This window comes from Aptenodytes patagonicus, chromosome W (genome assembly GCF_965638725.1).
Source record: "Aptenodytes patagonicus chromosome W, bAptPat1.pri.cur, whole genome shotgun sequence".
Taxonomy (NCBI): Eukaryota; Metazoa; Chordata; class Aves; order Sphenisciformes; family Spheniscidae; genus Aptenodytes; species Aptenodytes patagonicus.
This window is the reverse complement of record NC_134981.1, coordinates 16,391,135-16,535,313: the sequence shown is the minus strand read 5'-3', so window position 1 is coordinate 16,535,313 and position 144,179 is coordinate 16,391,135. Positions and strand designations below refer to the sequence as shown.

The window sequence follows — 144,179 nt, the reverse complement described above, 5'->3', positions numbered from 1 at the left end:
GTAGTGTAATGAGAAAATAAAAACTAAATCTTAAAACACCTTCCCCCCACCCCTCCCTTCTTCTCAGGCTTAACTTTACTCCCAAATTCTCTACCTCCTGTCCCGCAGCGGCGCAGGGGGATGGGGAATGGGGGTTGTGGTCAGCTCATCACATGTTGTCTCTGCCACTCCTTCCTCCTCAGGGGGACGACTCCTCACACTCTTCCCCTGCTCCAGCGTGGGGTCCCTCCCACAGGAGTCAGTCCTCCACAAACTTCTCCAACGTTGAGTCCTTCCCATGGGCTGCAGTTCTTCACAAACTGCTCCAGCATGGGTCCCCCATGGGATCACAAGTCCTGCCAGCAAACCTGCTCCAGCGTGGGCTCCTCTCTCCACAGGGCCACAGGTCCTGCCAGGAGGCTGCTCTAGCGCGGGCTTCCCACAGGGTCACAGCCTCCTTTGGGCGTATCCACCTGCTCTGGCGTGGGGTCCTCCACGGGCTGCAGGTGGATATCTGCTCCACCGTTAACCTCCATGGGCTGCAGGGGGACAGCCTGCCTCACCATGGTCTTCACCACGGGCTGCAGGGGAATCTCTGCTCTGGTGCCTGGAGCACCTCCTCCCCCTCCTTCTTCACTGACCTTGGTGTCTGCAGAGTTGTTTCTCTCACATATTCTCACTCCTCTCCGGCTGCAGTTGCTGTTGCACAGCAACTTTTTCCCCCTTCTTAAATATGTTATCACAGAGGTGCTACCACCGTCAATGATTGGCTCAGCCTTGGCCAGCAGTAGGTCCATCTTGGAGCTGACTGGCATTGGCCCTATCGGACATGGGGGAAGCTTCTAGCAGCTTCTCACAGAAGCCATCCCTGTAGCCCTCCTGCTACCAAAACCTTGCCACACAAACCCAATGCAGGAAAAAAACCTGTGGGGGAACAACAGCCAGCTGGCATTGGCTCTATCATACAATGCCCTGAAAATGGTAATGCTTTATATACCTATGAATTTTATTGCCCTTGCATTGAGTATTTTGCAGGCTTTTATGAAAAATGCTGAGCACTGGGATGTTGGAAATTTAAGTGTTTATAAAACAATTTTTGGTTACATACTTTGTCACAGTCCTGCTGGTCTAGTGACACAGTTACTTCTGGCATTGCATCACTGCTAGAATTACATTGTAGTGATGAGACTCCCAAAAATATTTTCTTCACTCTAATGTTTGAAATAAAGCCAACTGGGCTTCATTTCTCTTAGAAATTATGTTAAAGTATTGCTGGGGTAGGTCTTTTGTTGTTTTAATGGCTATTTATGTCTTGCCCATATAAAATGAGGACTGTGCTCTACAGAGATGAATGGATGTGACATATGCTGTATTTATAAACACTTTTGCAGGCTGTCAGCTGAGTTTCCATGGCTAAAGAGAAGAAGAAGTATTTTATTTTTTAAATCTCATATGGCATGCTATAAACCCATAGTGGAAGCTAGGAGTAATAAATGGAATTGTTTGGGTAAAAGAACCCTTTCCACACTGATCAAGAAAACTGTATTTAGATTCCGTAGCATTGAGAAGAGTGACTGAAGAGAGGGTGAACATGCCTTAAAAAGTTAGGGCCTGATTCTGCACAGCTTTGCCTGGATGAAGAATCCTTGCTCTCATAATTGGTCTCAATGATGACAGTGAAATTATTTATGTGGGTTATGAACAATTTGTATGGCAAAGAATGTGCAAGATTGGAGTCTTAACAGTACAGTAAAGCTGTCCTAGGACAAATTCTTCCAGAACTTTTATTTTGCAATAGTCAGTTGGATGAACTTTACCTTTCGTCTTTCTGAGTAGGATGAAATGGAAACTTACTTCTTTGACAACATACTCACTGTTGATCCAAACAGGGATGTGTAAAGTTATTTATCAGTTCCCCAAACTGTATTTACAGGATGCTATCTGAACCCAAGATAAGCAATGTATACTTTGTATTTAATACAGTGTTTGAACAGCATGCAGTGCTGTGTTCAGCAATCTCTTCATGGGCCACTGAAGTACAGTCACTTCTGTAGCAAGCACAGCCAGGTGGCCAAATGTCTGTTGTATATGTTTAAGTTCTCTAGAAATAAAATTCTCAACGAGGTGGTTTTTCAAAAAATGAAAGGGTTTATCCAAAATCTCATCTCTATGTTTGAAGTAGTTTATTTTAATAATGCTGAAACTATGTCTTCTCATAAAACACTTCAGCATGGTTTTGGACCAGTTATTTTGAACAATTTCTATTGAACATTTTTGCAAAATCAGGATTCATGAGAACTTGTTGCAAATTTATTGATTCACTGACACTCTTCAATAGAAGAGTATTCTAAAAGAAAAAATTCAATTAGCTTACAAGTTAGGAAGTATGACTAAGATACTGAACTTGAAAATTTGTCACCTGTATAGAAATATGCATCTCTGGTACCTCTGCGTATGGAAAACTCTTCTGATTAGCATTGGAGATTTGACCAGATTAGACTTTCATTTGATTTATGACCCTATTTTATTTTCCCATTTTGTTTTTTGTGGTTACCGATTAAAAAAAAACCACCGTGTAGGTATAATGGATTTAGATGCAAATGAATTAATCAATCTTATCTCACAATGTCTTAGCAAAAAAAAATAATGTACATTTGCTTGGAAAATCCTGCCATCTTGGCATTAAAACTAATTGTATTAATTAGGGAGAGAAATTATCTTAATTTTTAAGGGAGTTGTCCTAGAAAGTACTGAATATGTTTCATAAACAGAAATCAAAAGCGTGAAGGGTAATAAACAGGAATCTAAAAGTAGGTTTCCAGGTCCACATTTAGAGTCTTAAATAAGTGACCTGATTTTTCAAAGGTGCTGAGCAGCCAGCTGTTTGTGTGAATTTCACCGGAGTTCTCAATTGCTCAGCACTTCCAGAAACAGACCTGTTATTCAGGATCAGCAATGCGAAATTTTTAAAAGCTTTTTCTGTACGTCTTAAAGTCGATCAATTTTATTAAGTTGGGTGTCTAAAGTACTGTTCTAGGACATCTCCATTTTGCCTTGTGTCATCTTCCTTATTTAAGTTTTGGCAAAGGAAAGCCTGGCTCATGTAGTGAGGTCACTGAGGGACCTGAGATGTTGGCTGGCAGCCTTGTTGCACTCTTGCTTGGCTGTGAACTGACTCTATTTTATGTTGCAAAGTTCAGTGAGTGTTTATAAAACAGAAACCACAGTCCTACCACAGGTTTGGCAAATCCTGTTCTTAGCCAGAAGGCTTTTACTATTTTTTCACCTCTTTTTAGATTAAAACAGTCCATTTCTGGAAATACAGACAGATGTCTTTTTGTATCAAAAAGCAGAAACAATATTTAAACATGAGTCCGAGCTCGGATAGCAAAGTAATTTGTTAATTTATCCTACTCCATATTTGCACTATATGTATTTCTCTTCTGTCTGTTATTGCAGTTTTATTATCTGAAGTATAGGTAGTTTTCTGTGTTTTTACAGCATCTTGAACAAAAATTGGTCATATTAGTACACAGTTTAACTCTGATGCTCCTTGAGGCAACATGTTAATGGACAGATCATCAACTAGCATAGTCAAAATAATTCCTTTTTCTTGAATGGAACCATGCTAATTTCTGGATCCATGTCTTCCACTTACATGCTAGTCCATTGTTGTTTTCTTTTTCTTCACGTATATTGCCACAAAATACCAGGCACAATAATTTGTTTTAGTGTTTTTTTCAAGTAATAGCTGTAAACAGCATATATTCATAAATGGCAGAGGCAAAGCTCTCCCTTGGTTTTTTTTCTTAGTATTTTAGTAATGTAAAACTACCTCTGGGGATGTAACAACTAAAATCACAGTAAATCTACTTTTCTTCTCAACATCTTCCCCAATTACATGTTCCCGTTTAGCTAATTTGTATGTGAAACAAACAAACCGACAATGTTACATGCAAGAATGTGTTGTTATTGCTTAACTTTATCTGGTTTGAGTTCTATGACTTGGGAATCATCAATCTAAGCTGTAGCATCAAAATGCAGAAGTGTTTCTGCTTTTATTTTTGCAAATTATAGTAATAATATACAAAGCTAGTGAAATTCATGCTATAGTGTATCAGAGTGCAGAAACTTGCTAATACTGTCATAGCCTTATCTCTTGATAGGATAAAATTATAATCTGATTAAAAATTTTCTTGTAGTTTTTGTGTGTTGTGTAACTCTTACTAGGATGTTGTGAGAGAAAGCTGGATGCAGTTAAAGGTTTTGTAAGTCAGATACTGCTAGTGACATTATTTGGAGATTATACAATTTTCCAGAATCTTATTCTATTTGAGAAAATGATCTTTAAGAAGTTATTTTCATTTTTTTACTGTATAAAGTAAAAATTATAGTTTCTGTTTTAGAATTAAAGTTTTCCTATGAGGTGCAAATGGGATTGCTACAAAAACCAAAGAGGTACAAGTTGTTATTTTAATTTAAGGAATTATGAGAAAATGTTATTTTTTTTTAGTCAGCCTTTGTTATCAGTGTTACATCTTTGTTGGCAGTTATGAACTACTGAGGGTTTTTTTTTTCAGGTTTTGTGTGAAGGATTCAGTTTTGTAGCTAAGCCAATCTGAAATATCTGATTGCAGGATTGGCAGTTATTTGTAAAGAGCTATACAAATAATATATGAAGTTCTGGGAACAGTAAAAGCTCAGGCAAAGTGTAGTGGATTGGCATTAGGCATTTAAAGAAATTCTCTGTATGAAACTGTTTAAAGAACAGAGACAAGAGAATCCTGCCACCTAACTGGTCAATGGCACTCAATTGACAAATAGAATAAAAAAACCCCCAAACTATTGCCAGTTCTGTGGTGAAATATTTAAAGTACAGTTTTTCATATGGCTTTCAGTTAAGCCTAATTTTAAAAACTAATATAAAGCAGAAAAGCAGAACACAATGTAAGGTGTCTAACCTTACATTTGGTAAGGTAGTAGGTTAATTTACTGGAAAAGTAGTTACAGCTTTCTTCAAAACTGACTGGCTAGTCCCTGAAGAAGGTATTGTCTAGTCACTGAGCAGGAATTAAAAAATCTGGGTGATGTTGCATACCTCTGACACCACAGAAAGCCTAATTCCTTAAATAGCTACTCAGTTTTGTAATTAGCTAAAGGGGATCACTAGCCAATGAAATTGATTTGAACAGAACACAAATTTAAATGAGAAAAATCAGTTTCTGTACTTCCTTTATATAATAGTATACATTGCTAAGACTGGAGGAGAAAAATATGATTCACGTGTAAGAACTGTAATTGCTGTCAAACTGATGCCTGCATTTTAGCATTTTAATGCATATATAAAACCAGTTCGATTTTTAGATTTGATGGACACTCACAGCTTTCACTGAAGTCAGCCATCCTGAGTGATAAAACCTTCTAATGTTATTTTTTATAGATGTAGGTTCCTAACTTTAGATAAAAAAATGTGAAAGTATTTGGTATGAATATGAATTAGAATGTTTTCAGACTTCTGGCAAGTTTGATAATGGTGAAGATGCAACAGAATTTATTTTCTTTTGAATTTGAAAATGTAAAAATTAACTATTTAAAAATCAGAAGTAAAAAACTTCTATTGACATCACAAATTCCTATCTTATCCTCTTAAAGATTTGGGGTTTTTTTGCTTTGCGAGGAATAGAGCCACAGCACTGTCAGCCACTTTTGACATACGACTTCAGGTTTTCCTTCTGCCTGAAAATTGGAGAGAGATTTGGGCTCATATTCTCTCAGCTGTGTCTTTATCTCTCAAAAGTTAAGGATCATTTATCTGTTCTCCGGGCAAGATGGAGCATAATAATAATAATAACAACTCTAAAATTTTCCAAACGTTTAGTGTCCTGCTTATTTTTTTAATGTATATAATTTGTGAAGTTTCCACAGCTTTAGGGAAAGCAATAGCAATAAAAGAGTGGAATGTCACAGCAAAGGCTGAAGGATCCATACACCTCATGGACAATGCTGGCTTTTGGGATACAAGCAAAGTTGGTGAAAGCAATTTTATATTATTTCTTTGTCACGGTTTAATCTCAGTCGGCAACTAAGCACCACACAGCTGCTCGCTCACTCCCCCCACCCCCAGTGGGATGGGGGAGAGAACTGGAAGAGCACAAGTGAGAAAAACTCGTGGGTTGAGATAAAAACAGTTTAATAATTGAAATAAAATGATGATAATAATAATAATATGATAAAAATGCTGTTATTTTGTTGATCACATCCATTGGGATCTGACGACGTCCATCTTGCCATTTTATTCCTAAAAATTGGATCTCCTGTGCAGGTCCCTTGACCTTACTTTGTTTTATGGCAAAACCGGCCTTCAGCAGGATTTGGACTATTTCCTTCCCTTTCTCAAAAACTTCTCCTGCTGTGTTGCCCCACACGATGATGTCATCAGTGTATTGCAGGTGTTCTGGAGCTCCACCCTGTTCCAGTGCAGTCTGGATCAGTCCATGGCAAATGGTGGGGCTGTGTTTCCACCCCTGGGGCAGTCGGTTCCAGGTGTACTGGACGCCCCTCCAAGTGAAAGCAAACTGTGGCCTGCACTCTACTGCCAAAGGGATTGAGAAAAACGCATTAGCAATATCAATTGTGGCATACCACTTGGCTGCCTTTGACTCCAGTTCGTATTGAAGTTCTAGCATGTCTGGCACAGGAGCACTCAGCGGTGGCGTGACTTCATTTAGGCCACGATAGTCTACTGTTAGTCACCACTCTCCATTAGACTTCCGCACTGGCCATATGGGACTGTTAAAGGGTGAGCAAGTCTTGCTGATCACTCCTTGGCTCTCCAGTCGACGAATCAGCTCATGAATGGGAATCAAGGAGTCTCGGTTGGTGCGATATTGCCGCCGGTGCACCGTGGTGGTAGCGATTGGCACCCGTTGGTCTTCGACCTTCAGCAACCCCACAACAGAGGGGTCCTCCGAGAGACCAGGCAAGGTGGACAGCTGTTTAATTTCCTCCGTCTCCAAGGCAGCTATACCAAAAGCCCACCGGTACCCTTTTGGGTCCTTGAAATACCCTCTCCTGAGGTAGTCTATGCCAAGGATGCACGGAGCCTCTGGGCCAGTCACAATGGGGTGCTTCTGCCACCCATTCCCAGTTAGACTGACTTCGGCTTCCAATACAGTTAGCTGTTGGGATCCCCCCATCACCCCAGAAATACAGATGGGTTCTGCCCCTCTATAGCTTGATGGCATTAGGGTACACTGAGCACCGGTGTCTACTAGAGCCTTCTACTCCTGTGGGTCTGATGTGCCAGGCCACCGAATCCACACAGTCCAGTAAACTCGGTTGTCCCTTTCCTCCCCCTGGCTGGAGGCAGGGCCCCTCTAATCCTCATCACAGTACTCATTTCTCACTTCTTGTACGTACGAGTCAGAAGTTTCTTCATTAAGATCAGGAGTAAGATCAGCCCTTCTACTCTGTCTGGGGAACTGCCCGCTGGAAACTGGAGCAGCAATTTTCCTGGAAGAACCTCTTTCTGTTATCGTTTTCCCTTGCAATTCACGTACCCGTGCCCCTAGGGCTGCAGTAGGTTTTCCATCCCACTTCCTCATGTCCTCTCCGTGGTCACGCAGGTAAAACCATAGGGTGCCCCGTGGTGTGTACCCTTTATATTCTCTCTCTTGAGCAAAAGAACGCTGACTCCTAATAGCCAAGATACTGGTCCGTACAGGTGGGGAGTAGGACCTATCCTCTCTGAGTTGCTGGATCTCCCGGGACAGTTTTTCGGACAGTTTCTCCACAGCCGAGACGAGGGAGGAAGAAAGACTTTCCTCGTATTGCCGGATTTGACCAGCCAATTCATCCACCGTTTGTTCCTCTCCATCTTTCCAGGTCATCACTGCCAATGAATTGGCTTATGACGATGGTGAGCTCCTTATAAACTTCCGCCACATGGGTCGTGTGCACTTGACTTCGTCTGGATCTTTGGATAATTGTTCATTGTTCAGGTCATCATAAATCACCTCCAGCACAGCTAATTCTCTCAGAAACTGGATACCCTTCTCCATGGTGGTCCACTTGCTTGGGCGACATATGACATCTTCCTTAAAGGGATACCTTTCCTTCACGCTTGCCAAGAGTCGCCTCCAGAGGCTGAGGACTCGTGTCCCTTTTCCAATTGCTTTGTCAATGCCCCCTTCCCTGGAAAGGAATCCCAGCTGCTTGGCTTCCCTACCCTCTAATTCTAGGCTACTGGCCCCATTATCCCATCATCGGAGCAGCCAGGTGACAATATGCTCACCTGGACGACGGCTGAAATCTTTTCGTATATCTCGCAGCTCACTCAGGGATAGAGATCGGGTGGTCACTGCCTCGTTTATGAGTTCTTCCTCTTCTTCCTCCCTGATCAGCGGCCGGCTCTCCTCCTCCTGTTCTCGTGATGGCCCTTCTCCAGGGTCATCTGTCTCGTACACTTCTTCCTCCGGCTCCCTTTTAGAAGAAGCTTCTTCCTCCCTTACTAACCGAGCCGACTTCCGCTTCCAAAATTTCTTCTTGTGTACAGGGGCGACTGATACCGGCACAGGCTGGTTCTTTGGTTCAGCCACAGGGCGTCGCTGGGGTCTGAGTGGCCGCAGTGCATGTCACCAGGGTCTGAGTGGCCGCAGGACCTGTCACCGGGGTTGGAGTGGCCACGGGGCGTGTTGCCGGGGTCTGAGTGGCCGCAGGGCCTGTTGCTGGGGTCGGAGTGGCTGCAGGGCCTGTTGCTGGGGTCTGAGTGGCTGCAGAGCATGTCGCTGGAGTCGGAGTGGCCGCAGGGCATGTTGCCTGGGTCTGAGTGGCCGCAGTGCGTGTCGTTTTACTGTCAGAGCCAGAGACCTTCTCTTCCCTTTGAGGGTACTGAATGGTGTTGAACAGGGCTCGGTAGGCATGGGCCAGGCCCCAGCACGTTGCAATGATCTGCATCTCTCTGGAGTTGCCAGGGTGACAGCATACTTTGTCCAAATATTCTACTAACTTTTCAGGATTCTGCACTTGCTCAGGGGTGAAGTTCCAAAACACTGGGGGTGCCCATTGGCCTAGGTACTTGCCCATCTTGTCCCACACACCCTGCCACTCATAACTATTCAGCCTTGGGGCAGATCTCTGGATGATATTCTTAAATTGCTTACCAACTTTAGACAAAACTGAAACATTATTCCCAAGAAGTACCAATAGAAGTATCTTAACTACCCAAGGCTGTTCAAGATACTGAAAAGTTACTGTAATGAAGGAGGAAACATCATAGAAGAAGGTAGTGACACTGCCATTCTGTATTTCCTCCGTAAAAAAACTCTCAGAAAAGTCACTGTAATTGCTAGTTGTCTCCACGAAATGGTATCCGTGGTACAGTAACGGCTTCATTGCGAAACTTACATACCACGCTAACGTCAAGGTCAATGTTCTAAAAACAAACCTCACAAGCGAGACATCACTAATCGCTGCAGACCACAGCAAACTGCAAAAACCAACACCAATCTTTAACATGTACAGCAAAAAAAGGAGCACGGTGCAGATTATAGAAATTAATATCGAGAACAGAGAAACCAACATTGTGACCCACAACTACTAACAGATATAAGTTCCTTAATACACTCCGGTTAATCTGTTATTATCTCAAACCCTTCGTGCCCCACGTTGGGCGCCAAAAAGGACTGTCGTGGTTTAACCTCAGTCGGCAACTGAGCACCACGCAGCCGCTTGCTCACTCCCCCCACCCCCGGTGGGATGGGGGAGAGAATTGGAAGAGCACAAGTGAGAAAAACACATGGGTTGAGATAAAAACAGTTTAATAATTGAAATAAAATGATAATAATAATAATATGATAATAATAATAATACACAAAGCAAGTGATGCACAGTACAATTGCTCACCACCCGCCGACTGATGCCCAGCCAGTCCCCGAGCAGCGGCCCCCCCGGCCAGCTTTCCCCAGTTTATGTACTGAGCATGACGTCACATGGTATGGAATGTTTCTTTGGCCAGTTTGGCTGTGCCCCCTCCCAGCTTCTTGTGCACCTCCAGCCTTCTCAGTCAGTAGAGCATGGGAAACTGAAAAGTCCTTGGCTAGTGCAAGCATTACCTAGCAACAACTAAAACATCGGTGCGTTATCAACTTTGTTCTCATCCTAAATCCAAAACACAGCACTGTACCAGCTACTAGAAAGGAAATTAACTCTATCCCTGCCGAAACCAGGACATCTTGCATGTCTTTCTGACTAGTGCTTCCTAGGCTTAGGCAGCAGCCAGCAATTATTTTTCCCAAAATGCATCTCTCTATTTTCTTTCAAACTGAACTTTAGAAATGCAGTCTCCATCTGAACTGTAATTTGCTAGTTGCCTGCGCGTACAGTGCTAAGGCAGAGCACCGAGCAGAATGACGGAGCGGGCATGCCTGCACTGGATGAGTAGGTCAGAGCAGGCACCAGGCCTGAGACCCAGGTGCCTTCTGTGTCAGGGAGCTCTGGTCAGAGCACATTTGATAGTGCTTCTGCGCCGGACAGGAGGCTGGAGCCAAGAGGCCATGCAGATAAGATCTCAAACAAGGGAACTGGACATTTCTAATGTGTCTTCCAGGCAAGGGCTTATTTTGGACTCCAAATGCAGCAAACATTCGGCCAAGACCTTTCTAATTCAGCAGCTTCAGGGGAACTGTAGTGAGGAAAAGAGAGCCCAGTCTGTGGTGATTATTCATGGGCAGGCAGGCAGACAGACAGGTCCTGTGTCTGGACTCTTGGCTGAGACTGGTGGATTATTCCAGTCCCAGTAGCCAGAGGCAGCCCATTTGGCAGGTTTTTCTGGTAACTTTTCCAACAGCTTCTTCTATCCACAGGTGCCAAGCTGCTGAGGACTGGAGCAGCCCAGTCTTAACCAGGCACTAGCCAGCCTGTGTCTGTCTGTGTGCTGTTGGTGATGAGGAGGGGTAGCTCCAGCCCACCCCATTCCCATCCCTCCGCGTCTGCGTGCACCTAGCCTTGGCTGCTTCTTCCCTACAGCCTTTTAGCTCCAGCAAATGTTAACTCTGTGATAGAAAGTCAGTTCCTTTTTCACAGCAATTCACTCTTTGCTAATTCCATGCTTTGGAGTAGTAAATGTACCTTTAAAAATATTGCTAGCTTCTGAACTTTGAGAGATACTGTGGAAAATATGAAGGTTTCTGTAGTCATGCTTTAATTTTTGTATTTTTCCATCATTCAATAAGAATACAAGTTCCTTCTTTTAAAAAAAAAAAAAAGAGACCAGAAAAAAGCCTATTATGTTGAATAAATCATATTTCAGTGAAATACTATTGTTTATGTGTGCTACTCCCCTCTAGTGAATAGAAGTGGAATTGCTCCATCTCATGCCATGCCACGGACCCCCAGCTGCAACCAGATTATGGAAATTTTCTTTAACTTTCAGTGACAGAGAATTATCTTTTTTGGAGTTGAACAATGCAAGCTTTTTTCTGCTTTTTCTATTAAGGACAAACCAGATCTTCATTGCAAAGCATACCAAGTTTGCTAAATTCAGTCCTTTGCACACACATAATGCCCAAATAAATATAAAATTAACTTCAACAACAGAAAAACTGTATTAGTTATTACTGCTGTGTCTGTATATCACTAGGTTTGAGTAATAGTTTCATGCTTTTTGCCCCAGTTTACATACACACAGCATTTATTTTAGCAATGTTTACTTTTTTCTTAATTGTTGCCAGTATTTTAATATATATTTATTTAGTAATTTTAACTCCTCCATGATAGGTTGTTGTTTGCTTTATTAAAGCTTTAAGTAATTGATACCAATGCTAGAGTGGTTTGGTCACAGATAAGAGTGCAAGCCAAGATAAAAGTATTGATCCATATATTTTCACATGGACATTTTTGTTGAACAGGTTAATATTCTAATATGAAACAGAGGAAGCCAGTGTTATAAAAATAGTGTGTACATGATAGATATTCTGTCAAATGTCAACTAACAAGATATCAAGTGTGGGATTTCTCTAGCCAACTGCTAGTCATATAGCTCAGTAGTCACCCTAGTCTGTCCTTATCACCCATGGAGAGAAATACATGCATTTAGGGCACCATTCATCTCCTGATGTACACAGCTAAAACAGGTCAGATATCTCATGCTCAGAACTGGATTGTTTCTATTGACTGCATGTTACAGACATCTCAAGCTATCATGAGGTGAATCCTATATGTAGTGGTCTAAAAAAATCTATTTATTTGTGTCTGCTTCTTTGTTCTTTAAGTGTTCCATTTTTTGGCATAATAAATGTGTCACTAATTGGTGGTACTGATGAAAACAACTTCTTCTTTCACGCTGACAACCAAGTTAGTCCGTCAGAGTTGCACAGGCTGTGAAGGTCTCATTCTTAGCAAAGTAAGTAGCCTGAAGAAGTCATGCAAGTAAGATGTAGAAGTAGTGAACCCTAAATCAACATAAAATTTGACTGTATGTTGAAAAATGTTTCATAAAAAAAAAAGAACATGGATCCAAAGTTGGTTTCAGTCATACCTAAGAAATGCAAAGGTATGCCCGAGAGTAGAATTTGGTCTATAGTACTTCATGTTTATATATTGTACTCACACATTAAAACTGACACTAGGCATTCACTTACCTGAAACCTAAAGAACGGGAAGTGTGAACGTAGAGAGAGGCCAAGTGTAACACATTTCCTTGCTTTCCTTTTGGGATCATTTTGCATTTCACATCCCTGCACTTTTCTGAGAACCAAAGCTGCAGTTCACCCTTGTTCTTAAAGGATGGCAGGCATGTTGTTTGTAAAAGCTAAAGGCACTTCTTTCTTCTTTTTAACTGAAAGAAGTGTAAAGGAAATAATGAGGCCAAATCCTGCAGCCTCTAGTTAGGCAAAAGTCACACTGAGATTTGTGGACTCTAGCTTTTTTTAGTTATGGACTCTGCTGTACATCACCGCAACTCTTTATTTTCTTCATTTGTAACAAAGGGATAAAGTTCTGTTTGTTATTGCACAGCACTTTGAGAACTATGGTTGAGAAGTGCTATTACAGAATTGTTATTAGAAATTCTCTCTTCTCTTTTCCAGAGAGATCAGTGCTTGCCCAGCGGACATTTGTTTTTGAAAAGAAGGACTGTCCTTTGAAGGTAAAAACCTAAGCTTTTGATTTCCATAATTGATAAAAAATGCTGAGAAATTAGGATTATATAGACAATGATCCTAGCAGTAATAAAAAATTTTAGCCCAGGTTAAGACTTGTAATAATTGGTCTCAAAATAGAACAAGGAAAAGTGGAAACTAGAAACAAGACTGCTTTTAATACATGTATGTTGGATTGATATACTTTGTGTCCTGCTCTAGAAAATAGCTGTTTTATTCTCCTTGACCTTTCCACACTTATATTTTTTTCCAGCGGCCTGCAGAAGACCCAGTTTGCAAAGCTGAAAATGCTAATAACCACCTAATTGAAACAGTATACCAATACACTGGGTTATTCATAGGTCTGACTGTTGCCTGTGAAAATGGTGTTTGGACCCTTACTTTGTATGAGCTGGGACAAATCCCTGTTAGTAGACTAAGACTATGTGGGTTGTAGAGCCACCTACTATGTCCTAATATATATGTCTCTGTCTTACCTCAAGAATTCTTCCTCCTATCTTACCTCTCATATTTACCAGAAAGCCAAACTCCAGAAGCCCTGAGAAATGGCCAAGTATATTCATCAGCTGTATTAGCTCCTATCTGCCCTTTTCTATTTGTTTAGGCCAAATTATAATGTAACTTCTCATTCTTAATGCCTTCTGAGCCTGTGGGCTCTGAACTGATTCTAAGTGCTTCATTTAGGTTCCCTGAACTTAGTAGAAATAAAGATGACTCCCTAGGGCTTTGTGCCAGGTGTTGACTGAGATTCCAAGGCCCCCTTTTGCTCTTAGGTACTGCCTTAAAGCTGTTCCTGTAAGTCATTCCTAGAATTTATTGTGTTCAGGTTCTAATTCCATATCATAACATTGTACTGAAATCTTCTGCCAGTCTGTCCCTGCAGAACATTATATTTACTTTTCTCTAGATTTCATTAGTTGTTCCAGAAAACGTGCAAGATCATAATCTTTTACTTTCCAGAAGTCTGACTCGCAGTCTAACACAGGTATGCCATTTAGCTCCAGTCATGTTTTAATTACTATAGTTCTGTATTCTCATCTGGTAAAGAAGAAAAGGAATTTTCCTGTCTAAGAAACGTTTCTGCACTGTAGAAATGCTGCAAGTCATGAAAACTTAAACATTGATATAAACTTGCTGGTAATTTCCAATAAATCCCTTTTTAAGTAAAAATATATTAATTTTCCATACTTACATAATATTACATAAAGTAGTGAAAAATCTGTATATTTCATATCGTTTTCTTGAATTGCTCACACAGTCAAGGGAGGAGGAGGGCTGGAAAGGAATGGGATTCCCTGGTTTGTAGAAGAGATCAGTGTTCCCTGTGCAATCCCTGAAAATGTAAAAAAAATTTTCAAAAGGTCCCCTCCTTCCGTCCAGTCAACAGCTGACCTGGAAGGCCCTTTAAGGACTGTGCATTGCTTCCATGGGAAATGTACACAAGTCACTGAAGGCTACTGTGCAGAAGGACTGATCTGTTTTTTACAGTATTTATTTAACATAGGGATGGGACCAGAAAGTTACTTCTGAATTTAGGCATTAATATGTGTACACTATATTTTGTTTTAACTAGTCCTGTGACACACCTAAATGTAGCTAAGAGGATTTAAGATAAGCCAAGTTTGGTTTAGTTTGAAAATTATACTGAGATCATTGTGATGGTGTGCTCCGCCCCCCCAACCTGACCTTTATCTCCTGTAACCCTGCTCAAGCGATAACTACCAGGGGATAATTAGGGATCCACTAATGGATGGGTTTGGTCGTGATAGCTGCGTCTGGCTCAAAGTGGATTCGGGAGCCAGATAACAACACAATAGCCAAGGGCTATTGTGAGAAATCCGCCCACCTAACCACAGTGAAAATCTGTGGTCAGTATGCAAATATGATTATGAGTCAATCATCTTACCCCCATAAATAGTGAGCAGCCCAAGAGCCCTTTGAGCTCTCCTGCACGGCAGCGGGCTGCATGCCAGGATCTCCCCTTGAATAGGGATGCCTCTCAAGGTTACTCCTCGAGGTTGAGAGATTCCTTGCCACAACAGATACTTGGTAAGTGACTAATAGCATGCTCAACTTTGAAATCTTAGCTAAGTGATATAAAGGATTGATTGCGCATATATAATCCTTTAGACATAAACCGTTGACCAAGTCTGGGACTAGGATTGGATCCAGTTGCACCTAGACTCCTCTCTGAGAAGGAGTTTAGAAAGCAAGGGGGTCCTTTCTGAATGTCATGGCTCAACGGGAGGGTCTCCCTGACGGTTTTGTCTGACCCTGTCCTCTACGCAGTAAATAATCAAGTGTACCTTGCCATCGAATCTTGTTAAACCACTGTTGCATTTACTATTGAACATTGTTAACTCACTGTTTTCTATCAATAAAATGTATTGTTGCTTCTCTCTTACGAGTGAAGTGCACTCTCACTCCATCCGCAACAATCATACACAAAAAATCATAGATATGGTAGAAATTTTAGAGTATACCTATACAAAAAAAATAAAGCAGGGTGCAGGAGCAAGCTTGAATGTTTGGCCTCTTGATTGTCCACACTATTTAACTGATAGCTCACTCCCTGGTTCTGTTTTAAACCTCTCCAACTGGCAGTCTCCAAGACAGAACTGTTATAGAGTGGACTAGCCGTAAGCAGTGTGCCTGAGCTGTGCCACTTGGCCTCAGAGACCTCTCCAATTCAGCAGTATAGACATAACCTAACAGTCTACTTCAGAAAGCTGGTAGTTAGCAGATAATAATTTATTCTACTGCCAATGAAGGCATGACGTTATATTGGCTAACCTTAAAATTAATCTTTTTTTTTCTCCAAATAAATGATAATTTCAGTCTCTCATCCTTTCAGATACAACACTTGCTCAGAAAAGAGGGAGATCATCTTCCTTTACCATCCTTCCTACCTTTCCTCCTTCCCAGCCAGGTAATTAAAAAAAAAAAAGAAAACAACAAAACCAATAAATATTTATGTAGAAAAGCAGAAAAAACTAAAATAGAGAAATGCTTTTTCTGTAGGACAGAGCTGGACTGGATTGGACTAGGCTGGTATTTGGACAGGAGAAGGGAATGCTTTAGGAGGAGGATTGGCAGTTCAATAGAAGAAATGTTTTTTGCATTTGGTATTAGAGAATCCTGCAGTGCTGGAGAGGAATCTTTGAATAAGTTGCAAATAGGCATTTACACCGTGTGGTACAAATTATTCTTGAAAAAAATGAATGGAGTTAAAGTAATTGCATGAATTAATTTGCTTGCAATTTAATGGTGATTGTTCCTATAGGAATATAATTTTCTATCCTAGGAGCCTGTCTTCCACCTAACCAGTGACCCTGGGAGCATTCTCCCACTTACGACTAATGGGAAGGATACAGTGGTCTTAAATCCTAGTCTATGTCTCTTACCAGAGACAGGTCCTTGACAGACCTTGGCATAAAGGATTTCTAAACAGTCTTAAGAGGCCACAACATTGTTATAGCAACAAACCACACTCTTTCTGCAATGAAAAAGTAGTGATTGTGTGTAGAGTATCAGTTGTGTCATTTTACAGGACATGGTACATGGTTGCTATGACTTTCTGGCTGGTGTTTGGTCTTTATAAAAATAGTGAAAGCATCAGTAGTGCACTGCCATCATTATAATAAGTTATGAAAGCCTTTTTACCAGAACAGGGCAGGGTACATTAATTTATTCCCATGTTCTTGGGCCTCATTTACTCATCTTAAAAATGCCTAAGACTGGACCAGATAGCATTGCCATTTCAATGGCTTTTGCAAACCAGCAGCACCTGGTTTTCAAAGCTGAAGAAGGATTTTATGAGACTAAAGCATCCATTAATAGCCAAAAGACTTCTGTCTCTGACATAGCCAAAAAACCCATGGTGCTTTCTGTGCCTAAGTCTACCCACCTGTAAAATGAAGACAGTAACAGTTATCTCAGAGATTTTGTTTAGATGGATAGGTTAGACTATTGCTCAGGTACTACCAAATGGGGAGGGGTTACAGAAACATGAATTAATAATTTAAGGTTTGTTATTACTCATTATTAAAGTTTAAATTCCTTGCTCTGTAGTAAAGAAGAATAACATATTCATAACCTCAGCTCTTCTTCAAAGAAACACTGACTTGATCAAAAGTACAAAATTAGGTAACTGTCACTGTGATATTTATTCACTGTAGTTCCACAAAGACATTCTTAACACATACAGAAGACATAAAAATGACAATTCTCCTCTGTGCTGAGTGATATGCTAAGTATCTTTATGAATTTCATAAGTTATTTGTTTGACAGTGTAAATATCCCATGAGCTCTGTTCTAAGCCTCTGTTCTGACTACTTAATTCCTTAGTGGAATGAATGTAACCTTTAATAGTGAAATTCCACATTTCTAATATATGACTGAATGAGGATAAAACTCTGCTCCTGGAGAAGGCAATGAAGAACTGCAGGTGCAGGATTAAATTTGAAATACCAGAAGACAGATCTAACACAAAGCAGTAAATATAAATATATAACCATAAATATATTTTATAAATATATATATTTTTATATATAATGCATTACCCTTTTATTCTGATAGGATAACAGGGGTTGGTGTCACTGCAGAGTTGTGTATTTTAGAAGGGATTAAAATTTTTCAGAATATGTAGCAAGTAAACAACAATAAATGTTATTTAAATATGCTTTAAAGCTTTCAGTTAAAGAGGCAAGACACATAGGTATGAATTAGATGTGAAGAAAAAGTCTCTGTTTAAATATTTTGTCTTTGTATTTTGCAAGGATCCTTGTCACAAAGTCAATTGTGGAATGTCATTAGACCTGCCATTTTACAACCCCCACGAGCCCTGACCTGTCCTGAAAATCCTGTAGTATCTCTAGTGACTAAGAAAGAAGCATGTGTTCAGGTAAAAAGAAAAGTAATTTTACTGGCTAATATATGTTTGGCACTCAATCAAATTAAAAAAACAATGGTGTTTTAAAGCAGTTAATTATTCTACTGCATGATTTTCAAGGAAGTTCCCATATCAGTTTCAGTGGAATTGATGGATCACTGACTACGGTGGGAACTGTTAAACTCATGTTGACTGTGTTTGAAAAAACATCTCTTCTCTGCAGGCTGTCTCAACTTTCAGATACCAGGGTTCTGTGGGCGAATCAAGTTTGGGGGTCTTTTGGATTTCGTTTATTTAGAAAGTAACAGTTTGGCATATTGATTAAGGGCACTGGCTTAGTACACAGTTGAAGGAAGCTCTGCCAACTACTACATATGTATATATATGAGGTATACATACCTCAGTGACTCTGGATTTCTAGCAGACCTGTCTATAGCAGAAAATAAGCTTGGACTAATTAATTAACCTGGTTTTATTATTCCTAGCTATCTGAAGACAGCTCTTATTCCTCAGCTGAGAATTCAATAAGTTCCAAAACAGCAGTGAGGTCATCTACTACCATGAATCTTTCTAGCTCTAAAACAACATGGTAAGTTTGTTTATTATATTTCTACACCATTTTGTCACTTGGCCTATGGCATGCCCTTTTGTCCTACATCTAACATGGTACTAAGCCTATGCTATCTACATCCACACGGTGCTCACTGGTATTTGTGTGTAGTGCCAGGATTTGTGTGTGCTGACATGAGCTCTGTACACCACAAGGAACGGACTCCTGCCAGGAATTGATCTCTGTGGGACAGTTTGTTTCTCATTAGCAACCCCCAAGCCAGAAACTATTTTGATTTGCCATCTCATGCAGCTTTTTCAGTTCAAAATATGTCACAGTTTTGAATGTTTACAGTCATCTTTGTGTCCCTTTGGAGAACTCTCTTCTGATTGCATAGCTGCCCCATACAGATGCAGAGAAACTCAGGAATTACCAAAATATGTCTGCATATTGGACACAGGAGGCATGAAGAAAACCATACAGAACTGATTTGGAAGACATGGTGAATGCTGCAACTGATGCTCTACTGTGCACATGCCAGAATTTCTGGCATGAACGACTAGCTTTGTGCAGACATGGGTTGACCAGCATGGACTTTAGAATTTCTGCATGAGGAAGCTGACTTCTTTGGACTAAGATGTTGCCCCATGCCCTTGCCTCTGTATATGACTGAAAAAGCTCATACTGGTGCAAAAGTGGGCTATTACCTCTCTCTGGAGATTGGCTCATGAGAATGCTATAGGTCTGTGGCTAACCAGCTTAGTGTCGGCAGGTTATCTTGTGGGTATTAATACTGCTTGCTGATAGTTGATGAGTTATTTACCTGGAAGTTGTGAGCATCAGAAATATACCTGAGATCAGTTATTAATGAGAATGACATTTCAAAATTACTAGGGCCACAAATAAAACATTTGTGATGTTGCCTCCTTTCCCCCTCCCACCCAAAGTGAACAGAGAACATGTTAATTGCAAAGAAGTCTATTCCAGTCTTCTTCAGGGCCTGATGGGCCACGGATAAAGGTTCCTGCACACAAAATTTGGGATGCACAGTGCCAGAGTTCTGAGGAGATAAGGGATTTTACATGCACAGACAGCTTAGATTCTTAATCCTTATCAACAAGAAGAGCATCATTAGAGGGCAGATGCTCACTGTGATTTTGGAAGAGCCAGCCTGTCCTTTTCTATCACAATTAATGCTGTGATGATGCCCTGTGAGGAAAACATGGAGCCACACAGCATGCTGGATTTTTAGCAGATTCAGAATGATGGTAATACACATATTGGAAAAGCTAAAGGGATGATGGTACTGCCTTCAAAATCAGTTGGTATCAATATTCCAAATCCATTTACCTTCTGTCACCTGCAGAATATCTAGGGAAAGATAGGTGAGTGGCTTTCTCTTGTGAAGTAGATGGATAGAGAAATGCTATGCAGTGTTTCAGTGCTGACAAGTAACAAGACTTAAAAGTGTATTTCTTTTCTTTTTCTTTTTTTAAAGAGAAATTGCTAATCTGCTTGGGGTATCCTGTGCCTGATTAATTCTGTATATCACAACTGTGGTAAATGTTGACTTATTTGACAAGTTGAATACTAATTTAAATACAACTAGGTGCTTACTGTTCTCCCGAGATTGCAGGGAGGTGTAAGTGCCATTCTTCTGATCTGCATAAAGTGTCTGATGCTTTAAAATACTTCAGTAAAATCTTTTTAGCATAGCTGTTTTCTCATAGATAACTTGACAACAAGTATTCAAACAACTTTATTAAACTCCATATACATGCTAAAAAATAGTGAACATTGCAGCCAGACCTGCTCATTGCTAAGAAAAGATTTTTTTAATATTTGTTTTTAATTAGCAATCAAGGTGTAACTATTGACATTTATGTACAAAAAAAAATGCAGAGAGACTCAACAGCGGGGATTGCTGCTGCCTGCAAATGTCCCTCTTATTTTCCCTCCTCTTCCACCTCTTCTTCTCTATGTGATACAGTTCTGTAGAGAGATGAATGAAAATGGTTTGTTAGTCCTCTGCAGTTGCTGCAGCTGTCCATGTCCCAGGAAACCACCAACAGTTCCATTTCCTGAACTGGCTGTAGCTTACAGTAATGAACTAAAAAGGAGAAATTTGCAGTTTCTTGAGTCTGATTAAAAACTCAGAAAGGAAATTGTGACAGAAATATGATGCTGGGAAAACGCAGGCTTCTCGTCATGTATTCAGCTTTGCATAAGGACTTGCTTGGAAACCTGCAGGGGTTCAAAGCCAGCACTGGAACTGGCAGCTACTCAGACCCCTCTGGACACTCTGAGAAGGAACAGCTTAGTACCTGGATCTACTCCCTTTCTGTAGTCTCTTTCAGTATCTTATCCACATTTCTCCTTCTCCCATTCTTCCTTGTTAGTGGTCATTCCCTGAATTCAGTGCCTCTGTTTTGCATCTCCATGGCAATTACATCCCTGGCACACTTTGTTCTTGCCCTGCAGCAACATAAGGGTATTGAGGTTTTAATAAGACTTTAAGATTGGCACTTCCAGTTTAACTGTCTGGAAAAAGAAAGATCCTGCACTGATTACTTTTTCCTTACATTTCTGAAAATAATCAAAATCCATTTCCCACATTGTTTGTTTGAGACAAGGCTCTAATTTCTGGTTTTTAGTTCTTCTGGAATGGTATCCTTACTGATTTGCTACTGGAGCAGCCTGGAAGTAGCAGATGAAATTTCAGGATGGAAACTGATCACAATTCAGTGAATTTTAGTGAGGAGTTTTCTTTTTTTTTTATTAAAAGATAAGAAAGTCATTAGTTTAAACACACTTCAGATTCCCTGTTCATGGCCCAAAACATGTATGGAAGGCTTCAAGGATGAAGAGACACGGATTATCTGATTTTTGTTTCTTATTTCCTTTTAGTCTTAGCAACACATCAAACATGGGAATGTTAAGGAATAGTTTTTTCCTTAAGTGTAAAATGGAGATAGCTTGTACTTGGGAATTCCTTCATCCTATGTGAAGAAATTTCAGGCACATTGTAGTTGCGAACACAGAAACTTAGTTTTAGAGGCAATCATCAAAATTCTGGCAACAAACACAGATTATTAACAGGAATATCCTCTGCATAACATAAGTGCTGTTAAGCCCTCCCAAGGGTGATAAATGATCTGGAAGAGCAGATAAGTGGTGCTGAAGTATATAGTTTGTGAACATCAGATTGTCTTCCTGACAAGTCCTGCTTCTGGAACAGAAAGAGATGAGAACTTGGATGGTTTTGCCTTTGCCAGCAAGAGATACAGTGATTAAGCTCTACAGAAAGCATGAACAACCTATAGGCCTTTTGTCAAAAAAAAAACCAAAACAGCAGCAGAAACAACTTCCACACAAAGAGGTTTACAAGGACTTTTCTAGTGACTTTTATTAAAAAAATGGATCTTGTTAATTTAAAGTGGCTATGTAATTAGCAGGTCAAATCACAACTCTACTTATATTAGAATATTCTTGAATGTAATCCACAAGTAATATACTTTTTACAAGTTGTGACTATGTCACTATTTAAAAACACATTCATCATCTTCTCTGAAGGGGAAATTCTAATTGTAACTGCTCAGCAGTGGTAATCAGCCGAAGAGGAGGAAAGGGACTTGGCTGTCTGTGTTTATGTTTTATGTAAATCCTATATGTGGGTGCTGTTGATAACGATGCCTTGTCTGTTACAGTCTGCATGACCGGCCTTGTCAATGTCCTGTGTATGTCTGTGTGTGTCTCTGGGATATGTGCTCAGTTTCACTACTGGTTGAACCTGTAACTGGGAAAGCAGCAGCCACATCCCTCAGCCTGGGCAGAGACCTCTCTCCCTAGGGCTGGGCTCCAGTGGCTGGGCAAGAGGGTCCTGGCTGGGGCTGCTGGAGGAGGCAGCTGTGCTTCTAACATTCCTTCACAGTTTTCGTAGCCAGCAGGATTTGGTCAAGTTGTGAGTACTCCCAAGATTACATGTATATAATTCTTATGTGATAGGGGACTGATCCTTTGCTAATGTGCCTACAGTATTAAATTTGTAGTCAACCTTTTTGAGCTTTATGTGGGCACTCAAATGGGACCTCTGCTAGTAAATTCTTGAATTAATTGGAACAATTGGGTTGAAAAGATATTTATAGAACATTAGAAGGTCAATAGGAGGTGTAAATGGCTCAAACTGCAAGCCTAGTGACTGAGATTTGTAGTTTGGAAGATGACAAGAGGCTTACCAAAGTATGTACAAGACCTCCTGTAAGTAACAAATCGCTTCCACCTATCAAATTGATAATGATATTGGCTATAAAGCAAGAGGAAAATTGAGAGTATCAGGATAAGGCTGAGCTCTCTACAAATGGAATTTCCAAATTTGTGAAGAATCGGGTAGAAAAGGGAAATGCACAGTTGCAAAGGAAGAGCCCCATCTTACAGAGATTTAAACCTCACAGAGACAAGTAGGAGAACCAAGTATTACAGGGAAAATCGGTGAACTATAGGAGAAAAAATATCACTTAATTCTGCAAATAATATACCCAGTGGAAATTTAAATCTCAGACAAATGCATGCCATCCTGCTTATATTGTTAGAGGTGGCTGGACAGGACAACCCAGGGTCAGCGAGTTTGATTGCCAGTGGCACAAGAGATCCTTGTCTCCAAGGATGCTCAGATAAGTCCCTGATCCAAGGAGATATAAGATTAGTTTTGTGTTTTGCTTTTTTTTTTACATTTTCTTCCCCTAAGGAGCTGGAACCCTTCTAGGGATCCTTAAAAGATTCTGCCCTTAAAAATGACAACAATTCGGGCACAGGGAGGGGCCAGGTGACAGTTTCACTGCTGTCCTGCAGGACCCCCCCCATGTTACCGTAAGTCGACAGATGAAAAACTCTCTGTTGTGGTTTAACCTCAGTCGACAACTGAGCACCACACAGCCGCTCACTCACTCTCCCTGCCCCCGGTGGGATGGGGGAGAGAATTGGAAGAGCACAAGTGAGAAAAACTCGTGGGTTGAGATAAAAACAGTTTAATAATTGAAATAAAATGATAATAATAATGTAATAATAATAATAATAATAATACACAAAACAAGTGATGCACAGTACAATTGCTCACCACCCGCCGACCGATGCCCAGCCAGTCCCCGAGCAGCGGCCCCCCCCGGCCAGCTTTCCCCAGTTTATGTACTGAGCATGACGTCACATGGTATGGAATGTTTCTTTGGCCAGTTTGGCTGTGCCCCCTCCCTGCTTCTTGTGCACCTCCAGCCTTCTCAGTCGGTAAAGCATGGAAAACTAAAAAGTCCTTGGCTAGTGCAAGCATTACCTAGCAACAACTAAAACATCGGTGCGTTATCAACTTTGTTCTCATCCTAAATCCAAAACACAGCACTGTACCAGCTACTAGGAAGGAAATTAACTCTATCCCTGCCGAAACCAGGACAATATCCACCCCTTATTCTATACCATCTACGTCATGCTCAAGTCTCTCATATTCCAGTACATTTCCATTAATCACCACCCCTTTTCCTGGGTTTCTTTTACTATATATATATATACACACAGACATCATTCCCTTAGTCTGTGGGCCATCCCTCTAAAATGTTCGGTGAGTTCATTTAGTCCATGACTTCGGGGTCCATCTGTCGTAATAATCTTCCAGGGCAGGAAAGATGGAGATGGTATGTGGTGTTGGATTGTTTCATGTTGAAGTCAGTTCTGGTACCATCATCACTGTGCTTTGCTTGGTTTCATTGAAGTTATTCTTCATTAGTCTGGGTGATTCTTATTGTAATAACATTAGTATGGCATCTAATATTATGTAACACTTAACATCACATAATTCAGATCATTGGCTATTCTCACCCAAAATCAAATCCCCTTGAGGTACACATCGGACTTCCCCATCCTTCCGCATTATCCACCAAGTACACCCAGGTCCTTGAGCAAAAGCAATCCCACGGATGGGTTTGCCTTTGCCCGAGGCAGGAATAACCCAAACTGTTTTCCCCAACATATTTTCTATGTGCACTACAGGGACTTTATTCCCATCTACAGTACGTAAAAGTTCTGACTGGGCAGGGCCTGCTCGATTGGCAGATCCCCTCGTGTTGACTAACTAGGTGGCCTTTGCTAAATGCGTATCCCAATGTTTGAACGTCCTGCCACCCATTGCTCTCAGCGTAGTCTTTAACAGTCCATTGTATCGTTCAATTTTCCCGGAGGCTGGTGCATGATAGGGGATGTGATAGACCCACTCAATGCCATGCTCTTTGGCCCAGGGGTCTATGAGGTTGTTTCGGAAATGAGTCCCGTTGTCTGACTCAATTCTTTCTGGGGTGCCATGTCGCCATAGGACTTGCTTTTCAAGGCCCAGGATAGTGTTCCGGGCAGTGGCATGGGGCACGGGATATGTTTCCAGCCATCCGGTGGTTGCCTCCACCATTGTAAGCACGTGGCGCTTGCCTTGGCGGGTTTGTGGGAGTGTGATATAATCAACCTGCCAGGCCTCCCCATATTTATATTTCAGCCATCGTCCTCCATACCAGAGAGGCTTTAACCGCTTGGCTTGCTTGATTGCAGCGCATGTTTCCCATTCATGGATAACCTGCGCAATAGTGTCCATGGTCAAGTCCACCCCTCGATCACGAGCCCATCTGTATGTTGCATCTCTTCCTTGGTGACCTGAGGTGTCATGGGCCCACCGAGCTATAAATAATTCACCCTTATGTTGCCAGTCCAGATCCACCTGAGCCACTTCAATCTTAGCAGCCTGATCCACCTGCTGGTTGTTTTGATGTTCTTCAGTGGCCCGACTCTTAGGTATGTGAGCATCTATGTGATGGACTTTTACAACCAGGTTCTCCACCCGGGCAGCAATATCTTGCCACAATGCGGCAGCCCAGATGGGTTTGCCTCTGCGCTGCCAGTAGCTCTGCTTCCATTGCTGCAACCACCCCCACAGGGCATTTGCCACCATCCATGAGTCAGTCTAGAGAGAGAGCACTGGCCACCTTTCTCGGTCAGCAATGTCTAAAGCCAGCTGGATGGCCTTTACTTCTGCAAATTGGCTCGATTCACCTTCTCCTTCAGCAGTTTCTGCAACTTGTCGCATAGGACTCCATACAGCAGCTTTCCACCTCCGATGCTTTCCCACAAGACGACAGGACCCATCAGTGAACAGGGCATATTGCTTCTCATTTTCTGGTAGTTCATTATACATTGGGGCCTCCTCAGCACGCGTCACCTCCTCCTCTGGCGATATTCCAAAATCTTTGCCCTCTGGCCAATCCATGATCACTTCCAGGATCCCTGGGCGACTGGCGTTTCCTATTCGAGCCCGTTGTGTGATTAGTGCGACCCACTTACTCCACGTATGTCGTGGTTTAATCTCAGTCAGCAATTAAGCACCACGCAGCCGCTCGCTCACTCCCCCCCACCCGGTGGGATGGGGGAGAGAATTGGAAGAGCACAAGTTAGAAAGACTCGTGGGTTGAGATAAAAACAGTTTAATAATTGAAATAAAATGATAATAATAATATGATAATAATAATAATAATACACAAAACAAGTGATGCACAGCACAATTGCTCACCACCCGCTGACCGATGCCCAGCCAGTCCCCGAGCAGCGGCCCCCCCCGGCCAGCTTTTCCCAGTTTATGTACTGAGCATGACGTCACATGGTATGGAATGTCCCTTTGGCCAGTTTGGCTGTGCCCCCTCCCAGCTTCTTGTGCACCTCTAGCCTCCTCAGTCAGTAGAGCATGGGAAGCTGAAAAGTCCTTGGCTAGTGTAAGCATTACCTAGCAACAACTAAAACACCGGTGTGTTATCAACTTTGTTCTCATCCTAAATCCAAAACACTGTACCAGCTACTAGAAAGGAAATTAACTCTATCCCTGCCGAAACCAGGACAATATCCACCCCTTATTCTATACCATTTGCATCATGCTCAAGTCTCACATTTTCCAGTACATTTTCATTAATCACCACCCCCTTTTATATATATATATACACACATACACAGATATCATTCCCTTCATCTGTGGGCCATCCCTCTAAAATGTTCGGTGAGTTCATTTAGTCCATGACTTCAGGCTCCATCTGTCATAATAATCTTTCAGGGCAGGAAAAATGGAGATGGTATGTGGTGTTGGATTGTTTCAGGTTGAAGTCAGTTCTGGTACCATCATCACTGTGCTTTGCTTGGTTTCACTGAAGTTATTCTTCATTAATCTGGGTGATTCTTATTATAATAACATTAGTATGGCATATAATATTATTAGTATGATTAGTATATCTGTGTATTATTAGTATAACTATTATAACTATAATTAGTACTTAACATCACATAATTCAGATCATTGGCTATTCTCACCCAAAATCAAATCCCCTTGAGGCACACATCGGACTTCCCCATCCTTCCGCATTATCCACCAAGTGCACCCAGGTCCTTGAGCAAAAGCAATCCCACGGATGGGTCTGCCTCTGCCCGAGGCAGGAATAACCCAGACTGTCTTCCCCAGCATATTTTTTATGTGCACTACAGGGACTTTATTCCCATCTACAGTACGTAAAAGTTCTGACTGGGCAGGGCCTGCTCGATTGGCAGATCCCCGAGTGTTGACTAACCAGGTGGCCTTTGCTAAATGCGTATCCCAATGTTTGAACGTCCCACCACCCATTGCTCTCAGCGTAGTCTTTAACAGTCCATTGTATCGTTCAATTTTCCCAGAAGCTGGTGCATGATAGGGGATGTGATACACCCACTCAATGCCGTGCTCTTTGGCCCAGGTGTCTATGAGGTTGTTTCGGAAATGAGTCCCATTGTCTGACTCAATTCTTTCTGGGGTGCCATGTCGCCATAGGACTTGCTTTTCAAGGCCCAGGATAGTGTTCCAGGCAGTGGCATGGGGTACGGGATATGTTTCCAGCCATCCGGTGGTTGCCTCCACCATTGTAAGCACGTGGCGCTTGCCTTGGCGGGTTTGTGGGAGTGTGATATAATCGATCTGCCAGGCCTCCCCATATTTATATTTCAACCATCGTGCTCCATACCAAAAAGGCTTTAACCGTTTGGCTTGCTTGATTGCAGCACATGTTTCGCATTCATGGATAACCTGGGCTATAGTGTCCATGGTCAAGTCCACCCCTCGATCACGAGCCCATCTGTATGTTGCATCTCTTCCTTGGTGACCTGAGGTGTCATGGGCCCACCGAGCTAGAAATAATTCACCTTTATGTTGCCAGTCCAGATCCACCTGAGCCACTTCAATCTTAGCAGCCTGATCCACCTGCTGGTTGTTTTGATGTTCTTCAGTGGCCCGACTCTTGGGTACGTGAGCATCTACGTGACGGACTTTTACAACCAGGTTCTCCACCCGGGCAGCAATATCTTGCCACAATGCGGCAGCCCAGATGGGTTTGCCTCTGCGCTGCCAGTTGCTCTGCTTCCATTGCTGCAACCACCCCCACAGGGCATTTGCCACCATCCATGAGTCAGTATAGAGATAGAGCACTGGCCACTTTTCTCGATCAGCAATGTCTAAAGCCAGCTGGATGGCCTTTACTTCTGCAAATTGGCTTGATTCACCTTCTCCTTCAGCCGTTTCTACAACTTGTCGCATAGGACTCCATACAGCGGCTTTCCACCTCCGATGCTTTCCCACAAGACGACAGGACCCATCAGTGAACAGGGCATATTGCTTCTCATTTTCTGGTAGTTCATTATACATTGGGGCCTCTTCAGCACGCGTTACCTCCTCCTCTGGCAATATTCCAAAATCTTTGCCCTCTGGCCAATCCATGATCACTTCCAGAATTCCTGGGCGACTGGGGTTTCCTATTCGAGCCCGTTGTGTGATTAGTGCGACCCACTTACTCCATGTAGCATCAGTTGCATGATGTGTACAGGGGACCCTCCCTCTGAACATCCAGCCCAGCACCGGCAGTCGGGGTGCCAGGAGGAGCTGTGCTTCAGTGCCGATCACTTCTGAAGCAGCTCGAACCCCTTCATATGCTGCTAATATCTCTTTTTCAGTTGGAGTATAGCGGGCCTCGGATCCTCTGTATCCCCGACTCCAAAACCCTAGGGGTCGACCTCGAGTCTCCCCTGGTGCTTTCTGCCAGAGGCTCCAGGTAGGGCCATTCTCCCCGGCTGCGGTATAGAGCACATTTTTTACATCTTGCCCTGCCCGGACTGGCCCCAGGGCTACTGCATGAACTATTTCCCGTTTAATTTGTTCAAAAGCTTGTCGTTGCTCAGGGCCCCATTTGAAATCGTTCTTCTTCCGGGTCACTTGATAGAGAGGGTTTACAATCAGACTGTAATTTGGAATGTGCATTCTCCAAAAACCCACCACGCCTAAGAAAGCTTGTGTTTCTTTTTTGCTAGTTGGTGGAGACATGGCTGTTATTTTGTTGATCACATCTATTGGGATCTGACGACGTCCATCTTGCCATTTTATTCCTAAAAACTGGATCTCCTGTGCAGGTCCCTTGACCTTACTTTGTTTTATGGCAAAACCGGCCTTCAGCAGGATTTGGACTATTTCCTTCCCTTTTTCAAAAACTTCTTCTGCTGTGTTGCCCCACACGATGATATCATCAATGTATTGCAGGTGTTCTGGAGCTCCACCCTGTTCTAATGCAGTCTGGATCAGTCCATGGCAAATGGTAGGGCTGTGTTTCCACCCCTGGGGCAGTCGGTTCCAGGTGTACTGAACGCCCCTCCAAGTGAAAGCAAACTGTGGCCTGCACTCTGCTGCCAAAGGGATTGAGAAAAATGCATTAGCAATATCAATTGTGGCATACCACTTGGCTGCCTTTGATTCCAATTCATATTGAAGTTCTAGCATGTCTGGCACAGCAGCACTCAGCGGTGGCGTGACTTCATTTAGGCCACGATAGTCTACTGTTAGTCTCCACTCTCCATTAGACTTCCGCACTGGCCATATGGGACTGTTAAAGGGTGAGTGGGTCTTGCTGATCACTCCTTGGCTCTCCAGTCGACGAATCAGCTCATGAATGGGAATCAGGGAGTCTCGGTTGGTGCGATATTGCCGCCGGTGCACTGTGGTGGTAGCGATTGGCACTTGTTGGTCTTCGACCTTCAGCAACCCCACAACAGAAGGGTCCTCCGAGAGACCAGGCAAGGTGGACAGCTGTTTAATTTCTTCCGTCTCCAAGGCAGCTATACCAAAAGCCCACCTGTACCCTTTTGGGTCCTTGAAATACCCTCTCCTGAGGTAGTCTATGCCAAGGATGCACGGAGCATCTGGGCCAGTCACAATGGGGTGCTTCTGCCACCCATTCCCAGTTAGACTCACTTCGGCTTCCAATACAGTTAGCTGTTGGGATCCCCCCGTCACCCCAGAAATATAGATGGGTTCTGTTCCTATATATCTTGATGGCATTAGGGTACACTGTGCACCGGTGTCTACCAGAGCCTTATACTTCTGTGGGTCTGATGTGCCAGGCCACCGAATCCACACAGTCCAGTAAACCCGGTTGTCCCTTTCCTCCCCCTGGCTGGAGGCAGGGCCCCTCTAATCCTCATCACAGTACTCGTTTCTCATTTCTTGTACGTATGAGTCAGAAGTTTCTTTATTAAGATCAAGAGTAAGATCAGCCCTTCTACTCTCTCTGGGGAACTGCCCGCTGGAAACTGGAGCAGCAATTTTCCTGGAAGAACCTCTTTCTGTGATTGTTTTCCCTTGTAATTCACGTACCCGTGCCCCTAGGGCTGAGGTAGGTTTCCCATCCCACTTCCTCATGTCCTCTCCGTGGTCACGCAGGTAAAACCATAGGGTGCCCCGTGGTGTGTATCCTTTATATTCTCTCTCTTGAGGAAAAGAACGCTTACTTCTAATAGCCGAGATACTGGTCCGTACAGGTGAGGAGTAAGACCTATCCTCTCTGAGTTGCTGGATCTCCCGGGACAGTTTTTCGGACAGTTTCTCCACAGCCGAGACGATGGAGGAAGAAAGACTTTCCTCGTATTGCCGGAGTTGACTAGCCAATTCATCCACTGTTTGTTCCTCTCCATCTTTCCAGGTTATCACTGCCAATGAATTGGCGTATGACGATGGTGCGCTCCTTATAAACTTCCGCCACATGGGTCGTGTGCACTTGACTTCGTCTGGATCTTTGGATAGTTGTTCATTGTTCAGGTCATCATAAATCACCTCCAGCACAGCTAATTCTCTCAGGAACTGGATACCCTTCTCCATGGTGGCCCACTTGCTTGGGCAACATATGACATCTTCCTTAAAGGGATACCTTTCCTTCACGCTTGACAAGAGTCGCCTCCAAAGGCTGAGGATACGTGTCCCTTTTCCAATTGCTTTGTCAATGCCCCCTTCCCTAGAAAGGGATCCCAGCTGCTTGGCTTCCCTACCCTCTAATTCCAGGCTACTGGCCCCATTATCCCATCATCGGAGCAGCCAGGTGACAATATGCTCGCCTGGACGGCGGCTGAAATCTTTTCGTATATCTCGCAGCTCACTCAGGGATAGAGATCGGGTGGTCACTGTCTCGTTTATGAGTTCTTCCTCTTCCTCCTCCCCGATCAGCGGCCGGCTTTCCTCCTCCCGTTCTCGTGATGGTCCTTCTCTAGGGTCATCTGTCTCGTATACTTCTTCCTCCGGTTCCCTTTTAGAAGAAGCTTCTTCCTCCCTTACTAAACGAGCCGACTTCCGCTTCCAAGATTTCTTCTTGTGTACAGGGGCGACTGATACCGGCACAGGCTCGTTCTTTGGTTCAGCCATAGGGCGTGTTGCTGGGGTTGGAGTGGCCGCAGTGCAAGTGCATGTCACCGGAGTCTGAGTGGCCGCAGGGCCTGTTGCCGGGGTTGGAGTGGCCGCAGTGCATGTCGCTGGGGTTGGAGTGGCCGCAGTGCACGTCGCCGGGGTTGGAGTGGCCGCAGTGCAAGTGCATGTCACCGGAGTCTGAGTGGCCGCAGGGCCTGTTGCTGGGGTTGGAGTGGCCGCAGTGCAAGTGCATGTCACCGGAGTCTGAGTGGCCGCAGGGCCTGTTGCCGGGGTTGGAGTGGCCGCAGTGCATGTCGCCGGGGTTGGAGTGGCCGCAGGGCCTGTCGCCGGGGTCTGAGTGGCCGCAGGGCCTGTCGCCGGGGTTGGAGTGGCCGCAGTGCATGTCGCCGGGGTTGGAGTGGCCGCATGGCCTGTCGCCGGGGTTGGAGTGGCCGCAGTGCATGTCGCCGGGGTTGGAGTGGCCGCAGGGCCTGTCGCCGGGGTCTGAGTGGCCGCAGAGCCTGTCGCCGGGGTTGGAGTGGCCGTAGTGCGTGTTGCCCGGGTTTGAGTGGCTGCACGGCCTGTTGCCCGGGTCTGAGTGGCCGCAGTGCGTGTCGTTTTACTGTCAGAGCCAGAGACCTTCTCTTCCCTTTGAGGGTACTGAATGGTGTTGAACAGGGCTCGGTAGGCATGGCCCAGGCCCCAGCACGTTGCAATGATCTGCATCTCTCTAGAGTTGCCAGGGTGACAGCATACTTTTTCCAAATATTCTACTAACTTTTCAGGATTCTGCACTTGCTCAGGGGTGAAGTTCCAAAACACTGGGGGTGCCCATTGGCCTAGGTACTTGCCCATCTTGTCCCACACACCCTGCCACTCATAATTATTCAGCCTTGGGGCAGATCTCTGGATGATATTCTTAAATTGCTTACCAACTTTAGACAAAACCGAAACAATATTCCCAAGAAGTATTAATAGAAGTATCTTAACTGCCCAAGGATGCTCAAAATACTGAAAAATTACTGTAATGAAGGAGGAAACATCATAGAAGAAGGTAGTGACACTGCCATTCTGTATTTCCTCCGTAAAAAAACTCTCAGAAAAGTTACTGCAATTGCTAGTTGTCTCCACGATATGGTATCCATGGTACAGTAACGGCTTCATTGCGAAGTTTACATACCACAGAAACGTCAAGGTCAATGTTCTAAAAACAAACCTCACAAGCGAGACATTACTATTCACTGCAGACCACAGCAAACTGCAAAACCCAACACCAATCTTTAACATGTACAGCAGGAAAAAGAGCGCAATGCAGATTATACAAATCAATATCGAGAACAGAGAAACCAACATTGTGACCCTCAACTATTAACAGATATAAGTTCCTTAATACACTCCGGTTAATCTGTTATTATCTCAAACCCTTCGTGCCCCACGTTGGGCGCCAAAAAGGACTGTCGTGGTTTAATCTCAGTCAGCAATTAAGCACCACGCAGCCGCTCGCTCACTCCCCCCACCCCCGGTGGGATGGGGGAGAGAATTGGAAGAGCACAAGTTAGAAAGACTCGTGGGTTGAGATAAAAACAGTTTAATAATTGAAATAAAATGATAATAATAATATGATAATAATAATAATAATACACAAAACAAGTGATGCACAGTACAATTGCTCACCACCCGCCGACCGATGCCCAGCCAGTCCCCGAGCAGCGGCCCCCCCCGGCCAGCTTTCCCCAGTTTATGTACTGAGCATGACGTCACATGGTATGGAATGTTTCTTTGGCCAGTTTGGCTGTGCCCCCTCCCAGCTTCTTGTGCACCTGCAGCCTTCTCAGTCGGTAGAGCATGGGAAGCTGAAAAGTCCTTGGCTAGTGTAAGCATTACCTAGCAACAACTAAAACACCGGTGTGTTATCAACTTTGTTCTCATCCTAAATCCAAAACACTGTACCAGCTACTAGAAAGGAAATTAACTCTATCCCTGCCGAAACCAGGACAACGTAGCATCAGTTGCATGATGTGGACAGGGGACCCTCCCTCTGAACATCCAGCCTAGCACCGGCAGTCGGGGTGCCAGGAGGAGCTGTGCTTCAGTGCCGATCTCTTCCGAAGCAGCTCGAACCCCTTCATATGCTGCCAATATCTCTTTTTCAGTTGGAGTATAGCGGGCCTCGGATCCTCTGTATCCCTGACTCCAAAACCCTAGGGGTCGACCTCGAGTCTCCCCTGGTGCTTTCTGCCAGAGGCTCCAGGTAGGGCCGTTCTCCCCGGCTGCGGTGTAGAGCACGTTTTTTACATCTTGTCCTGCCCGGACTGGCCCCAGGGCTACTGCATGAACTATCTCCTCTTTAATTTGTTCAAAAGTTTGTCGTTGCTCAGGGCCCCATTTGAAATCGTTCTTCTTCTGGGTCACTTGATAGAGAGGGCTTACGATCAGACTGTAATTTGGAATATGCATTCTCCAAAAACCCACGACGCCTAAGAAAGCCTGTGTTTCCTTTTTGCTAGTTGGTGGAGACATGGCTGTTATTTTGTTGGTCACATCCATTGGGATCTGACGACGTCCATCTTGCCATTTTATTCCTAAAAACTGGATCTCCTGTGCAGGTCCCTTTACCTTACTTTGTTTTATGGCAAAACCGGCCTTCAGCAGGATTTGGACTATTTCCTTCCCTTTCTCAAAAACTTCTCCTGCTGTGTTGCCCCACACGATGATGTCATCAATGTATTGCAGGTGTTCTGGAGCTCCACCCTGCTCCAGTGCAGTCTGGATCAGTCCATGGCAAATGGTGGGGCTGTGTTTCCACCCCTGGGGCAGTCGGTTCCAGGTGTACTGGACGCCCCTCCAAGTGAAAGCAAACTGTGGCCTGCACTCTGCTGCCAAAGGGATTGAGAAAAACGCATTAGCAATATCAATTGTGGCATACCACTTGGCTGCCTTTGACTCCAGTTCGTATTGAAGTTCTAGCATGTCTGGCACGGCAGCACTCAGCGGTGGCGTGACATCATTTAGGCCACGATAGTCTACTGTCAGTCTCCACTCTCCATTAGACTTCCGCACTGGCCATATGGGACTGTTAAAGGGTGAGCGAGTCTTGCTGATCACTCCTTGGCTCTCCAGTCGACGAATTAGCTCATGAATGGGAATCAAGGAGTCTCGGTTGGTGCGATATTGCCGCCGGTGCACCGTGGTGGTAGCGATTGGCACCCGTTGGTCTTCGACCTTCAGCAACCCCACAACAGAGGGGTCCTCCGAGAGACCAGGCAAGGTGGACAGCTGTTTAATTTCTTCCGTCTCCAAGGCAGCTATACCAAAAGCCCACCTGTACCCTTTTGGGTCCTTGAAATACCCTCTCCTGAGGTAGTCTATGCCAAGGATGCACGGAGCATCTGGGCCAGTCACAATGGGGTGCTTCTGCCACCCATTCCCAGTTAGACTCACTTCGGCTTCCAATACAGATAGCTGTTGGGATCCCCCCGTCACCCCAGAAATATAGATGGGTTCTGTTCCTATATATCTTGATGGCATTAGGGTACACTGTGCACCGGTGTCTACCAGAGCCTTATACTTCTGTGGGTCTGATGTGCCAGGCCACCGAATCCACACAGTCCAGTAAACCCGGTTGTCCCTTTCCTCCCCCTGGCTGGAGGCAGGGCCCCTCTAATCCTCATCACAGTACTCGTTTCTCATTTCTTGTACGTATGAGTCAGAAGTTTCTTTATTAAGATCAAGAGTAAGATCAGCCCTTCTACTCTCTCTGGGGAACTGCCCGCTGGAAACTGGAGCAGCAATTTTCCTGGAAGAACCTCTTTCTGTGATTGTTTTCCCTTGTAATTCACGTACCCGTGCCCCTAGGGCTGAGGTAGGTTTCCCATCCCACTTCCTCATGTCCTCTCCGTGGTCACGCAGGTAAAACCATAGGGTGCCCCGTGGTGTGTATCCTTTATATTCTCTCTCTTGAGGAAAAGAACGCTTACTTCTAATAGCCGAGATACTGGTCCGTACAGGTGAGGAGTAAGACCTATCCTCTCTGAGTTGCTGGATCTCCCGGGACAGTTTTTCGGACAGTTTCTCCACAGCCGAGACGATGGAGGAAGAAAGACTTTCCTCGTATTGCCGGAGTTGACTAGCCAATTCATCCACTGTTTGTTCCTCTCCATCTTTCCAGGTTATCACTGCCAATGAATTGGCGTATGACGATGGTGCGCTCCTTATAAACTTCCGCCACATGGGTCGTGTGCACTTGACTTCGTCTGGATCTTTGGATAGTTGTTCATTGTTCAGGTCATCATAAATCACCTCCAGCACAGCTAATTCTCTCAGGAACTGGATACCCTTCTCCATGGTGGCCCACTTGCTTGGGCAACATATGACATCTTCCTTAAAGGGATACCTTTCCTTCACGCTTGACAAGAGTCGCCTCCAAAGGCTGAGGATACGTGTCCCTTTTCCAATTGCTTTGTCAATGCCCCCTTCCCTAGAAAGGGATCCCAGCTGCTTGGCTTCCCTACCCTCTAATTCCAGGCTACTGGCCCCATTATCCCATCATCGGAGCAGCCAGGTGACAATATGCTCGCCTGGACGGCGGCTGAAATCTTTTCGTATATCTCGCAGCTCACTCAGGGATAGAGATCGGGTGGTCACTGTCTCGTTTATGAGTTCTTCCTCTTCCTCCTCCCCGATCAGCGGCCGGCTTTCCTCCTCCCGTTCTCGTGATGGTCCTTCTCTAGGGTCATCTGTCTCGTATACTTCTTCCTCCGGTTCCCTTTTAGAAGAAGCTTCTTCCTCCCTTACTAAACGAGCCGACTTCCGCTTCCAAGATTTCTTCTTGTGTACAGGGGCGACTGATACCGGCACAGGCTCGTTCTTTGGTTCAGCCACAGGGCGTGTTGCTGGGGTTGGAGTGGCCGCAGTGCAAGTGCATGTCACCGGATTCTGAGTGGCCGCAGGGCCTGTTGCCGGGGTTGGAGTGGCCGCAGTGCATGTCGCTGGGGTTGGAGTGGCCGCAGTGCACGTCGCCGGGGTTGGAGTGGCCGCAGTGCAAGTGCATGTCACCGGAGTCTGAGTGGCCGCAGGGCCTGTTGCTGGGGTTGGAGTGGCCGCAGTGCAAGTGCATGTCACCGGAGTCTGAGTGGCCGCAGGGCCTGTTGCCGGGGTTGGAGTGGCCGCAGTGCATGTCGCCGGGGTTGGAGTGGCCGCAGGGCCTGTCGCCGGGGTCTGAGTGGCCGCAGGGCCTGTCGCCGGGGTTGGAGTGGCCGCAGTGCATGTCGCCGGGGTTGGAGTGGCCGCATGGCCTGTCGCCGGGGTTGGAGTGGCCGCAGTGCATGTCGCCGGGGTTGGAGTGGCCGCAGGGCCTGTCGCCGGGGTCTGAGTGGCCGCAGAGCCTGTCGCCGGGGTTGGAGTGGCCGTAGTGCGTGTTGCCCGGGTTTGAGTGGCTGCACGGCCTGTTGCCCGGGTCTGAGTGGCCGCAGTGCGTGTCGTTTTACTGTCAGAGCCAGAGACCTTCTCTTCCCTTTGAGGGTACTGAATGGTGTTGAACAGGGCTCGGTAGGCATGGCCCAGGCCCCAGCACGTTGCAATGATCTGCATCTCTCTAGAGTTGCCAGGGTGACAGCATACTTTTTCCAAATATTCTACTAACTTTTCAGGATTCTGCACTTGCTCAGGGGTGAAGTTCCAAAACACTGGGGGTGCCCATTGGCCTAGGTACTTGCCCATCTTGTCCCACACACCCTGCCACTCATAATTATTCAGCCTTGGGGCAGATCTCTGGATGATATTCTTAAATTGCTTACCAACTTTAGACAAAACCGAAACAATATTCCCAAGAAGTATTAATAGAAGTATCTTAACTGCCCAAGGATGCTCAAAATACTGAAAAATTACTGTAATGAAGGAGGAAACATCATAGAAGAAGGTAGTGACACTGCCATTCTGTATTTCCTCCGTAAAAAAACTCTCAGAAAAGTTACTGCAATTGCTAGTTGTCTCCACGATATGGTATCCATGGTACAGTAACGGCTTCATTGCGAAGTTTACATACCACAGAAACGTCAAGGTCAATGTTCTAAAAACAAACCTCACAAGCGAGACATTACTATTCACTGCAGACCACAGCAAACTGCAAAACCCAACACCAATCTTTAACATGTACAGCAGGAAAAAGAGCGCAATGCAGATTATACAAATCAATATCGAGAACAGAGAAACCAACATTGTGACCCTCAACTATTAACAGATATAAGTTCCTTAATACACTCCGGTTAATCTGTTATTATCTCAAACCCTTCGTGCCCCACGTTGGGCGCCAAAAAGGACTGTCGTGGTTTAATCTCAGTCAGCAATTAAGCACCACGCAGCCGCTCGCTCACTCCCCCCACCCCCGGTGGGATGGGGGAGAGAATTGGAAGAGCACAAGTTAGAAAGACTCGTGGGTTGAGATAAAAACAGTTTAATAATTGAAATAAAATGATAATAATAATATGATAATAATAATAATAATACACAAAACAAGTGATGCACAGTACAATTGCTCACCACCCGCCGACCGATGCCCAGCCAGTCCCCGAGCAGCGGCCCCCCCCGGCCAGCTTTTCCCAGTTTATGTACTGAGCATGACGTCACATGGTATGGAATGTTTCTTTGGCCAGTTTGGCTGTGCCCCCTCCCAGCTTCTTGTGCACCTGCAGCCTTCTCAGTTGGTAGAGCATGGGAAGCTGAAAAGTCCTTGGCTAGTGTAAGCATTACCTAGCAACAACTAAAACACCGGTGTGTTATCAACTTTGTTCTCATCCTAAATCCAAAACACTGTACCAGCTACTAGAAAGGAAATTAACTCTATCCCTGCCGAAACCAGGACAACGTAGCATCAGTTGCATGATGTGGACAGGGGACCCTCCCTCTGAACATCCAGCCTAGCACCGGCAGTCGGGGTGCCAGGAGGAGCTGTGCTTCAGTGCCGATCTCTTCCGAAGCAGCTCGAACCCCTTCATATGCTGCCAATATCTCTTTTTCAGTTGGAGTATAGCGGGCCTCGGATCCTCTGTATCCCTGACTCCAAAACCCTAGGGGTCGACCTCGAGTCTCCCCTGGTGCTTTCTGCCAGAGGCTCCAGGTAGGGCCGTTCTCCCCGGCTGCGGTGTAGAGCACGTTTTTTACATCTTGTCCTGCCCGGACTGGCCCCAGGGCTACTGCATGAACTATCTCCTCTTTAATTTGTTCAAAAGTTTGTCGTTGCTCAGGGCCCCATTTGAAATCGTTCTTCTTCTGGGTCACTTGATAGAGAGGGCTTACGATCAGACTGTAATTTGGAATATGCATTCTCCAAAAACCCACGACGCCTAAGAAAGCCTGTGTTTCCTTTTTGCTAGTTGGTGGAGACATGGCTGTTATTTTGTTGGTCACATCCATTGGGATCTGACGACGTCCATCTTGCCATTTTATTCCTAAAAACTGGATCTCCTGTGCAGGTCCCTTTACCTTACTTTGTTTTATGGCAAAACCGGCCTTCAGCAGGATTTGGACTATTTCCTTCCCTTTCTCAAAAACTTCTCCTGCTGTGTTGCCCCACACGATGATGTCATCAATGTATTGCAGGTGTTCTGGAGCTCCACCCTGCTCCAGTGCAGTCTGGATCAGTCCATGGCAAATGGTGGGGCTGTGTTTCCACCCCTGGGGCAGTCGGTTCCAGGTGTACTGGACGCCCCTCCAAGTGAAAGCAAACTGTGGCCTGCACTCTGCTGCCAAAGGGATTGAGAAAAACGCATTAGCAATATCAATTGTGGCATACCACTTGGCTGCCTTTGACTCCAGTTCGTATTGAAGTTCTAGCATGTCTGGCACGGCAGCACTCAGCGGTGGCGTGACATCATTTAGGCCACGATAGTCTACTGTTAGTCTCCACTCTCCATTAGACTTCCGCACTGGCCATATGGGACTGTTAAAGGGTGAGCGAGTCTTGCTGATCACTCCTTGGCTCTCCAGTCGACGAATTAGCTCATGAATGGGAATCAAGGAGTCTCGGTTGGTGCGATATTGCCGCCGGTGCACCGTGGTGGTAGCGATTGGCACCCGTTGGTCTTCGACCTTCAGCAACCCCACAACAGAGGGGTCCTCCGAGAGACCAGGCAAGGTGGACAGCTGTTTAATTTCCTCCATCTCCAAGGCAGCTATACCAAAAGCCCACCGGTACCCTTTTGGGTCCTTGAAATACCCTCTCCTGAGGTAGTCTATGCCAAGGATGCACGGAGCCTCTGGGCCAGTCACAATGGGGTGCTTCTGCCACCCATTCCCAGTTAGACTGACTTCGGCTTCCAATACAGTTAGCTGTTGGGATCCCCCCATCACCCCAGAAATACAGATGGGCTCTGCCCCTCTATAGCTTGATGGCATTAGGGTACACTGTGCACCGGTGTCTACTAGAGCCTTCTACTCCTGTGGGTCCGATGTGCCAGGCCACCGAATCCACACAGTCCAGTAAACGCGGTTGTCCCTTTCCTCCCCCTGGCTGGAGGCAGGGCCCCTCTAATCCTCATCACAGTACTCATTTCTCACTTCTTGTACGTACGAGTCAGAAATTTCTTCATTAAGATCAGGAGTAAGATCAGCCCTTCTACTCTGTCTGGGGAACTGCCCGCTGGAAACTGGAGCAGCAATTTTCCTGGAAGAACCTCTTTCTGTTATCGTTTTCCCTTGCAATTCGCGTACCCATGCCCCTAGGGCTGAGGTAGGTTTCCCATCCCACTTCCTCATATCCTCTCCGTGGTCACGCAGGTAAAACCATAGGGTGCCCCGTGGTGTGTACCCTTTATATTCTCTCTCTTGAGCAAAAGAACGCTGACTCCTAATAGCCAAGATACTGGTCCGTACAGGTGGGGAGTAGGACCTATCCTCTCTGAGTTGCTGGATCTCCCGGGACAGTTTTTCGGACAGTTTCTCCACAGCCGAGACGAGGGAGGAAGAAAGACTTTCCTCGTATTGCCGGAGTTGACTAGCCAATTCATCCACTGTTTGTTCCTCTCCATCTTTCCAGGTCATTACTGCCAATGAATTGGCGTATGACGATGGTGCGCTCCTTATAAACTTCCGCCACATGGGTCGTGTGCACTTGACTTCGTCTGGATCTTTGGATAGTTGTTCATTGTTCAGGTCATCATAAATCACCTCCAGCACAGCTAATTCTCTCAGGAACTGGATACCCTTCTCCATGGTGGCCCACTTGCTTGGGCAACATATGACATCTTCCTTAAAGGGATACCTTTCCTTCACGCTTGACAGGAGTCGCCTCCAAAGGCTGAGGATACGTGTCCCTTTTCCAATTGCTTTGTCAATGCCCCCTTCCCTAGAAAGGGATCCCAGCTGCTTGGCTTCCCTACCCTCTAATTCCAGGCTACTGGCCCCATTATCCCATCATCGGAGCAGCCAGGTGACAATATGCTCGCCTGGACGGCGGCTGAAATCTTTTCGTATATCTCGCAGCTCACTCAGGGATAGAGATCGGGTGGTCACTGCCTCGTTTATGAGTTCTTCCTCTTCTTCCTCCCCGATCAGCGGCCGGCTCTCCTCCTCCCGTTCTCGTGATGGCCCTTCTCCAGGGTCATCTGTCTCGTACACTTCTTCCTCCAGCCCCCTTTTAGAAGAAGCTTCTTCCTCCCTTACTAACCAAGCCGACTTCCGCTTCCAAAATTTCTTCTTGTGTACAGGGGCGACTGATACCGGCACAGGCTGGTTCTTTGGTTCAGCCACAGGGCGTGTTGCTGGGGTTGGAGTGGCCGCAGTGCAAGTGCATGTCACCGGGGTCTGAGTGGCCGCAGGGCCTGTTGCCGGGGTCGGAGTGGCCGCAGTGCATGTCGCCGGGGTTGGAGTGGCCGCAGTGCAAGTACATGTCACCGGGGTTGGAGTGGCCGCAGTGCATGTCGCCGGGGTTGGAGTGGCCGTAGTGCGTGTTGCCCGGGTTTGAGTGGCCGCAGGGCCTGTTGCCGGCGTCTGAGTAGCTGCAGTGCATGTTGCTGGGGTCGGAGTGGCCGCAGGGCCTGTTGTCGGGGTCTGAGTGGCTGCACGGCATGTCGCTGGGGTCGGAGTGGCCGCAGGGCGCGTTGCCCGGGTCTGAGTGGACGTAGTGCGTGTCGTTTTACCGTCAGATCCAGAGACCTTCTCTTCCCTTTGAGGGTACTGAATGGTGTTGAACAGGGCTCGGTAGGCATGGCCCAGGCCCCAGCACGTTGCAATGATCTGCATCTCTCTGGAGTTGCCAGGGTGACAGCATACTTTGTCCAAATATTCTACTAACTTTTCAGGATTCTGCACTTGCTCAGGGGTGAAGTTCCAAAACACTGGGGGTGCCCATTGGCCTAGGTACTTGCCCATCTTGTCCCACACACCCTGCCACTCATAACTATTCAGCCTTGGGGCAGATCTCTGGATGATATTCTTAAATTGCTTACCAACTTTAGACAAAACCGAAACAATATTCCCAAGAAGTATTAATAGAAGTATCTTAACTGCCCAAGGATGCTCAAAATACTGAAAAGTTACTGTAATGAAGGAGGAAACATCATAGAAGAAGGTAGTGACACTGCCATTCTGTATTTCCTCCGTAAAAAAACTCTCAGAAAAGTTACTGCAATTGCTAGTTGTCTCCACGAAATGGTATCCATGGTACAGTAACGGCTTCATTGTGAAGTTTACATACCACACTAACGTCAAGGTCAATGTTCTAAAAACAAACCTCACAAGCGAGACATTACTGTTCACTGCAGACCACAGCAAACTGCAAAACCCAACACCAATCTTTAACATGTACAGCAGGAAAAAGAGCGCGATGCAGATTATACAAATTAAAATCGAGAACAGAGAAACCAACATTGTGACCCACAACTACTAACAGATATAAGTTCCTTAATACACTCCGGGTAATCTGTTATTATCTCAAACCCTTCGTGCCCCACGTTGGGCGCCAAAAAGGACTGTCGTGGTTTAATTTCAGTCGGCAACTAAGCACCACGCAGCCGCTCGCTCACTCCCCCCACCCCCGGTGGGATGGGGGAGAGAATTGGAAGAGCACAAGTTAGAAAGACTCGTGGGTTGAGATAAAAACAGTTTAATAATTGAAATAAAATGATAATAATAATATGATAATAATAATAATAATACACAAAACAAGTGATGCACAGTACAATTGCTCACCACCCGCCGACCGATGCCCAGCCAGTCCCCGAGCAGCGGCCCCCCCCGGCCAGCTTTCCCCAGTTTATGTACTGAGCATGACGTCACATGGTATGGAATGTCCCTTTGGCCAGTTTGGCTGTGCCCCCTCCCAGCTTCTTGTGCACCTCCAGCCTTCTCAGTCAGTAGAGCATGGGAAGCTGAAAAGTCCTTGGCTAGTGTAAGCATTACCTAGCAACAACTAAAACATCGGTGCATTATCAACTTTGTTCTCATCCTAAATCCAAAACACCGTACCAGCTACTAGAAAGGAAATTAACTCTATCCCTGCCGAAACCAGGACACCCCATTAGGAAAAACTCAATGTGCTTATTGTAGGAAGGAGGGACATTGGAGACAAGAATGTCCGTTGTTACGAAAAAATGGAAAGTCTGAAACCTCTATATTAAACATAGAAATGGAAGATTGAAGGAAACCGGAGGAATCTTCCCCAGCAGAGCCTCTGGTTAAAATTAAGCTGGGGGAAGGTGAAACCGAAATAGAATGTTTAGCCGATACAGGGGCCACCTATTCGGTTTTGAATTCGAAGAAACATGAGTTAGGATATGATACTGTGAGAATTATTGGTGCGACAGGGAAACCAGAGACACGCCCTTTCTTTAAACCTTTAAAATTTAAAATTGGAAAACAATGGGTAACGCATCAGTTTTTTTTACTTACCAGGTGCACCAAAGCCTTTAATAGGCCGAGATTTATTAGAGAAATTAGAAGCTGAAATAAGGTTTAAAAATGGAGAAGTTGAAGTGACAATACCTGAATCTAAATTTGTCCAAGCCTCAATATTGTTATTACAGGAAATTGAACAGGCGGAAAAAGAAATCCCAGCTGAAGTTGAGGATGCAGTGATTCCTGTCGTTTGGGCAGGAGAGATACCTGGGAAGTCAAGGAGGGCTGAACCTGTAAGAATAGACCTTATACCAGGATCGGCACCGGTAAGGTTGAAACAATATCCCTTAAAATTGGAAGCTAGACTTGGGTTAATACCCATTATACAGAAGTTTTTGGAATATGGATTATTAAGAGAATGTGAATCTAAGTATAATACTCCAATTTTACCTGTTAAGAAAGCTGATGGAAAATCTTACAGATTAGTCCAGGATTTGAGAGCAGTAAATCAAATTGTCCAAGATATACATCCGGTAGTGGCAAATCCGTATACACTATTAACTGCACTCACTGAGGATCAGGGGTGGTTTACAGTTTTAGATTTAAAAGATGCCTTTTTCTGCGTCCCACTTGATTCCGGAAGCCAGGAATTGTTTGCCTTTGAATGGGAAAATCCTGAGACCGGAACGAAAACCCAGTATATTATGGAGACAAGAAAATAGAAAGGGAGTAATGCTACAGTATGTCGACGATATACTAATAGCTGGGAACTCCCGAGAGGAATGCTTGGAACTGACAGTCAGTTTATTAAATTTCCTCGGACGTAGTGGTTACCGAGCGTCGAAAGGAAAGGCCCAAATTGCACAGGAAACTGTAATATATTTAGGCTTTGAAATTCTGAGGGGACAGAGACAATTATGGATTGCTAACTATGGACTGATGGTAAAACCCTTGTATGAATTATTGAAGTCATCAAAAGGTCCCCTGCAATGGTCAAATGAAGATCGAAACGCATACATTCAACTCAAAAGAGCTCTGATGAAAGCCCCAGCTCTGGGGCTGCCTAATTTAGAAAAGCCATTTGAACTATTTACTCATGAAAGACAAGCAATAGCCCTTGGAGTTTTAACCCAGCGGTTGGGGGAATATAAAAGGGCTGTGGCCTACTTTTCTAAACAACTTGATCCAGTGAGCCAAGGATGGCCGAGTTGTCTAAGGGCAGTAGCTGCAACAGTGTTATTAATACAGGAGGCTCGAAAACTTACTATGGGACAAAAGATAACTGTTTATGTTCCACACATGGTGACCACAGTATTGGACCAGAAGGGTGGACATTGGTTGTCTCCTAGTAGAATGCTAAAATATCAGGTGGTACTAATAGAACTAGATGATGTGACCTTAAAGACTACTACCGTGATTAACCCTGCCATGTTTCTCTCAACTCGACAAGAAGGCGGCAAACCGGAACATGACTGTCTGCAGACCATTGAGGAAGTCTATTCAAGCAGACCCGATTTAAAGGATGTTCCCTTGCAGAATCCGGATTGGGAGCTATACACGGACGGTAGCAGCTTTATGAAAGAAGGAAAGCGGGTATCAGGATATGCAATCACCACCATCGAAAGGGTGGTGGAAGCACAAGCACTGCCCATCAAGACGTCAGCTCAGAAGGCAGAACTGATAGCTCTCACCCGAGCTCTACAGTTAAGTGCAAATAAGTGTGTGAATATTTGGACAGATTCTAAATATGCTTTTGGAGTAGTGCATGCACATGGAGCAAATTGGAAGGAAAGAGGATTGTTATCCTCACAAGGTACGGAGATAAAGCATAAAGAAGAGATCTTGAGCCTACTGGAGAGCATAAAGGCTCCGGCTGCTGTAGCTATTATGCATTGTAAAGCTCATCAGTCGGGACAAACCGCTCAGGAGCGAGGAAATAAGCTGGCTGGTTTGGCTGCAAAGCGGGCTGCAGAAAAAGGCATAGGGAAGAAAGTACTAGCTATAGTGCCAGAGAAAAGAATCCCCCTACAGAAAAACCCCGTCTATGATAAGCAAGATTTAAAACTAATTGAAACTTTACGAGCAGAAAAACGGGAAGATGGATGGGCGGTTACACCTACAGGTCTAGTAATAATACCTCATTCTCTCATGAATAATTTAGTAAAGGAGGAACACAACACTGTGCATTGGGGAACTGAAAATTTGTTGAAATATTTACAAAAGTCAGTTATTAGTAGAAACATGGTGGAAGCTATAAGATCAGTTACACAAAGATGCAAAATATGTTGTAAGAATAATCCAAAAACACAGAATAAAATTCAATTTGGAAAAACTGCCGAGGGACAGGCACCTGGGGAGTATTGGCAAATAGATTTTACCGAATTGCCAAGAAAAGGGGGGCTAAAGTATTTGTTGGTCCTCGTGGATATGTATACAGGTTGGCCTGAGGCCTTTCCATGTCGCACCAATAAAGCAAAAGAAGTAGTAAAAATATTATTAAAAGAAATAATTCCAAGATTTGGAGTACCTTTAGGGATGTCATCAGATAGGGGTCCACATTTTATAGCCAAAGTAGTTACCGAAATAAGCAGACTGTTAGGTATTAGTTGGGATTTACATACCCCTTATAGGCCTCAATCTAGTGGTAAGGTAGAAAGAATGAATTATACCCTCGAGACTCAGTTAAGTAAGATATGTCAGGAAGCCTCGATGAATTGGACACAGGCCTTGCCTCTAGCTTTGTTAAGAATTAGAGTCCAACCACGAGGCAGACAACGTTTCAGCCCGTACGAATTGATGTATGGACGACCGTACCAAACACCTGGACTGCCAGGAGAGATGCGAATACAAGGGGAGAATGATGCAAGAAATTACTTGATTGCTCTCGGGAAAGTTTTACGAAAACTAAATAAGTATGTAGTCTTAAATGAATCTCTAGGTCTTGATTCCCCAGCGCACCCATACCAGATTGGGTATACATCAAATCCTGGACTTCTGAAAAATGGAAAGGACCATTTCAAATCTTGTTACAGCCCAAAATAACGTTTCTCTAGCCCTTAGTTGTACTCAGGCTCAATTGTGGATGCAATCTATGGTAGCGGCAATTATAAGAGAAGGGGAAGAGGGCACCTTAATCCACCGAAATTCGAAAGGTAATTTGGGATAATGCAACTAAATTTGAGAAAGAATTCCAATCCTGGTGGCACTTAGTTAATTTCACTTTTGATCCCGTCAACAATCAGGCCACAGCTTTTGTTTTAACAGTTCGTAATGCTTCGGTATACACCATATACCCAATCATTGCATTAGGATAAAATCACAACGGAGCTATAATCTATCCATTAGAACATAGGGTATGGGCCCAACGACATGGAAACAAATGGCAGACTGTTGATGTTAGTACATGTGTTGTACAGGAACAACAAGGATTTATCTGTGAAAGTAACACCATTAAAGCCCAAGATGTGTGCCTTGACACTGAGCAAAACGTCTGTCATTTTGAAGTGCATCCCGATGAAATGCTCGAAACCATGCTTGTATATATTGGAAAGGGATGTGTTTGTATGAGAACCTTTTGTGATTTTATATTTGTAGATAATGCTACAGTATATACTAACAACCATTCAAATATATGTGTTTGCAACTTCACTAACATTATGGGATGTGATTTTTAACTATACTGCTCCTGTTACCTCTTATCAGTTACTACAATCCAATTATACACTAAATGAAGATTTGTTACCTACCCCCATTGGAATGAATCTCACATTAGTGAAAAAGTTGTTACAACATAATGATTTGCGCCAATTACTAGAACGAGTTCGAGACAAAGGACATAGAACTTTAATTACTGTACATCATGATGCGGAAGAAATAGGCCATATCTTGGAAAGGGTGAAGAAGGATGGAGAACATCATTGGTGGGAAACTCTTCTTGGCTGGTCACCAACTGCAACAGGAATCCTGAACTTGATGCTCCATCCAATCGTTATTCTGATAATCCTAATTGTATTATGCCTATTACTGATATTAATTTTATATCTTAGAATCTGGTGTATAATGCGACAGTTATTAGCTAAGATAGAATATCTGAAAGAATTACAATATATTCATAACCAATAATGTAGTGAGGATTGTAGCTTTAATAGCTCCCTCAAAAGAATAGGAGGGAGTGATAACATCAGTGCTCAGAAGTATATGGAACACCCTGTAACAGTAATAGGAAAAGAACAAGGGCAGACCATACATCAGTAGTTAACCTTTAAAGTTAACCTTTAAGAAAGACAAGAATGACTCGGACTGAAGGATGCCAAATTGAAGAGGTGAGCAAAAGGACACAGTGAGGAAGACTACTGACGACCACCAGAGGACCCTGAGAGACCACCAATGAACATAAGAGTGCATGCGTTAAAGACTTTTACATATGATGATGAGTTCCAGGAAGTAACGTGAATATGTTAATCATTTCTAGGAAATCTAATGAATATGTATATTCTAATTGTATATAACTTCTGGAGTTGAACAACTCGGCGCGCACATTAGGTTGGAATGATCCCCTGTGCGCCCCGGCGCCGCAATAAAGAATGCCTGCTTTCTAAAACTCCGAAATTGAGTCTTAGAGAGTTTTTAATCTGCCGACTTACGGTAACAATGCAACATATGGTGTGCATGGTAGGAGGAGAGATCCCCCATGCACCCGGCCGAATAAAGTAATGCCTGCTCTTTAATACACCCAGTGTTAAGGAGTTTTATTCCCGATGTTCGGTGACAATTTGGCGACCCAGATGGGACAACGCATCTGACGCTCGACGGATTCTCGGGATTGAGAGGACTCCGGTGCCACCGAAGTCTTTTTTTCGGGGAGATCCTCCGATCCCCTGATCCGGTGAGTTCAATGCAAGATCCCCTGGGATTATAAGACATTACTTCTAAGGGAACCAGTCCGTAAGGGACTAAAAGGGAAAACTGGTTAAAGGGAAGGCTTGTTTGCACGTTATTATGGGGACGCCCAGAGTGCCAGCTGTGGAAAGGTGTGTGAATGTTGTGAGTATATCTGCGGAAGTGTGTGGTGTTGTGAGTGTGTGAACGTGTCTGATATTGCTAATTGTCGGTAATTGTTGTCTGTAATTGTTGTATCATGGGTTCTGGTCAATTCTTAGAAGAGGGAATTTTGAAAAAGTCACCTCTGGGATGTTTATTAAAGCACTGGAAGGATGTTGGGAATGACCCCCTCACAAGGAAGCAATTGATTGAATATTGTAATCATTGTAAATGATTGACTGAATATTGTAATCACTGTATATTTTGGAAGACCAAGAAAAATGGCCAAAGAATGGGACTTTGAAGTATAATACTATATTACAATTAATGTTATTTTGCCGCCGTGAAGGGAAATGGAATGAAGTGCCTTATGTTATTGTAGCTTTAATATGTTCCGGCTGAACATGAGCCGGCAGTGTGCCCAGGCGGCCAAGAAGGCCAATGGCATCCTGGCCTGTATCAGAAACAGTGTGGCCAGCAGGAGTAGGGAAGTGATCGTGCCCCTGTACTCGGCCCTGGTGAGGCCGCACCTCGAATACTGTGTTCAGTTTTGGGCCCCTCACTACAAGAAGGACGTTGAGGTGTTAGAGTGTGTCCAGAGAAGGGCAACGAGGCTGGTGAGGGGTCTGGAGAACAAGTCTTATGAGGAGCGGCTGAGGGAACTGGGGTTGTTTAGCCTGCAGAAAAGGAGGCTGAGGGGAGACCTCATCGCGCTCTACAACTACCTGCAAGGAGGTTGTAGCGAGGTGGGTGTTGGTCTCTTCTCCCAAGTAACTAGCGATAGGACGAGAGGAAATGGCCTCAAGTTGCGCCAGGGGAGGTTTAGGTTGGATGTGAGGAAAAATTTCTTTACTGAAAGAGTGGTTAAACATTGGAACAGGCTGCCCAGGGAAGTGGTTGAGTCCCCATCCCCGGAGGTATTTAAAAGACGTGTAGATGAGGCGCTTAGGGACATGGTTTAGTGGACATGGTGGTGTTGGGTTGACGGTTGGACTCGATGATCTTAGAGGTCTTTTCCAACCTTAATGATTCTATGATTCTATGATTCTATGTTGATTTGTTCTTTACATTGCAAAATCGACCAGAATGGCAGAAAGATTGTTGTTTAGTGCCAAACGATCCTATGGTTCTGGCCTTAGAGAAGGATCAGGGAAAGAAACCAAGGAGATGTTGTTCTGCTTGTAGTATTGGAAAGCGTTGTGTTAAGTACGGAAAATCAGAGGAAGAGGATGTAGATTTACTAGTGGCCCCAGGGCAAAGGAGGTGGGAGTTGCAAAGGCAGGAGAGATCAGGGACAAGGCAGGAAGATGAGTCGAGTACAGATGAAGAAGGGGATTTTAGCCCCATAGCTGGGAGAACTAGAAGGGGAATGGAACATCGTGATGCGGACAGGGGGGAGGCACTTCAAGCACCTCTCCGGCAAGCGGTTGGGAATAACAGGCCGGTTACCATTAAAGTTCCATTTTCAGTAATTGATTTAAGGTCCTGGAAGGAATTGGCAGGGACATATAGAGAAGATCCAGAGAAGGTAACAAAAATATTTGAGACCATAGTTCGAACCCAGGACCCGGATTGGATCGATATACAGGTGGTGTTGGATACTTTGTTAACTCTAGATGAGAGAACTATGGTATTAGCTAAAGCTAAAGAAGAGGCAGAAAGAATACATGCTCAGAGTGCCCAACCTGGAACTGTGAATGACCATTTTCCACCTGCAGATCCCCCATGGGATCCTAACAACCCATCTCAACGTGAATTATTGACCAGATACCAGAGATTGATAGTGTTTGGTATAAAACACGCTATTCCAGAAGCTATTAATCTGTCCAAATTGTACCAGGTGATACAAGGGAGGGAAGAATCTCCCTCTGACTTTCACGAGTGATTAATGTCTGCAGCTTGGAAGTACACAAACTTAGATCCTGAAAAGGAAGGGGATGCTTTGCAATTGGTAACTTTGTTTGTAGGACAGTCTGCACCAGATAGCAGGAAGAAGCTTCAGAAATTAGAGGGAGAAGATTCCAGGAATCTTAACAAATTATTAGAAGCTGCTTGGAAGGTGTATATCAACAGGGAGGTCGTTGAGAGGAATCAGGAAAGGAAGCTGATTGCTGCACTAACAGAACAAGGATTGCGAGGAGTAAGGTATCGGGGAGGCGATGGAGGAAACAGATTCCAGCACTGACCTCTGGATAAGGATCAATGTGCTATTTGTAGGGAAAAGGGACATTGGAAACGAGAGTGTCTGCAAGGGAGGAGAGTTAACGGGATTACCCCTGATCAGGCTGTAAAACTGTTGACTCTAGATGAGGCATGAAGAGGACTGGGGGAGTCATCCCCAGCTGAGCCCCTGGTTACCCTGATGCTGGGGAATGAGAGGACAGATTTTTTAATAGACACTGGAGCAGCATATTCCGTTTTAAATACTTGTAAAGGGAGTTTTAGTCAAGATACCGTAAATGTAGTTGGTGCCACAGGGAAAGGGGAAAACAGGCCATTTTTCCAGCCATTAAAATTTAAAATAGGAAGGCGATGGTTGATGCATCAATCCTTACGCATGCCTGAATGCCCAATGCCATTGTTAGGAAGGGATATCCTGAGTAAACTGAATGCACAAATAACTTTTGAAAATGGGCAAGTACAAGTCCATATTCCAGAAAGTAAAGCCCTGGAAGCCCAGGTTCTTATGTTACAGCAGCCCAAGGCAGAAGAAGGGATTCCGGAAGAGGTAGAGAATGCCGTTACTCCGCTGGTTTGGGCCACCGAAATCCCAGGGAAATCACGAGCAGCAGAACCAGTAAGAATACAACTAAAACCTAACGCCAGACCGGTAAGACAAAAACAATATCCTTTAAAATTGGAAGTAAGAAGGGGATTGGAAAAATTGATTAATAACTTTGTACAGTATGGATTGCTAGTAGAATGCCAATCAGCCTATAATACCCCTATTATGCCAGTAAAGAAACCTCATTCAGACGAATATAGGCTAGTACAAGATCTTAGGGCTATCAATCAGATAGTGCAGGATATACACCCTGTCGTAGCCAATCCGTATACTCTATTGACTATGATCAAGGAGAATGATAAGTGGTTCACAGTCTTAGATTTAAAGGATGCTTTCTTCTGCATACCTCTAGAGGCAGGAAGTCAAGCGTTGTTCGCATTTGAATGGGAAAGTCCGAGTACAGGCCGAAAAACACAACTTACCTGGACTGTGTTGCCCCAAGGTTTTAAAAACAGTCCTACATTGTTCGGAAATCAATTAGAGAAAGAATTAGAAGTGTGGAAGAAGGAAAATGAAGACACCACGATAGAGAACCCTGACTGCGAACTGTTCGCAGACGGAAGCAGTTTTATGCACCAAGGGAAAAGAGTGGCTGGTTATGCGGTCGTGACTCAGACTGAAGTTGTGGAAGCTCATCCGCTACCTGGGAACACATCTGCTCAAAAGGCAGAATTGGTGGCACTCCAAAGAGCCTTAGAACTGTCTAAGGATAAGAGTCAACATATGGACTGATTCCAAGTATGTGTTTGGGGTAGTACACGCCCATGGAGCTATATGGAAAGAGAGAGAACTGCTATCTGCACAGGGATCTCCTGTCAAGTATGGGGATATAATTAAACATCTGTTGGACAGTGTTCAGCTACCAATAGAAGTAGCCATAATGCATTGTAAAGCCCATCAGTCTGGACAAACATCAACTAATATAGGGAATCGATTAGCGGACAAAATAGCAAAAGAGATAGCAGAAGAAAGCATCCTGATTGTTGCTCCATCGAGGTATGTGAACCTCCCAAATGTAACCCCGGAATATCAGAACCAAGATAACCAATTGGCCAAACTATTAAAAGCCCACCTAAACCCTGAAGGGTGGTGGATAACAGCAGATAGACAAGTAATAGTACCCCAGGCAGTAATGAGACAGTTGGCAGAAGACAAACATAAAGCAACACATTGGGGTGCAGAAGCCATTGTAAATGCCTTAAAAGATCAAGTACTTAGCGTAAGGATGACAGGAATTGTTAAGAGTATAGTGGGTAAGTGTGAAATTTGCTTACAAAATAATCCACGTTCCTATAAAAGACCCCCCTTAGGGATTATAAAAAAAAGGAAATAGTCCTGGAGACTACTGGCAGATAGATTTTGCTGAGTTACCTCGACAAGAAGGATACTGGTATTTGTTGGTTCTAATTGATACATTTTCTGGATGGCCTGAAGCCTTTCCCTGTCGCACCAACAAAGCTAGGGAAGTTACTAAGGTGTTATTGAAAGAAATAATACCCTGATTTGGGGTTCCCTTTGGAATGTCATCAGACAGAGGACCACATTTCACAGCAGAAATTGTACAGAACTTGTCTAAAATATTAGGGATCAGATGGGATTTACATACCCCGTGGAGGCCACAATCCAGTGGGAAAGTTGAAAGAATGAATCAGAGTCTAAAAAGACAAATGAGCAAAATTTGTCAGGAAACATCACTTAAATGGCCGCAGGCTCTTCCCCTGGCTTTATTGAGAGTCAGAATTCAGCCAAATTCCAAGGAAAAGGTGAGCCCGTACGAGATCCTCTATGGGAGACCTTATCAAGTTACCATCATTCCTGGGGAAAGCCAAGTAAAAGGAAATCATGATTTAAAGGAGTATGTAATATCTCTGGGAAGGATACTTTCATCTTTACATCGATTTATTGTTTTAGCTTCTCCAATAACTTTGGACGTCCAGGTACATCCCTATCATCCAGGAGACTGGGTATACGTCCGAACCTGGGGCGATGAACCACTCAAAGAGAAATGGAAAGGACCTTTGCAAGTTCTTCTGACTACCCATACAGCGGTAAAGGTAGACCAAATAAACTCGTGGGTGCATTTCACTCGGATAAAACCAGCTCCAGAACCGAACGAACCTCAGTGGAAAATAAAATCGGCAGAAGGTCTGTGGGTAAAACTGACAAAGGGACAATGATGCTTTTTGTGTTGTACATTCTAGGGTGGAGTGTATTAAAAGGGGCCGCTGTTATTGATGGGGTTGGACATGAAAATACCTATGAGAATTTAAAGATAAGCTTTGCAAAGGCGGTGAATATGACTGATTTCTGGATATGTTCACAAGTAATGACAGGAGGGACAGGATTTCCTTGGAAAGTTATCCCCTTAAGTTGGCCTGAAATGTGTTCTTTTTGGTTGACAAAACAGAACATAACTGCATCTGATGTAGTGTATCAAAACTGTACCCTGATGGTAAATCAAAGTATGATCAACTTTGGCGATCAGCCAAATTATTTCCCCACTGAAAAACCTCAGCCCATACTAGTACGAAACCATAGAGAGCAAGGGTTTCAGTGCTTCAGTATAAACAAAAATGATTCCTGGAAACAACCATGGAAAGCTGGAAACAGTACTTGTAAATATTATCTAACTCCTACCCAAAATGCCACCATACAGTTCCTCCATCCGAATGGCACATCAGACCAGTTTGTTGATTATATCCTTCCACCTATGAGTAAACTGTGGAGTGAAGGGAAGGCGGCTTTACTTGCCAATGCCGGAACCTATTGGATATGTGGAGACAGCGCATACAAATGGCTTCCTTCCGGATGGTACGGTTCCTGTTATATGGGAATATTGGCCCCACCCTTTAGAGTTACAAAAACCTTACCTGAAGGACACCCTAGACATAGAAGGATGATAGACACTAGCGATCGACCAATAATTAGTGAGGGGAGTAGGTTCTTGTATGTAATGTGCCCCATGTGTGCAGCCAGAAAGTATGGAACATATATAAATAAGTTGAGCGCTTCAGTTGAACAATTGGCCAATGACACTGTTAAAGTATTAAATAGCACTTCACTCAATATTTTCAGTTATAGTGGCAATAGTAGTAATATGTATATTGAGTTGTGTTATGATACAGTGTGTCCCTTCAGTCACTCAATGTTGTAAAGTCTTATGTAGAACTCCCGAACAGAACATGTATTACTATAAACATGAGTTATGAGACTCCCAAGAAAAGGATCTTGTAAGTCTCAAAGGGGGGAATTGTAAATAGTTGTAAGATAAACTGCTGGATTAATCAAGCTAACGAGCACATCATATACAAGGCCAAAGCTAACGAGCACATCATATACAAGGCCAAAGTTAACGAGCACATCATGAGATAGATAAGTACTAGCAGAAACCAGACAAGGACAACCAAAACTGTGGCAAACGGCAGTGATGAGCCAATTTGTGACCATATAAGGAGAAGGGCCCAAAGGTTCAAGAAAAGTTCACCTCCTGCAAAGACCACAAGAGACCACGAGAGACGACCAGAGACCACCTAAGACACCTGTAGATGCTCCTAAGGACTCAAAACGCATGCGTGAAAGACTATGCAGATATTATAATTAGTTCTTAGAAATATAATGAATATGTATGATTATTCCAAGAAATTATTATGAATATGTATATCAAAGAGCCATATAGGGGACGGTTGATGCAACTTACGGTGTGCATGCTAGGAGGAGAGATCCCCCATGCACCCAGCCGAATAAAGTAATGCCTGCTCTTTAATACACCCAGTGTTAAGGAGTTTTATTCCCGATGTTCGGTGACACTTTCTGAACCTCATGGCTCAACGGGAGGGTCTCCCTGACGGTTTTGTCTGACCCTGTCTTCTATGCAGTAAATAATCAAGTGTACCTTGCCATCGAATCTTGTTAAACCACTGTCGCGCTTACCATTGAACATTGTTAACTCACTGTTTTCTATCAATAAAGTGTATTGTTGCTTCTCTCTTACGAGTGAAGTGCACTCTCACTCCATCCGCAACAAGCTGTTAATTCTGATTATTCAGAGGAAAACTCCAGACTAACACTTAGAGAACACGTCACTCATTAAAGACATCGGAATCTTACAAGGCAGGTAGATGAATACATTATCAGGTAACCAACAAGATACAAGGCAGCAGAGAGTTGCAGCAGATATTTTCTTTATCTGTTGACAGAATGAATAGAAAGCACAGAGCATTAAATAGTGTCTGTACTGTGCATAGGCTTATGAAGGATCCAGTAAATCTTAATTCACAGGTGGCATTAGAGAGAATTGATTTTTCTAATTCCTCATGAGAATGGTTAGGCAGTAGTTTGTGGAATCACTTTTACAGAGTGATTGGATCTTTGGCACTGTTTGGATTATTGCACATATTAGGATGTGTAACATTCATCTCATTACAAGGAATGATGCTGTTTAGGGATAGCTACAGCTAATAATAAAGCAGAAGTAATCTCAGATAATCTGACATTTTAATGCAGGTATCCAGTTATACTATGTGTGCATTTATTTGTGTATATCAAATGGACAATTAACAGTGCAAGTGCTTGTTTTGTGCAAGTGAAAAGGTGTTCATGAGTGCAAGCAGATGCACTTTTAAATTTTAAAGCTCAGATGCCCCCTAGAACTTCTGGCTTACAGTTCTTCATGGTGAATTCTCCTGATGCTCATGGGTATAAAAGCAGATCTTGGTTCTTTGCCCTTTAAGAAAATTCTATAACAACTCCACATATTTTCAAAACAAAAAAAGACTTGTTTAGTTATGAAGGATGGTTTCTATAGGCCTTGGTCATGCTAACCTGCCAGTCACAATTCTGCTTGTATGTACTTATAAACAGGATGCTGAATGTTATCACACAATTTTAAATAAATGTTTTCAGTGAAGTCCAATTTAAAGCTTTCCAAATGTATCTTTTAAATAACAGACAAAAAGTAACAAATATCTCTTCAGGTATATTATTCATGGTTATGTGGTTTTATCCATCAATACGATGAATAAACATTGATTCCCTATAAAATTCCTTACTTTAATAATGCATCTAAATATATTTAATTCTAAAATCTGAAGCCTTTGTAACACTTCTTGAATATTAAAAGCCATCATGTCATTTCCATCTCAGTGCAAAGCAGGCTGACTGGAATCCTAAAACGTGCATCTCAAGTTCCTTCCCAATGTATTAAACTTAAGCTATTCCTAAAATTAATCTTTGCTTAAAAGTCATAAAGCAAAATGCACCTGATTTCCTCCCTCCAGGGACTGATGAGCCAGTTTAGACATTTTGGGAAGATGAGTTCCCAGCCATGCTGTTGTAACCTCTGGTAGGTGTCATGAGCAGACTACAGGCTGCCCGCGGTTCCATCTAGAATGATCTGAAACAGTATTTTAAAAAATCTTGCTCATTTGAGTGTATTCATGTTTTGAAAGAAACCGGCATTTCATAATACCAAAGCAGTAGGTTATAGTTTGGATATGACCAGTTCCTGGTTTAGGTAAATATCTAACTAAATAACACAGGATTATTCACAAATATTTGAACGTGTGAATAGTGAATGAAGCCTGTGACTCCCCATGTCAATAAAGACAAGCACATAAGCACTAAGGATTCAGATGTCTAGATCGGACAATGTGTCTGGGATGCAAATCATCTTGCTCTATGAGGGGAACAGTCTTAAGTAATTTGATGTTTTTAACACTTCATAATAGATGCTCAGTAAACTCTGAGAAATCCAACATATCTTCAAATAACTCATTGGTTATGATAAAGTACCCAGGGGTGTTTTTGGTCGGTAATCTCTATGACTAGGACTAAGCTGCAAAAAGTAGATATAGCAAACTAATGTCAGATACATAATACCGCTATCTCAGTATCTGTTTAAAAATTGCTGCTACCATCTGGCCACTGCTAAACACTTACTAAGTGAACTGAAAGGCCTTGCATTTGTCAGAATACTAAATCTGATTTCCCCCCCTCTCTTTCCTGACATGTCAGCTTTTAAAGCCAGAGTTGTCTTTTCTACTCTGCTTTAGATGTTACTGATATCCGCTTCAAAGAATACAGAAACTTGGACTCCAACAAAGAAGTTAATTCTTAACTTTTCCTCAGTTTTAATCATTATCAAGTATATGTGTGCGTTAGATTTATGATTTGCAATCTTAACTTTAACACTTGGTAAGAATTTAACTTAAATTAACAAGAAGTGTCAAACAAAGATAGCAGTTTTTCAGGAGTTCCTATGGTGTTGCTGATCAGTAGTTCCTTTAAGAACTTTAAGAACTAAAGTATTTTACATAAAAATAAAAAAAGCTTTCATAACATTTTAAATCTTGATAAACACTAGCAGATGACAAAGAGTCCTAATGAGGCCAACATGGGAGGTATGTGTATAATGGACTAGAAAACGTCTCTAAAATAAAACAAAGGTTGCACTTCTGTGATATGATACTGTCCAGCTCTCAACACCAGTAGTCTCCAAAATCCATGCAATTCTTGGTGGACCCACATGGGACACATTATGTCTCCACACACTATGGTTTTCTCTTAAGGTCTATGGCTATGTATGGAGAGACTTCTTGGGACTTACCTAGTCCCAGACTCCAGCATCTTTGAATTCACCCTAATAGCTTCTAAAAGAAAATTCCATGCCAGGAAAGAGAGGACACCTCAATCAAAAGAAAGGATCCCTCAATCAGGATGAAGTTAGGAGAAGATTTAAGAGAGTTATTGGTGAGGTGCAGTATAAGAAATAATGCATAAAGCATTTCTTTGCCTAGTGACACTATCATCCTTGTCCCTCACATACACTTTTCCAGCCTCTCTGTTCCCCCTCAGGGACTGTTGTGGTTTAACCTCAGTCGGCAACTAAGCACCACGCAGCCGCTTGCTCACTCCCCCCACCCCCCCCCAGTTGGGATGGGGGAGAGAATTGGAAGAGCACAAGTGAGAAAAACTCGTGGGTTGAGATAAAAACAGTTTAATAATTGAAACAAAATAATAATAATAATAATAATAATATGATAATAATAATAATACACAAAGCAAGTGATGCACAGTGCAATTGCTCACCACCCGCCGACCGATGCCCAGCCAGTCCCCAAGCAGTTGCCCCCCCCGGCCAGCTTTCCCCACTTTATGTACTGAGCATGACATCACATGGTATGGAATGTTTCTTTGGCCAGTTTGGCTGTGCCCCCTCCCAGCTTCTTGTGCACCTCCAGCCTTCTCAGTCGGTAGAGCATGGAAAACTAAAAAGTCCTTGGATAGTGTAAGCATTACCTAGCAACAACTAAAACATCAGTGTGTTATCAACTTTGTTCTCATCCTAAATCCAAAACACAGCATTGTACCAGCTACTAGGAAGGAAATTAACTCTGTCCCTGCCGAAACCAGGACAATATCCACCCCTTATTCTATACCATCTGCGTCATGCTCAAGTCTCATATCTTCCAGTACGTTTTCATTAATCACCACCCCCTTTTTTTCTATATATATATACACACACACACACACACAGATATCATTCCCTTAGTCTGTGGGCCATCCCTCTAAAACATTCTGTGGGTTCATTTAGTCCATGACTTCGGGCTCCATCTGTTGTAATAATCTTCCAGGGCAGGAAAGATGGAGATGGTATGTGGTGTTGGATTGTTTCATGTTGAAGTCAGTTCTGGTACCATCATCACTGTGCTTTGCTTGGTTTCACTGAAGTTATTCTTCATTAGTCTGGGTGATTCTTATTGTAATAACATTAGTATGGCATATAATATTATTAGTATGATTAGTATATCTGTGTATTATTAGTATAACTATTATAACTATAATTAGTACTTAACATCACATAATTCAGATCATTGGCTATTCTCACCCAAAATCAAATCCCCTTGAGGTACACATCGGACTTCCCCATCCTTCCGCATTATCCACCAAGTGCACCCAGGTCCTTGAGCAAAAGCAATCCCACAGATGGGTTTGCCTTTGCCCGAGGCAGGAATAACCCGTTTGGTAAGGGGGGTTATAGTCCCCATTTGGCGGGGGTTAGAGTCCCCGTTAAGCCTGCCTGTAAGGCGCAGCGAAAGCTGCACAGGGTTGGGGCTAAGAGGGTACCCGTTTGGCAGTCGGAAGCCTAGGCGTCTGCCCATAAGTCATAAGTGAAAGCTATTGCTGGATTGGACTTTGGAGGGGTTGGAATCCCCGTTTGGACTTTGGAGGGGTTGGAATCCCTGTTTGGAAACTCTACCTGTTACCTTTGAACTCTACCTGTTACCTTTGAATATTTTGTTGGGATGGCATCAGGATTTGTAAAACTGTTTAAGAGTAAGAGTGCTGGGAATTTAGCAACGGATTAAAAGTTACCAAAAACCTCGCCGTTGGGATGTTTGTTAGCGCATCAGGGTGATTTACATGATGATTTGCGCAAGAGCCAGATGATTGAGTATTGTAACCATTGGTGGCCTTTGTATGTTTTGGAGGATCAGAAAAAGTGGCCAAGGAACGGAACTTTGAGTTATAATACTGTTTTGCAGTTAATGTTGTTCTGTAGAAGAGAAGGCAAATGGAATGCTTTTATTTGAGGCAGCGAGTGGATTGGCAGAATGAATGTAAGTTCATTAGTCGAGATACTTTGGTAATGGCGTTAACTTCGGCAAATAAGAAAACAAAAGAGTTGTTGTTCGGCTTGTGATATGGCTTGTGATATTGGAAAGAGGTGCATTAGGTGTACAGTACCAAAAGAGGATGAAATGGAGTTAGAACTAGAAGTAGCACCCCCGCAGGAGGGACGGAATTTCCCTCCCTCACGTATAAGGGAAAGGAGTGTTGAAACAGAACGGGATAGTAGTGGAATGGGGGAGGAGATCAAAGAAGTAGTGGTTATACTGTATGGAGTAAAGCATGCAATGCCAAGAGCTCTGAATTGGTCTAAATTATATGAAGTAAAACAAGACAAAAATAAACCTGTGTTCTTAGAAAAATTAAAGGAAACTGCTAGAAAATATACTGATTTAAAATTGGAAACAGAGGCAGAACAACAACAATTGGCTTTGATTTTTTTTATGGGACAATCAGCACCCGATATAAAAAAGGAAACTCCAAAAGTTGGAGGGAGAGGATTCCAGAAATTTAAATAAAATGCTCGAAGTAGCATGGAAAGTTATAATGGTTATAATTACGCTGGGAGATGATAAGGTTGAATTTTTAGTAGATACGGGTGCAACATATTCTGTTTTGAACACTTGCAAAGGGAAATTGGGAAATAAAATGGCTAATATAATTGGAGCGACTGGGAAGCAGGAAAACAGGCCATTCCTTCAACCCCTAGATTTGAAATTTGGAAATATTGTCCAAATTAAATGCGCAAATAGTGTTTGAAGAAGGAGAAATTATTTTAAAAATACCAGAATCAAAGACAGGGGAAATGTTGATGGTAACTCAAAAACAGCACAACCTGTAAGAATAGAATTAAAAGAACAGGTAAAACCAGTGAGAATCAAGCAATATCTAATTAACCCAGAGGTTAGACAAAGAATCAAGGAATTGATTGATAAATTTTTAAAGTTTGGAATTCTTGAAGAATGTGAGTTGGAATATAATATCCCAATTTTACCAATAAAAAAAACCAAACAAACCTTCAGATAAATATAGATTAGTTCAGGATTTAAGGGCTATAAATCAAATAGTTAAATCCTGCAGTCGTAAATCCATATAAATTTTTTTTAACAGCATTAAGAGAGGTTCATCAGTGGTTTACAGTGCTTGATTTAAAGGATGCTTTCTTTTGTATACCTCTGGAGAAGGAAAGCCGAAAGTTGTTTGCTTTCGAGTGGGAAAATCCACAAACAGGACGAAAAGACACAATTAACATGGACAAGACTGCCGCAAGGATTCAAGAATAGTCCAACAATCTTCAGTAATCAGTTGGCGAAAGATCTGGAACGGTGGAAACAAAGTGATACAGAACCTAAACCTGCACATTTGCTTCTACAATACGTGGGTGACATCTTGATTGCTACAGAAGAAAGACTGACCTGCATCAAGGTAACAATAGACCTTTTAAACTTTCTTGGACTGAATGGGTACAAAGTGTCTAGGAATAAGGCTCAGATAGCAAGCCAAACTGTAATATATCTGGGCTTTGAGATTTCGAAAGGGCAACGACAGTTGGGAACAGACCATAAGGAAGCAATTTGTAGTATTCCCGAACCTAGAAATGTTCATGAATTAAGAGCATTTCTGGGAATGGCTGGATGGTGTCGCCTTTGGATAATGAATTACGGTCTGATAGCAAAGCCGCTTTATGAAGCCCAAAAGGTTGTACCGTTTGTGTGGGGTCCACAACAGCAAAAAGCCTTTCTGAACTTAAAACAGGCTTTAATGACTGCACCAGCATTGGGACTCCCAGATCTAACCAAAGATTTTCAGTTATTTGTTCATGAAAGGCAACATCTTGCCCTCGGGGTGCTGACTCAGAAAATGGGAAGCTGGAAAAGACCAGTCGGGTATTTCTCCAAACAACTGGGCACTGTAAGTAAAGGATGGCCTACATGTCTCCGAGCAGTCACCGCTACAGTGATGTTAATACAAGAAGCCCGGAAATTAACTTTGGGAAGGACAATAACAGTATATGTACCACACATGGTAATCACTGTTCTAGAACAAAAGGGGGGTCACTGATTATCCCCTAGCAGAATGATGAAATATCAAGTGATTTTGACAGAGCAGGATGATGTCATTCTGAAAACGACTAACTTAATTAACCCCGCAGTCTTTTTGAACTCTGTGCAGGAAGAAGGACAGATAGAACATGATTGTTTGGTGACCATTGAACATGTCTATTCCAGTCGAGAAGACTTAAAGGATAGACCGTTGGAGGATCCTGATTGGGAATTATACACGGACGGTAGCAGTTTTGTAGAGGACGGGATCCGATATGCAGGATATGCGGTGACTACTGAGAATTGTGTTGTAGAAGCAAATTCTTTACCCTGCACAACTTCAGCCCAAAAGGCAGAATTGATAGCCTTGACGAGGGCATTAGAGCTAAGTGATGGGAAGAAAGTGAATATTTGGACTGATTCAAAATATGCCTTTGGCATGGTACATGTTCATGGAGTCCTGTGGAAAGAAAGAGGATTATTATCCTCTCAGGGGACGAGTATTAAATACAAAGAAGAAATCTTAAAATTAATACAAGCAGTCCAAAACCCAATTTAAGGTGGCAATCATGCACTGTAAAGCACATCAATTAAGAAATACAAAAGAAATTATAGGAAACAAATTGGCAGACAGGACAGCTAGGAGAATTGCAAAAAAAAGATGCTTTTCAAATGGCATTGATCCCTACTAAAACCATTGCTTTACCAAGAGAGAAACCTAAATATTCAGAGGAAGACAAGAAATTAGGTAAGTTGTTAAATGCAAAAAAAAAGAATCTGTCAGGATGGTGGATAACATCACAAGGCCAAGTAGTAGTCCCACCACTAGTAATGAGGGAAATAATACAGACAAAACATAAGGAATGTCATTGGGGAGTGGCATTGGTGGCACTTTTAAGGAAACAAATAGTATCAGTAAAAATGCTAGAAATGGTTAAAATGATAACTGCAAAATGTGAGATATGTTTGAGAAACAACCCAGTTGTAAAGAAAAAGGTTCAAATGGGAATATTGAAATCGGGAATGGAACCAGGAGATTATTGGCAAATCGATTTTTCAGAATTACCTCGCCAAAATGGGTATCGGTACATTTTGGTGGGGGTTGACACTTTTACAGGATGGCCAGAAGCCTTTCCCTGTCGGACCAATCAAACAAAAGAAGTCATTAAGTGGCTATTGCAGGAAATTATCCCGAGATTTGGAGTACCAATAGGAATATCTTCAGATAGAGGTCCACATTTTATTGCAGAAGTGGTGCAGGGCGTTAGTAAAATACTGGGAATTACTTGGAATTTACATACACCTTGGAGGCCATAATCCAGTGGTAAAGTAGAAGGAATGAATCAAACATTGAAAAGACAGATTAGTAAAATATGTCAGGAAACTAATTTGAAATGGCCTCAGGCACTCCCATTGGCTCTGTTGCGAATTTGGATTCAACCTAAGAGTGGAACCTTAATTAGTCCGTATGAGTTGTTATACAGAAAACCATATGAATCTCCAGAACCAAATTTGAATGTACATATAAAAGGAAACCAAGATATATATAACTATCTACTTCCCCTGGGAAAAACTTTAACTGCGTTTTGGAGTGTAGTTGTTTGGAACAGGCCTCTGTCTTTGGAGAATCCAGTACATGATTTCCAACCAGGAGATTATATTTACGTGAAAACATGGACTTCTGAACCCCTTCAGGAACGTTGGAAAGGACCTTTCCAAGTACTGTTGACTACCTTCACCGCCATCAAGAAAGCTGAATCAGAAGCGTGGATACACTACACTAGGGTGAAGAAAGCCTCACCATCGTGGAAGATTGTCAATAAGGAAGATAAGACCTCAAAATTGACTCTAAAATATGTCTAATTTTGTGTATTCTTTTCAGAAATGGGAATGGGTATTGGTTTGGATGTTAGTGGGAACCAATTTTCTAGCGAAATTTGAACCAGCTGGAGAATTAGTAAAACATGGAAATTTATTAAAATTGGGATGTAATTCTACTCAAATTCCAAACCTTAATCCTGAGGAGATGAAAATCTTCAAGGGACTAGGATGGAATTTGAGTTCATGGATAAAATCACTGATTAGCACTGCATTAGTCTTGTTGATAATCTTTTAACAATTATTTTGATTTACTATTGTTTAAAAAGGCAAATAAACAGTAAGACGGCATTTAATCGAATGATCATCCAAGCAGTGGCCAGACAACAGGATGAACCAAATACAATTTCAAAGATTCCCACTAAGATCACTGAAACATAGTGATGAGCACATCACTAAAATAGATATTAAAATGAAAGTATTGAAATGCTTTTCAAAACTTTCAAAGGGGGGAAATGTTGAAGATTATCTTAAGTTTTACTGAATCTTTAGGTTGTGAAATAATCAACTATAAGAACATTTTGATTCCAATAAGTTAGCCCCTATGGTAGCGTTATGTATAGGTTGCTGTGTTACTTATTATTTGAGGCTGTGTTGCTTGAAGTCCCTATTCCCTATTCTCTGGACCCTCTAGACCATAACCAGAGCCCCTGGGTTCTATTGTATATGGGATGAGTTATTTGACAACCTGGCAAGGTAGATATCTAGCTGGCCAACTTGGCAACAAAACTTACTTTTAAGGTATCCTGAAGTGAACTGCCTTCATTATAATACTAAAAAACACACCCACAGGTCAAAAAGACCCTTGCCCAGGTGAAGACCCTTCCCCTGCGCAAGCGTACTAACAGAAGAGAATGACACAACAGATAATTATAATTATATGTAAATCACTAACCAATCATTGTAACTGGGAGTGCACTACCTTGTAATTCTTGTGTATAAATGTAACACGGTGATCTAGCCATAGGTGTGCTTGATTTGTGGAAATTCCACCTTGCACCCGGCGCCGCAATAAAGAATGCTTGCTTTCTAAAACTCCAAACTGAGTCTTAGAGAGTTCATCATCTGCCGACTTACGGTAACACACCCGGCCAAATAAAGTAATGTCTGCTCTTTAATACACCCAGTGTTAAGGAGTTTTATTCCCAATGTTCGGTGACAGTGGAACTGGGATTGGCTCACCTCCTGGTTACCCAACCTACAGTGGCTCAGGGAAATGTTTTTAGTTATAATGGGAATAGTAGTAATATGTATATTGTGTTGTGTTATGATACAGTGTGTCCCTTCAGTCACTCAATGTTGTAAAGTCTTATGTAGAACTCCCAAACAGAACATGTATTACTATAAACATGAGTTATGAGACTGCCAAGAAAAAGATCTTGTGATTGTTGTGAATAGTTGGGAGATAAACGGCTGGATTAACCAAGCATACGTCAAGCATACAAGGCCTAAGTTAACGAGCACATCGTGAGATAGATAAGAACTAGCAGAAACCAGACAAGGACAACCAGAACTGTAACAAAGGGCGGTGATGAGCCGATTTGTGACTATGTAAGGAAAAGTTCACCACCTGCAGAGACCACTAGAAACCACCCAAGACCCCTGTAGAAGCCCCTAAAGGACTCAAAACGCATGCGTGAAAGACTATGCAGATATTATAATTAGTTCTGGGAAATGCAACGAATATGTATGATTAGTCCAAGAAATGTGATGCGCATATATATCGAAGAACCATATAAGAGATGGTTGATGCAATGTACAGTGTGCATGCTAGGCGGAGAGATCCCCCATGCACCCGGCGCTGAATAAAGTAATGCCTGCTCTTTAATACACCCAGTGTTAAGGAGTTTCATTCACGATTTTCGGTGACATAACAACTTAGGAATACTTTAGTTTTTACATAGAAATTTTTCCAGTTACATTGTTTGGTTACACAGAATAGATAATTTTAAGTAACTTGAAGAATGTAAAGCTAAGGATGCCTGGTTTTCTATGGATTTGTGTCTTGAAATTTACCTCATGTATTGTCACTCATTGGTGTCTAAAATGGGTATTACTCTGAAGCATTTTCCTTGCTGCAGGCAGTACTGAGGTATCCGTTTCCATAAGGAATTTTTAAGTACTCTGTGCCCAAAACAAATTTTGTTGTGGTCAGCCTGATACCAACAGAGTTTAAACCTAACCTTATGCAAATATGCTCTAGTTGTTGTAGCTTTAGCTATCCTGCAGAGCATTCACGAGGTCAAGGATGGAATTTTAACTTATCTTAGAATAACAATCACAAGGACTTGAGCAATTAAGGATGTATAGAATGCTTACAAAGCCTTTGGAAAGATAACATCTGTAGTGGCATCCTGAAGTTAACTACATCTCGGAATGAATAGAAGGCACCTACCCAAAGGACCACCGACGACCACTCCGGACCCCTGCGCATGCTTAGTATAGTTTCCAACGTTAGCAATATGTAAATGTAGTAGATAAGAAGGGTCAACGCGACGTATATGCCATACTAATGAATTATGCAAACTTGAGTGTATAAACATGCTAAGTTTTCTGTTTAACCTTCCACTCGATTTGGGGAACTTCCCCTGAGTGTCCGATTCTGCGCACTATCGAATAAAGCAATGTCTCCTTCCTACACGTAGCCTTTTCTCTGCGTTTTGGGAGTTAGAGTAAAACGATAACAAGCCAAGGGTTTAAAAAGTTCTTAAAGTGGGAATTCACCCCTGCTCCATACTTGTATCCTATAAGAATACCAGGCTTAAATGCCTATGCTTATTAATTTAATTCTGTATGAACTAATCTGTCCATTAATGCACTGGGTGTATTGCTCTGAAGTCATTGAAGATGGGGCATGAACACGTCATATGTCACAAATTGTGAGTATATTTCAAAATAAGTAAAGTGTCATTTGACAGATACTTGTGTCTTGTTCCTGCGGTTAAGTAGTATCTAGTGAACATTTTGTAAGTAGGTCCACCTACAGAGTAAGATGCAAACTGTATGTAACATTCCACAAACTATTTTATGTGTTATGGAAAGTTTAAACCTTTTTCCACATACAGAACGGGGTGTCAGATTGAAACAAAGTCGGTACTGAGCCCGCACCTTCCGACGCTCCTCACAGGAGGAGGCCCAATCGGGACGGTTTTCCGAGATAACTCAATAACAACTAGTTTGTTATTAAGCAGGCATTCTTTAATACAGCGCTGGGCAGCACTGGGGATAGCTCCGCCACGAGTGCTCCAACGGGTTAGCAAAGCACATCAGTTCATATACAGAAAAACCATACATATTCATCAGATTTCCTGGAAAGGGTGGTCTTATGGTGATGAGTTCCCGGAATTCATTTACATAGTCCAAGCATGCGCAGTAAAATTAGGGTTAGGGTCTTTTCACCCTCCGGTGGTCGTCCATAGTCTTCCTCACTCTGTCCGCTAGTTGAACTTTGGGCTTCCTTTCTCCATATATAGTCATTGAATTAGCTTAACAGTCCTTCGACTCCGGGATGTTACAAGGGGGTCAGTTTAAACTAGTTTTTTGGCACTTATGTTGACACAATTGTCCTGAGTTCCTGTTATCAGTGATTGACACAGGAAGCTTAACGAGCTAGCTAAAGGCCTGTTTAATCTTGTCAGGCAAGAAGTTACACGTTTCGAAATGTCCCACCATCAACTCTACTCGACAAATAACTAAGACTATGCAAGTGAAGCTTTTGTGTATCACAGCAAGGTTTTAGTCAGGGATTGTCAGGGATGTAACCCTTTCAAGATGATCTGTGTACCCTTCAGCTAGTCTGTCAGACTTCCTTTTGGGAACCCTGGACGATTCACTTCATGTTCTGTGCCTCAGCTCTGCTTCTAGAACATTAAGATATCATATATTGTTTTGAATTTATATTTTAAAATATATATTTTCATATTTTATGCTTATAATGCTTGCTGTGGGCATTAATTCAAAAGACCATAACATGATAATTGCATGGCCTCAGGGTAAAATACTGCTCCATATTCAAGCTTGCCTTAGAGGTTGAAGATTATTTGTTTTTCAAACAAAGATCAAACCAGTTCAATATAAATAGGTAACGTGTGAAGCACAGAATCCTAGAGGAGCAGCTCAATGGTCAAATAAGTTATAAAAGAGATATCATCCAGAACAGAGCTGCAAATTTTCAAAATCTCCTATGTCCCTTTTGGTCTCCAGGATCTTGTATTATCTACTGCTTTGTACAATCCAAAAGTTAATGGTTATTCAGAATGAGGCATTTTCTGATTAGCAAGGAAATTAGTTATGTTTAATTACTCTCCTGGTAATCTGGTTTGTGGTAGTTTCCTTCAAGGCTAAGTTAATAAGTAGATAAAAAATCAAATCCTCCTACCCGTCAGTAAAGACTGGATGGAGCTTTTGTATTATACAAGAGTAGGGAAGGGCTGAATGGCTTTAGCTAGTCTGATTTCCTAAGACTCTCGTATTTAGCAAAGCACTGTAGAAGAGTGCTGCGCTGACAGGTAAAAAGCTGCTGCTTCAATCTTTCCCCACAGCAGAAGCCGTAAGTTCTCCCAGGGAAAGAACAGGCACAAGGTGAGTAATTAGAAAAACGTGCATAAACGAAACATTCAGTGTAGAAGTACTGTGTGTGAAAGATAACACCTGAAAAGGCAGTTATTAATACTGATATATAAAAAAACCCCCAGTATTTCCAGATAGCTTGCTTACAATATTAAAAAGTAGCTCAGGATTGATTATTTAATTTTTTCCCCTGGACTTGCAAAATGCAGACTTGTCCCACTCACAGCTGTCCTGGTTTCGGCTGGGATGGAGTTAATTTCGTTCCTAGTAGCTGGTACAGTGCTGTGTATTGGATTTAGTATGAGAATAATGTTGATAACACACCCATGTTTTAGTTGTTGCTAAGTAGTGCTTACACTAGTCAAGGACTTTTCAGCTTCTCATGCCCTGCCAGCGAGAAGCTGGGAGGGGCCACAGCCAGGACAGCTGACCCAAACTGGCCAAAGGGATATTCCATACCATATGACGTCATGCTCAGTATATAAACTGGGGGGGAGTTGGCCGGGAGGCGGCGATCGCTGCTCGGGAAGTCGTTGGGTATTGGTCGGCGGGTGTTGAGCAATTGCATTGTGCATCACTTGCTTTGTATATTCTTTTATCATTATCATTATTATTATTTTCCCTTCCTTTTCTGTTCTATTAAACTGTCTTTATCTCAACCCACGAATTTTACTCTTTTTTTTTTTCTCTCTGATTCTCTCCCCCATCCCACTGGGGGGGTGGGGAGAGAGTGAACGGCTGTGTGGTGTTTAGCTGCCTGCCGGGTTAAACCACAACAGCGCTGCTGCACAGGTCTTTCCCCAAGCCTGCTGCTTTCACCGTGTTGCCTTTTTCTTTGCTTCCTCACACATTGTGATAAATGTAATAAAGACCAGAATAGTCATGAATAAGAGGTGGACTTTTCAAACTACATGTTTCTCATCGGATCCTCACAAGATGCAGTATTTAGTCCTTTTTAAATAAAGTACCTGTTGTGTTTTTCTAACTTTCCAAATCCTCCTCTGACAGACGTTTAACATGGAAGCAAGCCTGCTTCCCAGCAAGGCACCTCACTGAGGTCCACCTCAGGATTTCCAGAGTCTGCTTAGTACCAAGTCCTGTCTCCATGAGTCAAAACAGAGGATGCAACTGGCTTTATTTTACAAACTGTTAGCACAGAAAAGAGCTGCGCGGAAGACTATGAGGAAGGGATACAGGAGGTGTCCCTTTGAGGCGGGGGAGCCGAAGCAGCCTGGCTGAGAGGACCCAGCCCCTCACAACGGCCGTTGGCGCCAGGTGCGCGCAACCCGCGCGCCATCCCGCCCGCCGGGCCCGCGACGAGGTAGAGCTGGGGGCGTAGAAAGATGGCGGGGGGGAAGATGCTGTGCGCCTGTCGCATACGCAGTCCGTGCTCCCAAAGCACTAGAAGGTAAACGCTCACCACACGCTCTCCCCGCCTTCCCTTCCTCGGGCCGGCTCGGTTGGTCGGGAAGGGCGCATGCGCACGCTGCGCCGAGCCCGGCTTGGGAGCGCTCCCCGCCGCTCCTGCCCCGCCCCGCGAAGGGTGGGTGTGTTGAGGAGCTCTTCGGCATTGGTGGAGGTGGTGCCTGTGTGTGGGGACGGGCGGGGTGTTGCGATGCGGCCGCGCCACGCGTGCTGAGCGCTGCTCGGGCGCGGAGGACGCTTCAGAGCGGGGGTAGCCGTCGTCGTCGCCCCCGCCCCCCCCCCCTCCCCTCGCGTGCTGGCTGCAGGCTCCCGCCCTGGGGGGAGAGCGAGCCCGAGCGATGTCCTCCTTCCGGGGCTTCCTCTACGGCTACTTCTGCCTTGTCAGCCGGACGGCCGCCCGCTGTTCCCTGCTGTTCTGCCAGCGGGCGGTGGGGGCTTCCTCCGCCCTGCCGGGGCTACCACTGCTCGGTGGCGCCCGCCGGCGCCTCCTCGCCTCCCGCGGCCTGAGCCCTGCCGCCCGCTGTGCGGCGGCAGGGTGGGGAGCGGCGGGGGCCGGGCCCGGGCCCGGGCCGTGCGCGCCGCGGCGGTGGGGCTGCGGATTCCGGCCGGTGCGGGTGGCGGTGGTGGTGAAGACGACGCGGTACGAGTTCGAGCAGCAGCGATACCGCTACGCCGAGCTCTCCGAGGAGGACCTCAAGCAGCTGGTGAGCGGTGGGAGGGGGCGGCGGTCCTGGCCTCGTCGGGGTCGCGGTGGGGTCGGGCTGTGGGGACGTGTCCGGGCGCGGGGAGGTTTGAGGAGTTATGAAAGCGATGCTCAGGCTCTGGAGGGGCCCGCCGGACCACGTGCGCGGGGAAGGGGTGACCGGAGTGAGCCCGAGGCTTCCCCTCGTCTTGGTGCGCGGGGCGGCGCCGTGGGCTAGGGGTGCGGCCGCTCTCCCCGTGCTCGGCCGTTGCTGGGCGGTTGTGCCCATCCCGCCGTCTCCCGAGGCCTTTGAGCCCGTCTCTGTGAGCTGGTGAGCGGCGCAGCTCGCCGCGGTAGGCTAGGAGAGGGGGTACGAACTTAATCTCCCTTCATTCATCTATTGCAAATTACTGAGGCATTTGTGTAGTAAGCGTGTTTGGGTTTTATTCTTTGAGTAATTCCAGCAGTGTTCAGCAAGCTATGATTTTTTTTCTCGTAACGTGTTGATTCACGAATTCGTTCGAGTAGTATATTCTTTATTTGCAGCGCGCTGGATGCACGGGGGATCTCTCCACCTATCGTGCATGCCCACGACAAAAATCACATCACTTTTATACAATTGAATAATGAATATTCTAATAACGTCTATACATATTTATTATCTGACCACGCCTACCCCCGCTTCTCATGCTAATTAGTTGCGCCTGCGCAGATCTTCCAAATAATTCTGGGCTGGGGTCGTTCCGATGAAGGCCGGTAGTCTTCCTCGTCCCCTTTCACCTAGTTGGCACCAGGTTTTTGCTGATCCTTGAATATCTTGTGTCCTTATCTTTTAACTATGGTGTTAACTGCTGGGATGTTCCTTGCTTGTCCCATTGATTGTCCCATTGTCTAATCTTAAGGTTGATTCGTTCCTGTGTTCTTTGTCTTCAGAAGGACATGGTTAATGATTTACGTAAACATCTGTTCCTTATTAAACACATGTCAGAATACATATATAACAAACAGTATATATCATAAATGGTATAGCCTTAATTAGCCAAATACATTCCTTGTGTTCCATCAATCCCCCCTTTTCTACATCATAAGTAAATTCTTTTACTACATTTCACATGATTTTATTAATTGTTCCCTTATAAACTATGAGAGAACATTGCAGCATGCAACAAAAGATTATTCCCATGATAATTATTAAAACTGTGATTATAAAAAGCTTCTTTAACCAAGTAAGATTTGGTAACCAAGATGTTAATTTATTCCAAACTTCTTCAAAATTCCAGGAGGTGTCATCCTGTGTAACCTGATGCAGTATTTTAGTCTGATCCCAAATTACCTGCAAATCTGTGGAAACCCGACCACTCTGGTCAACATATGTACAACAACTAGTGTTGATCATTATACAAACTCCTCCTTGAGCAGCTAGGAGGATATCTAAAGCCATTCTGTTTTGCAATACTACTTTGGACAAACTCCTAAGCTCCTCTTGTTGTGCTTGAATTGCATCCATAGTAGCGTTTTCCAATTTTTCTACAACAGCCGAAATATTTACAAGGGCTTTTTCAATTTCACTTACCCCTAACCATGGTAAAAACCATCTTACAAAACTGTGAAAGGCAGTAGGTTTCTCAATTAAAGGATTATTTCGTTTAAGTCGTCTTAATGGGCTTCTCAGAAATCCTTTATCTAATCGAGTATGTACTGTCATATTGGGAATAACTGCTCCTAAGGTACAAGTTCCTCTCCAATTATCAGGTAACGTTTTTTGAGCAGTATCATTACATATCCAATACCATCCTTTTCCTTCAGGGACAGGCCATTTGGTAGAGTTGTTTACCTCACTATTGACGCTTATATTTATAGTCTTATTACATGTTGTCTGATTTCCTACATATACAGTTTCACTACAATACAATTTTCCCATACCAGTAGGTGGATTACATCGTTGAACACAAGTATAGTAAGAATCCTGAGGGGCCGGAGTTATGATATTTATTTGTTCCACATCTATCCCCGAATCCCAAGAGGTATTTGTCCATAAATCTGTCCAAGACACGTTAGAAGGAATTGGAACTCCAATTAATGATATTCCTTTTCTCCCATGTTCGGGGATATGAGTACAAATCCAGCAATCGCTTCGATTAATCAATTCAGTCACTTGTACTAAGAATAAGTGAGTGTTTTCTTTCCAACCACTCTGTATTTGATCAATTTGTACAGTTATCGAAATAACCGTAATGAAGTTGGTCCAATTGATTCGGCCTTCCATAGGGAGGGAGAAGGGGCCTTCTTTACTTGAGAGTAGTGTATCCAAGATTTCTTTTCTCGTACCTAAATAGCTGTATTAGTAGTCAATAATACCTGGAAAGGTCCTTTCCACTTTTGTTCTAAAGGATCACCTGAAAAGGTTTTAATTAAGACATAATCTCCCGGTTCAAAATTATGTAGAGGTCCATCTAATTCACGAGCTCGAGTTCCCATTATTTGTTTAGAAATTTTTCTCATCTGCCGATGTAATTCCCTCAAGTATTCGTACCAATACCCTTCTCCTACTTGTCCTAGATCTTCCCCTGAAAAGGTATGCTGATAAGGTCTCCCATATAATATTTCAAAAGGACTCAAGTTTTCCTTACTCCGAGGTTTAGTTCTTATTCTTAATAATGCAATTGGTAGGGACTGTGGCCATGTTAAATTAGCTTCCTGACCAATTTTAGCTAATTGTAATTTCAATAAGTGATTCATTTTCTCTACCTGACCACTCGCTTGTGGTCTATAGGGAGTATGTAACTGCCAATCAATTTCTAAGATTTGACTGATCTTTTGCACTATTTGAGCACAAAAATGTGGTCCCCGATCTGAGGATATTGTTTCCGGTAATCCAAACCGAGGAATTAATTCAGTGAGCAAAAATTTTCACTTCTCTAGACTTATTAGTTCTACACGGACGTGCCTCTGGCCATCCTGAAAAAGTGTCTACCAGAACTAGTAAATACCGAAACCCCCCTTTTCTGGGTAATTCCGAAAAATCTATCTGCCAGACTTGTCCTGGGTAATTTCCTTTACCAATGACCCCTATTTGTACTCTATCACCTGTTTTAGGATTATTTTTAGCACAAGTCTCACATTGTTGTATAACTTGTTGAATTTTAGTATATAAATCTTTTCCAATCCAATATTTACTTATTGACTTATAAGTGGGGTCCACACCCCAATGTGTCTTAGCATGTTCTAATTTTACTAAACCCCAGATAATTTTAGAAGGAACTATTATTTTTCCTTCCGGGGTCCAAGCCCATCCATTTGCATCTTTTTTACCTTTTAAATCGTGAATTAATTTGTGGTCTTCCTTTCCATATTGGGGAAGACTTGATGTAGTTATTGTTTGGGCATTACCGTCAGGGATCAAAGTTAGCCCTCCAACCATTTTTCTTTCTGCTGCAATGCGAGCTTCTGTATCAGCTAATCGGTTTCCTTTTTCAAATTTGGTTTCTCCCTTTTGATGTCCTTTGCAATGCATAACAGCAACTTCCCGAGGTAATTTTATAGCCTCTAGAAGATCCAGAATCTCTGTTGCATGTTTTATCTTTTGCCCCTGAGACGTTAGAAGTCCTCTTTCTTTCCAAATAGCTCCATGAGCGTGTATTACTCCAAAGGCATATTTCGAATCAGTCCAAATGTTTACCCGCTTACCTTGGGTTAATTTCAAGGCTCTTGTCAACGCTATAATTTCAGCCTCTTGGGCAGAAGTACTAGAAGGTAAAGGACCCGATTCTTTTACCTGGTCTGTTGTAGTTACAGCATACCCGGCGAACCGTTGTCCTTCTTTCACAAAACAGCTTCCGTCTGTGAATAATTCTTCATCCGCTTCCTCTAGCGGAGTTTCACGTAAATCAGGTCGACTAGAGTAAACGGCTTCTATTGTTTCCATGCAATCATGTTCCAAGGGTACTTCTGACACTCCGCTGAGGAAAGAGGCTGGGTTCACAATGTTAGTTACGACTATGTTGACGTCATCTTGTTCAGCTAACAATGCCTGATATTTCAAAAATCTTTGAGGAGACAACCAATGAGCCCCCTTTTGCTCCAAGATGGCTGAGACTGTATGTGATACCAACACTGTCATTGTTTGTCCCAGAGTAAATTTCTGAGCTTCGTAAATATTTATAACAACTGCTGCCACCGCACGCAAACAAGAGGGCCATCCTTGGCTGACCTCATCCAGTTTCTTTGAAAAGTATGCTACAGCGCGTCGATATGGACCTAATTGTTGAGCTAATACTCCCAAGGCAAATCCTTGCCTTTCATATGAGTATAGTAAAAATGGTTTACTAATATCCGGAATTCCTAACGCAGGGGCTCTCATTAATTCCTTTTTCAATATTTTATATGCTCTCTTTGCTTCCCCTGTCCATTCCAATTTCAGGTTAGATTCTTTTAATAATTCATATAATGGCTTCACTATTATTGCATAGTCTCTTATCCACAAGCGACACCATCCGGTCATTCCCAAAAAGGTCCTCAATTCCCGGATAGTCTGCGGTTCTGGCATCTGGCAAATAGCTTCTTTCCGCTCAACTCCCAACTCTCGCCGTCCCCCTGATAACTCTATTCCCATATAGGTTACCTGGGTTTTCACAAGTTGTGCCTTTGAACGGGAAACACGATATCCCTTCATTCCCAAGAAATTCAACAGGCTTATAGTCCATGTTAAACATCTTTCCCGTGAGCTGGTAGCTATCAATAGATCATCCACATATTGCAAAAGCACACCCTGATCATCAGGGCTACTCCAGTTCTTGAGATCTCTAGCAAGCTGGTTCCCAAAAATAGTGGGACTATTTTTAAATCCTTGAGGTAATACAGTCCATGTTAACTGAGTCTTTCGCCCCGAGTCTGGATTTTCCCATTCAAAAGCAAATAGCTTCTGACTTCCTTTAGCCAATGGGAGGCAGAAAAAGGCATCCTTTAGATCCAAGACGGTAAACCAAATTAACTCGTCTCTTAATTTAGTTAGCAATGTATAAGGATTGGCTACCACTGGATGTAAATCCTCTACTATCTTATTTATCGCTCTAAGATCTTGAACAAGTCTATAACTTTTGCCGTCGGGCTTTTGGATGGGTAAAATAGGAGTGTTGTATTCAGATTCACATTCTTTTAACAACCCATATTTCAGGAATTTTTCTATTATTTCTTTTATCCCTTTCCTATCTCTTAATCGGAGGGGATATTGTGATAATTTTAACTATTTGAGCTCCTGGTTTCAAATGAATCTCAATAGGTCTCGCATGTTTTGCCTTACCTGGGACTTCACTAGCCCAAACTCCGGGATATACTTGATCTAAAATTTCAGAGGGGATTTCTTCATTCTTTCCCGGAGTCTGTAATAAATACAGTTAAACTTAATAATGAGACCAGTTCCTCCTCCTTAACCTTTAATTTCATTTGACCATCTTTGAAAAGTATTTCTGCTTCTAATACTTCTAACAAATCTCTTCCTAATAAAGATTTTGGGGAACCGGGCAGATATAAAAACTGATGTAATCCTATATACTTCCCTATTTGGTATCGTAAGGGCTTTAAAAAGTATGCTCTTTCTGTTTGTCCCGTTGCCCCTACCACCTGAACGTAATTATCATCTTCTGGTATTAGCTTTTCATTTAGGACTGAGTAAGTCGCTCCAGTATCTATTAAAAATTCCATTGTTCTTCCCGTATTCCCCAGCTCAATGTTAACCAGGGGATCAGCTGGGGTTTGATCTCCAGGTCCCCGTCAATCTTCCTCTCCCAAACTTCCCACCACCCTCGGGAATTTTGCCTTTTGCTTAGGACATTCCTTCTTCCAGTGGCCCACTTCTTTACAATAAGTACACTGATCTATCCGCAAAGGAGGGCGCACTCCTTTTGTTTTTTTTTTATCATATTTATTTCCCTCCTGTGCCTGGAGAGCCGCTACAGTTGCAGTAGCGATTGTCCTTCCAAGTTTCTGTCTTTCATTTCCCTCTCTATTTCTAAACGTCCTCCAAGCTGCTTCTACAAGTTTTTCTAAATCCCAAATATCAGCTTCTTTCATTTTCTGTCCTTTTAATAATTTATAATCATTATCGTTATTATAATCCCATCTTGGATCTACCCGGGGTATGTATGTTTCTACTGTCCCGGGAAGGGCTCCAGATGTGACTTGAGCTTGTACCTGTGTTCTAGCTACCTTTAAAATCATTTGTTTTTCTGTCTCTGATAAAGCTGATAGCATTATTTCAATATCTCCCCAATCTGGATCCAGATTTTTATTTATTAATTCAAAACGCTTAGCCACTCGTTCTGGATCATCACGATATCCTTTTACAGCTTCTCTCCACGCATCTAATTCAGTAGTTGAGAATGGGACTTTAATGCGTACTAGTCCATCGGTTCCCATAGCTTGTCTCAAGGGAGCTTGAATTATTGGTCCCATTCTACTCCTAATTCTTGTAGTAATTGGAGAGAAGGTAGGGACATCGGAATCATGTGAACTGTCTCCCTCTCCTACTGAAGATTCCTTTTTTTCCGGGGGAGAGACGTAATCTTCTAATCGTTCTTCATTTTCATCATTTAATTTTAAACATCTCTGTCCTACACTACAAGCAGAACAACAACGTTTTAGCCCCAATCCCTTCTTTTTATTATCTTTTTCAAGAGCTAAAACTAACGGATCTTTAGGGGCGAGATTTATCCCACAATCCTTCTGCCATTCTGGATGATCCCTAAGGGTAAAGAACATATCCGCATATTGCACCTCATCCCATTTTCCTTCCCTTCATAAAAATAACATTAATTGAAGTAAAGTATTATAATTTAAAGTGCCATTCACCGGCCATTTCTCTTTATCTTCCAACTTATACAGAGGCCACCATTGATTGCAATATTTAACCAATACCTTCTTACTTTCCGTTCCTTTCGTCGATCCTACTATATCCTTCCAATGTACAAGAATACATTTCAAAGGGCTTCTTTGTGGGATTTCCACTGAGGCCCGCCCACCCATTTTCCAAATGTTGTCGATAACCGAGCTCTGGTTAACACACAACCCAAAAGGTATTTTCTTTTATCAAATACCCCCAAATACAAAAGCACAAAAGCACAGTCTCTTTTGTACACCAAATAACCGGTTATACCCAAAAATAAAGAATATACTCACTTTACAACAATGGGGTCCTTGTCTGTCCCCGCAGTGATCCGGTGAGTCGAGGAGTCCCTCCGGGAAATCCCGGGGGTACCCTAGGGAGTCCTGTCCTCCACGGGTCCTGCGGCGCGACAGAGAGGAAGTCCCATCTGGGTCGCCAAATTGATTCACGAATTCATTCGAGTAGTATATTCTTTATTTGCAGCGCGCTGGATGCACGGGGGATCTCTCCACCTATCGTGCATGCCCACGACAAAAATCACATCACTTTTATACAATTGAATAATGAATATTCTAATAACGTCTATACATATTTATTATCTGACCACGCCTACCCCCGCTTCTCATGCTAATTAGTTGCGCCTGCGCAGATCTTCCAAATAATTCTGGGCTGGGGTCGTTCCGATGAAGGCCGGTAGTCTTCCTCGTCCCCTTTCACCTAGTTGGCACCAGGTTTTTGCTGATCCTTGAATATCTTGTGTCCTTATCTTTTAACTATGGTGTTAACTGCTGGGATGTTCCTTGCTTGTCCCATTGATTGTCCCATTGTCTAATCTTAAGGTTGATTCGTTCCTGTGTTCTTTGTCTTCAGAAGGACATGGTTAATGATTTACGTAAACATCTGTTCCTTATTAAACACATGTCAGAATACATATATAACAAACAGTATATATCATAAATGGTATAGCCTTAATTAGCCAAATACATTCCTTGTGTTCCATCAGTGTAACATAAAGACTATATTTAGGGAAGTGTATGCTGAGGAAAGCACTATGTTGTGAAAATCCCCTCTGAGACTTAGAGAGGACTCATTCTCATTTCCTCCTGCTCCTTTGCTCTGTATCCTTGCCTTGCTTCCTCACTTCATCCTTCAGTTTTTTTTTTCTAACAACTCCTCCAGCTAAACAGCTAAATCTCTCATTCACATCCATCTGTCTTGCCTTTTTATTTGGTCTTTAAGAAACATTCAGTACAAAACCAGTGGCTATTCTATTAATGAAGGTATACTAAGGAAGGCAGGTATCTCTAAGAGTTGATATGTGCACCCAGTGTCTTGTGTCTTTATCTCCACCAAGCTCAGTGACCCTGTCCTGTCTTACATGTATCCTGTGACTGTCTTCTTTCAGTGCTCTGTGTCATCTGCCACCGGTGGGCTAAAGGATGGTACCTGCTGGAGTTACTTTGGTTGTCAGCAGTCTGTGCAGACCAGGTCATGAGCTCATACTACTGTCTTTATTCCGAATAAAACCATTAATTTGCATCTGTCTAGGCTTTGGTCTCCTACAACTGGAAATATTTTAGACCTCTATTCACTTACTACATTTGGATTAAACTTTCAAATGTGCTTATGTAGCAGGGACAAATGATATGGTTGTATAGCCTTGCTTTGTAAAGAACTAGGATAAAAAGTACAGTATCTAAAGTAAGATAGTTATTACATTTTTCTAACTTTTTCCTGCATACTTCAGTTGGTCATCCTTCTCCTATGGAATTCCTGTGCAAACATTTTTACATGTTTTGTAAAGATCTCTATTCAAATTTCATATGATACCAAGTTTAATGTGGAAACTTCACCGTGTGTTCTTATTCTCACCTACAATGTAGGTTCCTGTTGCTGAGATGTCCCTGTACTTCCTTTCATATGGTGGCTATGGAAAAGCAATGTCTCTTACAGCTCATCTGTAAGACTGCTTTTCTGTCTCTGTTTAAGCTTCTCTTGAGGAAGCATTTCTTGCTGTTAAGTATAGAGAATCAGGTTATCCTCAGTGCACAGCTAAAACCAAGAAAAACTAAATGGCCTGTTTGTTCACCTTTCCCTAACTGTTTGTGTACAGGCAAGACTGGGACAGCGAATCAGTTGGTGAGCAACGTCCTTAGTGAGTGTTGAACATCCCTAAAGGTGCTCTCAATTGTATGTAGTGATAGCTGCAGTTTCTTTTCTCACAAGAATGAATGCTTTGCAAGATTGGTAACTTGTATCAGTCTGAAGATGAGTTTTACAGGTGTTTTTTTTAATGCACAGTGTCTGATTGCAGAAACACGTTAGAGTTTGTCCTTTTGGAGAAACTTGCAGGTATAAGAAGTTAATTCTCCATATTTGTTTTTTTATTCTAGAAAACCGGTGCTTTTTTTAATCTAGCTTTCCCCTCAGCATACCTCCACATGAGTGAAGTTTTACAGGAGCATATACTACTGCCCCATGGCATCTAGCTTAGGGTTTCTTCAATTTTATGAGGTGGTCTTCAGATTCATGGGCCAAAACATATCTGCTTATTCCATGGAAGGAAGTGACTTTTCATGAAAAGGTTAGTGGTAAAATGAAGTACAAAGATTACTTTGGATGATAACTTTTTCCTGTAAAATGTCAGAGCTCTATTTTACTTCATTTAAGTTTTCATGAAGATTTTAAAAAATAAAACCTAAAGGAACCACCTTATATGAAGTTACTTATATAGATGTTATCAGGTGTTTGGTATAACTCCATTTTTTTTCAGGTAGGCTTGATACTCAGATCAAATTGCTACTCTGTACCACTTGAAATGCCAAATAAACTCAACACTGGTCTGTCATAATAGCTTTCTCTTCATGTTTTAGCCAAGAATGTTAATACTTAGTATAAAGATACCTGTTCTGTAAGACATTCTGTGCTCTCAAACACTAAAATTACAACTGCAGTTGTAATTGCCTCAGCTTTTATATACTCAGCTATTTGAACGTGTAACAATGTAAATAGTAAAGATTAATACACACTTTTCCCCTTAAATGTCAGGTAAATGTTTCTACAGTTTGCTCAGGAGCTCTGGCCATCTTTTTGCATTGCTTATGAGGTGGTTATGGAAACAGGTGCTGCTTAAATGCTTTCTAACTGGTTTTACTAGTGACACCAATTTGAAGATGTTGAACATAGTTTGCTCTTTCTTCTTGGCTCTAGTTGTAGTGTTAACTGTTATAGAGAAGGTTTTGGGGGAGACAATGAATTCCCTTTATCTGCATCTTGTTTTCTTCTGTGCAAGTGGGGAGACCGTCATACTTGCTCTCGGATGTTGAAAGCAGAGTGGCCTGTTAAACCCTTTCCTTTTTGAAGGAAAAGGAAAATTGTCATGACTATGACAATTGTAAATAAGAGTTTCCTCTGAAGGGTAGAATTTGCAAGTTGTCTTCATGCAGAAGCTAAAACATAAGGGCCTTTTTGAGGGGTCTGTTGGTAAGACAGAAGTCTGGCATTGGTTTGTGGGCCTGTGATCAGTGGGCTCAGAAGTCAGGCTGTCCTGCAGTCTGAGATTTTCTGTATGTTACAAGTTCCTCTCAGGCTCTCTTTGGGGAGATGATGGTACACACAGTGACTGGACTGTCTGATCTTGGCATTCAGCTCTTTTAAAGTAAAAAGGAAGTGGTGGTCTGTCTTACTCTTTATCCTTGGTATTGCAGAGTTCTTTTAAGCAGTATTTGTGATTGTTTTAGTATGGCAATCAGATCCTGGATATGAGGCAGGACCAGAGGCAGTGGGCGCAAACTGAAACACAGGAGGGTCCTTCTGAACATCAGGAAATACTTTTTCACTGTGAGAGTGGCTGAACATGGGAACAGGTTGCCCAGAGAGGTAGCGGAGGCTCCATCCGCAAAAATCTTCTAAAGTCACGTGGATATGGTCCTGGGCAAGCAGCTCCATCCAGGTGGCCCTGCTTGAGCAGGGGGGTTGGACTAGATGACTGCCAGAGGTCCCTTCCAACCTCAACCACTCTGTGATTCTGTGGCTTCTGACCATGAGGGCTGTAGGCACTTCTCTGGTTCTTTGGAGTAGTTATGTGAAAAGCAGCTGATGATTAGCATTCATGTTTTACATACTTTACTGTGGTTGGGCTCAGGCAGGCTGTTATTTTGTGAGTTCTTAGATGAATGAACTTGTGAGTTATTGATATCTGAGCTAGAGGGATACAGGCTAGAGATGAGCAGACTGTTTTAATCTCTGGAGCCTTTTGCAAATTGGGATGATTCATTAACCTCGTAGATGTAGCTTAGCCATTTAAACTCAAGGCCCTAAATTTTCATTTGTCTTGTTGCGTAGTGATACCTGCTTGCTTGTTCTAGAGCTAAATTCAAAGAGGAGACCTCTACACATTAGATATGTGTTCTGTAGTGCTGCTCTTAGCAAGAGTAGAAGTATCCATGGAAATTGTTCAGCCAGTCATCAGGATACTGGCAGCTTATTTGATGAGCATCCTCTTCTGCTTTCTGAAGCTGTTGATGAAATAACACACCTAAGACAAATGTAAGTTACAGAACACTCAGTTCCACAGCAATGAAACTACCCGTACCTCTCCTTGCTAGTAATGCCAATGAAATATTAGCTGTAGGCTTGCCACTGATGATGGTGTCTCAAAAGCCTGCAAATAATCATACAGAGATTCATTATGCTGTCATTGTTCTGAGACAAGTTCTCTTTGACCAAGTTGAAAGATAGCATGCTGACAAATTAGCCAAATAAATGAGGTAAATAAAATTGCAATATGGAGTTTGCAGTTTCTGTTGTGTGTGGAAGTAATAGTCTGTGGAAATAGCAGCCCAAAAAACATACTGCAGCAGCAGTCTGCTTGTCAGGTGCTTGTTGGCGACTGTTTCGTTCACAGCAGATATTTCTAGAGGAGGCATGAATGGGAGCCCTGATTTTAGTAACACATTTGATTTTTTTTTTTTTTTTCCAAGTGCAGAGGTTATTTGCTGTGGATTTCTTGTTCTTTCTGGTAGTAAAGCAAGGTCAATTTGTGCTTCAAATGTGCAATTGAAAATCCTCTTCTAACAAATTAGACCTGTGGCACTCAGTGGCACATATTGTCTGTGGGTGGTAAATACCTTTTCTCCTTTCCGCTTTCTTCTTTCTGCTCTAAATGGATCATATGAGGCTGACAACAGACCCAGCAATGGGTAGTGCTATAACTGGCCATAGCCTTGCGTACACTTTCCCTTCCCACAGTGGCACTGTTCAAGTTCCCAGTGCAACACCATGGGCTCAAGGAGCAAGAGGTGTACGGGAGTACGCAACCATTGTAGCTGGGGAGTAGAAACAAGGGGTTAAAGTGTGTGAGGCTATTAATAGGACTTAACACCCTGTACCCTGGTAAACCAGTACTAACAGGCTTTGTAGAGATGACCTGAAAGCTTTGTCTGGATGTCTTCTGATCACCCACATGCTTATCTGTGTGTGTGACCAAGCACAGCTGTCAACTACTCCTACTGTCTACCTGTAGTGCTGTTGGTGACATCCAGGCAAATTCCAGGAACCCCTTCTGTTGGAGATGGTTTCCTGATCCCAGCTGGAAGACCAGCTAAAGATTTTGTTCCTGCAAGTTAATCACTGATTCTAAACACACTGATCAGGACAGTGATGTAGTTCCAGAATGGCCAATTCCATTCTTTCCTATAACTTCTTCAGTGCTGAGTCTGTCTTTGTGCTTAGCTCATGGTTGGATTTCTTGACGATGACAGGTGTTGGATGAAGAAAGATTGCATCTATTGAGTATTGGATTGCAATTAACTAGAATTGTCGTATCCTGCCAGTCTTCCCTTCGCCGTGGAGTTCTGTGGTGTGAGTCTCTATGGAAATAAGATTAGATGTGGCTGTCTGGCACCATGTACTCTTAAATGGTGTGCAACTTTGAGTAAAGGCACATGAATAAATTGCTGGAAGTGCCTGTTCAAAGCTTCTGGCACAGATGAATTTCTCTATGCAAACTCTAGGAGAAGTTTTGTTTCTGTGCTGGTAAATTGGTTTTAATTGATCGGGGGGAAAAGGAACCAATGACAGTATAATCATAGAATAATTCAGGCTAGAAGGAACCTCAGGAGATCATCTAGTCTAGCCTACTGCTCAGAGCAGGATCTCTTTTGTTATGAATGTATTTATTAACTCCATTTGCTTAACATCCTTTTTTATCCTTTCTTCTACTTGCTTAATCTCCATACAAACACGTATTTGGCAGTACCAGCCCCAAATAAGCAGACTAAGCGAGGTGAAGAATGAATGCATGCAGATGGTGACTGAATTACTTGCACGGAAACCTGTTGCAAAAAAATCTAATCTTCAGCCAGAAGTCTTACCTGCCTGCTCATTTGAGTCTATCTGTATGAACAGCAAAAGGTTTCCATGGTCTAAAGAGTGTGTCAGGATTAAGTATTTAAATTCTTTGGCTTCCAGGAAGAATGATGCTAGAATGCAACTGCTAAATATTGTTTGTCTTGTTACTGATATGAATTTGTTTGAAAAATCTGGTCTATAATCCAGGGGCCAATATCAAAGGCAATAGGTGGATTGTCCTTAAGCTTTTTTTGATGCAGGGGAAATGTCACCTTTGTCACCACTTGGCAGTCTTCCATTTTAGCTCAAATACAATCGGAAGGTTAATGCTCTAGGTATTTCAAAGATGCCTGTTTTCTAAATTATCGTTCTTGTTGCTGTTTCTGTTGTCCTCTTTCTCTATAACAGTGTTTTAACTCTTCAGATAATTAGGTAACTGTTTGTCTGGGTGCTTTTAGCACATGACAGAGGAGTACAGTTAGTATAACTATTTTATGTAGATTGACCTAGAGTTTAAATTACTTAGCAAATTCAGGGAAAGCAAAGTGTCTGAAGTGGCATAGAAGTCAGTGTAGCATACTTGTTTGCATATTTGTGTAGAGCCCTGTCCTGTTTCCGGCAGGGATAGAGTTAATTTCCTTTCTAGTAGCTGGTACAATGCTGTGTTTTGGATTTAGGATGAGAACAAAGTTGATAACACACCGATGTTTTAGTTGTTGCTAGGTAATGCTTACACTAATCAAGGACTTTTCAGCTTCCCATGCTCTACCGACTGAGAAGGCTGGAGGTGCACAAGAAGCTGGGAGGGGGGCACAGCCAAACTGGCCAAAGGAACATTCCATACCATGTGACGTGATGCTCAGTACATAAACTGGGGAAAGCTGGCCTGGGGGGGCTGCTGCTCGGGGACTGGCTGGGCATCGGTCGGCGGGTGGTGAGCAATTGTACTGTGCATCACTTGTTTTGTGTATTATTATTATTATTATTATTATCATATTATTATTATAATTTTATTTCAATTATTAAACTGTTTTTATCTCAACCCACGAGTTTTCCTCAGTTGTGCTCTTCCAATTCTCTCCCCCATCCCAACTGGGGGGGGTGGGGGGAATGAGCGAGCAGCTGCGTGGTGCTCAGTTGCCGACTGAGATGAAACCACGACAGTCCTTTTTGGCGCCCAACGTGGGGCACGAAGGGTTTGAGATAATAACAGATTAACCGGAGTGTATTAAGGAACTTATATCTGTTAATAGTTGTGGGTCACAATGTTGGTTTCTCTGTTCTCGATATTTATTTGTGTAATCTGCATCATGCTCCTTTCTTTGCTGTACATGTACCTAGGCCAATGGGCATCCCCAGTGTTTTGGAACGTCACCCCTGAGCAAGTGCAGAATCCTGAAAAATTAGTAGAACATTTGGACAAAGTATGCTGTCACCCTGGCAACTCCAGAGAGATGCAGATCATTGCAACGTGCTGGGGCCTGGCCCATGCCTACCGAGCCCTGTTAAACACCATTCAGTACCCTCAAAGGGAAGAGAAGGTCTCTGGATCTGACAGTAAAATGACACGCCCTGCGGCCACTCAGACCCCAGCAACAGGCCGTGCAGCTACTCCGACCCCAGCGACATGCCGTGCAGCCACTCAGACCCCAGCGACACGCCCTGTGGCTGAACCAAAGAACCAGCCTGTGCCGGTATCAGTTGCCCCTGTACACAAGAAGAAATCTTGGAAGCAGAAGTCGGCTTGGTTAGTAAGGGAGGAAGAAGCTTCTTCTAAAAGGGGGCTGGAGGAAGAAGTGTACGAGACAGATGACCCTGGAGAAGGGCCATCACGAGAACGGGAGGAGGAGAGCCGGCCGCTGATCGGGGAGGAAGAAGAGGAAGAACTCATAAATGAGGCAGTGACCACCCGATCTCTATCCCTGAGTGAGCTGCGAGATATACGAAAAGATTTCAGCTGTCGTCCAGGCGAGCATATTGTCACCTGGCTGCTCCGATGCTGGGATAATGGGGCCAGTAGCCTAGAATTAGAGGGTAGGGAAGCCAAGCAGCTGGGATCCCTTTCTAGGGAAGGGGGCATTGACAAAGCAATTGGAAAAGGGACACATATCCTCAGCCTTTGGAGGCGACTCTTGTCAAGCGTGAAGGAAAGGTATCCCTTTAAGGAAGATGTCATATGTCGCCCAAGCAAGTGGGCCACCATGGAGAAGGGTATCCAGTTCCTGAGAGAATTAGCTGTGCTGGAGGTGATTTATGATGACCTGAACAATGAACAACTATCCAAAGATCCAGACGAAGTCAAGTGCACACGACCCATGTGGCGGAAGTTTATAAGGAGCGCACCATCGTCATACGCCAATTCATTGGCAGTGATGACCTGGAAAGATGGAGAGGAACAAACAGTGGATGAATTGGCTGGTCAACTCTGGCAATATGAGGAAAGTCTCTCTTCCTCCCTCGTCTCGGCTGTGGAGAAACTGTCCCGGGAGATCCAGCAACTCAGAGAGGATAGGTCCTACTCCTCACCTGTACGGACCAGTATCTCGGCTATTAGGAGTCAGCGTCCTTTTGCTCAAGAGAGAGAGTATAAAGGGTACACACCAGGGGGCACCCTATGGTTTTACCTGCGTGACCACGGAGAGGACATGAGGAAGTGGGATGGAAAACCTACCTCAGCCCTAGGGGCACGGGTACGTGAATTGCAAGGGAAAACAATCACAGAAAGAGGTTCTTCCAGGAAAATTGCTGCTCCAGTTTCCAGCGGGCAGTTCCCCAGACAGAGTAGAAGGGCTGATCTTACTCCTGATCTTAATGAAGAAACTTCTGACTCGTACGTACAAGAAGTCAGAAATGAGTACTGTGATGAGGATTAGAGGGGCCCTGCCTCCAGCCAGGGGGAGGAAAGGGACAACCGGGTTTACTGGACTGTGTGGATTCGGTGGCCTGGCACATCGGACCCACAGAAGTATAAGGCTCTAGTAGACACCGGTGCACAGTGTACGTTAATGCCATCAAGCTATATAGGGGCAGAACCCATCTGTATTTCTGGGGTGATGGGGGGATCCCAACAGCTAACTGTATTGGAAGCCGAAGTGAGTCTAACTGGGAATGGGTGGCAGAAGCACCCCATTGTGACTGGCCCAGAGGCTCCGTGCATCCTTGGCATAGACTCCCTCAGGAGAGGGTATTTCAAGGACCCAAAAGGGTACCGGTGGGCTTTTGGTAGAGCTGCCTTGGAGATGGAGGAAATTAAACAGCTCTCCACCTGGCCTGGTCTCTCGGAGGACCCCTCTGTTGTGGGGTTGCTGAAGGTGGAAGACCAACAGGTGCCAATCGCTACCACCACGGTGCACCGGCGGCAATATCGCACCAACTGAGACTCCCTGATTCCCATCCATAAGCTGATTTGTCGACTGGAGAGCCAAGGAGTGATCAGCAAGACTCGTTCACCCTTTAACAGTCCCATATGGCCAGTGCGGAAGTCTAATGGAGAGTGGAGACTGACCTCAGGTCACCAAGGAAGAGATGCAACATACAGATGGGCTTGTGATCGAGGGGTGGACTTGACCATGGACACTATTGTGCAGGTTATCCATGAATGCGAAACATAATTTTTATGTTGGGGAAAACAGTTTGGGTTATTCCTGCCTCGGGCAAAGGCAAACCCATCTGTGGGATTGCTTTTGCTCAAGGACCTGGGTGCACTTGGTGGATAATGCGGAAGGATGGGGAAGTCCGATGTGTACCTCAAGGGGATTTGACTTTGGGTGAGAACAGCCAATGATCTGAATTCTGTGATATTAAGTACTAATTATAGTTATAATAGTTATACTAATAATACACAGATATACTAATCATACTAATAATATTATATGCCATACTAATGTTATTACAATAAGAATCACCCAGACTAATGAAGAATAACTTTGATGAAACCAAGCGAAGCACAGTGATGATGGTACCAGAACTGACTTCAACATGAAACAATCCAACACCACATACCATCTCCATTTTTCCTGCCCTGGAAGATTATTATGACAGATGGAGCCCGAAGTCATGGACTAAACAAACCCACAGAACGTTTTAGAGGGATGACCCACAGACTAAGGGAATGATATCTCTGTGTGTGTGTGTGTGTGTGTGTGTGTGTGTGTGTGTGTATATATATTGAAAAAGAGGGGGTGGTGATTAATGAAAATGTACTGGAAAATATGAGACTTGAGCATGACGCAGATGGTATAGAATAAGGGGTGGATATTGTCCTGGTTTCGGCAGGGATGGAGTTAATTTCCTTCCTAGTAGCTGGTACAGTGCTGTGTTTTGGATTTAGGATGAGAACAAAGTTGATAACACACTGATGTTTTAGTTGTTGCTAGGTAATGCTTACACTAGCCAAGGACTTTTCAGCTTCCCATGCTCTACTGACTGAGAAGGCTGGAGGTGCACAACAAGGTGGGAGGGGGGCACAGCCAAACTGGCCAAAGGAACGTTCCATACCATGTGACGTCATGCTCAGTACGTAAACTGGGGAAAGCTGGCCGGGGGGGCCGCTACTCGGGGACTGGCTGGGCATCGGTCAGCGGGTGGTGAGCAATTGTACTGTGCATCACTTGCTTTGTGTATTATTATTATCATATTATTATTATCATTTTATTTCAATTATTAAACTGTTTTTATCTCAACCCACGAGTTTTTCTAACTTGTGCTCTTCCAATTCTCTCCCCCATCCCAACTTGGGGGGTGCGGGGGGTGGGGGGAGTGAGTGAGCGGCTGTGTGGTGCTTAGTTGCCAACTGAGGTTAAACTACGACAAGCCCTTAAGGTCTGTGACTCTTGGCTGCCGTGGTCACGTAACTAGTTTAACGAACTAGTGAATGTGAGCTGACTGGTGTGTATATAGAGATGTAACTAATGGAATGCTTATGAAAGCATGTGTGTCTACCGAGATAAATTTATAGCTTCTATTTGTATTACTCGAGCACTTATTGTAGTGATTAACTACTACAAAATTAATTTGTCTTACAGCTTGCCTTGAAGGGATCTAACTATGCTGGTCTACTGGAGCGGCATCACATTCATACAAAAAATGTGGAGCATGTTGTAGACAGTTTACGGTAAGAACGTATGGGTGTTGAGAATTTAAGTAACAGTGCAAATATCCATGGATTGTGTAAAACAATGAAAGAAAACTTTGTTACAAGTCCTAATAAAATAGGAATACTGAAAACAGGGTGATGCAGATGAACAGTCATTCCTGAAACAATTGTAATATGAGTTAGCTCAGTTCAGTTAACTAACACAGTGCATTATCATTTTGAAAACAAATGAAAGATGTAAAGGACTTGTGAGTGTCAAATGCTTGTAAACCAAATACCACTGTAATTAGTCCTTAATTTCATGTCAGTTTATTAGAAGGATGTGACAAGGAACAATATAGGACACATCAGGCTTTTTCCTGCGCTTTATAGGAACGAGAGGATAGAAGTTCGTCTTCTTAAACGTCGAGAATATAATGAAGAGACAGTGCGGTGGGCAGATGCTGTTATATCAGCAGGAGGTATGACTTTATGGAAGGGAAGTATTTGTTTCAGTATGTTTTCATAGATACATTTAAAAAAAATTGCAGTGTGTGAAGCATCTGGAGTTATGCACATCTTGAAAACAAGTTGCTGATCTAATTGTCAGAAAATATGACAAAATGCAATGGTTGTGACCATCCTCTCTTCCTCTAGTATCTAAAGCTGTAGCACTGAGAAGTGCATGGCAGTGCATGGTCACTTTGGAAAAGTTTAGTATTACCTTGTGTAAAACAGTATAAACTGTGGAATCTACTATAGTTTTCAACTGAAGAGGAATAAAATGCTCGCTGTCATGTGGTTATACATAGCCCTAAACCCTACTGTCTGGTTTTAGGTACGAGAGTGGAGACTAACATGCTACCTTTTCCTCCCCTTGCCCAAACTGTCTTGCTTTCACACTTAATTCCAGTGACTGGAGTATCTAGTTGGATGATACAGGTAAAAGTATGCAAATTCTGAGCAGTCTGCACCACTGCTTAGAGCTTTTTTTAATGAACCAACAGAGCAGCTAACTGGACTGATTTTTTTTAACGTTGGATTGCAGCAGTTCATTCAGTTTTACTTTTGTGATTTGCTGCGAATACTGCAGTGTGTTGCTAGACTCTAACTTCATGTTCAATCATTTGTGGCAGTTAGACTTGACCACTGGTCCACTTTGCCCTTAGCTACTGGTTACCACTCAGAATGGGTAGAAAGGGATGTGTGTTCATTCCTGAAGCATCCTAATATACTCCTGTAGACTTCAAAGAACTCCTCTAAGTTGGAGATTAAAGTGAGGTGGGAATATTTCCTCTGCCAGTTTGGCTGTGGCAACATCTGTCATGGTTATGAGGCAAGCAGCTGGGAAGTGGTACATAATCAACGGTTTTCAGAGCTTATATCTTGGTGCAAAGACTGATTCAGATTATAGTTGTCCTTCTGTTTAACAGACAGGAAAGAATATCAATATCTCAAGAAACCAGTGGCACTTAAAGATTTCTACTTCAACAGTTTTATCTGAGACTTATTTGGTCCCAAATAGGCATGGAAAAGAAGACCTTTAAATTGTGCCTTCTAGGAGAATGACTGAGATGGAACTGAAGTGATTTCAGTGATTCACAGTAAAATTTGGTATTGTTTCCTGTCTCCTGTGGCTTTGATTAGTGATACTTTCTAAATTTATTTTCTTAAAGAATTTATCTTACCAGCTCATAAACATACAGAAGCTTCCATAAATCTCTTTTCAAACTTGCTTCTGCTAAATTCAGTTGCCTGGGTGTGTATAGCTGTCAGATAAATAGTACTTTTTCCAATCACATTTGTTTATCTTTAATTCAGTTGTCACTGCTCTGCTTTAAAAGGTGTCAGTAGTTTTCTGGTCCCATTTTATTTTTGTGCAGTTTACCTGATCGGTTGTTGATACAAAAGCATGTAATGGTAATGCTGCAGTACATGTGAGACTATTTTGTTTGGGATACTAGAATGTGAAGTGAAACTAGCTTCTAACTTTTGTTTTGCCTTTTCTGTAGGTGATGGTACAATGTTGCTGGCAGCCAGTAAGGTCTTTGATAAATTTAAACCAGTTATTGGAGTAAATACTGATCCTGAAAGGTAAAAACACTTTTGGGAAAGCAATGCTTTATTTAATATCGGGCACAATATGCATCTGTTTTCATGATGCATGAGGCATGCCTGTGGCATTTGGCAGCATAAATGTCTGTTTTAGTGGATTATAGATATCAAGTTGAACCTGTTTTCTTAAAAAGTTTACACAATGAGCTATCCTGTCTCATCTGAGAGGACATTAAGTAATATTGGATAAGCATGACTGTGTTAAACTGCCACAGCTGTTTTCACACACCAATGTAACAGCACTTGGAGCTAATTAACTTGTATTACTAACCAGAAGCTTGATGCTAGAGATGGCAGTATAGAACAGTGACAGGAAAAGGGACTTAACAAAGCAACTAACAGTGTGGTGCTTGAACTTTCAGAAACTTTGTTTCTTTATGAAGAAGGTGAATCCTATTGGAAATCTGAATGAAGTTTGTTCTGGTTTCTTCATGTAAACCATGACAAACCTCAAAGGATGCTGCCTCCTCAGCTGATTAATGGCATTTAGCTGTCCTCTTATAAACACACAAGTTGCATCCACCTAGCCATAAGACTGATTTAGGCAGGTGGATGCAGTGTATTAGTACTGCCTGGTTGGTATAACCTTCAAATGGATGGCAAGTAAAAACTCAGAATTCACCAAGGCTCTGTCTGCTGAGATTTCCAGATTTAGGTTTCTGCTTCTGATATTACCAGTTAACTTAATCTTAGTAGATAAGAAAGTGGTGGCAAAAAAGTTTTAATTCTTTCCATACCTTATTCCTCTTCCAGAACTTTTCAAATGCTGTGAATAGATATTCTACAGTACTGTACTGGTTTTGGCTGGGATAGAGTTAAATTTCTTCATAGTAGCTAGTATGGGGCTATGTTTTGGATCTGTGCTGAAAACAGTGTTGATAATACAGGGATGTTTTCATTATTGCTGAGCAGGGCTTACACAGAGTCAAGGCCTTTTCTGCTCCTCGCATCACCCCACCAGGGAGTAGGCTGGGGGTGCACAAGAAGGTGGGAGGGGACACAGCCAGGACAGCTGACCCCAGCTGACCAAAGGGATATCCCATACCATATGGCATCATGCTCAGCAATAAAACTGGGGGTGGAGGTTGATGGGGTGCTGCTGCTTAGGGACTGGCTGGGCATCGGTTGGTTGGTGGTGAGGAATTGTTTTCACTTACATCACTTGTTTTTCTTGGGTTTTATTTTTCTCTTTGTTCCCCCCCCCTTACAATTTTTTTTTTAAATGTCTTTTTAATTATTAAACTGTTTTTATCTCGGCCCATGAGTTTTTCTCACTTTTACCTTTCTGATTCTCCCCCCATCCCACTGGGGGTGAGTGAGCAAGCGGCTGTGTGGTGCTTAGTTGCTGGCTGGGGTTAAACCAGGACAAGTATCAAGCCTGAATAGCAGGGTTCAAATAACAAAGTGCCTTCAAGTTATTAAATATCACTCATGAAAGGGGAACAATGTTTAGTCTTCTGGCTTTGACATGAGATTCTTTTGATCTTAGGCATGTTACTTACCTGTCTCGTATCACTAACTTGTGTGTAAATTGAGGAAATATTCTTTCTAACTTGCAAGGTTTATTAAGCTTGAATTCCTTGCCTAGAACTATAGTGACATGAACTATATTAGTATCTACGTATTCCTGCAGGATTACTAGCTGAACAGCCAGTTTTTAGGGGAAATGTGGGAGAAAGATTCTGACGTTTCACACACGTACGCCCCAGGAGCTGAGAGGTGTATTGTTGCTGATGTGTTATGTACGTAAGAATAATATAGGTTCATAAAGGTCGAAGTCTAGCTTTGCTTTATGTAACAGAGCTGCTTTTTTTTTTTTTTTTAAAGGGACCAAATCTTAATAGTTATACTGTCATTTTCATTGTCCTTTTTTGCTTCCAGATCAGAGGGTCACTTATGCTTGCCTGCAAGATATACGCAATCGTTTCCTGAAGCACTACAGAAGCTTTATTGTGGTGAGTTCAGGTAGGATTCACTGATCTTTGGTTTCTTAAAAAAAAATTATGATTGGAAAATACTTAATGATGTGCAGTACCTAAGGAGCAGATGATGCTTAGTAAAATCTTAATGCCTCAAATCGTGAATTCTGTGTAGATGCTTACAGTGTTGAAAAATGGGTTTGTAGTTGAGAGTGGGATTGGAATACAAAGGACAAAATTGACTACAGATTCCAGCAAAAAGACTTTTGGTATGATCTTCAATAATTGATTTTCTTTTCTGACTTAGCAAATACATAAATAAGGAACTGTATTCTTGTAAAGAATGTATTGGTTTACGTATTTTAACACTCAAAAGCACTTATGATGGGCCATACTAATAGAAGCGAGTGAAGCCTATACAGTTAGGAAATGGTCAGTGTGACGCATCTGGGGTTTTGTTGATTATGGTAGAGTGGCTTAAATTTTGTTACCGTATTAATGTTAAGTAAAGCTTTTCTTTATGCTGAAGATAGAATATCTAGTATTGAAAACATCAAGCTTAAAATAGAAGAATTTCCCTTGAATTGAGAAGGAAGCAATTTGAATTTCAAAGGACAGACTAGGAAAGAGTTTTTTCAATAATTCTTAAAAAGAAACGTCGTTCTGTGGTGTATTAACATTCCAGGATACTTTTTTGATGGCAAACCATCAACCAGAAACAAGTCATTCACACGAAAATATATTGCAATTGGTTTTTTGTTTATACTTCTAGGATATTTAATTTGTAGCTTGAAGTGTAACTATTTGTGCCATAGAAAAATTCTAGAATGAGGTGAATACAGTCATCAGGATTATTATAAATAACTGAAGGGGTTTCAATAGGTATTACTAAATGAAAAGGTACCTTCAAATCAAATATTCTGAGACTTAGAAAACAGAAGATTTTAACTCTCCATCATGCCAAGTTGTTTAGGTAAAGCTGGTAGTGCTGATGCAGGTAACCTCCCTTGATACTCTAGCCACTTCTAATGTTTTGTTGGATGTTATGTTGTATTGTTGTTGCTGACACTCTTCTTGTTGCTCATTACGGAGCTGAAGCCTCACCAGAGTGAAACAGAAAGGATCTTCCTGGTTATTGTTTCAGAATAATGAGAACTGATATTCCTAAGCAAGGACCTGAATGGGTGTTTGACTTGGCAGTTCTCGGATTTATTTGGGCCTAAGGAAACTTTAAAATGGGTGGGTAACTGGATCAGCCTGTCTGAAAGAGCTTTTGGTAGCTGAGTTCCATAAGGATGGTGAGGTGCCAGAGACTGGAAAAGGGGGATTGTCTTTTCTCCTTGTCCTTATCCTTGAAGTGTGTGTCAGCCACTTTAGTGCAACAATTTGTGTAAGTACTTATCTTGTCCCATGAAACAACCAACATCATTGATTTATAAAGGACAAACTATATCAGACTACCCATGTTTCTTTTTTTGATGTAAACAGTGTAACAGAATCTCAGAATAGGGTACAGTCCCATTTTCTAATTTTACAGGGGTTTTGACGTGAGTATTGTAAGGAAGCTAATGACAATGAGGGAAAACTAGTAATGTATTCACATAAAGTGTAAGTCTTCCTTGCTGTAATTTTGGGAATCATGTAAGCTGGTTACTGTCACCTGGATATCAACAGTATGAACTGGGAAAAGGTGTGCTCAAAACACTTCCTTGTAATTTACTTTCTTAATCAAAACTATTATTACTATTTTTTTATACAATATCTAAATTGTAAGAAGAAAAAGGAATTGAGATCTTCTCTAGGAAGAAATGGAAAATCTGGATGATGTAACAGCTTAAAGAAGAATGCCTTTTATATCCTTCTCTTTCTTAATTTGAACTCCTTTTAAGCATCCTAAAGTTCCTAGGCCAGGAGAGATTCTTAAAATGAGGATACTTGTGGCCCTTATGTATAAAGAGGTGGATAGAGCTGCTTTTCTGGATGTCTGCAAATGCAAACAAAAGATGGTAAAAATACAGCATGTATTGCTGTATAAATTCCTGAGAGCTTATTGTTCTCAAACTCATTGCATCGGTCATGAATTCATAAGTTAGGATCACATGCCTAAAAAGATGGGTTGTTATGTATAATGAAATGTTTGTAGACTACTTTTGGCCAGTGTCCTCTTACTTTACACATATAAAAAAGCATTAGGTAGCAAATTGGTAAGTGTAAAGTATTTTACATTTTAGTATGATTAACTTTCTAAATTTAGAAGTGATAGTGGAAGCTATAAAACTTGAAATGTGACTTCAAATATATTTTTAATTTTTAATCTTAAGATGCTCTGCTTTGAGAGTGAAGACTCTCTGATCCTATCTAATTCTGTAACGAATATTTCAGCTACTGATACCAACTTCTTTCTCTTCTCTAAGGTGGCAGTGGCGGCAAAGAATCCGACTGTATCTTGAAGGAACTGGTATTAACCCTACCCCTGTAGACTTACATGAACAGCAGCTAAGCCAAGAGCAACACAGCAGGGCTCACATAAACGAAAGATTCCAGGATCAAAGTAGGTTAAAATCTGTGATGAGAATAATCACTTTGCTATGATAACTTGGAATAGGAGATAAAGACTTTAAGAGTTGAAGTATTTGAAGTCTGGTTGCTATATTTGAGAGGCAGGGAGAGATGGTTCTCGTTAGCTGAAGACCCAGACTGTTCTGTGTGGTGGTTTTTTTGTGTGTGTGTTTTTTTTTTTTTTTTTTTTAGAAGGGAGTATTTTTAGTTTCTATATGTTTATTCTGGACTGTACACTTAGAACTAGTTTTCAGTATTAACAGTTAATTTATAGAGGTGTTTTTAAATAGTATTATTTGTTGGCAAAATACCTGAACTCTTTTAAAATGGTATATCTTAGGGTTACTATAGACACTTGGGGTTACCATGTGAACAATTTACCATGTGTTTAGCTGCTCCACACTAAAAGTGTGTGCGCGTGTTCTTAACTTGTGCTAAATTTGAGGTAGGTTACCTCACAATTGAAAAAGCTGTCACAGACTACCTACAAGCAAATGAGAAATTAGAAGTTAGAATCTCTTCCTGGGTAATTCCTTGGTCATCAGATACCTTCAATCCATCGTAAAGAAAACAGTTGAAGATGCATGGTTCTATCCTAAACCTGTGCCTAGCCCTGCATTTCCTCAGTGAGAAGTCCTTAGTCAACATGATCAATTTGTTAATCCCCCTTAATCACCCTGTGGTATAAAGTTTAATTCTTTGAACTTTATCAGAAATGTCTGTTAAGTCACTATCAGTGAATTTAACTAGGTTAGAGTGACAGAAGACTTCAATCTGTCTGGTTGCCCATGAGTTTTTGGGGAAAGCAATGTCTGAAAATAAGTGTCATTGCCTTATTGACCTTGGTTCAAATACTTGTAGTCTCCAGTAAAGGAAAAAGTGAGTCCTTGAAGAAGATGGAGCACTAGGTCTAGAATGCAAACCCAGGCGGTAGAGCGTGTCCTCCAATGAGTTGTGAATTGTTTTTGAAAATGTGGGTTTTAGAGCCATGACTTATAACTGTTATATTTAATATCTGCAGGATCTGACATTTCTGGTCCACATCTTTTACCAGTGAGAGCACTCAATGAAGTCTTCATTGGGGAATCTCTTTCATCCAGGTATTTTTAATTGTTTGCTGTTGCGGCAAGGCACAATTGACTTAATTTCTTTTTATGACATTGCAATGGGCAATCAGTGATGGGATGTCTTTGCTGTCAAATTTCTGTTCTAGTCCATGAATATATAACACTGATTGCTGATTACAAAGTGTATATTCAGAGATTTAAGTGCAGTGATGTTAATTTCTGGTTTTCCACCTTCCTGTCTGGCCTTTCCATCTTTCATTATTCCTGGCTGCTTGCTTGCTTTTTCATTGTTTTATTCCTTTCCTGGCTAGTTCTTACATAATCAAATACCTTCAATTACCATCTTTACAGTGGATTGAAGATTTAAATATCAGTCCTTAAACTGTCTTCTCTCCTGCATCTCTTCTTAAATATCTTTTCATAAGCTTTTAACATGACCAAACTGAACTAGTAACTTCTCCTTTCCCTGCCTCTCTGTTGTTAGAGGCAAATGTATCAGCCTGCCTTTGGCTGAAGCTTTGTTATTGTGGGAAAATGTCCAATGCTTATTTCTTCTCTTTAAGAAACCAGTTTGTATCAAATCCTGGTACTGCGTTATCTGGGATACCTTTTGACTGTCCTTTCTGTCCTGAAGATCAGTGCATTTCTGCTAGCCAAACTATAACAAGAAGGATGTGGGGAATGTGATTGGGGCTGTGGGAAAGGAGTTAAAACATCCTTAGTCAGGACTTGGCTAAACTTTTACTTGTATTTTATATCCCTTTTCCCTTTATTCTGTGTGTGTGTGGTTGTTTGGTTTTTTTTTTTTAACTTTAGAGTGTAATGTAGTCTTGTGTTTGTACAGTGCCTGGGACACTGATTGCTGCTGGAAACAGTATAAATGTTCCATGAGTGCATCTGGACTGCAACCTCAGACTGGCAGAAGGAATTAGTCTGAGATACAAATTTTGCTCTCTACTAAATCAAACCTAATTTTATCAAGATTCTAAAAAGTTTCTTTAGCATACAGTGATAGAGGAACACAAAGCTGCTTTCTAACGCTTTACAATAGCCCTCTACTTCTGAATGTCACAAATACATTGTGGTCTTTGGTTTCAGTATATTTGAGAAGCATTGGGGAACACAGTGCCTGTAGGAACAAATCTCTAGTAATAAATTTTGTGTTAATAGGACCTTACTCTTGAAGACTTAAAAAATGATGTTGGAATTCCTTACCTCTTAATGTTCCCTGATGTAATTTTATGAGACCAAATCACAGCATAAACACAGTTTATGTGATAGTTCAACAATTATGCAAGGAAGGTAATGTATTTGTAGTTTCATTTATAAGTCCAGCAAACCCTGCTTTGTATACAAAGTTATTCCCATGAGAGTTCTTTGCGTGGCATTTAATTCGTAAAAGTAGCTGCAGAAAAAACTGCCTAAAAGTTCATGCTGCAAATCACTTTTGTCCATTATAAAAACTGCTATAAAACTGAATCAAAAGTGGCTGCCAAATTGGAAACACTGTACAAAGCCTGTAAAATTGTCATCCAGATTTGAAGCTAGCCCCTCAAAATGTTTGTGCCTGATAAGGCTGTGTGTTCTGCCTTATTCGGGGAGAACTTTACGTCCTGCAAATCCAGTTTTAAATTCTCGCTTGATAGGGCCTCCTATTATGAGATATCAGTTGATGATGGTCCTTGGGAAAAACAGAAGAGTTCGGGGCTTAATGTGTGTACTGGAACAGGATCAAAAGCATGGTAAGTACATGTTGCTACTTTGATATAAAATATTGTTTCAGATAAGCAAAATAGATTCATCTAGCTTAAGCATTTTGTCCGTACTGAGACTCTCTTGGGCTATGGGTAAATCAGTGCATGTCAGTTATGTCCAAATATTCTCATTGTCGGTATGGTTCAAAGCTGTCTCGGGTGTATGAGAAGAGCAGAGCACCCCTTACTTGTCGGTATGGAAAGAAGAGTTGAAAGGATGAGGAGCTGAGGCATTGAGACAGAAGTTTAACTTAGGTGTAATTTTGGTGAGAGTTGCATGTCCCACGTGGAGATGAATGGTTGGAGGTGGCAAGGGAAAGAGACTCTTCTGTCTGACTTGCAGAGCATATTGGGGTGGTGGTGTCTGAACTACTCTTGTTGGCTAAAATTAAAATATTTAGATGAAGTAGCTTGGAAAACTCTTATAAAAAAATCTAAGCTCTAAGAAGAATTGGGAAAACGTGTACTTGGAAACAGTATTAAGTGTTCTCTGGTGCATCTACTGTCCATTCTCCTTCCAAGCCTCTTTCAAACTTAATTGAAAGGGCACAGTCTCTTTGCCAAAATATTCCCCTTAAACAAAGACGGGCATATCTAAGCGGAGCTGTGCTAGCTTAATCAAAGGGGTAAATCTTCTTAACTTCAGTTTAAACAAGCTGCAGTACTGCATGTAAGTCTAATCAATTTAGTTTTGAGGTGAGGTGTGTACAGTGAAAGCCTCTTTCATTTGGAAATCTGGCTGTGCTTATAGTTTAAAGTTGTACAACAGGCCCTGGATTTATGTGGCAAGCTAAGATGAACTAAACCCGAAGCTTTTAATGAAATTAAAAAATGAATGTTCATGCTGTAACCATGGTTACTGGGTTTTAATTTTCTTTGTAATTCAGAATTTTGTATTCAGTCAGTGTAACTTGGTCCTGGAGGCTGCCAAAGGATGAAATTGGCAGACTGCTAGGGGAACTTCCCTAGTGTTCAGTACCTTGGGAATGTACAGTCTTAATTCAAAGCTGTTCTTATGCATTTCATTTGATTATACATTCTGTACTGAGCAATCCCAGAACCAGGGACCAAATTCCAGAATTGCCCATCTTCATTGCTGTAATCAGTGTGTACTGCTGGACTCTTCTAAACTGAGGCCAAGCCTCAGTGGGGTGATCTTCCTTAGCCTGTGGTTTAGGGGCTCTCCTGGGATTTCAGACCTCCTCAGCCTGAGATGTATTTAAATGTCCAAGTGCTTCCTTCAGCTGTCAAAACTTGCATAAAAAGATAGGTAGTTGAGAGAGAATGATTTCAGACTGTGCATCTCCTTTTCTCCTGAGCATCTGCTCAGGCTTGCAGGTAGGCAATGAGTGTAAGAGGAAGAGCTTTGAACAACCACTCTCAGCAGCTCTGTAGTCTGTTAGGTTGTTGCGGTTTAACCTGGCAGGCAGCTAAACACCACACAGCTGTTTGCTCACTCCCCACCCCCCCAGTGGGATGGGGGAGAGAATCAGGAAAAAAAAAAAGTAAAATTTGTGGGTTGAGATAAAGACAGTTTAATAGGACAGGAAAGGAAAATAATAATAATAATAAAAGAATATACAAAGCAAGTGATGCACAATGCAGTTGCTCACCACCTGCCAACCGATGCCCAGCCAGTTCCTGAGCAGTGGTCACCCCTCCCCCGGCCAACTCCCCCCAGTTTATATACTGAGCATGACGTCATATGGTATGGAATATCCCTTTGGCCAGTTTGGGTCAGCTGTCCTGGCTGTGGCCCCTCCCAGCTTCTCGCTGGCAGGGCATGAGAAGCTGAAAAGTCCTTGACTCTAGTGTAAGCACTACTTAACACACCAATGTTTCAGTTGTTGCTATCAACATTATTCTCCTACTAAATCCAAAACACAGCACTGTACCAGCTCCTAGGAAGGAAATTAACTCTATCCCAGCCGAAACCAGGACATAGATGTATAGTGGATGTCTGTTGCAGTCTGATGTATTTTACTGCCACAACAGAAGTGCTGGGCTAAGGATTGTAAGCTCTACTGAGACCTGGGCAACTGAGATGTTCACAGTACTGCTGCACAGAGGCTGTGATCAGTACCTAATCCCTTTTGATCTTGGGTACAGGAGGGAGACTTTTATTGGAGTTTAGACTTGGTTCAAACTGAGGCTTTATGCTGACTTGTCATGCGTCCAAACATGGCAAATGCAAAAGTGTCTGATCTAACGGTTCCTTTTCTATATACACTGATTCTTGTGAGATTCAAGCCCACACCTTATAGTATGGACAGAGAGGCATAATATTTGTAAAGAAGTGTTGGGTCCCATAAATTAGAAATAACAGAAGGAATTAATTAGCAAGAGGTGGATAGAAGGGATAAGAACACACACAATCTGTGGAACTGTCATGTTTCAGTTTTTTTTAAGTCGCCAATTATTGGGGTTTTAAGGCAGGAGGATTATTGATAAGGAGACTATACCCTGTGTATCATGCTTTTCTTTCCCGAAGACTTTACTTAATGGATTAAGGCTTACAAAACCACAGGTAGATGTCAAATCAAGAGTTACTTTAAGGCTTTTTTTTTTTTATAAGAGACTGATGTCAGGTCAGTTAATAGCGGGCTCTTTTTTTTCTTCCTGTTGTGGAACCTAGTTCTTCATCTGTATGCAAGATTTTTTCTTTTGTGTGTGTGTGGTTTGTTTTGTGTTCTCCCCCCCCCCCCCCCCCCCCCCCCCCCAAATTGTATTGCTTAGCAAACAAGACTTCTACTTCTCTGCCTAGGTCCTATAATATTAACAAGGTAGCAAATCAAGCTGTTGAAGAGATCCTTAAGATTGGTGAGTGAACAGTGCGGCACTACTGGCTAAGTTTATATAAAGATACTCCTATCTAATTGGGGCTCTTTCTCTTGGCTCAACAGCTAAAAAGCATGGAAGCTTGAATATGCCATTGAACACAGAACTAGTACAAAAAGGTTAGTGAAAAAGGCAAGATTTCTTTAAGGTATCACAACTTTGACCAGTTCATTTTGATAGTGCTCTAATACTTAGCACTACTTTCAGTATTTTAGTGCTCTTGCAATATTAGTCTTTCTTACAAACGTTATTTAGTAGGCACATTTGAAAAATGAAAGCACTTATTTAGATTTTCATTTGTATAGATCTTCAGGAGAATTTCAGTTCTAAGATTTGAAACACTTAGTACTTAATCATATGAAGAGAGCTGGTGAGTGTTAGTCATGCAATAGAACTGAAAAGAATCTTCTGTAAAATTAAATTATTGTGAAGGTGAAGGCTATCAAACATCTGGCAAGACTCAATATTCCCTCTCAGTAGGGAAGCTGCTCTTTTCTGGAGGAATGTGTGTTTCTGAGAATAACTAATTTTCTCTGGAAAAACTAATGGCCGATTTCTCTATTTACAGTAACAAATGATTTCAATGACTCCCTGCTCTACAGTTCAGAAGAACCAAAGATGTTTTTCAGTATTCGAGAACCTATTGTAAACAGAGTTTTCTCAAGTAGTTGGCAGCGTGGCTTCTCTTCAAAGTAAGTGTTGGCTGCAGCAGTCACTGAAGAGTTATTTCATTCTGTGTATTTGTCGAAGTATGAGTAATTCAGGAGTTTCACTTGAAGTGTTTCAACATCCAGTTTGTGTTTTGAGGGGCTTTTGAGTATTGTTCTCATAAAAACAAGAAGAAAATGTTTCCAAGTTGGGTTATGCCTTTTTAATGTTTGATCCATGCACAATCTTACAGAATAAAATAATCTCACTGTTCCCAGGTTTGGGTGTGTGCTACTTCCCCAAGTATGAGACGGGCATTGACAAACTGGAGTGAATTCAGGAAAGGGCCACTGAGATGATTAGGGGGCCAAAACACATGGTGTATAAGGGAGAGACTCAGGGTGCTTTTGTTTAGCCTGGAGGAGACAAGACTAAGTAGGGGGAATCCAGTTGCTGTCTTCAGCTACCTAATGGATGGTTACAGAGGAGGCTGAGTTAAACTCTTTTCAGAGCAGAATATGAAACAGCCACCATGATTTTATAGGATGTAAGATTCTGATAAAAATAAAAGGAAAAACTTTTCACAGTAAGGATGGTCAGGTAGTAGGTTACCCAGAGATTGTGCTATCACTGTCCTTGTAGATATTCAAAACTTGATTGGGCAAGGCCCTAAGTCTTTCAAGTAAGGCCTGCTTTGAGTGGAAGGAGACTCAAATTCTATTCCTTTTGAGCCACATCAGTGTTACAAAAACATTTTATGACCTGGTAATAAAGGACATCTCTGTCTACTAGGGCTAAATATTATGGTATTAGAGGCCTACTGTGTAGGAGTCATGTCTTTAAATGTTTACTGCTTCTTAGTCATTTTGATCTGGGAGGTCTCAAGGGTGAGAAAATCTTAAGAGATTGTAAGAGGAGAGGCTAAAATAGGAGCAAATAATTGCATTTTCACCCATGGGTTCTACAGGACTAAGTCTTGTCTTATTTGGAGTCCTCAGCATGGGATATACTGTAAAAACTATACTGGAGCAACAAATGTTTGCATACCTATGAGGGATATCTGCCCATTTTTCCTTTTCTGAAGTAGAACTTGCTGCCTGTCACAGTTGGTCTTTAGCTCTTGATACTATAGATATCCCCTCTGTTGTTCTTTATCTTTTTTTGATATAGTAGCTGCCCAGAGTGAAATGGAGTGGAGCATGCCTCCATGTTGTTCTGCAGTGTCCAGACTTGGTTGTTTTAGTGATGCACAGACCAATTAAGCTTTGACACTGTGGCCATGCTTCCCAGCTTTCCATATTTATGAAAGATGTGTCTTCATGAAAATTTAAGTCACTGGATAATTGTTGATTAAACTGGAGATCAGAAGATTGTCTAGACCAAGGCCTAAGTCAGGAACAATCAAGCACATCCATGTGAGACTGCAGTCTTGCAGCTGCTCTGGCATCACTACTAGTTCCCATCTAGCAATATGAAAAAAGTTTGGAGAACTCTTTATTTAATGGTGTTTTCACTTTCTACATATTTGAAAGGATAAATCCCAATGGTTGAGTTAATTTTCCTTTTGAAGGTAAGTGAAGAATATGTTTAGCTTTATTCTGTCTTATCCAGCTGTAGAAGAGCTGCCTTAAATTTTATAAGCTTAAATTTATTAGCTTAAAGATATAGTAGTCAGACTCTAATATTGACAGTAATATGCTGCCATACCTATTCATGATGTTGCCTGGCAAGCATTCTGACCTTCAAATTGTGTTTGAAGTGACTTTCCCTTCTCTGTGAATGATTAATGTAACAAAATAGACTATATTAATATCCAAATTATTTGAATCTCAAGCATTGCTAGTTGAAACTGCATGTTCCACTTAACATGAAGGCCATACACTAGAATTGTAAATTAATATAAAACTTTTCTGTGAAAAATTAAGCAAATCACTACTAAATGGGACCATCAGTAGCTTGCTTTAAAAAAAAACAAACCAAACCAATAAAAACAAAAAAACACCTAAACTGCAGCTTTCAATATCAAGTGTTATGTTACAGGCTGTTCTCAGACTCTTAGAGTAACAGTCTCCATTTGAACAGGTTCTTCAGTTCTCTCTGGACTCTTTGCTACGTCTATACAAAGTACCGATAGGTTAGGGGATTCTAGTGCTTAGTACTATGCTAAATTCTTCTCTAAGCATGCTCCTGTGTGATTAAGCATTTATTGACCCATGCAAAGGAATGTCCAAGAACCAGTCTCATTGTTCAGATAAGTGCTTGTGTGAAATACCTAATTTTTTTTAAGCTATTTTGTGAAAACTTATTTTTTGGGTTTTTGCAGAGTCTGTGTCCGTTCCCGTTGTTGGGATGCGTGTATGGTTGTAGATGGAGGAACATCTTTTGAGTTCAATGATGGGGCGATAGCTTCAATAATGATTGATACAGAGGATGCACTGTGCACTGTTCTGCTGGAAGAATGAAGGACCCTAGTGTCTTCTACTGAAACAATTCTGGATCCAGAGAGGGAATTCCTGGAGATAGACAGTACATCACAATGCTGCATTAAGTTGGAAGTTGGCTTTTTTGGCTACAAGAGCATTTGGAGGAAGCTTGAGATGCTTTTCATTCCTTCAGTTGGAGAAATCTTAGCCTGATATTTAAGCTCCTTTTGCATCTGGTGTAAAGGAAATATATCTGAAGTCTTACCTCAGCATTTTTAACCCGTAAGGCAAACATGAAAGAACATCTTTTTAAACACAGGTAGATGGGTTCAAGTATTAAGTCAGTAGCATTAAATATTCAGATGTACAGGTTTTTTTAGTAACAGTCTGGGACTGATGAAACTAAACACCTTCATAAATATACTTTTGTAGAAAAGTTGACTGTCAATCTAGTGATTTGATGCAAGGATATATAGATTTTTGGTAAATCCTGATGTTGACATAATTGAAAAGCATACAAAAGGTTTGTATTTCCATTTCTAAAATTTTACAACTCTGTAGTCTCATACAACTTGTGAAATGTGGTGGTGTTTTTTTTTTTTTTCTCTTCCCGTATTTTTTTTCTACTTTGTAGATTTACATCAAAAGTAAAGTCTGGTTTAATATCTAGAAGCTCTTTTCACGTCTTGAATGAGGTAGCTCTTACATTTTCTCTTTGGATAGAGATGGACTTGAAACCCAAGGGTTTTCTTGAGCCCTTTAATAGGACTATAAACTATAGAAAACGTTGAAGAAAGATATACTCCTTCACTGAATGGATTAGCTGGCTAGCAGGTGTTCAGTCACAGTAGCATATGCAGGTGGCTATCATTAGGAAAGATATTTGACCTTAAGTTGAATGGTTTGGAATTTTAGGTTCTGAGTTCCTTTAACTGAAGAAGAATGGGATGTGCTGGGTGCTAGTTAGTAGTTGGAGCTCAAATTAATACCTATGTCTCCCAGTTTTCCAAGTAAGAGTTTAACTTCTCCAGAAAGTTTAATTTTCCAATCCTATGCTGAATTCTACTGATATTTAATTGGCAACAAATTAATTTTAATTTTATATGCCTCTGATTGTGTTGCAAGTTGATAATAGAAGAAAGCTCTGATTATAGAAGAGGAAGTGACTTTTTAGATAACGTTTTAGAGAAAGTGTGAACTTTGACTGCCTTTGAAAGTTTGTGCTGATTAATGCATAGATGAGAGGGCAGAATTTGACAAAATGAAGACTACTACAGCAGGAACTCTTCTGCTACATGACTTGAAACAAATGTCTTTTGTCCTGTCTACTACAGGTCTATTTCCAAAAGTGAGTTTTCAAACTACTTTTGAGTGAAGAGACTTCTGTAACAAATGTTCTCAGGTCTAATGGGGATGTTCTCCAGTGTGGCCAATCTGTATTTATTGCCAATTTGGTAGTATAGAACAGATTAGTTACTGTGGAAAGATTGTATGAGTACTAGAAGTTGATATTTAACTTAGTTTTCTATAGTAGAGCAAATACAGCATTATCTTGTCAATCTGTTCTAAGCTTTTTTTTTTTTTTTAGAATAGTTTAGTTCCAGTTGGAAGGGACCTACAACAATCATCTAGTCCAACTGCCTGAGCAATTCAGGGCTGACCAAAAGCTAAAGCCTGTTATTAAGGGCATTGTCCAAATGCCTCTTAAACATTGACAGGCATGGGGCATCGACCACCTCTCTAGGAAGCCTGTTCCAGTGTCTGACCACCCTCTCTGTAAAGAAATGTTTCCTAATATCTAGTCTGAACCTCCCCTGATGCAGCTTTGAGCCATTCCCACGCGTCCTGTCACAGGATACCAGGGAGAAGAGATCAGCACCTCCCTCTCCACTTCCCCTCCTCAGGAAGCTGTAGAGAGCAATGAGGTCGCCCCTCAGCCTCCTTTTCTCCAAACTAGACAACCCCAGAGTCCTTAGCTGCTCCTCATAGGACAACAGAATCCTCATAGGATTAATTAAATTTAGCAGGGTGTAAGTAACACTTAAGTCACTAATCAGCTTGTGCCCCTTACAAAGGGGTTAATGGGCAACCTACTTTGTGAAATCTGGAGTGGAGAAGTGATGGGAGATTGGAGGATACCGGATAGTCTACTGCTTCAGTTTGTAGCCTTCAGTTTATGCCTTAAATTACTTCAAGAAAAAGAGTAAATCTTTGCAGCACAGCACTATTGTAAATTCTTCTCCCTATACACAATGTAACCCCATACAACTTTTCTTGCATTTAATAAAGATCTAAGGAATTGCTATATTGGACAAAATGACTGATGGATGGGAGAACACTTTCCCTGACTTGCCACCAACTTTGTGTCATGGGTTAAAAAAAGGAGTGTCTAACAATGGTGGTTTAAAGAACAGGGTATCACCAATACATGTAAGCATTCAGACTGTGCTTTAAAACCCTGTACAAAATTGGGATAGTATGGCTATCTGAAATATGGTGCTGCACCTTACCCAGAGGACTTCCACTATCTATATATATATAGTATATATATATATAAGTATATATATTTCCTAACTGAAAAAGTTAGTTGGTAGCTCCAAGAAATCCATACCAAAAACTGCCACATAGATAAGTCTCTGTATTTTACCTATGGAAAGAAAGCATGAAGGCTTAGAAACCATTATTTAAAACAAACTGCATAGTAAGGAAGTAACTGCAAGAGGAAGCTGAGCACATGAAACATTTTTGAAAGCTGAAATAATTGATACATGAAGCTGTCTTGTACCTTAAGTTTTAAATTTTTATTACATAATGTATAAACACTACTTTTAAAAAAAAAAAAGCAAAGAATGACAGGTCTAGTTTAGCAGAACACAGAATTGTGGACTGGCACTAAATGAAGAGACCATGGATTTGATTCAGCAGGTAGAAGAGGTACAGAATTCAGTGCCAGTCCAGGCAGATTAAATCAGTGTTAAACCAATGCTCAGTCCTGTCACAGAACACTACCAGGTAAATTGTCTGTACTGCAATCCTTTGTAATAAAAGGATCCTTAAAGGATTCTACAGTTCTTTAATTAAAAAAAGGTAGTTGCTTACTGTTTATCTACTAGATCTCTGAATCATCCTAGTTATTTAAATCAAGCATTCACCAGTAAATGCTTCAACAGAAGTGCAGTTAAATACAGACACAAAACCAGTAGAGGCCACTCATGAGTAGGTCAGGTTTCCATTTTCTTAAGTAACAGGAATTTAACTGTGAAATCTCTTACTAAGCCCTAAACCAGATCATACTTTGGGTCTCTAGGGCTTGAAAACATTGCCTTTTAGTCTCAGTATCTTTGAGGTATGCACCCTGATCAGACTAATCGGTCTCCATTAAAACATTACAGCACACAAGTATATCTAAATAAGTAGGGGACAGAGTTTCTGCTATAAATTTGTCTATGCAGGTATTCAAGGACACTTTCAATACCTAAACCTCTGATCTAACACAGTGGTAAAGTCCTAGGAAGTCATAAATTGGTGTTACTGGCATTGGTGGGGTGTGTGTTTTGGTTGTTTTTGTGTTTTTTTTGTTTTTTTTTTTTTTTTTAATCTTAACAGTATATTGACTAGTGTACTAGACAGAGGCACATAAGCCATCCTTAACTGGTTATAGATGGATTAGGAATAACTGAAACACCCTAGTCTCTGTGCAGCCAACTTTAGAAAGATTAGTCTTTTGCATTTTTACCTTTAGACCAGTTTTGCAGATTATTTTAGATGTTAAGAGCTTTATTCTGATAGTTCCTGAACTTACCAAGTTTTGAAAGAATATTTGGCTACTTTGATTTTCCCCTTCTGGTCTGCAATCCAGATGACTCAAGCAGATACTGTAAATAACTCAATCTGCAGTACACTTAAAAGCTGAAATGTACGCAAACAGTGATAGCTTGTTCAAAAACCTCCATTAGTGTCACATTTTCCTAGAATTGAATGGTCTGATCAAATCCATTTCCTCCAAATTCTGTTTCAGAGTGAATACAAAAACTAAAGTAGTAAATAGTAGTAGAAGCAAAAAAAAAAAAAAAAAAAAAAAAAAAAAACCAACAAAACCCTTTATACACTTCTTCCACCTATAAAAGATCAGTTTACATTTTGGGGAAATGCTACACCTATGCAACAGCCCTACAGTAATGCTGTAGTGTAACCTTAAACATCCATGAATAAATTCACCACTTCCTTACTGCAAGCACATTCATGCCCTACCTGTGCTTACAGGGTACAAGTTTTGCCCTAGGATTTCTCAACTAATGTTTATACCTGCTGGAACATTCCAGGGTTATGCAGGAGGACACTGATGATGACTTTAAAAAAAAAACAAAAAACCAAAAAACCCCCAAACACCACTAACCACCACAGTCTAGTGTTAAAGTAATAAAATTATACTAAAATGATACTAAACATAAGCTATTATAAAATAGTACCAAAGGATCTATTCCTTTCATTGCTCTTATGCTGCAGTCCTAGGTTTTGTTGTTGGTCTGATATCTAGAACCATTTGAGCCCTCCTCCTGCAAGACTTCTGCCAATTTACTAGTTGCAGTTGAAAGGTCTTAGTCTTTAAAGAGAACTTTTGTAAGAAGTTTTATCTGAGATCACATTCAAACTCACAGAAGCTACGTTAATGTTCTGTAACATTTCATCAGAAAACCTAGCAGCATAACATGAAACAACTGATTACCAGCATCTACTTTTACACTTGCTTATTCTGAATGGGCTTTTCAGCCTATATTTTGCTAACAATAAAGAATGCTAAAAGTAGATGTTACCTTTGTGGCCTAGTAAAGAAAAACTTCGCTATAGCTCCTTTATACTGCTTCTTACTTGTACAGTATTGAGCTGTCTCTTAGCTGCTTTTTGTGTAGACCTCCCTTCTCCTGTTCACTGTTTTCAGGTTTGGTGAATTCAGACTCAGTCCTTTGCCCCTCTCGCAAACAGTGGGTAGCTTCTTATCTTTCTACATATCTTGTTCAATTAAGGATTTGAATAGGTTTAATACCATTATTCATTTTTGAGTTCTGCAAACTCTGACCAAGGCAATTCCTTAATAAGCCTTATTAAGACATCTAGCACCTCTGCAAGCTGTTTCAGGAGTTGTAGAGCTGGAAGACTTAACCAAAAAGCACCTTTAGAACACCTTAGAGCAACAAAAGCTGCATCAGAACCTGCAACAGTTGCCAGAGGCTGATATTGTTTAGTTATAGTGATTGTTTCATATTTTTTTTTAAAAAAGCTCTCCTAAAAAAAAAAAAAGGACTGAAAAGAAATTTCTGCAATTGCTCACAGATCATCAGATTTCTAAAGGCTTTAAGTAAAAAAATACGGTAAAAATATTTATGAAACTACATTAAGGCATAAAACCAAGTTAGAATGCTTTTTATAAAAACAATACTACAATTAAAGGTGCTCCAGCACTCTGCTTCTTAAGGAGCTTCGCTACGCATAGTGTGTCTATTGCATCCAGTGCATTATACGTGATCATAAGCCACTACGATTTCTCAGTGTCAGTCTGCATTTGATGCCCCAAATCTCATGGTTCTTTTTACTGCCAACAGTTGGCCTTGCGATAGTTGTAAAATGTGAACAATTGGTCTTCATGTCAGGAAGCGTTTCCTTGAGGAGCTGTAGGGAGCTATCAGTCACTATTCCAAATACTTGAAGAGTCTTTAATGTTGGAATTTCACCAAGTTCTCTAGAAAAACAGCAATAAGAAATTAATCATTAACCTGAAAACATTTTTTTTTTTGCAGTCTGTACCCTAACTAGATAACTGCATTTCTACTAAATTTTTAGAAGTAAGGTGACTACTTAAGCTAAATTCCCCTTCCTACTTTTTAAAAGCACCTATTTAATTGAAAGTAGTTCTCTGTATTGATAATTCAGGAAACCAGTTGAATAAATTGCTTCTTGCTGTTCTCTCTCTCACACACGGAGTGAAAACAAACTGGTTCCTCCTCTTTCATTTCCCTGGATTTTAATATTTAGAACAAGTGGAAAGAATTACCCTAGATGAAGTTTCAGGATGTGGCTCAGAGGACGCAAGCTCCTAGGTATTATCGATCTCCAATTTGTTATGACGTTTTGGTAAGTAGCCAGCCCTGGCTTCTTGATTGCTTCACATTTGTCCAGTCATCATGTAAACTGTGTATCTATAAGCAAGTATTGGACAAAATTGGAAGGCAGAGATACACAAGCTATCATCATGACAGCACACGCTGCTACAGAAAAGGTTCTTCAGTTTCTCTTAGTGTTGATCATTTCCTTAAGATTGACATCCTTCCCGAGCAGATTAAGATGGATAGCTGCTATAATAATAAAAGGCAGGAAAAAACCCCCACAAGCAAATAACTAAGCTGTGTTTCAGTGGCAACCAATAACAGGCGCACACAAAAGCAAAGGAATATACACAGATTAGCTAGTCAGCAAGTACTATCCGCACTGTTAACTTTTCCAAAGGATTATATTATACCTTCCTTGCTGCGTAATTGAAAGCCTAATATGATCATTGGCAGGACTGGAACCTCCCAGCTGTACCTCACAGTAATGAGGACAAGTAGTATAACACTATTAAAGGAAGACACGATGCGCACACTGAGCAGCAAGATCCATGAGTACAGACCGACATCACGGAAAGATTATCTCAGATACATTTGGTTCCAGTCTGGATTCTCAGAAAGGTACATGCTCTAGTGGTCAGGTTATTTTATCTCAGTTCCTTATTCCTAATTCCTCATACCAGTAAGTTTTTCAAAACAGTACTTGCAATTTTAAAATAAAGTAAGCTTAAATTAATTTATCCTCTCTATGAATAGCAAACTAAAGCCATTTAGAGATTACTTATGCTAAGGCAGTGGGTGGTATCTGATAACATTGGCTAAGACACAGATGTTGTAGAAAGACGAGTTGATGAAATTACTGGAAGCACTCAGGCTTCAACATCACGCTGTCACTGTACACAAGAGCACATGAAATAGAGGTATAAAGCAGCAGTAAATTTGATATTTCCAAAATTTAGGCTGAGAAGTTTAATTAATATTAACTTCTTTTTCTACCACTGAAGTACTTTTTTCTCAATATGGAAGTAACCCATTTCTGGTGTGTGTGGTGGGGGGAGGAATTTTGATTTTCACTGAAGGGCAAGTGAAGCATAAGCTTCTCTGCAAGCAGATATTCTGCAGCAGAACTCATGCCATGAAAAGGCAATTACATGATATTTCAAAATATTTTAAATTGACTAGGTCAAAACCAAAATACACTTTTTTTTTTTACAGTTCTATGACCAAGTAACAAATTTATATCAGAGCTGAACTAAACCCTCTCTAGGATACTAGACTCATAAACTGTATGTGTCTAAATGTTTCCTTCCACTCTACCTATCAACTACAATCACTTGTTAGTTAACAAATCCTATATGTATGTAACGTTTATGCTGAGGTAACAAAGAAATCTTAAAGTTAGTTACCTGCTCCAGATTAGGTCACGCCAAATAGCATATCTTGTAGGTCAAGCATAGAAAGCATTTTCTGGTTGTGCAATCCTACACAATTATGCATTATTGCTATAAAATTACTGCACAGCAGTAGAATTGGCAATCCTCTGAACCATAAGGATTTAAGGACTAGCTGCACAGGTCTTCTTACCTTAGATCTAAATGGACAAGAGAAGGTGTCGTGGTTTAATTTCAGTCAGCAACTAAGCACCACGCAGCCGCTCGCTCACTTCCCCCACCCCCGGTGGGATGGGGGAGAGAATTGGAAGAGCACAAGTTAGAAAAACTCATGGGTTGAGATAAAAACAGTTTAATAATTGAAATAAAATTATAATAATAATATGATAATAATAATAATACACAAAACAAGTGATGCACAGTACAATTGCTCACCACCCGCCGACCGATGCCCAGCCAGTCCCCGAGCAGCGGCCCCCCCGGCCAGCTTTCCCCAGTTTATGTACTGAGCATGACGTCACATGGTATGGAATGTCCCTTTGGCCAGTTTGGCTGTGCCCCCTCCCAGCTTCTTGTGCACCTCCAGCCTTCTCAGTCAGTAGAGCATGGGAAGCTGAAAAGTCCTTGGCTAGTGTAAGCATTACCTAGCAACAACTAAAACATCAGTGTGTTATCAACTTTGTTCTCATCCTAAATCCAAAACACTGCACCAGCTACTAGGAAGGAAATTAACTCTGTCCCTGCCGAAACCAGGACAATATCCACCCCTTATTCTATACCATCTGCGTCATGCTCAAGTCTCATATCTTCCAGTAGGTTTTCATTAATCACCACCCGCCCTTTTTTATATATATATATATATATATATATATATATATATATATACACACACACACAGACACACACAGATATCATTCCCTTCATCTGTGGGCCATCCCTCTAAAATGTTCGGTGAGTTCATTTAGTCCATGATTTCGGGCTCCATCTGTTTTAATAATCTTTCAGGGCAGGAAAAATGGAGATGGTATGTGGTGTTGGATTGTTTCATGTTGAAGTCAGTTCTGCTTCCATCATCACTGTGCTTTGCTTGGTTTCATCGAAGCTATTCTTCATTAGTCTGGGTGATTCTTATTGTAATAACATTAGTATGGCATATAATATTATTAGTATGATTAGTATATCTGTGTATTATTAGTATAACTATTATAACTATAATTAGTACTTAACATCACAGAATTCAGATCATTGGCTATTCTCACCCAAAATCAAATCCCCTTGAGGTATACATCGGACTTCCCCATCCTTCCGCATTATCCACCAAGTGCACCCAGGTCCTTGAGCAAAAGCAATCCCACAGATGGGTCTGCCTCTGCCCGAGGCAGGAATACCCCAAACTGTCTTCCCCAGCATATTTTTTATGTGCACTACAGGGACTTTATTCCCATCTACAGTACGTAAAAGTTCTGACTGGGCAGGGCCTGCTCGATTGGCAGATCCTCGAGTGTTGACTAACCAGGTGGCCTTTGCTAAATGCGTATCCCAATGTTTGAATGTCCTGCCACCCATTGCTCTCAGTGTAGTCTTTAACAGTCCATTGTATCGTTCAATTTTCCCGGAGGCTGGTGCATGACAGGGGATGTGATACACCCACTCAAGGCCGTGCTCTTTGGCCCAGGTGTCTATGAGGTTGTTTCGGAAATGAGTCCCATTGTCTGACTCAATTCTTTCTGGGGTGCCATGTCGCCATAGGACTTGCTTTTCAAGGCCCAGGATAGTGTTCCGGGCGGTGGCATGGGGCACGGGATATGTTTCCAGCCATCTGGTGGTTGCCTCCACCATTGTAAGCACGTGGCGCTTGCCTTGGCGGGTTTGTGGGAGTGTGATATAATCGATCTGCCAGGCCTCCCCATATTGATATTTCAGCCATCGTCCTCCATACCAAAGAGGCTTTAACCGTTTGGCTTGTTTGATTGCAGCGCATGTTTCGCATTCATGGATAACCTGGGCTATAGTGTCCATGGTCAAGTCCACCCCTCGATCACGAGCCCATCTGTATGTTGCATCTCTTCCTTGGTGACCTGAGGTGTCATGGGCCCACCGAGCTATAAATCATTCACCCTTATGTTGCCAGTCCAGATCCACCTGAGCCACTTCAATCTTAGCAGCCTGATCCACCTGCTGGTTGTTTTGATGTTCTTCAGTGGCCCGACTCTTGGGTACGTGAGCATCTACGTGACGGACTTTTACAACCAGGTTCTCCACCCGGGCAGCAATATCTTGCCACAATGCGGCAGCCCAGATGGGTTTGCCTCTGCGCTGCCAGTTGCTCTGCTTCCATTGCTGCAACCACCCCCACAGGGCATTTGCCACCATCCATGAGTCAGTCTAGAGATAGAGCACTGGCCACTTTTCTCGATCAGCAATGTCTAAAGCCAGCTGGATGGCCTTTACTTCTGCAAATTGGCTCGATTCACCTTCTCCTTCAGCAGTTTCTGCAACTTGTCGCATAGGACTCCATACAGCAGCTTTCCACCTCCGATGCTTTCCCACAAGACGACAGGACCCATCAGTGAACAGGGCATATTGCTTCTCATTTTCTGGTAGTTCATTATACATTGGGGCCTCTTCAGCACGCGTTACCTCCTCCTCTGGCAATATTCCAAAATCTTTGCCCTCTGGCCAATCCATGATCACTTCCAGGATTCCTGGGCGACTGGGGTTTCCTATTTGAGCCCGTTGTGTGATCAGTGTGACCCACTTACTCCATGTAGCATCAGTTGCATGATGTGTACAGGGGACCCTCCCTCTGAACATCCAGCCTAGCACCGGCAGTCGGGGTGCCAGGAGGAGCTGTGCTTCAGTACCAACCACTTCCGAAGCAGCTCAAACCCCTTCATATGCTGCTAATATCTCTTTTTCAGTTGGAGTATAGCGGGCCTCGGATCCTCTGTAGCCCCGACTCCAAAACCCTAGGGGTCGACCTCGAGTCTCCCCTGGTGCTTTCTGCCAGAGGCTCCAGGTAGGGCCGTTCTCCCCGGCTGCGGTGTAGAGCACATTTTTTGCATCTTGTCCTGCCCGGACTGGCCCCAGGGCTACTGCATGAACTATCTCCTGTTTAATTTGTTCAAAAGCTTGTCGTTGCTCAGGGCCCCATTTGAAATCATTCTTCTTTCGGGTCACTTGATAGAGAGGGTTTACGATCAGACTGTAATTTGGAATGTGCATTCGCCAAAAACCCACGACGCCTAAGAAAGCTTGTGTTTCCTTTTTGCTAGTTGGTGGAGACATGGCTGTTATTTTGTTGATCACATCCATTGGGATCTGACGACGTCCATCTTGCCATTTTATTCCTAAAAACTGGATCTCCTGTGCAGGTCCCTTGACCTTACTTTGTTTTATGGCAAAACCGGCCTTCAGCAGGATTCGGACTATTTCCTTCCCTTTTTCAAAAACTTCTCCTGCTGTGTTGCCCCACATGATGATATCATCAATGTATTGCAGGTGTTCTGGAGCTCCACCTTGTTCTAGTGCAGTCTGGATTAGTCCATAGCAAATGGTAGGGCTGTGTTTCCACCCCTGGGGCAGTCGGTTCCAGGTGTACTGGACGCCCCTCCAAGTGAAAGCAAACTGTGGCCTGCACTCCGCTGCCAAAGGGATTGAGAAAAACGCATTAGCAATATCAACTGTGGCATACCACTTGGCTGCCTTTGACTCCAATTCATATTGAAGTTCTAGCATGTCTGGCACAGCAGCACTCAGGGGTGGCGTGACTTCATTCAGGCCACAATAGTCTACTGTTAGTCTCCACTCTCCATTAGACTTCCGCACTGGCCATATGGGACTGTTAAAGGGTGAGCAAGTCTTGCTGATCACTCCTTGGCTCTCCAGTCGACGAATCAGCTCACGAATGGGAATCAAGGAGTCTCGGTTGGTGCGATATTGCCGCCGGTGCACTGTGGTGGTAGCGATTGGCACCTGTTGGTCTTCGACCTTCAGCAATCCCACAACAGAAGGGTCCTCCGAGAGACCAGGCAAGGTGGACAGCTGTTTAATTTCCTCCATCTCCAAGGCAGCTGTACCAAAAGCCCACCGGTACCCTTTTGGGTCCTCGAAATACCCTCTCCTGAGGTAGTCTATGCCAAGGATGCACGGAGCCTCTGGGCCAGTCACAATGGGGTGCTTCTGCCACCCATTCCCAGTTAGACTCACTTTGGCTTCCAATACAGTTAGCTGTTGGGATCCCCCTGTCACCCCAGAAATACAGATGGGTTCTGCCCCTATATAGTTTGATGGCATTAGGGTACACTGTGCACCGGTGTCTACTAGAGCCTTATACTTCTGTGGGTCTGATGTGCCAGGCCACCGAATCCACACAGTCCAGTAAACCCGGTTGTCCCTTTCCTCCCCCTGGCTGGAGGCAGGGCCCCTCTAAGCCTCATCACAGTACTCATTTCTCATTTCTTGTACATACGAGTCAGAAGTTTCTTCATTAAGATCAGGAGTAAGATCAGCCCTTCTACTCTCTCTGGGGAACTGCCCGCTGGAAACTGGAGCAGCAATTTTCCTGGAAGAACCTCTTTCTGTGATTGTTTTCCCTTGCAATTCGCGTACCCATGCCCCTAGGGCTGAGGTAGGTTTCCCATCCCACTTCCTCATGTCCTCTCCGTGGTCACGCAGATAAAACCATAGGGTGCCCCGTGGTGTGTACCCTTTATATCCTCTCTCGAGCAAAAGAACGCTGACTCCTAATAGCCGAGATACTGGTCCGTACAGGTGAGGAGTAGGACCTATCCTCTCTGAGTTGCTGGATCTCCCGGGACAGTTTTTCGGACAATTTATCCACAGCCGAGACGAGGGAGGAAGAAAGACTTTCCTCATATTGCCGGAGTTGACCAGCCAATTCATCCACTGTTTGTTCCTCTCCATCTTTCCAGGTCATCACTGCCAATGAATTGGCGTATGACGATGGTGCGCTCCTTATAAACTTCCGCCACATGGGTCGTGTGCACTTGACTTCGTCTGGATCTTTGGATAGTTGTTCATTGTTCAGGTCATCATAAATCACCTCCAGCACAGCTAATTCTCTCAGGAACTGGATACCCTTCTCCATGGTGGTCCACTTGCTTGGGCGACATATGACATCTTCCTTAAAGGGATACCTTTCCTTCACGCTTGACAAGAGTCGCCTCCAAAGGCTGAGGATATGTGTCCCTTTTCCAATTGCTTTGTCAATGCCCCCTTCCCTAGAAAGGGATCCCAGCTGCTTGGCTTCCCTACCCTCTAATTCTAGGCTACTGGCCCCATTATCCCAGCATCGGAGCAGCCAGGTGACAATATGCTCACCTGGACGACGGCTGAAATCTTTTCGTATATCTCGCAGCTCACTCAGGGATAGAGATCGGGTGGTCACTGCCTCGTTTATGAGTTCTTTCTCTTCTTCCTCCCCGATCAGCGGCCGGCTCTCCTCCTCCCGTTCTCGTGATGGCCCTTCTCCAGGGTACTCGTACAGTTCTTCCTCCGGTTCCCTTTTAGAAGAAGCTTCTTCCTCCCTTACTAAACGAGCCGACTTCCGCTTCCAAAATTTCTTCTTCTGTACAGGGGCAACTGATACCGGCACAGGCTGGTTCTTTGGTTCAGCCACAGGGCGTGTTGCCCGGGTTGGAGTGGCCGCAGTGCAAGTGCATGTCACCAGAGTCTGAGTGGCCGCAGGGCCTGTCGCCGGGGTTGGAGTGGCCGCAGTGCAAGTGCATGTCACCGGAGTCTGAGTGGCCGCAGGGCCTGTCACCGGGTTGGGAGTGGCCGCAGGGCCTGTTGCCAGGGTCAGAGTGGCTGCAGGGCCTGTCGCCGGGGTTGGAGTGGCTGCAGTGCATGTCGCTGGGGTCTGAGTGGCCGCAGAGCCTGTCGCCGGGGTTGGAGTGGCCGCAGTGCATGTCGCCGGGGTTGGAGTGGCCGCAGTGCAAGTGCATGTCACCGGAGTCTGAGTGGCCGCAGGGCCTGTCACCGGGTTGGGAGTGGCCGCAGGGCCTGTTGCCAGGGTCAGAGTGGCTGCAGGGCCTGTCGCCGGGGTTGGAGTGGCTGCAGTGCATGTCGCTGGGGTCTGAGTGGCCGCAGAGCCTGTCGCCGGGGTTGGAGTGGCCGTAGTGCGTGTTGCCCGGGTTTGAGTGACCACAGGGCCTGTTGCTGGCGTCTGAGTGGCTGCAGTGCATGTTGCTGGGGTCGGAGTGGCCGCAGGGCCTGTTGTCGGGGTCTGAGTGGCTGCACGGCATGTCGCTGGGGTCGGAGTGGCCGCAGGGCGCGTTGCCCGGGTCTGAGTGGCCGCAGTGCGTGTCGTTTTACTGTCAGAGCCAGAGACCTTCTCTTCCCTTTGAGGGTACTGAATGGTGTTGAACAGGGCTCGGTAGGCATGGCCCAGGCCCCAGCACGTTGCAATGATCTGCATCTCTCTGGAGTTGCCAGGGTGACAGCATACTTTGTCCAAATATTCTACTAACTTTTCAGGATTCTGCACTTGCTCAGGGGTGAAGTTCCAAAACACTGGGGGTGCCCATTGGCCTAGGTACTTGCCCATCTTGTCCCACACACCCTGCCACTCATAACTATTCAGCCTTGGGGCTCTGGATGATATTCTTAAATTGCTTACCAACTTTAGACAAAACCGAAACAATATTCCCAAGAAGTATTAATAGAAGTTTCTTAACTGCCCAAGGATGCTCAAAACACTGAAAAGTTACTGTAATGAAGGAGGAAACATCATAGAAGAAGGTAGTGACCCTGCCATTCTGTATTTCCTCCGTAAAAAAACTCTCAGAAAAGTTACTGCAATTACTAGTTGTCTCCACGAAATGGTATCCGTGGTACAGTAACGGGTTCATTGTGAAGTTTACGTACCACACTAATGTCAAGGTCAATGTTCTAAAAACAAACCTCACAAGCGAGACATTACTATTCACTGCAGACCACAGCAAACTGCAAAAACCAACACCAATCTTTAACATGTACAGCAGGAAAAAGAGCGCGATGCAGATTATACAAATCAATATCGAGAACAGAGAAACCAACATTGTGACCCACAACTATTAACAGATATAAGTTCCTTAATACACTCCGGTTAATCTGTTATTATCTCAAACCCTTCGTGCCCCACGTTGGGCGCCAAAAAGGACTGTTGTGGTTTAATTTCAGTCGGCAACTAAGCACCACGCAGCCGCTCGCTCACTCCCCCCACCCCCGGTGGGATGGGGGAGAGAATTGGAAGAGCACAAGTTAGAAAAACTTGTGGGTTGAGATAAAAACAGTTTAATAATTGAAATAAAATGATAATAATAATAATAATATGATAATAATAATAATACACAAAACAAGTGATGCACAGTACAATTGCTCACCACCCGCCAACCGATGCCCAGCCAGTCCCCGAGCAGCAGCCCCCCCGGCCAGCTTTCCCCAGTTTATGTACTGAGCATGAAGTCACATGGTATGGAATGTCCCTTTGGCCAGTTTGGCTGTGCCCCCTCCCAGCTTCTTGTGCACCTGCAGCCTTCTCAGTCAGTAGAGCATGGGAAGCTGAAAAGTCCTTGGCTAGTGTAAGCATTACCTAGCAACAACTAAAACATCGGTGCATTATCAACTTTGTTCTCATCCTAAATCCAAAACACTGTACCAGCTACTAGAAAGGAAATTAACTCTATCCCTGCCGAAACCAGGACAGAAGGACATCTTTCCACCAGTGTTTTAACATCTGAAGAGGTCACACACAGTCAGCCCATCTTTCAGTAACAAGATGGACATGCTTTATACAGCCTACTCACTTCCATATATGTTAATTTACATCTTCTCTACTGGAACCCCACATTTGAAACACAACTTTTTGTTAAAAAGATATACATTTAGACTTACAGCATATAGTCTGCCTATCAAGATACCTTACAGGTCCTTTTTTAAATCCTCAGCAAAACAGATCCATTTAGTCCAAAGAAGTATCCTTAAAAGTCAGTCGCACCAGCAACTTGGCAAGTGAGTAATTCAAATGATATTGCTGTAGAAATCTGAGACACAGTAATGTTGAGATGCCTGAAATTCTTACATGTAGTGAAAAAACACCCAAAATTTTCCACACTTCAAATAGCCTTTTAGAGCATCAAGTTCTTTAGGTGGTCTCCATTTTTACCCACAGAAAGTTCTTCCCTCATGACAGAAAATTATGGTTTTCCTGATTTAAACTGTAAATTCTTGAGACCATCTTTTCAGCATCTGCGAATAGCATAGAATCACCTATGACTCAGATATCATCTAAAAGGCCACTATTAGCAAGGTCAATATCAACATACAAGAAGATTTTGGTATTTCAGAATTCACATGCAAAAACTAAAGAAAACAATACTTAAATTATGATGGTTAGTAAACTCTTCAAATCTTATGCCTTATAAGTTTCATTGAAACTGAGTAAAATTACTCATAGAAAGTGTTTTGCAAACAGAAGAGCTCCATGCATTGTTTCTAATGGTCAGACCAACAGAAGGTTCAAATTCTTGATTTGGAGGAGATTATGTAGTGTGTTTGTTTATGGTTTTGGGGCCGAGATAAAAAGTAGACTGGTGTATTTCCCCACAAGGGAATGCGTGCTGAGGTCTGTGAGGCATTTAAACGGATCAAAGGGAGGTCACAGCCTGCGTGCCACCTACCTGCTTGTCAGCCAATGCCCTATTGTCACATTTGCTCATTGAGAAAATGAATTTCTCTTCACCACCAAAGCCATTTCACCCTTTATCTATGCTCCTGTCCATTTTGTTGTGCCCTCTCCCCAAATCTAGATTTTTCTGCAATTTCTATTACCCTGCAACTTTACCCAGTTTTCCCTCCTAGAACTATTAGCAAGTGAATAGTTATGTTGATTGCTGAGATTATTTGCCTTCCAAATTAACTGGTATCTGTAGGACATCCTGTCAGGCTGAAGTTCAAGTAGTTATTATGACTGTTCTCTTTTGGAAGATGCCTTCAGCAGCAACAATAGCAGAAGCCTTAAGAAGGCTTCAAGAACTGAGCTCCCTCCCACAGTATCTGGAAGGCTAGTTCACAGTGGAACATGGGATCCAGTGTATCTTGCTTCCAGGGCTTACTTCAGAACCTTTCAACTGAAGATGAAATGAGCTTTCACCTGACTATTTTTAAATTCAGAAGACAAATTATCTCACCCCTCATGGCTGAGCCAGAGACATGAGTAAGATTCTCTGACAGCAAGAACATCCAAGCTATACAGAGCACAAAATCAGTGTTAGTGCATGATATTTCTACTACACACAGCGTATGCCAACCAGAAGAAAATATAAAGCCCGCTGCTTTATCCCATAGTGGGATAAATGTATGCCATGCTGCTAGTTACCTGATATTTGCAGATTCTGTCTGTATCCACTTAAATTTAATTGGGTTACTTTTGAAGTAACATGATTGACTGCTGCTTTGACACAGGTGGCTGTGAAGTCACACCAGGACAAGTTCAGCTCCTCCAACCTACACACAAATGAACAAAGAGTTGTTTGGAAGAATGACTGAAATACAAGTTTTTGCCTTAAAAATATCAACTATATTAGATAAATATCAGAACTCAAACTGTAATACACCTACTACCAAGTTCCTGTATTCATGACTACAAATTTCGCTATAACAATAATTAAGCACTGGAGCAGGTTGCCCAGAGAGGCTGTGGAATCTGTCTTTGGAGGTTTTCAAGACCCAACCAGAGAAAGTCCTCCTCAACCTGGCTAGTGCTAAATTTAGACCCTGCTCTGGACAAGGGGTTGAAGTGACTTCCCAAGGCCACTTCCAACCAGAATGATTCAATAATACCTTAGGAAGTAAAATGGTTCTCTCGGGGGACTGCCAAGAGGAGACACTGTCTTTTCATCTTGTTTCTGGTTGGTGACCTGAATCTGTTCCTACTGAACAGATGTTCACATTGAGAGGAAAAAAGGCCTTTGGCTATCCATTATTAGTATTGGTCAGATGACCGATTAATCCTAATTAGCATAAAATACTTTATAGTTTTATATAAGCATTGGCCATGTTGTGACCTTAATTCTCTTTACATGCTTGATTACCTATAGCCTATCACTATTTGGGGCTGGGACAAAGTATTTGTTTTGTGTACAGGTGTTGTAGATGTAACCAGAGGACAAAGACACAGAAAACAGCACAACTAGAGCCTTTAGCTGGCAATCTCTATGTAAATGAAAAAGCAAACAGTTAAAAGAAATTAGAAGCTTCCTCCCTCCCCCAGAATATCACTGGAGAACACACAGTGGTGAAGCCAACACATACTGTACTGTCATAAAAGCAATGGTCCTAGGTTGCCACTAGCATTCCTAGCCCAGATCAGGTTTGCCATCTGCTATTCACTGTGCACTATACAGACTGCCATTCTCTAAAGAGCTCATGATCCAAGTAATCAGACCAAGCAATAGATAGCATTATCTGCCCCGAGAGGCAGAGAAATATTAAGGCTTTGTCCGTCCATGAACTTGCAGCAGTTTGATTAAAAACATGCTTTTGCTGAAGTAAAGATTAAGTAAATTGTCCCAACATCTCACAGGAAGTCAGCGGAAAGATCAGGATATAAATCCCAGATTGACTGGGGCTCAATTCAGTGACTTCCTGCCAGCAGATAGTTTAATCACTGGAACTGTCAATCTGAACACAGTGCTTCATAAAGTAAAAGGTTTATTCTATCATGGATGGAAGGGCACAGTTTTCTGCCATTCACACCGTACTCTGATTGCAAAGGGAGCTTTGTGAGGATCACATTGCTTTCATTGAGAAAAATCAAATTTACATGATAATCAAAAGGATGTAAATGGGTTTTACCCACCAACAAGACTTCCTTTAAGGATGATTAAGGAAACTCATAAAAAACCTACTGAAGTACATCTTTGCTATTAAAGAAGGAAATAGCTTGATGGAAATAAATTATCTGACTATTAAGCTAATAATCAACTTGTTAGGCATTTAGGAACACAAACAGGCTCATAAAAAAAAAGATATTAGAGACAAGTACAATTGGGATGCCTATGGAAAAAAATAAAAAGGATCCTTTTTCTCAGGAATAACAGTAAGCAGGAACCGCAAAAACTATTTTTGTCTTACATAGAACAGCTGCTCAACATCAACTCCAAGGCTTCTGCAGAAAACCCTGAGCACCCACAGAGATTTAGTCACATCAAACTGTGATTCTTAAAAATGCTCCTGTAGAGAAGAAAAAAGAAAAGTCTGATAAAACTTTTGTTGGAACATTGCTTGCATTTCTAAGATGTGTGATTATGTTTAAGAACTAAGATTCCAGGCACAGAATTATTTGTTAAACATGTAGCACTGCATCTTTAGTAAAGAAACCAACCTAAGAGTCACTAAGGATCTCAACTCTGTACTTGCTGCATCACAGCACAACTAGGAAAGGGATACTTGCCTATTTACCTGACATTCCTAAAAAGTCTGCATATTTATAAACTGCTAAGTTTAAAAGGAAACAATTTCTTTTCACCTTCTCCTGTTGTATGCCATTAAAACACGCACCATGGCTTATTAGAGATGACTGTACCTCTACAAAAGACAAAGCAATCATCCCATTTCTGAAGTCACCCTTCTGAAAGATGGAGGTTATTCCAGAACAAAACACATGTCCAGATAGCATCCCCCTGAATGCACTTGTTTGCAAGACTAGAGCACATATGCAGTTGGCAAAACCTGGAAAAACCCTTACACCCAGTATCTACATTTGTACACAGGGCAATAAACTTCCATAATCGGTGACTAATTAGTACCCAATTTTCAGATACCTTTTATCTGGCATCAAAAGCCAAACTATATTGGTTGGTTGGTTGGTTGGTTTGTTTGATGGTGGTTTTTTTTTTCTCCCCCCCCCCAGTGCGAGGAAGGCATCACAAAGCTCAAAAGTAGAAAGCAGGACACCCAGAGCCTCTGCCATCTGACCTATGGTCCCTGGCACCTCCACAATCACCTGATGTGACTGAACAGGAGGTTGACTGCACACCCATTAGTCTTTCCAGTTTAACCAAACAACAGTTCATCTGCTTGACAGAATCTGTAATATTCCAGATACTCAGAGTGAAGGTCAACAAAGAAGTGAGAAATGGCGTAGAAGCACATAGGGCATCTGGCAGGAGAGCTGCTGGGACCCCTTAAAATAGAAAAGAACGTGTATGCCAAACACAAAGCTCTCTTGGGAACACAGAAATGGGAAAATAGGAGTAGCTCTGCTGTGCAGCTTGGCTGCAGGAACAGCCAATGGACACATAAACCCTACAGAGATGAGCAGTTTCTCTAGGCTCCCCTTACTCTGGGGAATGAAAAAAAACGAAACAACCTAACAAACACCCTTCTAGAGGGGTGTTTCCTCCTCACCTCATCTCTTGGAGGATAGAGAGGAAAGAGGCAGCTCATCTACTCTACCAGCTAGCTCTGTTAGGTGCCTAAAGCTGGCCATTTCAAAAAACTCCCACAATGGTGTCCTGGTTTCGGCAGGGATGGAGTTAATTTCCTTCCTAGTAGCTGGTACAGTGCTGTGTTTTGGATTTAGGAAGAGAACAAAGTTGATAACACACCAATGTTTTAGTTGTTGCTAGGTAATGCTTACACTAGCCAAGGACTTTTTAGTTTCCCATGCTCTACTGACTGAGAAGGCTGCAGGTGCACAAGAAGCTGGGAGGGGGCACAGCCAAACTGGCCAAAGGGACATTCCATACCATGTGACGTCATGCTCAGTACATAAACTGGGGAAAGCTGGCCTGGGGGGGCTGCTGCTCGGGGACTGGCTGGGCATCGGTCGGCAGGTGATGAGCAATTGTACTGTGCATCACTTGCTTTGTGTATTATTATATTATTATAATTTTATTTCAATTATAAAACTTTTTATATCAACCCACGAGTTTTTCTCACATGTGCTCTTCCAATTCTCTCCCCCATCCCAACTGGGGGGGGTGGGGGGACTGAGCGAGCGGCTGCGTGGTGCTTAGTTGCCGACTGAGGTTAAACCACGACAGTCCTTTTTGGCGCCCAACGTGGGGCACGAAGGGTTTGAGATAATAACAGATTAACCGGAGTGTATTAAGGAACTTATATCTGTTAATAGTTGTGGGTCACAATGTTGGTTTCTCTGTTCACGATATTGATTTGTGTAATCTGCATCGTGCTCCTTTTTTTTGCTGTACATGTTAAAGACTGGTGTTGGTTTTTGCAGTTTGCTGTGGTCTGCAGTGATTAGTGATGTCTCGCTTGTGAGGTTTGTTTTTAGAACATTGACCTTGATGTTAGCGTGGTATGTAAGTTTCGCAATGAAGCCGTTACTGTACCACGGATACCATTTCGTGGAGACAACTAGCAATTGCAGTGACTTTTCTGAGAGGTTTTTTACGGAGGAAATACAGAATGGCAGTGTCACTACCTTCTTCTATGATGTTTCCTCCTTCGTTACAGTAACTTTTCAGTATCTTGAACATCCTTGGGTAGTTAAGATACTTCTATTGGTACTTCTTGGGAATATTGTTTCAGTTTTGTCTAAAGTTGGTAAGCAATTTAAGGATATCATCCAGAGATCTGCCCCAAGGCTGGATAGTTATGAGTGGCAGGGTGTGTGGGACAAGATGGGCAAGTACCTAGGCCAATGGGCACCCCCAGTGTTTTGGAACTTCACCCCTGAGCAAGTGCAGAGTCCTGAAAAGTTAGTAGAACATTTGGACAAAGTATGCTGTCACCCTGGCAACTCCAGAGAGATGCAGATCATTGCAACGTGCTGGGGCCTGGGCCATGCCTACCAAGCCCTGTTCAACACCATTCAGTACCCTCAAAGGGAAGAGAAGGTCTCTGGCTCTGACAGTAAAACGACACGCACTGCGGCCACTCAGACCCGGGCAACGCGCCCTGCGGCCACTCCAACCCCAGCGACATGCCGTGCAGCCACTCAGACCCCGGCAACAGGCCCTGCGGCCACTCAGACCCCGGTGACACACCCTGCAACTGAACCAAAGAACCAGCCTGTGCCAGTATCAGTCACCCCTGTACACAAGAAGAAATTTTGGAAGCGGAAGTCGGCTCGGTTAGTAAGGGAGGAAGAAGCTTCTTATGAAAGGGAACCGGAGGAAGAAGTGTACGAGGCAGACGACCCTGGAGAAGGGCCATCACGAGAACAGCAGGAGGAGAGCCAGCCGCTGATCGGGGAGGAAGAAGAGGAAGAACTCATAAACGAGGCAGTGACCACCCGATCTCTATCCCTGAGTGAGCTGCGAGATATACGAAAAGATTTCAGCCGCCGTCCAGGTGAGCATATTGTCACCTGGCTGCTCCGATGCTGGGATAATGGGGCCAGTAGCCTAGAATGAGAGGGTAGGGAAGCCAAGCAGCTGGGATCCCTTTCTAGGGAAGGGGGCATTGACAAAGCAATTGGAAAAGGGACACATATCCTCAGCCTTTGGAGGCGACTCTTGTCAAGCGTGAAGGAAAGGTATCCCTTTAAGGAAGATGTCATATGTTGCCCAAGCAAGTGGGCCACCATGGAGAAGGGTATCCAGTTCCTGAGAGAATTAGCTGTGCTGGAGGTGATTTATGATGACCTGAACAATGAACAACTATCCAAAGATCCAGATGAAGTCAAGTGCACACGACCCATGTGGCGGAAGTTTATAAGGAGCTCACCATCGTCATACGCCAATTCATTGGCAGTGATGACCTGGAAAGATGGAGAGGAACAAACGGTGGATGAATTGGCTGGTCAACTCCGGCAATATGAGGAAAGTCTTTCTTCCTCCCTCGTCTCGGCTGTGGAGAAACTGTCCCGGGAGATCCAGCAACTCAGAGAGGATAGGTCCTACTCCCCACCTGTACGGACCAGTATCTCGGCTATTAGGAGTCAGCGTTCTTTTGCTCAAGAGAGAGGATATAAAGGGTACACACCACGGGGCACCCTATGGTTTTACCTGCGTGACCACGGAGAGGACATGAGGAAGTGGGATGGGAAACCTACCTCAGCCCTAGGGGCACGGGTACGTGAATTGCAAGGGAAAACAATCACAGAAAGAGGTTCTTCCAGGAAAATTGCTGCTCCAGTTTCCAGCGGGCAGTTCCCCAGAGAGAGTAGAAGGGCTGATCTTACTCCTGATCTTAATGAAGAAACTTCTGACTCGTACGTACAAGAAATGAGAAATGAGTACTGTGATGAGGATTAGAGGGGCCCTGCCTCCAGCCAGGGGGAGGAAAGGGACAACCGGGTTTACTGGACTGTGTGGATTCGGTGGCCTGGCACATCAGACCCACAGAAGTATAAGGCTCTGGTAGACACCGGTGCACAGTGTACCCTAATGCCATCAAGCTATATAGGGGCAGAACCCATCTGTATTTCTGGGGTGACGGGGGGATCCCAACAGCTAACTGTATTGGAAGCCGAAGTGAGTCTAACTGGGAATGGGTGGCAGAAGCACCCCATTGTGACTGGCCCAGAGGCTCCGTGCATCCTTGGCATAGACTACCTCAGGAGAGGGTATTTCAAGGACCCAAAAGGGTACCGGTGGGCTTTTGGTATAGCTGCCTTGGAGACGGAAGAAATTAAACAGCTGTCCACCTTGCCTGGTCTCTCGAAGGACCCCTCTGTTGTGGGGTTGCTGAAGGTCGAAGACCAACAGGTGCCAATCGCTACCACCACGGTGCACCGGCGGCAATATCGCACCAACCGAGACTCCTTGATTCCCATCCATGAGCTGATTCGTCGACTGGAGAGCCAAGGAGTGATCAGCAAGACTCGCTCACCCTTTAACAGTCCCATATGGCCAGTGCGGAAGTCTAATGGAGAGTGGAGACTAACAGTAGACTATCATGGCCTAAATGAAGTCACGCCACCGCTGAGTGCTCCTGTGCCAGACATGCTAGAACTTCAATACGAACTGGAGTCAAAGGCAGCCAAGTGGTATGCCACAATTGATATTGCTAATGCGTTTTTCTCAATGCCTTTGGCAGCAGAGTGCAGGCCACAGTTTGCTTTCACTTGGAGGGGTGTCCAGTACACCTGGAACCGACTGCCCCAGGGGTAGAAACACAGCCCCACCATTTGCCATGGACTGATCGAGACTGCACTGGAACAGGGTGAGGCTCCAGAACACCTGCAATACATTGATGACATCATCGTGTGGGGCAACACAGCAGAAGTTTTTGAAAAAGGGAAGGAAATAGTCCAAATCCTGCTGAAGGCCGGTTTTGCCATAAAACAAAGTAAGGTCAAGGGACCTGCACAGGAGATCCAGTTTTTAGGAATAAAATGGCAAGATGGACGTCGTCAGATCCCAATGGATGTGATCAACAAAATAACAGCCATGTCTCCACCAAGTAGCAAAAAGGAAACACAAGCTTTCTTAGGTGTCGTGGGTTTTTGGAGAATGCATATTCCAAATTACAGTCTGATCGTAAGCCCTCTCTATCAAGTGACCCAGAAGAAGAACGATTTCAAATGGGGCCCTGAGCAACGACAAGCTTTTGAACAAATTAAACGGGAGATAGTTCATGCAGTAGCCCTGGGGCCAGTCTGGGCAGGACAAGATGTAAAAAATGTGCTCTACACCGCAGCCGGGGAGAACGGCCCTACCTGGAGCCTCTGGCAGAAAGCACCAGGGGAGACTCGAGGTCGATCCCTAGGGTTTTGGAGTCAGGGATACAGAGGATCCGAGGCCCGCTATACTCCAACTGAAAAAGAGATATTAGCAGCATATGAAGGGGTTCGAGCTGCTTCGGAAGTGATCGGCACTGAAGCACAGCTCCTCCTGGCACCCCGACTGCCGGTGCTAGGCTGGATGTTCAGAGGGAGGGTCCCCTGTACACATCATGCAACTGATGCTACATGGAGTAAGTGGGTCGCACTAATCACACAACGGGCTCGAATAGGAAACGCCAGTCGCCCAGGAATCCTGGAAGTGATCATGGATTGGCCAGAGGGCAAAGATTTTGGAATATTGCCAGAGGAGGAGGTAACGCGTGCTGAAGAGGCCCCAATGTATAATGAACTACCAGAAAATGAGAAGCAATATGCCCTGTTCACTGATGGGTCCTGTCGTCTTGTGGGAAAGCATCGGAGGTGGAAAGCTGCTGTATGGAGTCCTATGCGACAAGTTGTAGAAACGGCTGAAGGAGAAGGTGAATCGAGCCAATTTGCAGAAGTAAAGGCCATCCAGCTGGCTTTAGACATTGCTGACCGAGAAAAGTGGCCAGTGCTCTCTCTCTAGACTGACTCATGGATGGTGGCAAATGCCCTGTGGGGGTGGTTGCAGCAATGGAAGCAGAGCAACTGGCAGCGCAGAGGCAAACCCATCTGGGCTGCCGCATTGTGGCAAGATATTGCTGCCCGGGTGGAGAACCTGGTTGTAAAAGTCCGTCACGTAGATGCTCACGTACCCAAGAGTTGGGCCACTGAAGAACATCAAAACAACCAGCAGGTGGATCAGGCTGCTAAGATTGAAGTGGCTCAGGTGGATCTGGACTGGCAACATAAGGGTGAATGATTTCTAGCTCGGTGGGCCCATGACACCTCAGGTCACCAAGGAAGAGATGCAACATATAGATGGGCTTGTGATCGAGGGGTGGACTTGACCATGGACACTATTGCGCAGGTTATCCATGAATGGGAAACATGCGCTGCAATCAAGCAAGCCAAGCGGTTAAAGCCTCTCTGGTATGGAGGACGATGGCTGAAATATCAATATGGGGAGGCCTGGCAGGTTGATTATATCACACTCCCACAAACCTGCCAAGGCAAGCGCCACGTGCTTACAATGGTGGAGGCAACCACCAGATGGCTGGAAACATATCCCGTGCCCCATGCCACTGCCCGGAACACTATCCTGGGCCTTGAAAAGCAAGTCCTATGGTGACATGGCACCCCAGAAAGAATTGAGTCAGACAACGGGACTCATTTCCGAAACAACCTCATAGACCCCTGGGCCAAAGAGCACGGCCTTGAGTGGGTATATCACATCCCCTATCATGCACCAGCCTCTGGGAAAATTGAATGATACAATGGACTGTTAAAGACTACACTGAGAGCAATGGGTGGCAGGACATTCAAACATTGGGATACGCATTTAGCAAAGGCCACCTGGTTAGTCAACACGAGGGGATCTGCCAATCGAGCTGGCCCTGCCCAGTCAGAAGTTTTACGTACTGTAGATGGGAATAAAGTCCCTGTAGTGCACATAAAAAAATATGTTGGGGAAGACAGTTTGGGTTATTCCTGCTTTGGGTAAAGGCAAACCCATCCATGGGATTGCTTTTGCTCAAGGACCTGGGTGCACTTGGTGGATAATGCGGAAGGATGGGGAAGTCCGATGTGTACCTCAAGGGGATTTGACTTTGGGTGAGAACAGCCAATGATCTGAATTATGTGATGTTAAGTACTAATTATAGTTATAATAGTTATACTAATAATACACAGATATACTAATCATACTAATAATATTATATGCCATACTAATGTTATTACAATAAGAATCACCCAGACTAATGAAGAATAACTTCAGTGAAACCAAGCAAAGCACAGTGATGATGGTACCAGAACTGACTTCAACATGAAACAATCCAACACCACATACCATCTCCATTTTTCCTGCCCTGGAAGTTTATTATGACAGATGGAGCCCAAAGTCATGGACTAAATGAACCCACAGAACGTTTTAGAGGGATGGCCCACAGACTAAGGGAATGATATCTCTGTGTGTGTGTGTGTGTGTATATATATATTGAAAAAAAGGGGGTGGTGATTAATGAAAATGTACTGGAAAATATGAGACGAGCATGACGCAGATGGTATAGAATAAGGGGTGGATATTGTCCTGGTTTCGGCAGGGACAGAGTTAATTTCCTTCCTAGTAGCTGGTACAATGCTGTGTTTTGGATTTAGGATGAGAACAAAGTTGATAACACACTGATGTTTTAGTTGTTGCTAGGTAATGCTTACACTAGCCAAGGACTTTTCAGTTTCCCATGCTCTACTGACTGAGAAGGCTGGAGGTGCACAAGAAGCTGGGAGGGGGCACAGCCAAACTGGTCAAAGAAACATTCCATACCATGTGACATCATGCTCAGTACATAAACTGGGGAAAGCTGGCCGGGGGGGGCTGCTGCTCAGGGACTGGCTGGGCATCGGTTGGCAGGTGGTGAGCAATTGCACTCTGCATCACTTGCTTTGTGTATTATTATTATTATCATATTATTATTATTATTATCATTTTATTTCAATTATTAAACTGTTTTTATCTCAACCCACGAGTTTTTCTCACTTGTGCTCTTCCAATTCTCTCCCCCATCCCACCGGGGGTGGGGGGAGTGAGTGAGCAGCTGCGTGGTGCTCAGCTGCCGACTGAGGTTAAACCACGACAAATGGACAACTCTCAACTGCATTCTTTCGCTAGCCCGCACAAAATGACAGCACCAAACAGATGGTATTTACTGAATATTCCCAAACATGTTACTCACTTGATGATATTGTCAGAAAGCACTAGTGCCTCCGAGCTGAGGTTCTGCAGCCTTTCACACTGACAAAGAATACTCTGGAGATCTGCAACAGACACTGCGCAGTTTGACAAATCCGTATTTTGAACTCTGAGAGGTCCAAAAAAAGGAGAAAGGCAGGTTACTAAAATTGCATTAAAAACCTGCTCCACAAATTCCCCATACCATAAATATACCGAATACACTAAAAGCGTACAAAGCTTGGAGAAAATAATTATACTGTTGTACTTCAGCTGCACACTGGACATACTACTAAGCTCATTTGGCCTACTGCTAAGCTACCAGCCAAAACTGCAGAACTCTTATCATCAAGGCATTTATAGGATTCATCACAACAGCTGCAAGTCTATCCGGCTGGAGTTAAACATTTTTTTGAGCTTCACATATAAAAATGCTGGAGAGGCTGACAATTCTTGGTTCTACAAGAAATAAATTGCAAGTAGATGACAGTGCTTCAAGTATACTTTCAAAAATCACATTAACTTGATTTTAAATAACTGACAGTTGAATGCAGATCCTCTTATTTCAACACATACTTAACCACTGATCAGCTCTTCCACGCTCCACAGAGACAGCACAAATGCTACTACTGGTGGTGTTAAAACCAAAAATACACAGAGAAATTGTGAATATTTGAGACATGGTTTCAGGATCCAGAACATGGACAAAAAGCCTTACTTGCTTGTTTTAAACAATGGGTTCCCAATACAAGATCTTGGGCAGCAGAATACAGTAATGCCTGCAGGCAGCAACTGTCCAGTCGCTCCTGGCAGCAGATTTCTACCAGTCAGATCGAGAGTCTGCCAGAGAGATTCATCAAACCTAAGGCACAGAATTTTACTTGTTAGTGAGTAATGAAGGGTCAGAACTATGAATACAACCACAGAAGGTTTTCAGTGTCAGAAAAGACTGAAAGGGAAAGCCGTTTAATAGAATTTACTAATGTTAAGCCATCTTTTGATAATACGTACATATAACCCACATACAGCACAAATTGAATTATACATGAATACACAAGATGAGAACCAGATCATTTATCAATCTATGGAAGCAAATGTTTTCTTAGTGCTAAGTGATGAGAAGTAATACTTACGGGAGAAGATGACATCTCTTGCAAATCACGGAAACTTTCAGCAAGTCATTTAGGGACAAATATGCAAAGATTGCCAATAGCAATTCATCTGGAAGTGCATCCCAAGAAATACCTTTAGGGAAAGAGTGAATGTGTTTTAGTTAAAGCTGGTTCATTTTTGCCTGCTGATCAGATGCCTTGTTTGGCTTGGTTGTTAAAAGCACTACAGTCTCTCTCTAGGCTATACATACACCAGCCCACTACTCATCCCCCTTTCAGCTCTTCATTGTAGGAAGATATTATTACCATCTTTGCCTAGGTATGACAGGCAAATGCAGAACTTTCCATAACATCAACTCAGTATACATTCTAAAGCTATGGAAAAATAATGACAATAATCTTTATTCACATATTCATTTAGGAAACAAGAGCATCTCATTACTTCTAAGGCTTGTACACTTCCCTGAATGCGGGAGGGGAAAGACAAGTCAAAAAGGAGGCCTCAGAAATCTGGTATTGGACTACTTTTTTTTCCCCCCGATGAAATGCCCATCCTTCCTATGCACATCAGGGTCCCAGAAGGGAGCCCAAGGTGAGCTATGCTTTTGCATGGTACATGGAGAAAAGCAGGTACTGCAAAGCACTCCTTAAAACATGCATGCTAACTACCCCCCCCCCCCCCAAGAATTAACTGAAAGGATGTGGTGCCAATCTCAGTTTCTCACGAGTAGATACAGGGCTCCAGAAGGTGTTGACAGTCACATGGGAGATTTCTGGGTGGTAGAGCTCAAGAACAGCTGCCTATGACGCAGCACTTCCTCTTATTTAAAAGCAGGGCCGTCTGAGGACATTCCCACCTTTCATATGACAGCCTGGTGTCCAGAAAGAGTTGTTTCTCTATTTTGCATAACATAGTCGCTGCAGTCTGAAAACACATTTTGATACCAGGGAAAGGAACCCAGCATCCCATCACCCCTTCTTCAAGTGCCCCAGGTCTTCAGATTACAGCCCTGCTCTTTCCTTGCCAGTCCCTTTCCAGCCCAGGAGCCTTACGCCCTTTGCTGCACCTTCCCTGTAGCTCTCTGGCAGTGTCCCTCGCATTGCTCACAGCTCAACTCTTAACAGGAGTGGAGATGCTGCCCCTCTGGCATACCTCACAGCCTGCACAGTAAATATGCAGATCTGGATCCCTTTGGTCTTGAGAACCAAGTCTCTTACTTCTTAGATGCTTAAGTAAAAAAAAAAAAAATACAAGCCCGCCCCCCCCCCCGGGTTTCAAAATTATACTGGGGACAGCAGCGCCAATAGATCATATTCATCTGGCAGTCGCAGCTGTACTTTGTGAGAAGCCTGGCCCTGCTTGGCACGTGGTGAAACATCTCCTAGAGTGGGTCCCACAGGCAGAGAAACAGATGCAGCTCAGGGCCCTGCTGGGCCAAGATGCGACCCAAGTCCCAAGCAGCAAGAGTGGACAGACACAGGGATACGCAGCACAAACCTCAGGCACACAGGGACTGGCGGGTCTAGGCAGGAGCCAACCATGGCATACATGGGCCACAGTTCTGGAGCTGGACACATCACCTCTGCTTAAAGGCTTGTGATGCCCGCTCTCCATCTCTACTGAAGGGCAAACGAAACCTGGACTGGGGTGACAGTACCTGACTCTGCCTCTCGGAGAAGCCGAGGCCGGCACACAATGACCAAGTCCTTTTCTTTCACCTTCTGTCATTTCTGAGGAGGACAGGGTGACACTAACAGGTCCTGCAGCATGTTTTCATTGCCCAGCTTGTCCTTCTTAAGGACAGACACTCCCATGCCCGAGAGAAGCTCCGAGGTCTTGCTGGAGTCCCAATCCCAGGTGAAGCTGGTGGAAACATTGCTGCTAGATGATGGAATCTCCTGGAGATGTTTTCTGCAGACACAGCAAAACCCACATGCTCTGAAGGTACCACCAGACTGATACCAAACACAAGATGGCTACAGAGGGGCTCCTCATACAGAAGCATTTCACAGTAACACATAATCCATACACCATGCAGGGCAATAACTTGAATTAAAACTGGTATTGGGTGCTATTGGATTTGTGGGCACTGAAAGTACAAGCACAGCGGAGGCATGTGCTCAGTCAGGCAGATTCACGCTAACAACCCTCTGGAGATTAAGTGCATCCCGTTCCCGGATGGAGTAAGGGGGCGAGCAGGGGGAAAAAGCCGATCGAGGAGGTGTGCTACGGCACGGCCCCGACAGCACCGGGGATCCGAGCGCGGCCCCAGGAAGGGCCGAGGCGCTGCCGGCACCGAGTTTCCTCGCAGGAACAGGGCAGAACTGCGGGAACGCTCGGGGGGAGGCGCGGGGCGGCCGTTGGGCGCCAATAGCGCACTTCAGCGCGTGGGCCCGCCCCGCCGCCTGCGGGACGCACGGAGGGGGGGGGGTGTCCCACCTTCGGCTGCCGCCCGCCGCGGGGCAGGGGAGAAGCACCCTGTGGACCCTGGGCACTCATGCACGCTGTACCCCCCCCCACCAGCCTTAAGCACGCACGCCAGAGACCCGTTCACGCCTCACCCCCAGGCACCTCGGGTATCCACGCACGCACCCCTCCCCCCCACCCTGAACACTCAGGAGACATCAAGAACCCATGCATGCTCCCCCCGCTCCTCCGGGACCCGTGCACGCTCCCGACTCCCGGGGTTCCCATACACACTCCCTCCCCAGGGAGTTCCCACGCGCTCTTCTTCATCCCCGTGCACGCCCCCCACGAGGGCTCACGCACAGGCATCACGCGGCTCTCTCCCAACCCACCAGTGGGGATGGCGTTTTGGGCGGCAAGTACTCCCCCCCCCCCATACCTGCGCATCGCGGCGGGGGGAATGCATTGGTGGGAGTGTTACCGTAAATCGGCAGATGAAGAACTCTCTGAGACTCAATTTGGAGTTTTAGAAAGCAGGCATTCTTTATTGCAGCGCTGGGTGCAAGGTGGAATTTCCACAAATCAAGCACACCTATGGCTAGATCACCGTTACATTTATACACAAGAATTACAAGGTAGTGCACTCCCAGTTACAATGATTGGTTAGTGATTTACATATAATTATAATTATCTGTTGTGTCATTCTCTTCTGTTACTACGCTTGCGCAGGGGAAGGGTCTTCACCTGGGCAAGGGTCTTCTTGACCTGTGGGTGTGTTTTTTAGTATTATAATGAAGGCAGTTCACTTCAGGATACCTTAAAAGTAGGTTTTGTTGCCAAGTTGACCAGCTAGATATCTACTTTGCCAGGTTGTCAAATAACTCATCCCATATACAATAGAACCTAGGGGCTGTGGTTACGGTCTAGAGAGTCCAGAGAATAGGGAATAGGGACTTCAAGCAACACAGCCTCAAATAATAAGTAACACAGCAACCCATACATAACGCTACCATAGAGGCTAACTTACTGAAATCAAGATGTTCTTATAGCTGATTATTTCACAACCTAACTTAAAAGATTCAGTAAAACTTAAGATAATCTTCAACAGGAGCACCGCACCTTTGAGCACCGCGCCATCCCGCTGCGCGCGCGGCTCCCCGAGCCGGCCGGCGCCCGCTGCAAAACCTCTAGGGAATTACAGTTTGCCGCTCGCACACCTACCTACCTTCCCTCCCTCACCGTGGAGGGGCCATACCCACAGTACCTTGCGCCCGCCTCCTGGGCGGGGGTGATGACGATGGCATCGCCGCTGGGGACGGTGAGCGGTTGGTGAGGGGGAAACGTCGGCGGCGGCTCTGGTCGCCCTGACACGGAAGGAGCCGGGTGCGGTCGCTGCTTTCTGTATGGCGGTCTGAGCGCTCGTATAGAGGCTGGTGGCAGTAAGGATGGAGGACGGTGGTGTCCCGCGAGGAGACTGGCTGCTGAGCCTGGGGCTCCGCCTGAGGTGAGGGAGCGGCGCGGCTCAGGGCACCGGGGCGTGGGCCTCGGTACGGACGGACGGACGGACGGGAGGGAGGGGGAGGGGGCGGCGGTGTCGCAGCGCCGAGTTGGGGGTCTGCGCATGACCGGTCCGGGCGCAGCGCCGTCGGGGGGGGGGGTGTTGGTGCAGCCGTATTCCGCTCCCCTCGTGGCCCTCCGAGCGGGGGGCGTGACCCGAGTCGGAAGCGGGGAGACTCTGGACGCGTCCCTGGCTCCCTTTGACTAGGAAGTAGAGAGGAGGGTCTGGGCTGGGGGATGTGTCTGGGGAATGTCTGGGAGGGGTGAGGAGGAAGGGAGGAATCGGCATGTTCGTTTTTCTGCTCTTAACCCCTATTTTTTTCAATAGGGGGACCTATTGAAAAAATACCTTTTTTTCTTTCAGGGACCCCAAGCACGTACGTTTAAGGCATGCATGTTGATGTTTGTTAAGTGTCTGTAGACTTTGACTCTGTGCATCTTATAGGCCAATGAATATACAGTGATCAGCTTTAACAGCTTTAATGTGCAGTGGCAGTATCTGGTTTGGAAGACCAGAATCATGCTGACAGTGACATTTTACCTTGAAAGGTTTTCCTGCATTTTTTGAAGCACCTTCACTGTGAAGGCCTGGAATTGAGGGACTTCGAGGTACCCTGCCAATGTATTCTGGTCCCATCCCTAACCACGCTAGTTTAAAATCTCTGCAGTCTTTTCATAGAATCATAGAATCATTTAGGTTGGAAAAGACCCTTAAGATCACACAATGTTTCAGATTTATGCTAGACTTTCTTTCAGTAATGCAGCTCTTCATGCTTTATCTCCAAACTACTTGTTTTGAAATTGGGGATGGAAAACTAATTCTGAACACATCTACATCTCCACTCTTAGTCAGCCACTTGTAAATGCTGTCCTTTGTTTACTGCATGACGATGGAGAAACGTGCCTATAAGATTGAAGATGGTAATGGAACGCATGGCAAATCATACACAACTATTAAGTCAGATATAGACAATGATGCGACTCAAATTGGCATTCATATAATCTTAAAAAAGAATTGGTGTTAACCATTTCCAGTTTTAACTAAAGTCATGGAACAGTTGTTTAAAGGTTATTTAAGTGGATAATCAAATGAAAGAGAGGGTTTTTTTTTTTTTAGTTTAAAAAAATAACCTGTTCAGCAGCCCCTTTTTTCTTTGTCAATCTTTTCATTTTTCTCTATTGAAGCATGGGAAATTGAAAGAAGAATTTGCTGAAAGTGATAAAATCCAATTATTTTTTTAAAAGCTCTGAATTACCAAATAGTCTAAGTTTGTCTTAATGCAGTGTTAGGGTTGTAATAATGTGATTGACTGCCTTACTGACACCTGTTTTGCATGAGTGCATTAGTCTGGCAGCCCAGGTAGCAATTTCTATTCTTTTTTTTAGATTCTTATTGCAACTGTACAGCTTTTGTATATGATTCTATTTTAGTTCCTCCAAACAGGTTGTTTTCTTCAGTCTATTATTTCCAGAGTACTCCCCTAAACCCTATGAAAGCATCAGCCTCTGTGGTACTTAATATCCTTTATTAGAGGATGAGACAGCACTACGTAAAGCAAATAAACTTCCCATGTTTTTGTACTTCTGGTCCCTGCTTATTTTGAACACAAAAATTTTTATGTTCCTTGATAAAGCATTTGTCCTTTATTTAGTGCTTCTAAGGAGAACCTAGTTTCCCATCAAATCAGAGAATACTGCTATTTTGAATGGAGTCAGTGCAGCATTTTTTTTTTTCTTGTCATTAGCAGATACAAGCAGATACAAAACTTGTTTCCTTAAATATTGATATACGAGCAATTAAATGTTTAATCAATTTAAAATCTTTTCTTCATCGCAAGATAGTTGAAATTACAGGCACTAGTAAAATATCAGTCAGTACATAGACTGACTAGTGTTTCTTAGAAGGACAAAGCTATGCAAATTATGTTTTCTAGATGCATCTCGGAGGTTATTTCTCTCAAATAGTGCAATCGGATAACTTCTCCGGTCAGTTTTCTTGGGCAGCTAATGACTACTTTCTTTAGATGGTTTTCTCATTGTGCTAAGATTAAGAAGCTCGTCTGCTTATAAATACTTATAAATTACTTATAAATACTTATAATACCCAAGCTGCAAGGGTCAATGTGTAATAAGGAAGTTAAAAAATAAAACCCAAAAAAACAACAGAAAAAAACAAACCCCAAACAAAAAAGAAACCCCAACAACACACTAAGCAGACTTGGATATGAAAATGGCTGAAGGGATTATTTTTAATGTTGCTTGACCTCTTGTTCTTCTCTTAAGATTTCTAAAATGTGAAGTCAGCCAATTTTGTTGTTTAAAGATGGAAGTGTCAAAGGCAATTCTATGAGTTCAAATTCTAGAAATTTAATTTTTCCAAAACTGGTTGATCTGATGATCTTTACCCTAGAATACTTCAACAACAAACAAACAAACAAAGGCTGTAGTAGTCTAAAAATGACTGCGGTACCAAATATATGAAAACCAGAAACATGGTGTCTGTCTTTATTACTAATTTTTGAAGGACGGGGAAAACTACAGATTGGCAGACTAGTCTGCTTCCTTTAGAGTTCCTGAAAAAAATTCTGGAACAAAAGCTATTTGTAAGCATCTAGAATATAATAGCTGAGTAAAAGACAGCATTGGTTTGTCAAGGACAAATTGTTGAAGTAATCTAAATTATTTCACTGATAGGCCTACTGTATATGAGAGGATCAGTTGATGCCTTGATATTTGGTCTTTAACAGGACTTTTGATTCTGTTTCTCAGGATGTTTTTGTAACCAAGCTAGGGAAAAACAGTTGGGAACAACTACTGTCATGTAGGGTGCAAAGCTAATTGATTAAGGAGGCCAGTCCTTTGTCAACTACTCTTTGGCATTTTCACAAAGAGTTTCCATAATGAAATAATGTGATTATTAAAACTGAAGAGGGCACAGAGCTAGGAGGGATTGCAGGCCTTTTTGAGTGTGGTAGTGGAAATCAAAGTACCTTGAAAATTCAGAAGCCTGTGGGAGGGGAAAGGGTACAAATGAGTAGAGTTTTGTGACTGGGCTTAAGCAGGAGCAATCAACTACACAAATACAGGATAGAGAACAGTGTTGTGTTTCTTAGAGTGAAAGAATTTGGGGGGCTGTCGTGGTTTAACCCCAGCCAGCAACTAAGCACCACACAGCCACTCACTCACTCCCCGCCCTGGTGGGATGGGGGAGAGAATCGGAAGAGTAAAAGTGAGAAAACTTGTGGGTTGAGATAAAGACAGTTTAATAGGTAAAGCAAAAGCTGCGCACACAAGCAAAGCAAAACAAGGAATTCATTCACTACTTCCCATCAGCAGGCAGGTGTGCAGCCATCTCCAGGAAAGCAGGGCTCCATCACGCATAACGGTTACTTGGGAAGACAAACGCCATCACTCCAAATGTCCCCCCCTTCCTTCTTCTTCCCCCAGCTTTATATGCTGAGCATGACATCATATGGTGTGGAATATCCCTTTGGTCAGCTGTCCCAGATGTGTCCCCTCCCAACTTCTTGTGCACCCCCAGCCTACTCGCTGGTGGGGTGGTGTGAGAGGCAGAAAAGGCCTTGACTCTGTGTAAGCCCTGCTCAGCAATAACGAAAACATCCCTGTGTTATCAACACTGTTTCCAGCACAAATCCAAAACATAGCCCCATACTAGCTACTATGAAGAAAATTAACTCTATCACAGCCAAAACCAGCACAGGGGCATAATGAGCTGAATACGTGACAGGAACATCATGCAGGTTATACTTCTATTTATACATTTCAGTAAGGCATACGAAGAAACGTTTGCCCTGTTCAGGCCTTCTCAGGCATTAGCTGGGATACTGTGTGGGTTTCAGCTCATTGTAGAAGGAAATGGGTAAGCTGGGGAAAGTGTCAAGGGCAGCAATGAGAAATCTGCAGGAAGTGTGATATTAGACTGACTGGGAAGGATTGAAGCAAAAATTACATTAGTCTGCATTATTCTGAAAAATGAACAATCTGCTGGTAAAATGCTTTCCTACAAAGTTTGAAAAGAATAAAACTGGTACAGTCCAATCTGGGATTTCTGAGGGGTATTGGAGTCCACTTTAGTGAGACCAAGGTCCTTTCTTCACAGATATCCTCTACTCTTTTTAGCCCTTCTTTAAGAATGTAATATCGGCGTGTCTTTGTTACTAAATTTGATGCTATATAAAAGCTCTAAGAAATTGTGTTTTTTCATTCTCTGCTGTTTCTTTTAGTAACTTGAGTATTTCTGTACCAGGCAGAGTAGTTAGTTCATTTGTAATGTAGATAGTCATGAGTGTGGTTAGTCTTGAGTTTGGCAAGGTAATTTAATACTGTTATATGTGGGAGTAACCAAACTCTTCCATTCACAAAATTAAAAACTTACTGGTTTTGCCTATGTCTAAAACAAAGCAAGAAAATCCTAAGCCTACACAAGGGCATGCCCTTGTTTTTTATTGGTTAAGCTGCACTTCCAGTGCCAGTATTTCAGCTTTTGATCTTATTTGTATTAATCCATAGCTGCCTTACTCTCCAGAAATGGAGTATGCCAATAGATACTCTTCCCTTCAGAGTGAGGAATTTTGTTACTTTTTGTCATTGCTTAATAGGAGCATCTTCTAAGCAGTTGAAGGTTCTGCTAAGAAGGCGGTATGATAAAACTCTTCTGAAGTAGTTCATTGATCTCAGGAGAAAATTCTTTAGGGGTTCAGGAACTTCAGCCACCTGATACTAGGGAGCTGTGTGCTAGTAGTGAGAAGCCTGTCTAAATAAAATGAAGAAACATAATTACAGGTAAGCAACTTAGCTTTCTTTGAGCTAACAGCCAGGTTCAGAGGCAAATGCTGCTTGCCCCACAGGAAGGCATGGCTTTACAGCCTGCAGTAATATATTTTAAGGTCTGATACAAATAATACTAGTAGCATGGGTCCCAAATATGTGTGTCCTGTTAAGCAGGATTTAGTTCACAGTAAGAGCTCCTCTCAAGCATTGCATTTCTCATCTTGTGGATTTTTTTTTTCCATTTAAGCTATTTGTGCTGAGAACTAGTTTTAAGTAGTTTCTGTCTACAAATATTGAACTGCAATTTTGAAAATGTGTATACATTATACAGAACAACTCTATTTGTCATCAGTTGCAGGCTGGTAAAAATTAGGCCTTTCATTTTGTATTTTGAGATTAAAATAGGAACCAGGTAAAGAACAGAAAAATGTAGTTTACTTTGATAACTGCAAAGTTGCTTTTGTCTTTGAAAGTGAGGTAAGCTGTGGTAGGGCTCAATTCCCTCTATTTTAGCATATTCAGTACCTGTTTATAATCTTTTTGGAAGTTCCCTCATGGTAGTAACCGAGTGCAGCATCTTGCACGAAAACTTTTCACCGTCTGTCTTGATTGCAGCTCTTTAGGTGTGACTATAGTAAAAAATTGTATAGGTGTGACTAATAAAGGGTATTCTGTATAATTTTTTTTGTTTACATAGCATAAGTTGTGGCTATAATGGGCACCCAAAGCTACATATGTCAGATAGCACTGCCTTAATGAAGTTGATATGAATGGAGAAGATATATGATGGGGGTTTTTTGTGGCATTTGCTACTATACTATAAATGCAAAAGACTTTTCTGAGGAAACAAGAATGGTACAATAGAATTGTAATAGGTTGACCCAGGCTGCATGCCAGGTGCCCACCAAAGCTGCTCTATCACTCCCCCTCCTCAGCTGGACAGGGGAGAGAAAATATAACGAAAGGATCATGAGTCGAGATAAGGACAGGGAGAGATCATTCACCGGTTACTGTCACAGGCAAAACAGACTTGACTAGGGGAAATTAATTTAATTTATTGCCAATCAAATCAGAGTAGGGTAATGAGAAATAAAACCAAATCTTAAAACACCTTCCGCCAACTCCTCCCTTCTTCCTGGGCTCAACTTCACTCCTGATTTCTCTACCTCCTCCCCCCAAGCGGCGCAGGGGGACGGGGAATGGGGGTTGCGGTCAGTTCATCACACGTTGTCTCTGCCGCTCCTTCCTCCTCACACTCTTCCCCTGCTCCAGCGTGGGGTCCCTCCCACAGGAGACAGTCCTTCACAAACTTCTCCAACGTGAGTCCTTCCCACAGGCTGCAGTTCTTAATGAACTGCTCCAGCGTGGGTCCTTTCCACGGGGTCACAAGTCCTGCCAGCAAACCTGCTCCAGTGTGGGCTCCTCTCTCCATGGGTCCACAGGTCCTGCCAGGAGCCTGCTTCAGCGTGGCTTCCCACAGGGTCACAGCCTCCTTCGGGCATCCACCTGCTCTGGTGTGGGGTCCTCCACAGGCTGCAGGTGGATATCTGCTCCACCATTAACCTCCATGGGCTGCAGGGGGACAGCCTGCCTCACCATGGTCTTCACCACAGGCTGCAGGGGAATCTCTTCTCCGGTGCCTGGAGCACCTCCTCCCCCTCCTTCTTCACTGACCTTGGTGTCTGCAGAGTTGTTTCTCTCTCATATTCTCACTCCTTTCTTCCGGCTGCTGTTGCGCAGCAGTTTTTCCCCCTTCTTAAATATGTTATCACAGAGGTGCTACCACTGTCGCTGATTGGCTCAGCCTTGGCCAGTGGTGGGTCCGTCTTGGGGCCGGCTGGCACTGGCTCTATCGGACATGGGGGAAGCTTCTAGCAGCTTCTCACAGAAGCCACCCCTGTAGCCCCCCCGCTACCAAAACCTTGCCACACAAACGCAATACAAGAATAGACAAGGACTTGCTTAGAATAAGCGACTGAGAAATACATTAGGTATCGTGGATTCATGATTTACAAATGATCTAGCAAAAATGTAGCACAGGCAGATAGTAAGGGGATGTTTGACCTGATAGAAATACTAATAATTTGATAAACCTATTAGATGAAAGACAGAAGATAAAAAGTAAGAGTGTGCATCTTTGATTAGAAACAGGAAGGTAACTTGAGCAGACTGGTGAAGTTCCCACTGACTGGAAAAGGGGAAACATAACCCCCATTTTTAAAAAGGGGAAAAAGGAAGACCCGGGGAACTACAGGCCAGTCAGTCTCACCTCTGTGCCTGGCAAGATCATGGAGAAGATCCTCCTGGAAGCTATGCTAAGGCACATGGAAAACAGAGAGGTGATTGGTGACAGCCAACATGGCTTCACTAAGGGCAAATCGTGCCTGACAAATTTGGTGGCCTTCCACGACAGGGTTACAGCATTGGTGGATAAGGGAAGAGCAACTGACGTCATCTACCTGGACTTGTGCAAAGCATTTGACACTGTTCCACACAACATCCTTGTCTCTAAAATGGAGAGACATGGATTCGATGGGTGGACCACTCGGTGGATAAGGAATTGGCTGGATGGTCGCACTCAAAGAGTTGCCGTCAACGGCTCGATGTCCGGGTGGAGACCAGTGACGAGTGGGGTCCCTCAGGGGTCCGTATTGGGACAGTATTATTTAACATATTTGTTGGGGACATGGACAGTGGGATTGAGTGCACCCTCAGCAAGTTTGCTGACAACACCAAGCTGTGTGGTGTGGTTTGTACTCTAGAGGGACGGGATGCCATCCAGAGGGACCTTGACAGGCTAGAGAGGTGGGCCTGTGCGAACCTCATGAAGTTCAGCAAAGCCAAACACAAGGTCCTGCACCTGGGTCGGGACAACCCCAAGCATAAATACAGGCTGGGTGGAGAATGGATTGAGAGCAGCCCTGAGGAGAAGGACTTGGGGGTACTGGTGGATGAAAAACTGAATATGAGCCAGCAATGTGCGCTCGCAGCCCAGAAAGCCAATCGTATCCTGGGCTGCATCAAAAGAAGTGTGGCCAGCAGGTCGAGGGAGGTGATTCTCCCCCTCCACTCCGCTCTCGTGAGACCCCACCTGGAGTACTGTGTTCAGCTCTGGGGCCCCCAACATAAGAAGGACATGGACCTGTTGGAGTGGGTCCAGAGGAGGGCCACGAAGATGATCAGGGGGATGGAACACCTCTCCTATGAAGAAAGGCTGAGAGAGTTGGGGTTGTTCAGCCTGGAGAAGAGAAGGCTCCAGGGAGACTTATAGCAGCCTTCCAGTACCTGAAGGGGGCCTACAAGAAAGCTGGAGAGGGACTTTTTACAAGGGCATGTAGTGATAGGACGAGGGGTAATGGTTTTAAACTGAAAGAGGGTAGATTTAGATTAGATATTAGGAAGAAATTCTTCACTCATGGGTGGTGAGGCACTGGAACAGGTTACCCAGAGAAGTTGTGGATGCTCCCTCCCTGGAAACATT

General features: G+C 43.2%; 2 protein-coding genes, 1 long non-coding RNA gene and 1 pseudogene across 3 annotated transcripts; 2 read left to right on the top strand and 2 right to left on the bottom strand.

Moving 5' to 3' along the window:
• Positions 1–47,718: 47,718 nt before the first annotated feature.
• Positions 47,719–54,965, top strand: LOC143171915 (uncharacterized). Its single transcript, XR_012997237.1, has 2 exons — positions 47,719–48,039; positions 52,891–54,965. It is a non-coding gene; the product is annotated as an uncharacterized LOC143171915 (long non-coding RNA).
• Positions 54,966–71,311: 16,346 nt separating this feature from the next.
• Positions 71,312–72,124, bottom strand: LOC143172178 (syncytin-2-like). Its single transcript, XM_076361430.1, has one exon. The coding sequence runs from the start codon at positions 72,122–72,124 to the stop codon at positions 71,312–71,314; it is 813 nt and encodes a 270-aa protein (XP_076217545.1).
• A 16,793-nt stretch (positions 72,125–88,917) lies between these two features.
• Positions 88,918–104,426, top strand: LOC143172101 (NAD kinase 2, mitochondrial-like). Its single transcript, XM_076361352.1, has 10 exons — positions 88,918–88,990; positions 90,521–90,602; positions 92,505–92,588; positions 94,957–95,093; positions 96,123–96,201; positions 97,815–97,910; positions 100,687–100,742; positions 100,826–100,879; positions 101,329–101,452; positions 103,732–104,426. The coding sequence occupies exons 2-10, from the start codon at positions 90,532–90,534 to the stop codon at positions 103,868–103,870; spliced, it is 840 nt and encodes a 279-aa protein (XP_076217467.1). The 5' UTR covers positions 88,918–88,990; positions 90,521–90,531; the 3' UTR covers positions 103,871–104,426.
• Positions 104,427–109,354: 4,928 nt separating this feature from the next.
• LOC143172176 (S-phase kinase-associated protein 2-like) lies at positions 109,355–134,816 on the bottom strand (annotated as a pseudogene).
• Between the last annotated feature and the right edge of the window lie 9,363 nt (positions 134,817–144,179).

Bases quoted from the DNA above. Each gene is read 5' to 3' on its own strand.
- LOC143172178 (XM_076361430.1), bottom strand. From the start codon at position 72,124: ATGGGAAAATTGTATTGTAGTGAAACTGTATATGTAGGAAATCAGACA.
- LOC143172101 (XM_076361352.1), top strand. From the start codon at position 90,532: ATGTTGCTGGCAGCCAGTAAGGTCTTTGATAAATTTAAACCAGTTATT. The intron at 92,589-94,956 runs GTAGGATTCACT...CTCTTCTCTAAG, and splicing joins CTTTATTGTGGTGAGTTCAG to GTGGCAGTGGCGGCAAAGAA. The intron at 100,743-100,825 runs GTGAGTGAACAG...TTGGCTCAACAG, and splicing joins TGAAGAGATCCTTAAGATTG to CTAAAAAGCATGGAAGCTTG.